The sequence below is a fragment of the Micromys minutus genome (assembly GCF_963924665.1).
Source record: "Micromys minutus genome assembly, chromosome: 1".
Lineage (NCBI taxonomy): Eukaryota > Metazoa > Chordata > Mammalia > Rodentia > Muridae > Micromys > Micromys minutus.
This window is the reverse complement of record NC_137969.1, coordinates 79,988,641-80,132,819: the sequence shown is the minus strand read 5'-3', so window position 1 is coordinate 80,132,819 and position 144,179 is coordinate 79,988,641. Positions and strand designations below refer to the sequence as shown.

The following is a 144,179-nucleotide window of genomic DNA, read 5'->3' as shown; positions in this document are numbered from 1 at the left end:
TTCCAGGACAGCCAGAAGAGCTACACAGGAAAACCCTGTCTTGAAAAACCAAAAAGAAAAAAGTAGTAAAAGAAAAAAAAAAAAAAAGAAAAAAAAAGTAAAGAAAGAGAAAAGGAATTACCATACAAGGGGAGAAGCAAACTGTAAACAGAGTTTGAGCCATTTCTCTCTGGACCCTGTAAAATCAGAGTGGGTCGGATGTGTGGGGTGGGGTGGGGGTGGGGTCGGTTATGCTGATACTGAGCCTGTACTGAGCTAGTACTTTGACCTTAGAGTCTGCTTCCCTCTGCTGACAACACTCAAGTCTGCAGTTCCTGGGCCAGGCATATTCTCTTACCTTCCTGAAATACACACACACACACACACACACACACACACACACACACACACACACACGGGGTGTGGGGGTGGGAGGGTCAGAAAGAAAGGAAGGAAATAAACCTGCTAAGCAAGCCTATATCTGTAGATATCAACTAGCCCATTAAACCATCAGACTTGAGTCTGTGCAGCAATCAGCTCCTGGCACATAGGTCTCTGTGGAAATGCTCTACTAGCTGACTCCAGGCTCCGAGCTAGCAAATTTGTTATACTCCACATTTATTCTCAGGTGATGAGTTCAGCTCCTCTATTCAAGAGGAGGGATACTTCTTGCCTGTAGACTTCACTGCCTGAGCCAAGCCTTCTGCCACTACACCTTAAGGTGTCTAGACCTCCCTTGACCTCCATGGCTGCCTCCCACCCTGGGGCTGGTACACATTGATTTCAGCCTCTCAGACGCAGAGGGTTTCCTCTTCTCGGGCCAGTAGTTTATTTCAGTTTAATTTTTATTTCATGGTCCTGAGGGGTAAGGTGATATGGACCAGATTTTGGGAAATCTTTATCTCTAGCAGTCCTTTCATACTTACAAGACATCACAAAATTAGAGACAGAAGAGCCTGTGTCCCCCTGCCTCTACTGATCTCACTCCTGCTTCTTACAAAGATATCATGAGGACTCTGCCCTAAGGTGCTGACCTGATTCTAAACACTTCCCAAAGGGCCTAGACACCGAAGTCACGGCTCTTCCTTCCTTCCTTTGGAACACGGTCTGTTATTCTTTCCGAAATTTTCAGAGGGTTTTCAGGCCAGCCAGCCTGGAGTGTGTAGTAGCAGACAAAGAAGACACAGGTTTGGCAAGGTGGAGGGAAGAAAGCAACTCCAGAAAGTTGTCCTCTGCATCCACATGTGTGCCAAGGCACATACATGCTATCCTGTAGAGAGAGAGAGACACGCAGACAGACAAGTTATTTCTATGATTAAAATGCAAAGGTTTTGGAGAATTTCTTTGTTAAGTAAAAGTACTAGGTGGCTCTGAGTAAATGGCAGAGAATAAAGAAGGAAGTAGCCCGACATCTGTCTTATGCACGTTCTCAGAACAATTCATAAGGAGGCTAACAATAGTCATTTTGAAAATTGATAATGCTTGCCAGTATGAAAGACTGGTGATCTGCCAATGGTTCATAAAAGGAAACGGTAAAACATGTCACAATATCTATATATTTGAAATCTGTACTATTGTGTGTGTCGGGGGCAGAGGAGTTCTTGACTCAAGAAGATGGGAGGCCATAGCCTGTCTCCCTTCCTGGTACGTTTCTAATCATGTAAGGCACTTTTCTGAAATGGATTCTTCCTGACCAGGCCACTTGAAAAATTTGACAACATTTCTCCACAAAGTAGAGATACAGAGAAATAGGCCTTAGAGAATATTAACATAATGTCTGTAATAACTGTCTGCTCTGACATCCCTACCACAGGAATTTCCCTAGCCCAAGTACAGTACATAACATTGGAAAAACCCATCATATAGAGACAGTTGAAGCTCTGAGTCTGTCCTAGTAAAAAGATAACTGTCTACCATGCAAGGTATGTTATGTTTACGGTGCTAAGAATCACATTTTAAGCAATTACAAAGAGGGAAAGGATTAGTTCTAAGCAGATCAAATTCAGGAGATTGTTCTGGGCATGGTGTCACATGCCTATAATGCCAGCACTTGGACACTGGGGTAGGAAGATTCTAAGTGTGAACCCAGTCAGGACTCCATAGCAAGACTCTGCCTCTCTTCCCCTCCCAGTACTAATAGTGAAAAAATCTGTAGACAAAGAGAAGCCAAGAACCCATTCCAAGTCTTTTACCAGGTGTAGGAATAGGACACTGGAGCCCAGGAGTTGCTGCTGGAGACTGCCCAACAGTAAAGACCTTTGGCTGCTCTGCCAGAGACTCAGGCCTCAGTCCCAGCACCCACAGAGAGGCTCACAAACATCTGAAACTTCAGTCCCAGGGGATTATGTGCCCCTCTCTGGCTTCCTCTGGCTTACACAGACATACATGCAGACAAACTACTCACACACATAAGAAAATTTATAATTCATTCACTCTGTATTTATATGTTTTTATTTATGTGTTTGTGTATGTGTGTGTTTATGTGTGTGTGTGAATACATGTCATGTGTATGTACAAGACTGACTGTATTATATCCCATGGAGCTAGAGTTTCAGGTAGTTGTGAGTCATCCAAAGTGGGGCCAGAGAAGGAGCTCACGCAGAGAGCAGGAGCCAATCTTAACCACGGAGGCATCTTCCCAGTCCATAAAAGAAAATAAGTTTTTAACAAAAAATGTAGAGGGACAGAGGTGGGGCCGGAAGCAGGTATGGAATAAGGAATAGTAGAAGGGTGGACCAGGAGGGGAATAAAATCTTGAGTGTAAAAATAAAATTAAATTAAAAACAAAAAAACCCCAAAAAGTAGAAAAAAAGCTAGAAAGTAGTGATGCAAACTTTTAATCCTAGCACTTAAGAGGTAGAGGCAGGTGGATTGCTGTGAGTTCAAGACTAGCAAAACAAATTGCTCTACAGAGCAAATCCCAGAACAGCCAGAGCTACACAAAGAAACTATATCTCAAAATAGAGAAAGAAAGAAAGAAGGAAAGAAAGAAAGAAAGAAGGAAGGAAGGAAGGAAGGAAGGAAGGAAGGAAGGAAAGAAAGAAGGAAAGAAAGAAGGAAGGAAGGAAGGAAAGAAAGAAAGAAAGAAAGAAAGAAAGAAAGAAAGGGAAACCACAACATATATCAATGTTGATGATGAACTGGAACTTTTGAATTTCAAACTTTTGCCGGGATATATATATATATATCAGATATTTGTATGGTATTAATAGAATTATATTATATATCATATATATTACATGTATATATGTACAATAATTTTTAATTTTTTTATTTATTTAAAAATTTAATAATAATTTTTAATGCCTGGCATTATGAAAGACTGGTGATCTATCAATGGTTCATAATAGAAAGTGAAAAAGCAATATTATCTGCATATTTGAAATCTTTACTATTGTTGGGGGCAGTTTCTCTTCAGCCCTGGTTTCCTATTTCTATACTTGGTAAAGAACTTGGAATGCATTCTTGGCTTCTCTTTGTGCACTGATCTTTTCATTATGTTCACTATTATTAATAGAGGGGTAGAGGCAGGGTCTTGCTGCACAGTCCAGATTGGGCTCACGTTTAGAATCTTCCTACCCCAGTGTCCTAAGCACTGGCATTATAGGCATATGTCACCACGTGCAGAACAGTCTCCTGAATTTTGATCTGCTTAAAATTAATCCTTTCCATCTTTGCAATTGTTTCATAGCACCCTAATATATTATCCTCTACTCAACAAGAAGCTTAATCTGTACAAGGCTGTGGCTCCAATCCTCAGCACTACAAAAAAACCAAGCAAACAAACAAAAGTACCCAAACATTTTTAAAGGCTTTTAAGAAAAGATTTATAGATTTATTTTATGTCTGTGAGTACACTGTAGCTGTCTTCAGACACACCAGAAGAGGGCATCTGATCCCATTACAGATGGTTGTGAGCCACCATGTGGTTGCTGGGAATTGAACTCAGGACCTTTAGAAGACCAGTCAGTGCTCTTAACTGCTGAGCCATCTCTCCAACCCCCAAACATTTTTTAAAATAAGTTAAGCTGGGTGCAGTGGTTCATGTCTGTACTTCCAGTAGATAAGAGGCTGAGGTGGAAGGATCCTCACATGTCAGATGCCAATTACACAGTGTCTTCCTAACGACACTGATACAAAATGAGACCCTGTATCAAAAGCAAAACTGAAAGAAAGAAGAGTGTCTCGGAGGAAGAATCAAACTAAGTCCTGATTAACCCTCCGAGAAACACAAGGAAACATTCCTGTTGCAGGATATCTGATCACACTGTGAACCCCGAGACTGTTATTTACTGAAAATACCTGTTTCTAGTTGTGGGGCTTAGCCCTTAGCACACACCCTTAATCCCTCTGTCTAGAATACTGACACAATCCTTGGCATTCACCTTTAAGCCCAAAAAACAAAAGTAAAGTTAGTCTGTAGAAGGAAGCACCCATGTTTGAAAGTGATGTCTAACTAAGTAGCAAAGTGATTGTCTTAGTCAGAGTTTCTATTCCTGCACAAAGCATCATGACCAAGAAGCCATTTGGGGAGAAAAGGGTTTATTCAGCTTACACTTCCATATTGCTGTTCATCACCAGAGGAAGTCAGGACTGGAACTCAACCAGGTCAGGAAGCAGGAGCTGATGCAGAGGCCATGGAGGGATGTTACTTACTGGCTTGCTTCCCTGGTTTGCTCAGCCTGCTTTCTTATGGAACCCAGGTCTACCAGCCCAGGGATGGCACCACCCACAATGGTCTGGGCCCTCCCCCCTTGATCACTAGTTGAGAAAATGCCTTACAACTGGATTTCATGGAGGCATTTCCCCAACTGAGGCTCCTTTCTCTGTGACAACTCCAGTTTGTGTCAAGTTGACACAAAACCAGCCAGTACAATTGACCCCTTGTCAACTTGACACACAAACAAATCAATATTAAGCTTCAACCCTTACTTTTCTGTTCATCCCCAAGATCTAGATAACCTTAAGAGTCTCACAGCCTTTACCAATTCTTACATTTTAAAATTGCAATACCTTTAAAATATTCAGTCTCTTTTAAAAATCAAGGTCTTTTTACAATTCAAAGTCTCTAAACTGTGGGCTCCTCTTCTTCTTTCAAGAGGGAAAGATATCAGGTCACAGTCACAAAGCAAAATTAATCTTTAACCATCCAGTGTCTGGGAATTCACTTACAAACTTCTGGGCTCCTCCAAGGGCTTCGATCACTTCTCCAGCTCTGCCCTTTGTAGCACACACTTTGTCTTCTAGGCTCCAGCTGCCTGTTCTCCTCTGTCGCTGCTGTTCTTGGTGGTCATCCCATGGTACTGGCATCTCCAAAACACCACTGTCAGTCCTGGGGCACTAATTTCCACTGAGGGTGCACTTTCACCAATGGCCTTCCATGGCCTCTCATAGTACCGAGCCTTAGCTGCTCTCCATGACCCCTTCATTCCTTCAAAACCAATACCACTTGGGTGACTCTTACACATTACCAAGTCCAAGGTACAATCTTGGCTATCTCTGGAACACATCCTCTTTTTGCTCTCAGAAAACAGTTTCCAGAAGATTTTACCTCAATGATGCTGGTCTCTTCTTAATCACCACTAATTTCTTAGCTCCAGCTGACCAGGATTAATAGTCCCAGTAATGCAAAGGTTTTGCTTTAGTAGTTCTGGTATCTTGTTAATCAAAGCTGATTCTTCAGCCCCAGCTAACCAAAACCACAAAATCTTCATAACCAAAACAACAACAGCCCTGATCAAAGAGTCTTTAACCTTCCCTCTGAAATTTCACAAGCCAGGCCTCCATCTTCTGCACTGTTCTCAACATTATCTTCCAAGTTCCTACAGAACATCCCACAGAGCCCTTAATATGCCAATGGCTCTTCTAGATCAAAGTTCCAACGTCCTTTCACAGTCCTCCCCAAAACATGGTCAAGTTGTCACAGGAATATCCCACTCCTGGTACCAATTTGTCTTAGTCAGGGTCTCTATTCCTGCATAAAACATCATGAAGCAAGTTGGGGAGGAAAGGGTTTATTCAGCTTACACTTCCACATTGTTGTTCATCACCAGAGGAAGTCAGGACTGAAACTCAAGCAGGTCAGGAAGCAGGAGCTGATGCAGAGGCCGTGGAGGGATGTCACTTACTGGCTTGCTTCCCTGGCTTGCTCAGCCTGCTTTCTTATGGAACCCAGGTCTACCAGCCCAGGGATGGCACTGCCCACAGTGGACCCTTTCACCCTTGATTACTAGTGAGAAATGCCTTACAGCTGGATCTCATAGAGACATTTCCTCAAGGGAGGCTCCTATCACTGTGATAACTCCAGCTTGTGTCAAGTTGACACAAAACCAGCCAGTACAGTGATGAAGCAGAAAGATTTGACAGAATAGGATCTGCCCAAGAGACAAAAGGGAAGCTACTTAAGCGAGAGCAGTGCAGAGAGGCTGATGGCAGTTTTTTTCCAGGACAGTTGTACAGAGACAAGTTAAAGAAAGAACAAGCCAGAAAATGAGGAGACAAGATTAGAACATATTGCCATATTATGAAGCGAAGCAAAGCAAGTCAGGAGTGCAGTAGAGACAGACAGACAGACAGACAGACAGACAGACACACATACACACAGAGAGAGAGAGAGAGGAGAGGGGAAAGGGGGGAGGAAAGAGAGGGGGAGAGAGGGGGGAGAGAGAGGGAGAGAGAGAGAGAGAGAGAGAGAGAGAGAGATTGAATCAGTCAGCTTGAATTGATCCCAAACGGCTGAGTTGAACCAGCCAGCCAGAGTTCAGAACTAGAAAATGTGAGCTTAAGTCTCAGAGGCTGAAAACATTCTAGGCCTAGATTAGATTGTACTGAAATTAGAATCTTCCAGGACTAGGCTCAGGTTAGCTGATGAAGGCAGTGAGTCTCTGAGGCAATTATGTAAGTCGAATAAAAGATACTTTTACACATTCCACACATTAAAAATGATCTCATGGGCTGGAGAGATGGCTCAGTGTTTAAGAGCACTGACTGCTCTTCCAGAGGTCCTGAGTTCCTTTCCCAGCAACCACATGGTGGCTCACAACCATCTGTAATTGGATTTGATGGCCTCTTCTGGTATGTCTGAAGACAGCTACAGTGTACTCACAAACATAAAATAAATACATCTTTTAAAAAATGATCTCATGTCACAAAACATTCATGATGTAAATAAATAAAACAGAACCAAGAAACTGCACTCTTATGGGCCCAGCAGCTGGGAATTTGTACTGCTCTCCCAGATGATCCGAGTTCAGTTCCCATCACTCTTGATCCAACACCCTGATCTGGATTTCATAAGCATGGATGCAACATACACTTGCACAAAAATAGCAGAACAGTTTTTTTTTTTTTTTTAAGAAGCAAGCCTTATAAATTAACATCTTCAGTACCCAATAAAAAAGCTCAATATGCAGAAGATAATGTTGGAAAAAATTAGTAAATAAAAAATGGAAATAGAAAACATACAGAAGAGGTGGCCAGAATCAGAGCACTAACCCAAATAGACCAAATACTCATGGTTCCAGAGACCAAGACAGAAAATGAAATACTGAATGGAAATTTTCAAATTGAAGGATGTGAATTTCCGTATTGGAATGGCTCATATAGCACACAGTGCAATCGATAAAAATAGACTCATACAAAGTCATGTCATGAAATTCCAGAAACCTGAGGACAGTGGAAAATTTCATAAGCTTCAGAGGTTATAATAGGAGGTGTAACGCAGATCACAAATTATAATATTCCTACACTTGTGCAGTAGGCAGAGTCCTAGGTGGCCGGACAAATTCCTTCTCCCCTACAAAAGCACTCTGAACATATTATATGTCATTGCGGTGATTGTTATATCATTACAGCACAGTTGACTTTAGGGGGGTTGTTGCTGTTGTTTGTTTGTTTGTTGTACCTCCACTTCCAAGGGATCTGATGCCTTCCTATGGCCTAAATGGGTTTTCTCTGTGCAGCCCTGGCTGTCCTGGAACTTGCTAAGTAGACCAGGTTATCCTTGAACTCAGAGATATACCTACTTCTGCCTCCCAAGAGCTGGGATAAAAGATGTGTGCCACCAGATCTGGCTAGCTGTTGACTTTTAAATAGAATTGGCCTAACCAACCTTAAGAAGTTCTTGGAAGGGCAGGCAAGCTGGCTTAGTGGTTAAGAGCACTGGCTGTTCTTCCAGAGGTGTGAGTTCAATTCCCAGCAGCCACATGGTGGCTCACAACTATCTGTAATGAGATCTGACGCCCTCTTCTGGTGTGTCTGAAGACAGCTACAGTGCACTCATAAATAAAATTAAAATTTTTTAAAGTTCTTGGAAGCTAGGCATAGTGGCATTCACTGAAACTCAGCTCTTTGGAGGTAGAGCAAAGTAAGTCAAGGCTAGCCTGGGCTACATAAGACCCTATCTTAGAATAAAGGGGCGGGACTAACTAAACTAAGAATTCCTACAGTTATAAAATAAAGATAATATGGGATAAAAAAGGCAAACCCTATAGTGTTTATACATTTAGTATCCTCTTCAGTCTAGATATAGTTTTCACTTCTACCTCTGAGTGGCTCGTTTTATCCTTACAGATATCAAGGAGGAAAGAAAGAACCAGCATTCAGCTCATGCACTCCTAAGGATTTGGATGAGTGTTCTGCCTGCACGTTTGTCTGTGTGCAACTTGCCTGGTACCCCTGGAACTGGAGTTACAAAAAGCTGTAAGGCACCATGTGAACGATAGACACTGAATCAGAGTCCTCTGGAAGAGCACTCTTAAACTCAGAGGCATCTCTTGAGCTGTCCACTCATACCCTTATTTGGAACATGATTTCACTATGAGCTATGGCTAGCCTGAAACTCTGTACACAGACCAGGCTGGCTTGGAACTCAAAGAGAACTGCTTGCTTTTACCTCCAGATTTCTAGAATTAAAGTGGCACGTTGCCACCCCCAGCTATCATTGTGTTACTTTAAACACTCAAAAACATGAGAAGTAAGGGAAGATTCTAGAAATGTCCATAGGGGAGAAAATGAGTCACACCTAAAAATTTTTTTTTAAATCACCAGGATTGTACTATCAATACTAGATGCCAAAATATTTTGAAGCAACAATGCTTTGGGAAATCAGGGCAGGCAGGGGGGAGGGGAGAGGAGATAGGAGGGATATCTTTCAAATTCAAAGATATAGTCTTTATCTTATATTCAAGGACTCAGGAAACTGGTTTATATCTACCCTTCTCTAGATTTTCTTAAGGGTGTACTCCAACAAGAAAGGGACACAAACAAGAGAGAGGACACAAAGTCAAGGAACAGGGTTAATACAACGCTAAAAAGCCAGGCCCAGGAGCCAGCTGCACCCAAAGAAACAACAGTGGCTCCACATGCATCTCCATGGAAACAGGAAATCAGATGGAGCTGGGGACTGTGACTGACACTGAGCAGTGGACCCCATGCTATGGTCAGAACGTGTCACCAGACTCATGTTGAGTTTACTCTTGTGATGGTTTGAATAGGAATAGGGACCATAACTTGTATTTGTGAGTGCTTGGTCCATAGGGAGTGGCACTATTGTGAGTTATGGCCTTGTTGGAGGAAGTGTGTCACTATGGAGGAAGGGCATTGAGGTCTTAAATGCTCAAGTTATGCCCAATAAGAAACACATCTAGTTTCTTCCTGGCCGCCTTTAGATCAAGATGTAGAATTCTCTGCTCCTATAGCACCATGTCTGCCTGCATACTGCCAGGCTTTCCACCATGATGATACCAGAATAAACTTCTGAAACTGTAAGCTTGACCCAGTGAAATGTTTTCCTTTATAAGAGTTGGCATGGTCTGGCCAAACATGGTTCAAACATTATCACAATGGTTGTGATAAATGTCATGACCAAAAGCAACTTGGAGAGGCAGGGGTTTATTCCATCTTACAGTTTATAGTACAGCATACAAGGAAGTCAGAGCAGTCACTCAAGGTGGGAATCGGAGTCAAGAACAGAAACGAGCCATGGAGGAAAGCTGCTTACTGGCTTGCTCCCATGGCTTGCTTGATCAGCTACATTTAGTTACTTATTTTTATTTAAACATTCTTTCATTCTTCCTTTTTTCTTTGTTTTTATTTATGTGTATAGGTGTGGAATTATAGATGCTGTGAGCCAGAAGGTGCATGCTGGAAATGGAACCCCAGTTCTGGAAGAGCAGCCAGTGTTCTTAATCACCGAGTCATCTGTCTCAGCCACATTTATTATATAACCCAGGGCCGCCAGTGCAGAAGTGACACTGGCCACAGTGGACTTGGCCCACTTGTATCAATATCAACTATTAATCAAGAAAATACCTCCAAAGCCCAGCATAGTGACACACACCTTTAATCCCAGCACTTGGGAGGCAGAGGCAGGTAGATCTCTAGGTTTGAGGGCAGCCTGGTCTACAGAGCAAGTTCCAAGACAGCAAGGACTACACAGAAAAGACAAACAAAAATAATTTTAAAGAAAAAGAAGAAGAAGAAAATATGCTCCCACAGACTTGCCTATAAGCCAATTTGTTGGGCATTTTCTTGACCAAGGCCACTCTTCCCAGATGACTCTCATTCGTATCAAGTTGACAAAACAGACAAATAAATAAATAAATAAATAAATAGCACAACATCCAACTCCAACTGAAAGGACTGTAACACAAACCATATACCCAAAGCTCTGAGAGGATAGAAAGATAGTAAGAGCCAGAAAGCCAGAATGTCTGCTGAGATATTTATTGTCTTCTGTGTATGACAGGAAAGTTGTACCACAAACTCTCAACGATATGGTTGCCTGAACAAGACCAGCAAAAAGACAGTACCACTTGACACGCCAGTGTGGGCAAGGAAAATTCTACATAACCCTACTGTACTGGCTGGTTTTGTGTCAACTTGACACACGCTGGAGTTATCACAGAGAAGGGAGCCTCAGTTGAGAAAATGCCTCCATGAGACCCAGCTGTAAGGCATTTTCTCAACTAGTGATCAAGGGGGGAGGGTCCAGCTCTTTGTGGGTGATGCCATCCCTGGGCTGGTAGTCCTGGGTTCTATAAGAAAGCAGGCTGAGCAATGCAGGGGAAGCAAGCCAGTAAGTGACATCCCTCCATGGCCTCTGCATCAGCTCCTGCTTCCTGACCTGCTTGAGTTCCAGTCCTGACTTCTTTTGGTGATAAACAGCAATGTGGAAGTGTAAGCTGAATAAACCTTTTCCTCCCCAACTTGCTTCTTGGTCATGATATTTTGTGCAGGAATAGAAACCCTGACTAAGACACCTACCCCTGAATAAAGAACTACAAGAGGGCAATGCCTGCTAAGAAAGGGGAGATTAGCCTCCTCCAGTGATGAGCAAAGCTAAATGTATTCAGTAGGTTATATATAAATGTACATATATGCATATACATATAACAATAATATTAAATGGGATCATGAACTGGGGGGCATGAGTGGCAGTGGAGTGGGGAGGGGAGAAAAAGGGGAGAGAGAGGAATGAAATGGATGGATGTGGTGCTCATGTATAAAGTTCTGAAAAATTAAATTGAAAAGGGAGAAGAATTCAGCAAACAAAATTCTACTTACTGGAATCTGGGCAGTTTATCTTTAGAAAAGTAAAGAGTGACTCAGCCAATAAAACTCAAGTTCCAAAGCACTGTGCTGGAACAACATAAGCAGAGGTCTTTAGAAAATAAACTCATTTTTTAAAAAAGATTTATTTATTTATTTTCATGTGTATGAGTACACTGTTGCTATCCTCGGACACACCAGAAGAGGGCATCAGGTCCCATTACAGATGGTTGTGCATGTGGTTGCTAGAAATTGAACTCAGGACCTCTGGAAGAGCAGTCAGTGGTCTTAATGGCTAAGCCATCTCTCCAGCCCTGAACTCATTAATTTATTTTGCACAACTTCTGATTTAGCACGGTGCAAGGTTAAATTGTATTTATTATGCAAATATGGGCATTTTAAATTATTAATGAGTGATCTATGCATTCATTAGGTCACATTATGCTAAATTGTTTTGATTTTCATTCCATAAGGGAGACTCGAATCATTTCTTACCTTTAGTGATACATTATGAGACTCTTATGAATTTCTCACCCCTCCCCCAGTGTTAACCACTTTGTCATTTTACACAGGGATATTAATATTTATCATATAATATTGTTGAAAAAATCTAAATAAAAGACAAGCATGTCAAGTAAAAGCCTAGTAAAATATGTGACACCCAATTTCACAAATGGCAAACAGTAAAGTAATCTTACTACTTAGAGTTTGGATCTTTTGCCTCAGTGTATGAGACATACTTTTGTCTTATAAATTGGCTATGGAGAGCAGGTTGGTGGTGGCCCACACCTTTAATTCCCAGAACTCAGGAGGCAGAGACAGTTGAATTTTGAATTCAAGACCAGCCTGATCTACAGAGTGAGTTCCAGGGCAACCAAGGCTACATACAGAACCTTGTCTACAAACAAACAATGGAATGTATATGTACATTTATTTGTTTTATAAACTCAGTTTCAATAAATTAAGTTTTGCCTTTCATGGTTCCCACTTGAGGCTCTGTACGGTGTGACACATGCCTATAATTCTAGCATACGAGGTGTTAAGCTGATGACAAAGCAAGGATCTGGAAACTTCTGCAAACTGCTCACTTCTTATCCATTATACTTGACTAAGAGGCCAAGGAGATAATGTTAACTTAAAGGACGGTATTCAGAGTTTTATGATATTCTCCTCTATATTTGAATATATTTAGACTTTTCCATACTCGAAAGCTGGAATGTAGATGAACTCTCCCACCCAAAGACTAAAGCACTGGTTGGTGTAATATCTTGATTGCTTGATGACTCAAGAAGTGACAGCCTATTTTCTTGTAAATATTTCTCTTTATAAGGTCAGTCCCCTGAACCTATAGCAGATGGTTCACAAGAATCTGAAACTCGGGCTCCAGGGAGTTCAACACTTTCTTCTGGCCTCAGACAGTACTCATGTTCACAAGCATATGTGACTCAGACACACATGTGCTTAAAAATAAATCTTTTACAAGATAGAAATAGATTATATTATTAGGTTTTCGTTTGTTTTTGAGACAAGACAGGGGTCTCTCTATTATATAGCTTTGGTTGTCCTGGTTCTATCTGTATAGGTCAGGCTGGTCTCAAACTCACAGAGATCTGCCCTCTGTCCCTCAAGTTATGGAAGTAAAGGCATGCACCACCACACGGGGATTGTTTTGTTTGTTTTAGGATTTCTTTCTATTATGTTTGCCTGTACCACAGGTGTCTATGCCTGAAGATGCCTGAAGGGACATCAGGCCCTATAGCTGCAGCTCTGGGCAGCTTTGAGCCACCTAACTTGAGTGCTGGAAACAGAATTCAGGTCGTTAGAAAAAACAGTTTTAACCACTGAGCCATCTCTCTAGTCTTCTATTAATGGTGTTTTGGGCTTTTGTTTTGTTTTGTTTTGTTTAAAGAGAATAGCCTAAAAACAGTAATCCCCACCCCCTTCTGCTAAACTGGCTTTGGCTTGTGCCTGCTCTTATACACCGAACTGAGAGATACCCCAGGGAAACATAAGCAAATGTGGATGAGTCAGCCCAGGGCACTTTCTCTGTGTGGCCCTAAATCAAAGCTTCAGTTAATGACAAGGCTTTCTTTGTTTCTAAAGAGCTTGTCTTGAGGATGACAATAAGATGGAGTGGGCAGACATTAATGGCCTTAACACTTCTTTGTTTTATTCCTGGTATTTGTTGCAATAAGATGGAGTGGGCAGACATTAATGGCCTTAACACTTCTTCGTTTTATTCCTGGTATTTGTTGCAAAAGTCCAGTTGTTCTTTGTGGAACCTTCAGACATTTTTATTTAGATATTTCCTTACTTAAACCCCATTGATTTTCTTTTTTCCATTCCTCCCTTTGTTTCTTCCCTCTTACTCCCCGCCAAGTAGCCCAGGATGGCCCAGAACTCAAAATTTTCTAACCTCAGGCTCTCACCACACCCAGATTCTTTTATTTTAAATGAAAAAAATAATGCCTCCTTCCTTACCCCTAAAGTATTTGACTAGGCTGCTTATACAGTAAGTTGGGCCAAGCCTATTCCCCATAAAAGCTATGTTTTGCTGGTCTTTTGGGTGATTCACATACTGTGTATGCATACAAATTATAGTTCAGGAGGTTGTTGTAAGAATTAATTAATGTTTGCTGCATGCTTTATGATCTTCAGATGAAAGGCACAAGATGAAATACAGAGTGTCTACACAGAATAATAACACTGGGACATATTATAAAGAATGTGAGGAATCTTTCTGAACAAAAGATTATACTGAGTATTAAGTACATTGTCTTTCTTATTGTTTAAAATTGAATACAACAGTATTTGAAAGAACACCATGAAACTCTAGAGGTTTGTCAGTTGGGTATACAATTGATAGAGAAGGTATTATAGATGTTAGCTTTTGTATAATAAAAACGGAAAAAAAGACAGAGGAAAATAAATTCAATGTGGTGTGCGGGTGAGTGGTGATAAAAGAAAGAAGACAGCCTACAAGCAATCATGAAGATCCTTCACCCAGAGTCGGGGCACACTCCTCCAACACCAGCCCTTGGGGAATGGAGGGGGGTGCCAACAGCTTCCTCAGCCTCAGAGTGAATTCAAAGACCGCTTTGAGCCACTTGAAACATTGTCTCAAAAAAGAAAATGAAACAAAACAAAAGCTGACTCTTGTCTTTGAGATAAACATGTATAAACTGTCTGGAATGAATTTATTAGAATCTTTATTCCTCCTAGTTTTACATGGATGTGGGAAAAGGTTTTAAAGAAATGAAGAGGGAGAAAGGAGCACTGGATAAACACACATTTCAGTGAGAATAGGAGAAATCAGTTGGTTTTTGTTGGTGTTGGTTTGTCTGTGTCGCCTTGGCTGTCCTGGAACTGACTGTGTAGACCAGGCTTAGCCTCCAACTCAGAGAGACTTCCCTGCTTCTGCCTCCTCAGTGTTGAGCTTAAAGGTGTGAACTACCAACACTCAGAGAGAAACCAGTTGTTGTTTTTTTTTTTTAACCCAACTTTTTTAAGATTTATTTTTAATTTTTATTTTTGTGTATATGTATGTATTCCCATGTGTGGTATGTGTGTGCTGTGTGGAGAAGGAGGTAGAGTCCCAAAAGCTGGAGTCACGGGCAGCTATGAGTCATGCAGTTTGGATGCTGGGTTCTCCACAAGACAGCAAACAGAACAATCTTAGCTGCTAGTGGAGCCATCTCTCCAGCCCCAAACGCCTCTAATGATCAGGTCTTCGAAGTATCTGCTTGTTTTGTACATCCACTCCCCGTCTGACTCAGTTGGGTCCCTCAGCATCTCAGATCTGGATTACTACCTCAGTTCTGTGGCTACATACCTGAACTAACTTTATCCTGCATTCCCAGCTAATCATGTCAAAATCCCTTTCTGCCTTAGAAGGCCTGCTGTTAGCAAGCCCATTCCACCAAACCTGCAGTGAGCGTCTACTCACTGCCATTGTTCTCCTGGGAAGAATGTCCTCCTTCGTAACTTTGATATCACTGGGGTGTCTCATATTTCTTCTTCCCTAGTCTAAACTTAACTCATTCCTGAGGTTTCCTGTCAGTTTTCAGCTTTCCATGACAGTCCATTATTAGACCTTCCATGACAGTCTCCATGATCTTTCTGTTTTGTCCTAGTTGGCTTCTGGACACCTAGGGTTTGTACCACAGGCCTTCCTGTTAGTTTCACCTATGTGGTGAGGCAGTAACTTCTTGTATGCAGTGACCACTCTTTTATGCACATGATAGCATGTCCTGCAGTTTAATAACTTACAGAACATCCTCACTGTGGTTAAGGTCTTTATTTTCAAAAACTGACTAAAATTTTTGATGAATATTGGACCATGTCCACTATAGTTTCTGACTCCTGAAGAAAGACTTTAGACCTGAGAATACAGGCCCTTGGCTGTGCTTTCTGGCACAGAAGGAATCTTTTATTCATGGTGCCTGATGCCTAAGGGAAATATTACCCCTATATTCTCTATTTCTCTGGCAGTTCCACTCTCATTAATAAACTCCCAGGCAGCCAATGATGGGAGGTAGATGCGGCCAATCTCTGAGCTGGGTCCGGCCTGGTGGACGATAGAGCGAGTTCCAGAGCAACACAGAGAAGCCTTGTTTTGGATAGATAGATAGATAAATGAATTAATTAATTAATAGATAAATAAACAAATCATTCCCGGCCTTTTCAGATAGATAGATAGGTAGGTAGGTAGGTAGGTAGGTAGGTAGGTAGGTAGGTAGGTAGGTAGGTAGATCCCAGGCTTTCCAGATTCCCTGGCAAAAAGTATTTTTCAGATTAAAAAAATATATGCCTTTGTGAGATTATAACTCTATGAATCTTGTCAGAGTGAACTTCCTTCAAGATACACATCATTTCTGGTTAATTGAGAAATCAAGTTTATGAATCTCTGGAGCAGAGGAGCAGTTGCCAAAGCAATGGTGACCTCGCCAAGAGGTTGGCAGAGCAATCAGTGTTTACAGCTCCCTTCATAGAGCAGCAACCACCTCTACCAAAACAGAGAGCAAGCAAGCAAACCTGCCCCACCGTTCTGCTTGTCAAAGCATCTGTCCTGGCGTGGGCTACTCCAGATAGGCCACAGGCTTTAAGAGCTAGGCAGCCTCACAAACTGTGAGTCACAGATCCCTGTGGTTTATTAAGTCATGGTGTTAGTCAGGTTTCTGTCACCAAAGCAAGTGCCTGAGATAAGCGACTTAGGAAGAAAAAAAGATTGCTTCTGGCTCCCATTTGTAGAGATTTCAGTTCATGACTGGTTGGTTCTACTGTTTTGAGGGCCTGTGGCAAGGCAGTGGCATATGGCTAGAATGCTCATCAAAACAAAAACATTCATGTCATGGCATGCTAGGGAGCAAAGAGAGAGAAAGGGAGAGGGGCTCCACTCCAACAGTTTCATTCCAGGGCATTCTGAAGATATAAACTTCAGCAACCACACTGAGCAAGTAGCCAGTCCTGTATCTGTTCCTCATGTGAAACAGAAGCCTAGTATATGTAAAGTGACTGATTCATTCAGGCTAGCCTTGAACTCAGAGATACACTTGATTCTACCTCCTAAGTGCTAGGATTGAAGGCCTGCCTCACCACTGCCACGCCCCCAGCCCCAGCTGTGAACTCTTGATTAAAGCTCAAGAATGCTTTTCATAAACACTTTCCTAAAGTACTGAGTTGAAATGCATCATGTCTAATGCATTCTCTGGGTGATTTATAACACTGATGGATACTCTGACCAACAACAAACATTTCTAAGTCTTTGACATTTTCTGAACATACAGAAATCAAATTGATCTATTGGTTTAGTTTCAAAATCTCCATTAAGTGTGCTATTTATTTATTTATTTATTTATTTATTTATTTATTTATTTACTTTACTTTACTTTACATATCCTGCAACACTAGGTGTTTTGCTCCTACACTTTGGCCTCCCGGAGAGTTCAGATTCTGAATGCTGTTACCAAAATTTGGTTACTAGTCCTGCCATTTCTTTTATGTATGACCTTTGGGCAAGTAACAGCCTTTCTATTTCCTCAACCTCCTGGTTTTTGATCTGCTGATAATAATGGTGCTGGCTAGGGATTGTCATCTTGACACAACCTAAAGGTACCTGACAAGAGGAAGCTTTTCAGTTGAAGAATGGCCCTCATTACCTTAGCCTGTGGCCTTGTGGGAGACCTTTTGTTTGCTTGTTTTAAAGACCATTTGATAAAAAACAACAATAAAAACCTATTTTATATGTACAGGTGTTTTGTCTGCATGTATGTCTAGTCATATGAGTGTGGTGCCTGTTGAAGCCAGAAGAGGACATTGGATATCCTGCAACTAGAGTTATAAATGGTTGTGGGCTGCCATATGGATGTTGCCAATAAATCCTGGGTCTTCTGGAAGAACAACCTGTCCTGTTAGCCTCTGAGCCAACTCTCTAACGCCCAGAGATTGTTTTGATTGATGATTTGATGTGGGAAGGCCCAACCCACTGTGGGTGGCACCATCCCTAGACAAGTGGGTCCAAGCTATAAAAGAAATCTAGATGCTGTACACCAGGGTGAGCCCTGGACATAGCTCTTGTTTAGACCTGTAGGCACTCAGGAAGTTCCACATCTCCTGGAAGCTCCATTAATTTCTGTGCACAGAGGGAGGGGGTGTACAGTTCTGAGCCAGGATTAATGAATGCAGCTCTCAGACTTCATCTGAGAAGTTTCTTTGTGCAGCGGATGTTGTTAATGTTGAAACTTACAACTAGTCAGAGTGCAGAGGATTAGTGAGTGTGGAGTGCTTAGCCACAGATTTGTATCGAAACCCCTCCCCAAAGCTCAACGTAAGACCAGAGTTCAGAGACCATCAGAGCAAAACAAAGACCCCCATATTCAGGAAGTCACAGCTGGAGTTGCCTGTGTGTGTGACCTGTACAACATGGAGCCAATTAACATTCCAGCACCAAGAATGAAAGAATTTATAAGCCTACATCCTGAAGGAAGATGCTATGGACAGTTTATGGCGTCTGGGGACTGGGAAGTCAAAGTTTTGGGGGTGTTTGTTTGTTTGATTTTAAAGCTATAGCTCCTGGTAAGTCAACCACACTCTAGTGGACGGCCCAATACCCAGAAATATATGGGCTGAACAAATTGGAGTAGATGGGTTATGTAGTAGTAGCAGTAATAGTAGTAGTAGTAGTAGTAGTAAGACATGAAGCTGGAGTTAGGATAGGGAGGTAATGTGGATCTGAGAAGAATTAAGGAGAGTTGGGGTAAATATGATCAAAATATATCATTATGTGAAATTCTCAAAGAATTAATAAACATATTTTTCAAAAGAAAAGAAAATCTATCTGAGTGAACCTGAGAGTGAGCTAGAGGGCAAGACAGCAAGCAGCACTCTCCAGGCTCTGCCTGAGCTTCAGATGTGACTTCTTCAGTGACCGACTGTGACCTAGAAGTGTAAGCCAAATAAGCCCTTTCCTCCCCAAGTTGCTTTGGGACATCGAGTTTTATCAGAATAGAAAAGACAATTATGTTGTGAGATTTATATAAAGGGCTGGAGAGCACTGGCTGCAGCTCTTTGTAATTTCCAGCCCCCCCCCCCAGGGGGAGTCTAAAATTGTCTTCTAGTCCCTGGAGACCCAAGGTCTAGAGGGTATGCATGCACATGCAGGCAAAAACACATACAGATAAAATAAAATAAAAACAAATATTTAAAAAATTAAAAAAGAATTAAAAAAAGAATTTAAAAAATATTTAAGAGTGTTAATATATTGAGAGCTATATGTGGTTGGGCAGTGGTGGCGCACAGCTTTAATCCCTGCAGTTGGGAGGCAGATACATTTCAATGAATTTGAGGCTAGCCTGGTCTGCAGAACAAATTGCAGGACAGCCATGGTTGCACAGAGAAACTCTGTCTTGAAAAACCAACCAACCAAACAAACAAACAAACAAAAACTATATTGATACACAGTAACCACTCAATAAAGAGTGCAAACAGCTGGAGGCTGAGACCCAAGGCTTAAACAGCCCAAGATGCCAGGGCTCCAGAACAAACTCAAGGACACTATGGATAACTTAGTGAGACCTTGTCTCAAAGCAAAAAGTGTGGAAAAACAGGTTATGGACTGGGGATACAGTTCAGTAGTGATGCAATTGGTTAATACAGGTTCTAAATTCAATCCACAATACCAAGAAATGGGAAAAAAGATTAGTTACTATTGATATTTGTTTATTACTGTTTTGTAGAACTTTCTAAAGATAAATTTTAATATAGTTTACATAAAAACAAAGTATAGGGAATATATCTTTAAAAGACACTATCCCACGTGACAAAAATTAAAGATTTATCTGTTTTTGGTCCATTTGTCTTTCTGGGTGCAGGTCCTAATAAGGTCCCCATTCCTCTAGCTATCAGGATGGACACATGACTCAGCTGAGGCCAATGACTTCCTTTCTTGCTTGCTATGCTGTGGATCGGGTAGAAAAGGTGAGACCCTCTTTCCCTTGAATTCTGAGCTATAATAATTTAAGTCTGGGACTGAAAATAATGGCATCACATTCAGAGAGAACAATATCCACCTCTAATCCAGCATGTGCTGAGAAATTCACTTTTTCATTTAAACTAGTCACACATAGCAAAGGGGAAATCCAGTTTTGGGTTTCCCAATATAATTTTAAAATATAGTTTAAAATATGCTGTTTCACTGTTTCTGGAAGTAGTATCAGTACTAGTAAACTGTCATGTGTACCGTGTGCCAGAAAGGTGCTGCTGTAAGTGCCTTCAGTATTGTAGCAACACGAAAATGTAGCTGCATTCACTCTCTTTTCACCTCTGTGAGCAAATATCTAATAGGAAATAAAAATATCCAATTAAATAACTCAAGGAGGCTGGATTTATTCTGGTTTAGATTAAAAAGGGATGCTGCCCATCACAGTGGGGAAGACATGGCAGCTGGAGCATGAGGCAGCTGGGCGCTGTGCATCTACAGTCCAGAAGCAGAGAGGGGAAAGCTGCTGTTCAGGTCTCTTCCTCCTTTTTATTCAGTCTGAAATTTCAGCCCATTCAGAGTGGGTCTACCTTATTTAGTTAAATCTTTCTGGAAACACTTCAGTACACACACACACACACACACACACACACACACACACCAAGATGTGTTTCCATGGTGATTCTAAAACTAACCAGGTTGAAAATGAAGATTGACCATAATAGTAGGTAATACTATACTGACCTTGTTTTTTAGATGAGAAAGTAGAAAACTGAGACTATGACATTTGTGCTCGATCACACAGGTGGAGACAGGATTGGAAACAATGTAGTCACAATCCAAAGCCTGTTCTCTCTGTCCCTAGCCTCTAATCCCTACATGACCTCAACCATATCGGTCTTTTACCTCTTGGTCTCTGAGTTCCAGAACTCTCTTTGTTCCTTCCCTGCTTTCTCCCCCACACCCCACACCCCAACTTCCTCTTAGGATCCTGTTCAGTCTGGACTTTTACAGATGCCTCTGTCTGTTTTTGCCCTCATTTCTACAATAAACCTTCTCCTCAACCCATACCTAGGAGCAGTCACTATGACAAGAATAGCAGTGCTTTGCCAGGGCTAGATTAATAACTTATCAGAGTCCCATTGATTAATGTTAAAACTCTGAACTTTTCAAGCCTTAGTATAGCACAGAGAGGGAAAGAAATCTGAAACATTTTTGTACTTCAGATCACTTCCTTAGATCTTTATAGTTTGATGAAACATTTTCTCTCTCTTTTTTTAAAGATTTATTTACTTTAGTTATACGAGTACACTGTAGCTCACTGTTTTCAGACACACCAGAAGAGGGCATCAGATCCAATTACAGATGGTTGTGAGCCACCATGTGGTTGCTGGGAATTGAACTCAGAACCTCTGAAAGAGCAGTCAGTGCTCTTAACCACTGAGGCATCTCCCCAGCTCCCTCATTTTCTCTTTTTATACACTGTCCTTAATTTACACTAAGAATAAGATAGGAAGCAGACATGTACTAAATGTGTACTAATTTGAGGGTAGGAAAAAGAAGAAGACAAATAGACCAATGTAGTCCTGTCTGCTAAATCAAATGCATATTGGAAAGACCAAGGCAACTCTTATAAGAACAACATTTAATTGGGGCTGGCTTACAGGTTTGGAGATTCAGTCCATTATCATCAAGGCAGGAGTATATCAGCAACCAAGCAGGCATGGTTCAGGAGATGTTGAAAGTTCTACGTCTTCATCTGAAGGTTGCTAGCAGAATACTGGCTCCCAGGCAGCTAGGACAAGGATCTTTTTTTTTTTTTTTTAAGATTTATTTATTTTATGTGAGTACACTGTAGCTATTTTCAGACACACCAGAAGAGGGCATCAGATCCCATTACAGATGGTTGTGAGCCACCATTTGGGAATTGCTGGGAATTGAACTCAGAACCTCTGGAAGAGGAATCAGTTCTCTTAACTGCTGAGCCATCTCTCCAGCCCTAGGCCAAGGATCTTAAAGCCCACCCCCACAAGGCCACACCTACTTCAACAAGGCCCCACTTCCCAATAGTGCCACTCCCTGGGCCAAGCATATACAATCACAAGTACATTGGTTTCTTAGTCTCCCAAATGTCACTCTTCTTGTTACTTCTCTGTTTCCCAGTTGCATTTTCTGAGCACTTGCCAACTTTAGAGAAGGAACCTGGCACATTTCCATCATCTCTTGGATTCCTGGAACAGAGTTCTCATATAGTGCCTCTGCTATACTGTCCTCTTTGGTTGGATTCCCATGGCTGTTGTTTATTGGTTATTGTTTTTCCTTCTTTGTTTTGAGAATGCCTTTCAGTTTATTAAAAATCTCCTATTTGCCCTGCCTATCTGTTTTGTTTTGTTTTTTGAGACAGTTTTTCTGTATATCCCTAGCTGTCTTGGAACTCACTCTGAAGATCAGGCCTGCCAAGGACCAGCCTCAGATCAAAGAAGGGTTCAGAGAAAGGGGTGTCTGGAAGTGGCAAAAACAAAGGACTCTAATCAAATTGTGGGTCTAAGCTGGCGGCCCGTGCTCTTTCTGAGTTCTTTCTGCTCCAGACAGCTTTCCAGCCTGCTGTCTCTCTGATCTGCTTTTTTCTCTGGAGCTCTCTAGACAGTGCTCTCTCTGGACAGCTTTCTCTTGCTATTTTCTGTTAGAGACAGTTTCCCAAGCAGTTCTCTCTCCCCATCCTAAACAATTCTTTAGATACCTCTTTTCTTGCAGGTCATAAGCCTAGTCTTATATTTTACATATTAATCCAGTTTCCTTTTGATTATTCTATGAATCGGGATCCAGTGACCCCAGGCCCTTTCTTCAGAGACAGAAAGCACACCTTTTCTTTTAACATTGCAAGAGAATTCAGAAATCTCTCTGCCTTTGTTAGTTTAGCTGATAAACTAGCTGTGTGGTTCTCGGTTCTGAAATTACCATTTCTACCACACCTGGGCCTGGATTCACTGTGTCTCAGGCTGACCTTGAACTCAGGAATCTGTCTACCTTTGTATCTTTCTGACAGACTGTTTCATTAGTGCAGCTTCCTTTGTTCCTTTAGATTCATGAAGCTCCACATATAATTCATATCACATCCTAATATTTTTTGCATAGTTGAGAAATTATATATTTTTAAACTCATGTTTTTAAAGTTCTTTTCCACAGCCTTAAGAGCTGCCCTGAGTGTCCCAGTGTTTACCATTTTGCAGAGACATTATCCCATCTTCACCTCCTGTTCATGTAGTCATTAACATTAACGGGGAGGACATTCCTCGAAGGAGAAACATAAAATATGTACATTTTTATACAAACCAATCACATGCCCACAGCATCCATCAACACTCGTGAAGACCTGTACCTGCAGGCCCTGTCCCATGGACAGAAACCATGTCAGTCTGTTCCTACCAAGGCCATGCCAGACCCAGCACAGACTGGCCTCCAACTCAGAGATTCAACTGCTTCTGTCTCCTAAGTGCTGGGATTGAAGGTGCATGCCATCGCTGCCTGATAATTAGTCTTATCTTTAAAAATATGACTATTGATAGAAGCTTCTGAATCTTTTGTATTATATTGTATAAATAAATATCTACATATTGCATAGCTTTGCCAAAACAAAATCATCTCCCCTGGTTGTAGATCATCATCTCTCTGCTTCTTTGTTTTTGTTGTTGTTGTTTTATTGTTGTTTGAGGGGGATTGATGACTTCACAGGGATTCAATCCATCTGTCTTATTTACTTTTCTATTGCCATGAAAACATACCATGACCAAGGCAATGTATTAAAGAAAGCATTTAATTTGGGGCTCACAGTTTCAGATGGTGAGAGTCCATGACCATCAGACCAGGTCTATGGCAGCAGGTAGGCATAGCACTGGAACAACAGGTGAGATCAGGTGTGACCTACAAGCATGAGGCAGAAAGAGAGAGAGCTAACTGGGAATACTGTGGGTTTTTGGAAGCTCAAAGACCACCTCCAGTGAAACCCTCCTCCTACTGTAAAATTCAAATTGAGTCTTATCAATTTGAGACTCCCATGAATGAGACGGGAGTTCAGGGATCGATTCAAAAGCAAGAGGTTTGAGTCCAGTGCACTGGGGTGGCCTACATCCAGGAGAGGCAACCCCTGCGATCCATTGGTAAAGTTTTTTATACACTTAATAATGGGTGGGCCACAACTAGGTTGTTTAGGCATGCAAGCATTGGTGGGTTTAGTTGACTTTAAATTGATTGACTGCTGCCAACATGGGTTGCTTCTAAGGACCTATGCCCTTCATTCCAGGGCTACCTAGATAAGGTAATTCCCCCTAGGAATTGTTGTGCCAGGGTCATAGCTCTTATCCTTCATTCCAGGGCTTCCCAAACAAGGTTGAAGCACTCCTGCTTGAACAGTGTGGGATAGTGAAAGCCCTTAGTGAAAGAGGAGACTGTAAGGCTCCCAGTGGAAAGTGCAGGACCACAAAACCCCTTAGTGTCCCTCACCACAAGACCACGCCTCCTAACACTTCCTAAACAGTTCCACCAACTGGGGACCAAGCATTCAAATATATAAACCCATTGGAGGCTATTCTCATGCAATCTACCACACCATCATTGTGGGGAAAGAATGACTTCAGGCAGTAGCTCACACAGTATGAACCAGGAAGCAAAATTCTAAGTGGGGATGAGATGGGTGAAGTGTCTCTAATGGCCTGACCCCAGTGATGTGATGTGCTTCCACTAGTCAGACCTCCATCTCCTCAGAGCGCCACAGCCTTCCAAAGAGCACCACAGTGACCAAGCACTTGATGCAGACTTTGGGGGACATTCTACATTTCCCTGCCACTGGCCCTCCCTCACAACGTTCATACACCTTCATTGAGTCTGTGTAAATCTGTGCTTTGTCCATGATTCCGTTCCCTTTTTATGATATCCTAATTTATTTGCTTCCTCTCTCTGTATCCTGCTTTAGGATAAAAATTCCTGTAGCAAGGGTGTTTTATTCATCTCTGTATCCCCAACACTTAATAAATTCTTACCAGAGTATTTTTCCAATTAAATTTCTGAAATAGATTCAGAAGATGCATGTGGTCTGCTTGTGGAATGTCTAACTCAACTACTCTTTCTCTTGCTCAACAACAGGAAAGTTGTTATTATAAAAGATGTCTAGAAATGTAAATTTCCCATAGTTTCAAAAGATACTTGACTACTCAATAGTGAACATCTGATACTTAGTATCACTGAACATCTATTTTCCTACTATATAAACCACAAATGGGAGTATACCTTGTATACAGACCAATAGCATAACATCTAGACTGTAGTTCTGTCAGAGCAACAGGAAGACACAGCCTAGCACTACCCCCAGTAGCCTAAGGAGTGTTCTGCCCTTAGAGGGCCTCCATTCAGGTAAAACCAGACCCTTGACTACATTTAGAAAATAAAGTCAGGATGAGTCAGAGTGAAGCAAAGCTAACAAGTTGATTAAGTAGAGATATTTCAGATAGGTATAAATTTGAGCATTTAAAGAATGTGTACCTAGGTGTCTTTATAAAAGATATACACATACACCCTTAAGTATCTCCACAGTGGATACACACACACACACACACACACACACACACACACACACATTGCTATGCCTTTTTATGCTACATTACTCAATTGTTCAGAGGATGTCATGTATAACAAGGCTTTAAAATTAGCAAGTTGGAGAAGGGAGAGAATCTGATCAAAATACATTTTAATGTAAAAATTTTACATTAAAAAAAAAAGCCAAGGGTAGTGACACACACCTTTATTTTCAGGATTAGGGAGGCAGAAGTAGACAGCTCTCTGTGAGTTCAAGTCCAGCTTCATCTACATAGAGAGTTCCAGGAGACCCTATGTTAAAAACAAAACAAACAAACAAAAACTTAAATAAATAATTAAATATCCAGCAATGTTTTACAATTAAGCTTTAAAATACTAACATTGTGTATGGGGGGAGGGTTGGGGGAGGGGGTTGGGGAGAGGGGGTTGGTACACTTCTTTTATATACATCCCAAGGATACATTCTTATGTATGAGGCAAATTGTTTAGGTGGGTGAGGGGAGAGCAATGCTAATCTCTCTGCTCAAGGCCACACACATTCTGGCCCTTTGAAAGTTTATTGAATTGCTTTGTGGCATGGTTTGAGATGTCTTCTGGAAGACAGCACTATCTCTGAAGGTAATTTCAGTGCTGCAGTTTCTGACTTCCAGCAGATTCCAGGGGGCTTCTTATGTTTCCCTTCTTATATTTTCCCACCTTCCTGTTTTGCCTTAGTCTTAGCCCGGACACTTAGAGACTTTGTGAAAGTTATTTAGCTACCTGGAAATTATCACAAAGAAAAGGAAAAAGCCCTGGCCGTGGGAAAACAGGAAATGGCAAGGTCACTGGATCCTTCTAGATAATTCCGAGCACTGGGACTGGAAAGGTGACTCAGTGGTTAAGAGCACTGGCTGCTCTTGCAGGGGATCAAAGTTCACTTCCCAGCACCCACCTGGTAGCTCACACACCTCTGTAACTGCAGATCCAGGGCATCTGATGTCCTCTTCTGACCTCCACAGACACCAGACAGATATTTGGTGCTCACACATACAGGCAGGCAAAACACCTATACACATAAAATAATAACATAAAATACCTTAAATAAGCAAGCAAACAAACTTTGTTACAGCTGGCCTGTAGTCTGTAATGTGGTTCTGATCTAAAAGTTTCTTTGGGGTTCAGCACACATAAGCCCTACTCTAGGTCTTTACCTATATTTTCTTGGATACTGAGGGACTGACATGGTATCTTTTCACTCTGTATCAATTTTTTTTCAGAATGATACCCTTGTTCAAACTGCCAGCTGATTGGTCTTCTAAATCTATAGCTTAAACATCAGATAGATTGTTGCTAAGGACTTGACAGCAAAGCTCCCACTTCAGATTCAGGCAGAGAGAAACATGACAGCAGATATTTGGCTGTTCCTGAGTCAGAGGTACTTCTCTGGTCTTGACTATGGGAGCTGTGATGAGTCAAAAGGCATAGACACACCCAGCAATTCCTCTGTTCCAGGATCACTCTTTAGCAGACTTTGAAACTTGTTTTCTTTAGAAGAGATTAGGATGAAGGCTGGGCTGATGCCTCAGTAGCACTGGCTGCTCTTCCTGGGGACCCAGGTTTGATTCCCAGCCCCTACAAGAAGGCTCACAATCGGCTCTAACTCCAGATCTAGGGCATCTGGAGCCATCTTCTGGCCTCCAAGAGCACCAGGCACATGCATAGTGCATAGGCATAAAGGCAAAACACCCAGAGACAGAAATAAAATAAAATATTTTTTAATTTAAAATCTTGAAGGAGATAGATAGATATGCAGGCAGAGAGATAGACAGACTATGGGTACAACTTACACTTCAAGTGAAACTGATTCTTCAATATATTTGGAACATATAAAAATATTTTGGTGTAAAGGTAGAGGGATGGCTTATTAAGAGTAACTGCTCTTCCAGAGGACCTGGTTTCAATTCCCAAGACCCACATGGTGGCTATCAAACTGTAACTCCAGTTCCAGAGGATGTGACACTCTCTCAGGCCTCTGCAGACAGTGCATGCACATAGTACATGAACATTCATGTAGACAGGTGTTTTACCTATCTACATTAAACAAAAAAGATTGGTTGTGTTACTATTAATAACAGAATTATGAGCTTTAAGCTGAAAAGAGATTAGCAATAATGATAGGATGATAGCTCTGCTAATAAAGAGCTTGCTTTGCAAACACAAGAATCAGAGTTTGCTCCCCAGATCCCCAGAACAGGTTGTGGTAGCATGGGCTTGTAGTCCCAGAGCTGGTGAGGCAGAGACAGGTGGTCAGGTCCAAAGGAAACTAACTGCATTTCTTCAAATTCCAAAAGGTAGAATTGACTCTCTGTGGTGTCCTTTAGCATCCCAAAGTGCATGTTGGCCTCCAGGCTCCCACAGTATCACAAGTACCTGTTTCCTATTTCAAAGTCTATTTAGTATCCTAGCTTTTCCCACCCCTCCAGCTCATGGCTTCTCTTCCACAGCTACTCATTCTCCTTAAGAACCATGTTATGTCTCACCATATGGGCTGTTCCCTCCCATCTCTCTTGCTCTCTTTCTTTTTTCTCTCTCTCCCTTTCTCTGTGTACCACCCCAGCTCCAGCCCCCTCCGTGCTCTACTCTTGTTTCTCTTCTCTCCTGGCCATGTCCAGTCTACTATTTTCTCTCTCTGCTCTTTAATCTTCCCAAAACCTCTAGCTGTTCTCTTTCTATTCTCTCTGTCTCTCTGTCTGTCTCTGTGTCTCTCTCTGTACCCACCCCTTATATTCACAATTAGAAAGCTCTACCTTAATCATATCATGGTGGAGTCATGTTGTCAATTTACAGAGTCCTGGGGCTTGTTGACCAATCAGCAGAACCTACTTTGCTGAGTTCCAGGCTAAAAAGAGGTTATGCCTAAATAAATAGGTGAACAGGACCTAAGAAACAACACCCAAAGTTGGTTTCTGTTCTTTACTACAGATATGTGTACACACATATATGCCACTCTCAAGTACATCCAACCACAGACACACAATACATGATACACACAAACAGCAATGATAATGATAATTCTAGGCACTCACCAGCAAGGTAAGAAGAGCAATTCAAACTAACAATATCTTATTTGTGATGCTGGCCAATGTAATGTTTATACCAAGTAGAACTCTATTAGGTTTAGAAGAGTACCTAAGTATTTAAAACAAACAGGTTTTCAAGGGATATGAGTTAGAAAAGGCAACCTACAGGCTAACCACTAACAACATCAGTGTCTTAGTCAGGGTCTCCATTGCTATGAGAGGACACCATGACGAAGGCAACTCTTATGAAGGACAACATTTAATTGGGGATGGTGGGCTGGAGAGATGGCTCAGTGGTTAAGAGCACCGACTGCTTTTCTCAAGGTCCTGAGTTTAATTTCTAGCAACCACATGGTTGCTCACAACCATCTTAATGCCCTCTTCTGGTGTGTCTGAAGACAGTATGTCAGTGTACTAACATATAATAAATAAATAAATAAATAAATAAATAAATAAATAAATAAAATATTTTAAAAATGGGGATGGCTTACAGGTTTAGAGGTTCAGTCCATTATCATCAAGCCAGGAACATGGCAGCATCCAGGTAGGCATGATGCAGGAGAAGCTGAGAGTTCTAAAACTTCATCTGAAGGTTGCTAGCAGATACTGACTTTCAGGTATCTAGCACGAGGGTCTTAAAGCCCACACTCATAGTGACACACCTACTCCAACAGGGCCACACCTTCTAATAGTGCCACAAACCATAACAAAGTCAAAAATCAAAACAAAACAAAGCCTGGCCATAAGACTCTTTTTCAAAGTATTTCACCTCTCCAGTAATTCCTAAGAAAGCTAGTTGCCCCATATCTCTGAGGCTTCATGTGTAGCCATTCTTAGAATACCAACATTCAAATGTCTACCTGACATAGATCCTTTAAAGAAAAGGAATTGGCCAAGAGGTAGGAGAAAAACAAGGCTCAATTTCCTGGGTCAAAAGAAAAGAGGTTTCCAAGAAAAAGTGATAAAGATCTTCTCACACACTCATTTGCCTCCAGTACAGTTTCCACTCTTTAATTACAAAGTAACTTCCTCAGCAAGCAAATCTCATGTCCCTCCTCTACCTCTCAGACCTCACAAGGCTGTTTGGGGAGGATTAGGAGGTGTGGCCTTGTTGAAGGAGATGTGTCAGTAGAGGTTGGCTTTGGAGTTTCAAAAGCCTTTCCCTGTTAGTTTTCTTTACCCTGTGCTTGAGTATCAAGATCTCAGCTACTGCTTAATGCCATTCCTGCCTGCTTGCTGCCATGACGGTCATGACAGTCATGGACATTAACTAGAGATGTGATTCCCCAAATCAAATGCTTTCTTTACTAAGTGTCATTGGTCATGGACCTTTATCAGGGCAGTAGAAAACTAAGACATATGGTGACATAAGCCTGTAATTTCAGCACTTTGGAATTTGAGGTAGGAGTTTTGGAACAGAGTAGGTAACACAACAAGGCCATGTCTCAAAAATCAATTTTTTTGATTCTTTTTTTAAACGCACTCACAAGAGATCAACCATAGCTTTGATTAGATGCTACAGAAACAAGGTTAAAAATCTCTGCACAAAAGAGCCGTAGACAAACATTTCAATTTGGTAATTTAAATATTTTTGCAGAAACTTAAAAACGAATCTTTTTTCATGTAATTTTAATGAGGAACATTTGATTGCCTTAGATGAAGTGCTTGATTAAGAAATTTCTTGTTGGCAAAAGGAGTAAGAAGCACATTGTGCTTGTAATGATCTTCAGCAAGGAGAGGTTGAGATGGCACTTTCCCCTGTGAGAAAACTGCAATATTGGTTTTTCAATTAGAGACTAAATAGTCTTGACTGATGAATTAAAAATTCAAATTGTGAGAAAAGTCTTATTATATTTGGAGATAATCAATCAATCAGCTAAGTTTACAGGAGGAAACATATAATTTGGAATACCTTGGTTTCACTTATAGTGAAATGAATCCAGATGGAGCTTTAAGTTTTAAGGCTGATGTCTAAGATTGTAAAAATCAAAGCATAGATAGGAAAGTATAGGTAATTTAATTAAGTTGAGGAAAAGGTAACTATATAAGAAATGAAAAAAATACATTATTTCTGTAGTCCCTTGATTTTTTTCACTTTTCCTTGTATATTTTAAACCATCCCAGAGTCTAACTTAAGCACAAGGGGAATTTACTGGAAAAAGATTGAGCAACTAGTGGTTTTGAAAGTCAAGAAGTAAGGAAACCAAGGTTAGGCTTGAAACGGTCTGGTGTCATCAATGTGGGGCATGACCCCAGACATTGGAACCATTGGCCTATGATGTCTTTCTTGCTAGTCTCTGGGTAGTATCTGTCTGCTGTGGGACAAATTCTACTACTTTCCTGTAATTTACTGCAGATCCAAACAAAGCAAGGACATATAGATGACCAGTTTCAGATCATTCTCCCCTATGTCAGCTGAGAGCATATTGAGTGTTGAATAGGGAACTGGCGAAAGCCAGCATGCACTTTCTGACCCCTGTAGTGGAATAAGACATCTTATTACTTATGTTTCCCAAGTGAAGAGTTCTCAGTGGATGGAATAAAAGGGGTCAGAATCTAGGTAGTACCAAACTTACTAATGTTCACATTTCCCCATCTGTCAAGAATATGTGACACTCTTGCCCTCTTTGACAGAGATGTTGCCTCATTTCTACAATAGTAGGTCATAGGTCACTAAATTGCTAGTTTATAAAACTTGACAGAACCATTCATATGTATACATGCAGCTACACTAACAGACCACTGACTTTTCTTTTAATTCTCCTACTCCTGTTCTAAAAAGGAAGCACTTCTTTGTTCCAGACTAAAGAAGCCTATGTTACTGGCATCATTAAACTCAACCATAGCATAAACCCTAAACTCAAGAGGAAAAATCTAATACCAATGTGTATGGGCAGAAATTAAGGTCTAAAGAAGGTAAATTCAGCCCTACTTCTGAAAGTCAAAAAGTGAGGTAACTTTAAAATCTAGCTGTTGTGAGATGTTCCCTAAGGCCACTTAAAAAAAATTTTTTTTTAAGTTAAAGACTTATTCTGTTTTTCACATACAATTCTGGATGATCTCAAAGCCTCTTTGATTGATTGATCAATCTATCCATCTATTTATGTGTTTGTTTATTTACATCCCAAATGATGATCCCTTCCCCTCGTAGAGTTCCTCTCCATTCTCCCTCCCGTACGCCTCTGAGAGGGCAACCCTCTAACTCCCCACCCTGGGGCATCAAGTCTTTACAGGATTAGACACATCCTCTCCCACTGAGGCCAAATATGGCTGCCCTCTGCTACAAATGTGCCAGGAGACCAGGCCATGTATGTTCTTTGAAGGTGGCTCAGTCTCTGGAAGCTTCCATACTCTAAGTCAGTAGATGGGGTTGTTGTCTCCTTGGCAGCCTTCAATTATTCCTCTGACTCTAACCCAGTTTTTGTCTTTGGGTGTATGCATCTGTCTCAGTCAGCTGCTGGGTAGAGCCTCTCAGAGGGTTGCCATGCTAGGCTCCTGTTTCCAAACACAACATAAATCATTAATAATAGAGCAATTGGTGCCTTGCCCATGGGATGGGCCTCAAAATGGGCCAGTCACTGGTTGGCCTTTCCTTCAGTCTCTGCTCCATCTTTGTCCTTGCATTTCTTTTAGATGGGACCAATTTTGGGTCAAAAGTTCTGTAGTTAGGTTGATGCCCCCAACCCTCCACTGGAGGTCCTGTCTGACTACTGGAAGTGGTCTCTTCGGGTTCCATATCCCCACTGTTGGGCATTTCATAGCCTCTTTTTTTATATTACCTACTATTTGTAAACCAAGAGTATTAGAACAATCTGTCTACTTGAGAACACAATTTCACTTTAGTCTTACATAGCCATCTGTGATGTCTATTCCTGGTTGTCAACTTGACTACATCTGAAATGAACTACAACCCAGAAATAGAGGGCACGTCTATGATCCAAATCTTGAGGCATAGTGGCCATGAAAAGCTTAGGTGACAGGACAATATAGTACATGTCTTTAATCCCAGGATAGAGAAGCAAGCAGATCTCTCTGAATTCAAGGCCAGTCTGGGAAAGGGGAAGTTCCAAATCCAGGCATGGTGGTGTACATCTTTAATCTGGGCCATACCTTCAGCTGAAAGTCTACACAAGGACAATGGAAAAAGGAAATGTTCCTTTATTTTGCTTGCATTTGCCAGCACATCTGTGGGAACTTCAGGATTCCAGTTTATACAGAAGACAAGCTGAAATACCTCACCTCATGGGACTGAGCAACTACTAGATTCTTGGATTTCCCATTCTCAGCTGCCCATTGTTGGGTTATTTGGACTGTAGATTGTAAGTCATCCCAATTGGCTGGATTTAGCACCCCAATATTCATCAATATGTGTGAGACTTTTAATGTTATTGAACATAACAAAATATACTTCCCCCAACTATTGCAAATAAAATCTTTCTTCACATAAGATGAACAAACAGGTATTTGAAGTCCAAATACTGCCTACCACTATTTTTATCAATAAAGTGTTATTGGAAACAGTCACTCTCATTAGTACTGTGATGAGAACTAAACAGCTCTGATAAACACCACACGACCTGCAAAGCCTAAAATATTTACTTCTGGTCACTTAGCACAAAGGACTACTGACCATGTGTTGGTGCCTCTTACCTAAGTAAATCAGATGAAATCACCCATAAAAATCTAAAACCTGTAACGATAACTCTATTATTTTAATAACTCCCCATCAAATACCTAATAAATGTCAGGCAACAAACAGCATTTATTTTCTAACTTTAACATCCATAGAACGCATAGTATGCTACTTATTCTATTATAAAAGATTTCAACTTTTTAAAAGCTAACTTTTAGTTGCATTAATAATGAGATCACACAGCAGGGCGGGAGAGATGACTCAGCAGTAAAGATTATGTATGGCTATTGTAGAGGCCAAGGGTTTCATTTTCAGCACCTACATGAGTCAGCTTGCAGCCACCTGCAACAGATTCATGGGGATCTGATACTCTCTTCTGCCTTCTAAGGACATGAACACACGAGTACATATACTGCCCCTACATACACACATAAACATAAAAGAGACTTAAATTAAAAAGAAATCACATATCCACATAGCTAGTAGGTTGGAGAACAAGGTTTATTTAAAGGGCCTCTGAGTCTTCTGTGAGATCTGCACCTCCGAGGGTGCCAGAAATATTACCTGTAACCATTGCTACTCTGGCCTGTGTGAAAATCACTGGTCTAGAAGGTTGGCCGGAGTAAAAGCACAGATGAGAGGAGATGGAAACAATGCAAACTTGATTCAAACTCCAAGGAAAACAGAAAGGAGTAAATGTGAAGCTGAGTGTTCACTTCAACAAGGCTTCTACTGTGGCCATGTCTTCCCACCCAGCTAATGACCTGCCTTGAAGAAGTCCAGGGGATGGGGAGATGGCTCATCAGTAAAAAGATGTGGTACATTGTCAGGCAATGTATTGCATGTGTTTTCTAATTTTCAGATCCATAGACCACATACTTTAATACATATTTTATTATAAAATAATTCAACTTTTCTAAAGCTAACATTTAATTACATTAATAACTAAGGAGGTCATATAGCAGATCAAAAAAAAAAAAAAAATACTGCCCCTCAATACTGCTCTTACCTTTATTTTACTAATTAAAATGAGAAGGTTCAGATGAAGTCACCTTCTGGAATACTAGATGGCCCTTCTTGGGGAAGTGAAATTAACATCAAAATACAAGCTACTGGACAATCTACACACACATAAACAGACAATAAAAATAAAATCTTTTAGAAGGGGAAGGAGGAAGAGAAGGAGAAAAAGAGGAACTCAAAGCACCTCCCCTCCCCACACATACCCACACACTAAGTTCAGAAACTAAAAAGTAAGGCATTAAGCAAAGAAAAGTTTTCTCTCCAATTTGTGAGAACAAATTTTGGATTCATCTATTTTCCACTCCTCTATTACAAAACACCAGAAAAAAAAAAAAAAGTTTTGAGCAAGGAAGAAAACAAACAAACAAACAAACAAACAAAAGTATCTCACAGTTTGGGAGATATGAAAGTATAGTATCAATATCTATTCAGATTGGCTGAGAATCCCCTCAGTAGACACAGCATGACAGAAGGCATCTTGGTGAGGAAAACATCATGTGTGGGATGAGAAGCTAACGAGTCCAAGCCAGTCTTGCCTCTTAATGACAACTCAGTCCAGCCCTTTCAAAGTCAGTGCCCTAGTGACTGCACTGCTCTTCAGGCTGACTGCTTTCAGGGGTCCTTTACTCACACCGCTTCATGCTCAGAACCGAGCGTGCAGTGCAGTGTGTGCAGATGCACTTTAACTATTTTCAAGCCACAGGTCTCTCAAATTCTTGTTTCCCAAATGGCTTACGAATGTATGCTCATTTGTTTAAAAAAATGGCTATCTATAACAAATAAGCTGAATATTGGCCAAAGATATTGAAAATGTATTAGTGCTAGAGAATATCATTTGGGCCAGGTGGCGACAGTGCTGATGGCGGCAATGGCAGCAGCATACACTTTTGATCCCAGCACTCAGGAGGCAGAAGCAGGCAGATATCTGAGTTTGAGGCCAGCCTGGTCTACAGAGCAAGTTTCAGGACACCCAGGGCTGTACAGAGAAACCCTGTCTAGGCACAGAAACCCAGTTTTAGAACATCAAAGCAAACAAACAAACAAAGAATAGAAAAATACGTAATTAAGGTAAAATGAGGTTGTATGGGTGGGTCTTAATCCAAAAGAAAAGATTATGACAGACTTGTGAGTGGGAACATGAAATGTTGATCTGCAAGCCAAGGAGACTGTCCTCTGAAGGTAAACTGCTTACACTGTCTAAGCCATAGACTCTGTCCTGCCCTAGCAAACTAGTATAAGGAAAATGCCAGGACAATCCAGGCCTGAGGAAAAGTGGCAATGCTTTCTCTTTGACTCTGGGGAAATGTCTAGAACACTGACCTTGACTAATGCTCTTTATTAAGGCTGTCTGTTTGCTATCACCCTGGGACAACTCTCCTGGGGGGTCAGTTGAAGTTCAGACCACTTGGTGTGGGGATGGGGCGCTCAAGGAAGGCACAGCAGTGTAGAACTAGTTTTATGTATGGCTCAGAAACCTTTTTGTTAAAAAAAGAAAACAGCTCTTTTGAAATCATGTCTACAAGGATATGGCTCTAGAAATTCTACTTGGGCTGCACCTGTTGAAGATTGCCACTCTGAACCTAAGGCAACCCTTTAGGCTCCACTTACACATTTGATTTGTGCTTGGTTTTGCACTGGATTGAAGGGCATGACAGAAACTTGGTTTCATACACCTAGTATTAGGGTCTCTCCCTGGAACACTGTTTGAATGAATGCTAGTTTGTCTTCTTTGGTTCTTTTCAGCCCCCTGATACCTCAAACTGAGAACTTCAGGACAATATCCAAGTATTGTCACATTTCAGAAAACTCTAAAACATCATTTTTAACTCCTGCAAAATTTTATGATTTTTTTACACTTTATAAAGGAGAGTTAGAGAGACACAGATAAAATCAAAGTAGAGCCTCTGAGACGACAGCCTCTTGTTCTCAGAAGACATTTTGATGAGAAAGGGTGAGAAGGCACAGGGCCAGTATTTAAACTAGACCAATAGGGGAAATGGGAGGACCTGGGGGAGGGATATAAAATATCAGTTTGAGTCCCAGCCTTAGGGACTCAAAATATCTATCTAAAGAGGTTTTTTTTTTTTTTTTTTTTTTTTTTTTTTTTTTTTTTTTTGGTAAGTCAGTTATTTTCCCATTTTCAAATCTTACCCAGACATTCAATTCTTGTTTCGGGGCATGAGTTTGGTACCTTTTGTAGATGGCCATCCACATCTCTGTTACAGCTAATGCTTTTTAAATGTGTATCTTCTGTTTCTCTAACTAGGCTATTAAAGCTGGATCAAACAAATAGTTCTACTTTGTTTGTTTTGGAACTTTATACAAGCTTTACTTTCTGTTGCTGTGTTGTGCTGTTGCTCAGGGTTTCAGAAGAGTAAGTTTGTCATGGTGGGAATCAGATATGGCAGAAAGGAGGGACAGGGTACAGGTGGAGAGAAAGAGCAGCAACAGGCCTGAAGTTTCTTGTTTTCAAAGTTGTGCTTCTGAGATTTACCCTTCCCAAAGAGCACCTGAGGCTGAAGTGTTCAAATACCACCCTATTGGGAATAGTTCCATTACAACTCCATACTTCCTCTTGCATTTCCCACTAGAAGCCTAAAGTTAATTTTACTTTTCTAGTCTTTTTTTTTTCCTTTCCTTTTGTTTTTGAGTTTTCCTTTTGAAAACTGAGTTTTTCCATGTAATAGCCCTCAGCTGTCCTGGAACTCACTCTGAAGACCAGGCTGGCCTTGAACCCACGCAGATTCCCCCTGCCTCTGCCTCCAAGTGCTGGGATTAACAGCACACATCACCACTGTCTGCTTCTTTTTTAGTCTTAAAACCAGAGAAGGAACACAGTATAGCACAGGTATACTGAAAATTTCACAAGGCATTAACAGATTTGCATACATCAAAAAATAGCATTGATTTCTTTTTTAGAGTTCATGGTGAGAATGAAACTGTCATTAGGGTGGTGCTGACACTTGCAGGGACTCAGGAGTGAAAGGTCACCTCAGCTACATGGTAAGCTTTAGGCCAGCCTTGGTTATACAAGCCATAGTCAAGAACAATAAGAACTAACTGTGGCTGATACCTTGTCATATTTCATTGACAAGCCTGGGCCTGTCTTTAACTAGAGATTCTCCAGCCTCTGCCTTCTGAGTCCTTGGATTATAGGATGTGCCACCACTCAGCTTATCAGAATTACTCGAGTTTTTTTGGGTTTTTTTTTTTTTTTTTGAGACAGTATCTTAATCTACAGCTCAGGCTGGCCTCAAACTTGGGCTAATTTTCTTGCATCGATCTTTGAAGTACCGGAATCAAAGGTGTTATTCATCCTGCCTGGCAAGTCCTTTTGTTGCCATTTCAATCAATAAAATAATGATTTTTGATGACACACACAAAATGAGTTTTTAAAATTGTTTATTGTACTGCACATGGTGGAACACTCCTACAATTTTAAATTTGAAAGATATGGACAGTAAGATTGTTGCAAATTAGTGGTTAGCTGGGTCTACAAAGTGAGTTCCAGGCCAGCCAGGGATGCATAGTGAGATCTAAACTCAAAGCAAAAATTATAGAGGAAAATAGAGACAGGTGGATTTCCTGAGGATGTTCTGAACCAAGGGCTTTGCACAAAGTGATTTATTTATTAGTAGTGTATATTGGTGGTAGAACAGAAGGTAGAATCCAAACTTCTGGGCATTCCACATTAAAGTTACATAAAATCGTGAATGAAACTAAATGGCTTAGATTTCTAAGCACAACATGACTATAAAACATTGAAATTGTCTTAAGTTTTGACACAGTTTGGTTATGTAGCCTAGAGCTTGTTACATGACCAGGCTAGCCTCCAACTCCCAGTTCTGCCTGCCTCTGCCTCCTTCGTGCTACGATTAAAAGCCTGTGCCACCACACCCAGCTAGGAATATGTTTATTTATTTATTTATTTAGAGACAGGGTTTCTCTGTGTATCCCTGCCTGTCCCAGAACTTGCTTTATGGACCAGGCTGACCTTTCATACTCAGAGAGATCCACCTGCCTCTGGCTCCTGAGTGCTGAGATTAAAGGGTGTAACAGTACAGCCCAGCAGTAACAGATTTTTTTTTTTAAAAAAGATTAATTAACTTTTGATACAATCTCACTCTACAACCCAGGCGGTAAGTGTTACATTTCTGAGGGGAAAGGCTTCCCCAGTGGCAGTGTTACAGTTCCAAAGGAAAAGTTTTCCCTAATGTTGCAGTTCTGAGAGGGAAGGTTTCCCCAATGGAAGTGTTAGTTCTGCTCTGAGGGGAAAGCAATACAAATGTTGCAATCTGAAGGCACGGTATCCTGGGGACCAAAGAATACCACCAAGTCACACCATACAACAAATCTCATACAAAAGATTTCTTGGGAAAGACTGCCTCTGCTCTGGCAAGAGGCAGCTGGTAACTGAGCAGGAGGCAGGCTTTCTATAGGGATTGGTGTATTTTGATAGGCTTTAAAAAGTGGGCTAGGACGTTTCACCCTACATAAGTAGAATTTAAATTTCAGTTGTCTTGCCTCAGCTTTCAAAGTACTGGGACCAAAGACCTATGCCACCATGCCTAGCTGTCTTCATCAACACATTTCTTATTTATATTTTTTAAAGTTTTGATTGATTGCATTGCATTGATTAATTATTCATTTATGAGTCAGGGTTTCACTAGGTAGCCTTGGCTGGCCTGGAGCTCTCTATATAGACCAAGATGGCCTCTAACTCACAGTGGTACCCTTGCTTCTGCCTCTTGAGTGCTAGACTGAAGGTGTGTACCACCATGTGGTGCTTTAATTTCTAAAGTTCTGAAATTGAAATTGTATATGCATATAAACTTCAACATACTATCTAGTTTAATCTTTTAATTAATTCCTAATTTCAAGACCCTAGTAATGTTAAAACTTAGAAAAATTAGGGGAAGAGAGATTGATTTACGAACTAAAATTTACAAATAGTTATTGATTTTGGAATAAAATTCACACTATCTCCTCTTTCCCTTGGTGGATTACCACATCTCTTTTAAATAGACTTGGTCTCAAGGGACACATTGTCTTCTGTATCTCATGTCTAGTCTAATTGTGGAATTCAAAACCTAAATGACTCCTTGCAGGTTAGTTTTATTATAAACACTTGTTTCTACAGTTGCTCTTCCTTTCCCACTAACTATTGCTCAATTCTATAGTTCAAATGAACTTGGAGGAACCTCTGTGTTTAACTTATTTTTAGTTGAAATAGCCAGCTGAGGTATCGCCATTCCTATTTTAAGGAACTTTCATTAGGTTGTTTGTAATGGAAGCTGCGCTACTTGCCTTCACCTAAACAGAGAGGTTGGCATGTGTGCCTAGCAACAGCAGCTAAAATCTTCTGTTGTGGAAGGTTCCCTAGGAGTGAGCCAGGAGGAATAGTAGGAGGAACAGATTATCTGTTTTTCCTGGTAGGAGACTAAGCCCTGGTTGTTTGAGGAGGGAAAAGCTTTCCAGGAGATAACATTTAGATTATACAAGCCGGCCTAAACTTTATGGCTGCTGGAAATTAGGTCGTGGCTTAGTGCAAGAGCCAGGCTCTTATCTGACTAGGGTATGTTCCCAGATGTCCAGCAGATGACTGAACTGAAGGAGAAGAGTACAGAGCCTTTTACGTGTTTACTTATACACAAGAATAAGTAGGTTTAATTCATAAGTTAGGCAAGTTAACAACTAAACAGAAATGATCAACAGAACAATTATAACAACGCATGATAGAAATTCATTGAAAACTCATGAATTGTTTTTGGAAATTTTCAGTTAATATTTTTGGCTTACAATTGCCCAGAGGTATCTGAAATCATAAAATTCAGATAAGCGGGAATAGCTGTGTTTAGTAGTTTAAGAGATTACAGATTTAGCTTACTTCAAAGCAGCAAAAAATCAAGGAAGTCTAAAAATAAGCTGAAATCTCACCACCACGAAATTATAATCACTACAAAAAACTCTTACAAGTTTAGGAAAAATGTGTAATATTTCAGCAATAATATAAATAGTATCTGATTTGGATGTGCTGGTTTACACCTATAATCCTTAAATTAATAGGTTGAAGGGTTTGCTGGGCAGGCATTAGTGACATAGGCTTTTAATCCCAGCACTTGGAAAGCAGAGGCAGGCAGACATCTGAGTTCTAGGCCAGCCTGGTCTACAGGGAGAGTTCCAGGACAGCTACACAGAGAAACTGTCTCAAAAAAACCAAAAGAAAGAAAGAAAGGAAGGAAGGAAGGAAGGAAGGAGGTAGGAGACTAGCTAGCCCCAATGAGTGTGCTCCGGGCTAGCCTCAGCTACAGGGCAAGAGCCTGTCTCAAGAACCAAAACCTAGCCAGGTATGGCTAGGTGGCATATACCTATAATCTCAGCTCTCTGGAGAAAAAGGATCAGAACTTCTAGGTCAATCTAGGCTCCAGGGTGCTTTGTTCCAAGAATAAAACAAACCCAGCCAAACCAAAACAACAAACACTCACAGAAAAACACCAAACCAAAACAAAGCCCAAACAACAACAAAGCCCAACAGCCACCCAGTTAATTGTTTATTGTGAGAGGTATTAGTAGTTCTATTTTTTAAAATCAATGTTGGTGAGTTTATAGTGAAGGTCAGATTGGGAATTAGGCACATGCACTTGGGAGACAAATGGAACTCTGAGTTCAAAGCCAGCCTGGTTTACAGAGGAAGTTCCAGGATAGCCAAAGCTACATAATAGAGACCCTATCTCAAAAACAAACAAACAAACAAAACCACTAAAGCAAAACAAAACAAAAAAACCAAAAAGAAAGGACAGAGCAACAATTTTCTGCTTTCACAGCCAAAGCAGGAAACAGGAGAGTGGGGAGGGAGCATTAGATGGTGTTGATTTGAGCAGTTTTAATGTAAAGATTAGTATATAAATGTGATACTACATAATATTAGAATTCCATTTCTTTTGGTTCTCCAGGGTTTGGCTAAACCGAATTCTGTCGAAGATGTACACACACACACACACACACACACACACACACACACACACACACACCCACACACACCACAACGCAGGGTCCTGGGGAGGGGTTGGATGCAATACAGGTAAAGAGTAGAGGAAGGGTCCAGAGCTTAAGAGAATCCCCTAACTCACTCTCTGTCTCAACAGGAGAGAGGTAGTAGTATGTAAGTTAAAAAGATGCAGAGATAGAGACAGAAACAGAGAGGCGCGCGGCTGAGGAGAGGTAATACATAAGTAAAAGAGATGCTAGTAGAGCAGAAGAGTCCAGACCTGAGAAACTGACAAGCTCAGAGGCAGCACGAGACTCCATAGGAGCGAGCTTACGGGCACACGCCTGGCCTCATGCATGCCGGGACCAAAGCACGGTGGCGACAGGTCCGGCGGGTAGCCAGGGAGGAGGTGGGACAAGTTTCTCCACTCCCCGCACGATAGTTCTCGGGACACGGGCGGGGCGCGTCACCCGCTCTGGGTAGGGCGTTGGGGCAGGTGACTCAGAGCTTTCCTCCTGGCCCCGCCCACAGCCGACCACGCCCCACCTCGTTAACCACGCCCCCACTTCGTTGGGTCCACCCTATGAGGAGGAGCCTCGCCCTGGTCTCCGCCCCAGTCTCGGGGCGGGCCGGAGTCTGAGGAAGAGGAAGGGGACGAGGACAACGAGCGACGGGCGGCGGAGGACGCGGAGGAGGAAGGGGAGGCCGACCAACAAGATGGCCCCTGCTGCAGGAGCAGCCTCAGCAGCAGCAGGTGGGGGGCTGGAGGCGGCGCTGGCGGTGGCGGCTACGGCCGTGGTCCGGCGGCCTGGGACAGAGTCAGAGTCGATGGTGGCAGCGGCGGCGGCGGCGGCTGCCGCGACGGTGGCGACGGCCGCAGGGACTCGGAGCTGAGAGGAGCTGCTGCTCGGACCAGCGCGGTGAGCAAGTGGCGGACGGCAGTGTGGGGAGTGGGGCGGCCGCGGCCGAGAACAATAGGCAGCGGCTGCGGGGATGGGGCTGTCCTCACCCGCCCTGAGCTCGGGACCGGCCCCAGGGCTTGTCAGTGGCCGGCGTCCTTTAGGCCTCAGGCCTCCGCGTGCCTCCCGGAGGGCCTGCCGGGGTAGGTAGGCCGAGGGGCGGTGCGGACGCCGCCCTGGACGCGGGGAAGGCTGGGGAGGCTGGGGCGGGAGGGGGGGTGTCCGAGGCTGGCTGGTTCCTTGGTCCCTCGGAGGACAGCGGGCGAGCGGAGAGTTCGCTCGCAGGAAATGTTGTTTAGACCCCTGTCTGTACGGTGGGGGAGGGAGTAGGCGCCTGTAAACAGCCGCCGTTGCTGCCTAGCTGCCAGGCGTGGCTGCTCTCTCCCCCAGCCCCCTTCTTCCCTTGGCCAAGTGGGCTTTAGGGTGTCGGTTTCCCTGGAGTTCCTGACGGCAAACTCTATTGGCCAAGACGAAACTATGTGCAGGTGCCTTTTTCAAAAAGACTTAAGTGTTTAACAACAAAAACACACCAAATGTGGTTGGTAAAGGATGGAGTAGTAAGGGGTGGACCTTTCCTAACATCATTCTAAGCGTCAGGTCTCTGTAAACACCTCTGTACTCAACATCCCTTGTCAGAGGGAGCGAGCTGAAACAAGGGCTCTTTTGAAGCAGCAATAATGTAACTCTTGACATCCCAGAATAGTCTGTAAAACTGGAAACAAAGCCACTTACTGGCAACCGGGAGACTGATTGTTAAGGTTTGAGCAGAACTTTTCCAACTAGCCATTTTGAATTGTGTACAACAGAGGAAATATCATTAACCTCTTTGGTAAAGTGTTTATCTTCTGGAAGCACTTACTCAAGAGAGAAGTGGTTCATCTGTCCCCTTAGGATTTCCTGTTGTCTGTCTCATGTTCTATTATTATTATTATTATTATTATTATTGCCAATTTGCCATAAAATTGGAGAAGATCCTTTTTCTCTGTTTAGAATTTTATTTTTAAAGCCTACTTTCTAGCCTGGCGTTATAGTGCTTGCTTGTGAATCCTAGCACTCGGGAGGCTGAGGCAGAGGATCCTCATTTCAAGACTGATAAGACTAGTATCAACAAATGAAATCAACCACATAATAGAAACTTTTACTGGTAGTTTAAAAAAAAAAAGTAGTGGATCTGTTTTAAGTGCTAGGTTTAGGGTGAAGCACCTCCTTTTTATAATAGTATGTTATACTGCAATAATATCTTTAAACTTAAAAGCTAACTTTCTCCTAAATGTAATTTTTCACGGTGTTTGCCACATACATTTTCAAATGGAGGGTGGGAGGTAAATTTTATTTCAGCTTCTACCTGTGTATGCAGAAAATTGTATTAAAAAGCTTAAAAGCATTCGAAAAGACTGCTTAATATTCACTTGCAGGATCTACCTAGGGGCTTTGTGTTTCTTCCTTTCCTTTTATTGTTTTGGAGACATGGTCTTGGTGTAGCCCAGGTTGGGCAGGAATTAACAGTCTTCCTGTCTTAGCATCCTGGATGTTGGGCTGAATTAATAATCTTAAAAGGAAGATTGACTTGTACAAAGAAGATATTGGTTGACAGCTTTTGCCAATTTCTAGAGTAATTTCATAATTAAAGTTTATCTCTGTTAAAAAAGTATTGTTCAGTAATGTGAAATTTAATTAGCAGTACTGGTTTCTAGTTCTATGAGGAGTTGATAGTGAATAATTGTATAAAATGTAAACTGAGCGATCTTGTTTAGCATTTGGAGTACAGTAATATAATAGATTAATATCCGTAAACTTAATTTATGCCTAGCATAATATTGTCATGGATGATTTGGTCATTTGAATCATGGAGAGACAATTTTTATACTATATGGCTCCTGCTAATGTGATTTGGGGGGTGGGGGTTGGCCAAGAATTTCAGAACACTCTGTTTTTGCAGAACTCAGATTGGTAGGTTTTTTTTTCATAGTGAATTTTATTAGACAGAAAGTATCATGTGTATTATAATGATACTTAAATTCATATGGCCCTAAAATATTAGAAAAATTACATAATACTAATTTATGAGTTTGTAAATTTGAAGTTATGAAAAAAAACTCTCATTGTTTCATCAATGACTTGTTAATCTCATTTGATACAATTTTTTCTGAAAATAAAGGCCTTCAACTAAGAAACCAGAGAGAAGTAGCAGTCAGTAGGGTAAAAATGTTTGCTAAGTAGATGGAAAGACTTAAGTTTAAATTCCCAGCACTCATATGTAAAAAACAAGGGGTGTGGCTGTGCATGCCTATGATCTCAGGATTGTGGTGGGGAAGAGACAGGAGTTTGCCTGGCTTCAGGTTCCAGTAAGAGACACTGTCTCAAGTGAAGAAGGCAGAGAGTGCTATAGCAAGGGGGCTTCATTTTGGGGCAGGGGGTCATCCAAGATAGGAATTCTTTGTGTAGCCTTAGTTGTTCTGGATCTTACTTTGTAGACCAGATGGCTTCCGACTCTTAGAAAGCCATCTTGCCTCTGAAGGCTGGGCTGGGTGGCACAAGCCTGATTGCTGGAATTAAAGGCTTGTGCCACCCAGCCCAGCCTCAGATTGCATTTTCTTAGTAACATTAAGAGTTAAAATATGGGTTGGAGAGATAGCTTAGTGGTTAAGAATGCTGTCTGCTCTTCCAGAGGTTCTAAGTTCAGTTCCCAGCAACCACATGGTGGCTCACAACCATCTACAGTGGGATTTGATGCCCTTTTTTGGCACACAGGTGTATGTACAGATGGATCATATATACATAAAAACGAATTTTAAAATGCTTTTAGTAAGTGAAATTACTAAAAAAAAAAAGTTAAAGTGTTTGATTCCTATGAAGAGGTTAAAAAGGGGACTATTGTATATCATTAAAAAAATTTACAGAATTAGGGCTTATATATGACTCTGGTAAAGTGCTTACCTAGCATTCATGAAGGCCTGGGTTCTATCCCTAGCACATAAACCATTATCATCAACAACAACAACAACAAAAAAAAAAAACCCAAAGCTGTGGGTAGTGGCTCTTAGCACTGTAGAGGATCACTCCAAGTTTGATGTTATTTGGGATACAGAGTAAGTTCCAGATGAGTCTGGACTAGAATGAGGCCCTGCCTCAAAAAAAAAAAAAAAAAAAAAAAAAAAAGTATGTATGTATAATATTTGAGAGCATATTCATTAAAACCATCTATTTACTTAGGTCGCATTAGTGGTTGCATTGTTATCCTTACTTCGCATATGCAGAACCAGGGGTTAGAAGCAGGTAAGTAAATAGCAAAAGGTCACATACTTAATAGATAAGAGTGTACTCAAACCTAAGTTTTCTGACACAGCGTAGCTGCTTTACAGCCACTATGTGTGTCATTATTAAACCTAGAAGCATCTTATGTATTGATAGATGTCTTGTCCCACTGTGGATATTTATAATATTGTACTTGACCCCTAACTTTCTGTTGTACACTGCCAAATACTTATATAATCAGGAAGATATAAATTTGAATCCTTAAAGAAATGCTTATTTTTTAGCAGGTCCAAGTGCTATAAAATATGAGCATTCATGTTTTTATCTTTAGTTTTTTGTTTTATGTATATGAATGTATGTATGTATGTACACTATTCTGGTTCCTGCAGAAGTCAGAAAAAGGTATCAGATCCTCCAGATGGTTATGAGCCACCATAAAGGTACAGGGAACCAGGTTCTCTGCAAGAGCAACAGGTACTCTTAACCTGAGCCATCTCTTCAACCCCTAGAAATTTATATTTTTAGCAAGGTAGATTTTTGGCATTGCTACAGTTTGCTATATAATTACTGAATTGTACCTCTGAATTTAATTACTTCATGAAAAATTAAGGATAACTTTAATAATATTTAGTATTGTTAAAGCTAGGTCATCTGATACTTGAGTGTCTTCATTGGTAAGTCTCCCCACCTCCTTTATGCCACAGATAAGTTAGAACTCTGCAGTATCTTTAAGAACTTATTAGCTTAATATGGAATTTGATGGGATCTAATTAGTCTATTTTTCATATATCTATAAAGTGGTCAGTCTCTCACAAAGTGAAGAATAAACTGTTAAGTGATCTCTGTTTGGTGACTGTCTCAGGTCAGGATGTTCCTTGGCAGGGTTTTCTGACCTAGTTTAGCTTTGACTCTGACTATATTTATGCTCAGGGGTTAGGTATTCTTCAGGATTGAGTTCTATACCAGAAGATTCAGATTTTAAAATCAGTATGCTTCCTAGGATGTGGTTTAATAACTCCTGGTCAAGACTGGAATCTCTAAGTTCTCTTTGGAGGTTAGAGTATAAGAATAGTTCTTCCTGTCTTATGCCACCAGCACATGTATGTGCCACATGCCACTGTGTCCTCAGGTTCTAGGGATCTGAACTCAGGTTCTTATGCTTGCATGACATTGAGTCATTTCCTCTAGTCCCTAGTCTGTCTGTCTGCCTGCCTACCTACCTTTTTTACAGATAAAATATTTCTCTCTCTCTCTCTCTCTCTCTCTCTCTCTCTCTCTCTCTCTCTCTCTCTCTGTGTGTGTGTGTGTGTGTGTGTGTGTGTGTGTGTGTGTGTGTGCAAAAATGCAGTTGCCACAGAGTCCAGAAGAGGGTGTCAGATCCTCTGGAGTTGGACTTGTCCAGTATGGACGGGTATTGGGGAATGAACTCAGATCATCTGGAAGAACTGAGCCATCTTGGCAGCCCCTTCCATTGTTTCTTAATGCATACAGGAATCTTGAGATGTGAACAGAGGAGCCAGACCTGGATATGGTCATAATCCTAGCACTGGAGAGCATGAGTCAAAAGGATGACAAGTTTGAGGTCGGTCCAGGGTATATAGAGAGTGCTAGGCCAGTGCAGACCAAAGAACTTACTGAGCTTCTTAGAAAATGTCTTATTCTTAATTATGTGAAATTTGACTACTTTTTTGTGTAATTCTAAAGTAGGAAAAAGTTATAAATGTGAGAGTAGAAGAACTATAAGTAAGATACTTAATAAGGAGAATAGTAAAATAAACTACCCATAACAACCACAGTGCTATCCTGGAGCAGCAGCTGACTGCCTAGTACCTACAGATTCTTAAAGAGTATTATTAAATATTATAGTATGCCATATATCAGTCCTGGTGATAAATACATGGGAAATCTAAAAATATTTTTATAATTTTGAAAAATCATTAAAAATATAGAAATGTATAGTAGAGCAGAGAATATTAGTTGGTTTTGTTTTGTTTTGTTTGAGATAGTCTCTGTAGTCAAGGCTGGCTTCAAAATCTGCTTTGTAACCAACTTCCTATCCTCCTACCTTCATCTGATCTTTTTGCCTCCACCTCCCACGTCCTGGGATTGCAGGTGTGCTTTACCACACCTAGTTTTATGCTAGTTCTGCAGTCCTAGGCTTTATGCACGGCAGGCAAGCAAGCTACTGTCTTAGCCACGTTAGGATATGAACTTTAAGGTAAAAACTATCCAAGTGTTCTTTTTCCCTCATTTTAGTGTGTGTGTGTGTGTGTGTGTGTGTGTGTGTGTGTGTGTGTGTGTGTGTGTGTCTGTCTGTCTGTCTGTCTGTCTGTCTGTCTGTCTGCCTGTCTGTCTGTCTGTCTGAGTGTGTGGATGGAAACTTCGTGGGTACAAGTGCCTGTGGAGTCCACAGGAAGCCATTGGATCCTCTGAAGCTGAACTTAATGAAAACTGAGTTTGGTTTCTGGGAACTGAACCTGGGTCAGTAAATACTCTTAACCCCTGAATCATCTCTCTAGCTCCAGTGCTCACCCTTTAACTTACACGTTATCTTCCCTCATCCTTAAGCAGAAATAGTAATACAATTTTTAAGATTATTTAGAAGTTTAGTTGATTTAAGTATATCTTTAGAACATACCTGATACCAAATTCCACTCCATAAATGTCATATTCCCCTCTTAACTCTGACAACAGAATAATTCTAGATTTACTCATCTATTTGAGAAAGTTCTTTAAACATTTGTGTTCAAACTGCATTTTAAAAATTATTGTATTTTTACAGGCTGGAGAGATGGCTCAGTGAGTGGTTAATACTGGGAGGCAAAGACAGGTAGATATGGGTGAGGCCAGCCTGGTGAAATAACATCAGGCACTACTTAGGCCCTGTCTCAAAAATCAAACAAATAAAATGCATACTACCCTTGCAAAGGACATGAGTTCTCCAGCACCCACATTGAGTGGTGACTTACCACTACCTGTAATGTAAACTCCGGGGGATCTGACACCCTACCCTCTTTTGATCTCCGCAGGCCCTTGCACTCATGTGTGTATACTCACAAAGAGAAACATATATACACATAGTCTTTAAAACTGAAAATTAAAAAAAAATTTGTTTAGGATTAACTGGGTGAGTGATGGTCAGAAATTGGTCAGAAATGAAGTGATTTTTAATATTGCCATTGTCTTTTTTCCCCCATTTTCAGTTTTTGTTGTTGTTTGGTTGGTTAGTTGGTTTCTTTGTTTCTGTTTTGAGACAGGGTTTCTTCTCTGTATAGCCTTGGCAGTCTAGGCATCCACACTATAGACTGGGCTGCCCTTGAACCTACAGAGATCCACCTGCCTCTGCCTCCAGAGTGCTGAGATTAAAGGCATCAGCCACTACTGCTGGCTTTTCTCCTTTTGTTTTTAATGTGTAAGAACTACTTGCTTGGTGCCCTTAGAGGCTATTAAGAGGATGTCACATCCTTTGAAACTAGAGTTATAGAAGTTGTGACATCTTTCCAGATTCCAGTCTTTGAGTTTTAGTTTGGAATTTGTTGTTTGATATCAGCTGTTAGCTATATGAAATGTAGGGGTGCTGGTGCAAGGTATGTGATGTCTGTGGTGCATGTATCTCACAGAATGTGCAGCCAGAAGAGGATGTTGGGTGTTTTATGATGTTCTTGAGAAAGTCTCTCTGTGAACCCAACTGGCTGCTTTGTGCTGGTTAGCTGGCCAACAAGCAGGCTCTTAAGAGCCTCCGGTTTGTACCTGGGAATGGTGGGCTTAGAGACAGCTGCAGGCAATGCTCAGTTTTTGGTTTTTTGTTTTTTTTTTTAATGTTGGAACTGGGGATTTAAACTCAAGTCCTCAGTGTCACAGCAAAATATTCATTCATACCCACTGAAACATCTCTCCAGCACTTTGAATTTACGCTTCTTAAGTAGATTTTAATTAATTTTTTTGAGACAGGATCTCGCTGCGTAGCCTGGCTGTCCTAGAACTCACTATGTAGACCGGGATGGTCTCGAACTCAGAAAGATTCACCTGTTTCTGCCTGTCTACTCTTGGATTAAAGGTGTGTGCCAACACACCTGGCAATATATTTTATTTAAAAAATATTTTATGTGTTTATTTAATTATGTTATGGATAAATAAAAATGTAAGATTTAGTTCCCTAATTGCACCAGCATATTTCTAGTAGCTATAGAAAGCTAGCACATGTCTTTAGTCTCAGCACTTCAGAGCATGTCACAGCAGACATGTGAGTTCAAGACCAGTCTAGTCTACATGGAAAGTTCAGGCCAACTAGGATCACACAGTGAGACTGTCTCCAAAACTAAAAGGTTAGGGGTTCTTAGAGTATTTTAGGAAATGCATTTTATTTTGTAGGTCTCCTGTTGTTAAAGTCTGCTCATGGGGGCTAGAGAGATGGCTCAGTGATTAAAAATGAGTACTGCTTTTTCAGAGGACTCCAGTTTGGATCCCAGGACCCAGGTTAGTACTCATACTGCCTGTAACTACAATTCTAGAGAATCTGATATACCCTCTAGCCTCCTTGAGCATCTAAACATATATGATACACATAGACAATTTTTTAAAAAACAATCAACTTTTTGATAACAGAACCAAAAAACTTTCCAAATCACTTTCTACCAGTAGAAATAAAATTGATAAGTTTTGGTGTATAAAAGTCAATAATGCAGTGTTTAAATCTTCTTAAATACATATAAGAACAACTTTCAATGTATATATACATGCAAACACATGCATATACATTTATTTTAAGCTTTATTATAGTAGCAAATAAAAAAACCACACACACCCTAAGATTAACAAGACCCAAAGACTATAAAACTCTTAATTTCTACACAGTGGCAATTTAGAAAGGAAACGAACTTCACACTGGGTTTTACTTTTTAACTAGTGAATATATTTTATGTGCTTATCCACCAGCAAAACAAACAAAATCCGTGACCAAGAACTAGAAAAACAATTAGCTTTGTATCTTCTTTCATAATTCATGCTCATATACCTACATTAATCCTTCCTCATTACTTAATACGTAGCCTTTTATGTTCTTTTCTATATGTTGTACTATACCCACATGTATATTTACATATATAATTTAATAGTATTATGTTAATATCATAACATAACATACATATTATTTTCCTGAAAATTTTGTGATTACATTTTTCTTTAGAGCTGGGTGGTATTCTATTGCATAATTATACCAAATTTTTATTGTCCGTTTATGTGTTGGTAGACAACTAGGTTCATTCCAATTCTTTACTTTAGTAAAAAAGGAATACACATGGGGGGATGCAGATATTTTTTATGGTAGAATATAGAGTTTTCTAAGTATGTGCCCAAGAGTGAAATAGCAGGTCATATGGTAGTTCTATTTTTAATTATTTGAGAAAATTCCAAGCTAATTTCCACAATGGCTGTACTAATATGTACTTCCACCAACAGTGAATAATCAATCAACCCTTCCTCACCACATCCTCTCCAACATATGCCATATGTATTGGTGATAGCCAGTCTGATTGAGGTGAAGTCATAGCTCAAAGTAGTTTTAATTTCCTTTTCCCTGATGGCTAGGGAGTTGGAACATTTTTAAAAATAGTTATTGACTATTTGTTTGCTTTTTTTTTTTTTTTTTTTTTTTTTTTTTTTTTTTTTGTCTATCAAGTTTATTTGCCCCTTTGTTGGTTGGCAATTTTGTTTCTTTGGTATTTTAATTTCTTCAGTTCTTTGTAAATGCTGAATGTTTAGTCCCTTGTTTAAAGTGTAACTGGTAAAGATTTTCTCTGTGGGTTGATTTGCTCTGACATTTATTTCCTTTTCTGAATAGAAACGTTGCTGTTGAGAAGGCTTCTCAACAGAGCCCTGCTGTCTGGAGCTGTCTCGTAGACCAAGGCTCAGTGATCCTCCTGCCTCTGCCTCTTGAGTGCTGGCAAATTTTGAGCTGATTTTTTTTTTTTGGTACAAGGTAAAAGACACTCTTCTGAAGGCAGAAAATCCAGTTTTACTAGCACCATTTGTTGAGCAGGCTATCTTTTCCAGTGTATGTTTCTCCTTTGTCAAAAATTAAGTGGGCATAGCTTTTGGCTTTATTTCAGGGTAGTCTATTGTATTCCATTAATCTTCCTCTTTTTACACCCTCACTAAGTTGTCTTTACGACTGACTGGCTATACAACCCTGTAGCATAATTTGAGGTTAAGTGTTGTAATGCCTCTATCATTCTTGTTTCTTCTTTGGTTATTCATGGTTTTATGGTTCTATAAGTATTCTTGAATTGTTTTTTGCTAAACTTGTAAAATATATCAGAATTTTGATAGGTGTTATATTAACTTTAAATTAATTTTGGTATTGTAGCCTTTTCACAATATTAATTCTGTCAAACCAGGAGCATGTAATCTCTTTCTGTTGTCTGGTATCTTTTGTAGTTTTCTCTCTCAAGTGTCTTGAATTTTGTTTTGAGGATATTTCACTTCCTTGGTTAGATATATTCCCAGATACCTAAATATGGCATGAGTGTTTGCATGCATATTGTGGAGCATTCATGAAGTTTATAGGACAACTTGGAGAGTTAGTTGGTTCTGACCTTCCTGTGGGCTCCAGGTTGAACTCGGGTTGTCAAACTTGAAGACAAGTACTTTTTTTTTTTTTTTTTTAATTTGATGAGCCATTGTGCTGGCTTTGGGACTCATTTTTGAGCTCAGGTTGGGCAGAGGTTTGAGGCCAGCACAGTCTACAAAGCAAGTACCAGGCTACCTTGGACTGCAGAGTGAGACCCTGTCTCAGAAAACAAGGTTGCAGCTAGAGCATTATTGGCAGTTAAGAGAACTTGTTTTTCTAGAATACCTGGGTATTCTAGAAATACCCAGCATCCAAATTCCAATTCCCAGCATCCAAACCATCTGTAACTCTAGTTTTGGATCTTACTTTTTTTTTGGCCTCTTTGGTTCTAGGCACACACATGGTACACATAGGTATATGCAGACAAAGCCTTCTTACATATAACTAAATCCAGTCTTAATGAGTGGCCACCCTGTCCACCATCTTCCTTCTACAGCCATATGGGAGACCACAGCTGGGCTGCATTTGTGAGTTACACAGTGTTTGAAGGGGACAGGGTTGGAGATTCTGTCCATGGGAAGCCCTCAGTTGCGGACCGGCTTTTCACGTGACTTGAACAGATTTATCTACCCCTTACACAGTTGACTGGTATGTTGTGACACTGAGCCTGAGTTTTGTCTTCGAGAAGTTTACCTGTTACAGGATTGGTTCTTTATGATCTATGCCTTGGGAACTTACCACTTAAACCCTTTCATAATGTTCTTTTCTTGAAAAATGTATCCTTCCTTGATGGAAGACTCAGATAACAGTCTTTCATTACCAATCATCCAATGAGCAGTTTAGTCCCTTCATTTGAAAGCTTCCAGAATTAAAATTTTGACATACAGCTACAAAAGGCAGTCTTGCGGCTATGGCCTGTACCTTCTTTTAATGTCCTAGTGTTCATTATGCTTTTCTGTATCACAGTGAAGAGGCAAATAAAGCACATGATTATCACAGAGAGGAGTTACAAAGGGAAAGATGGCCTCCGCTACTTAGAAGCTGGACTGAATTGGTCACCCATATTCAAAAATTATAACAATTCTTCTTTCACATAAAGTAGTTGATTGAGGAGAAGCTGAATTTCATTTTAAGAGAAGCCTCAATGATTTCTATCTGAAATACCAGATTCTTGAAGAAACTGGTATTTAAACCAAGTTGCATTGATTTCTTTTTAGTGATCTACAGATGTTTGAAACAGACTAAATTATACTGACCATACACTTGGGAAGCCAAGCAGGTGGCAGCCCGAGAGAACAGGAGGGAAGATGAATGCAGCCCTGGGGAGCTAGCTGCCTTCCTGACCACAATGAGGTTATTCTCTGCTAGAGGGACGTGCCAGCCTGCTTCTTGGGTTTGAAAAATAATGTAATGCTTTGAGGGTGATTTTCACATAGCTCAGTGGGGTTCTTATGCCAGTATCTGATTTTCATCTCACTAAAGATGTTCTTCAAGTTGGCATCTATCATGACTTCAAAGTTTTGTTTTTAACTATGATTGCTTTTGAAGACCTGGAATTATAAATATATATTATATAACTATATACATATAACAATTATATATAATTTAAATAACAGTAATTGTTTGAAAAAAATTTTTTTCTTCCTTTAAGCTAAAGATGGGTCAATAGGTTGCTAAATTCAGGGCAGTACTGTATCATCAGTTTCTGGGACATGTCTGGGCATAGTAAATATTTAAGTTTGGGGGTTTTTTTATGGCTAAGAGTATGGAGCAAAAAACAGTATGAACCTGGACATCTGGGAACTTCCAGAAACTGAACCAAGAACCAAAGAACACACAGGGACTGGAATGAGGCCCCAGCACATATGCAGTAGATGTACAGTTCAATCTCCACGTGGGTCTCCCAACAACTGGAGCAGAGCCTCTCTCTAAAGCCATAGCCTGACTGTAGTATCCTGTCCCCAACAGGGCTGCATTGTCTGGCCTCAATGGGAGAGGATGTATCTAATCTGGCAGAGACTTGATTGCCGGAGTTGGGGGTTATGGGGAGCACCCTCTCAGAGGAGAAGGGGAAGAGGGATGAGAAGAGGGTCTTAATGAAGGGGGGCACCAGAAGGGGGAGCTCTTGGATTTAATTAATTAATTAAAAGAAGTAGTTATGGGAAAGGATGTTGATATAAAAGATAAAGCTTATCTCCTCCTCTCTAACAAAGAGAAGGGCTTTAAGTGATAGAAGGAGAGGAATGATTGCCAGATTGTGTACATTAATATAGCCTGACTAGTGTTATCAACAAAGAAAGAATTTCTTGTTCAAAAAAAGGAAAATACATGGCCTGTTATTCCAGCACTTGAGAGGTGAAGGAAGAAGGATCAGGAATTCAGGGTCAGCCAGGGCTACAAGAGACCCTGTCTCAAAAAGCCAAATAAATAAAAGTATATATGTTTAATTGCCATGGAGCTTTTAAATGTTAAAATGTCATAGCATATTACCTTTGCTCCAGTTTCCTTATTTGCAAAAATAATATAATGCTTTTAGCATCATTTTGAGGATTAAGTTAGATAGTACATGTAATACATTTGTTCTCTTTCCTTTTCTTTTTGTTGTTGTTGGTGGTGGTGGGTTTTGGGGTTTTTTTTTTTTTTGTTTGTTTGTTTTGTTTTTGTTTTCAAGATAGGATTTCTCTGTATAGCCCAGGCTGTCCTGAAACCACAATCTGTAGACCAGGCTGGTCTCAAATTTAGCAATTTGCCTACTTCTGCCTCTTGAGTGTTGAGATTAAAGATCTGCAGCATCACACTGTCTTAGAATTATTCTATACAAAGAAAATGTATTCATCAATCTTTTGTTACTGTTTTGAAACAGTCTCTTATAGCTCAGGCTGGCCTTGAATTATAAGTGCTTGAATTATAGGCAAGTGTTACCATTCCTGTTGAAGAGCCTCTATATTTTCAAATTTAAGTTTTAGTAGTGGTGATAAGTAAAAAGGGGGGTGTTTGATGCTGTAGCTTGTGGAGTGTGGTGGCTTGTGTGATTGTGGACCAGCAGTGAGGAAGGGGATGAGGAGAGAGGATACTTATTCTCTGTTATATTGTAGAAAATGTTGGAGATTGAACCTAGGGTATTGTGTGTGTACAACATGGTCTACATACTCACAGTCATTAGGATATTGGGGTGTTTTGTTGTGCTTTAAGAGTTTTAGCTTCCTATTAGTACAAAGCAAGAAATTGGAAACTGCTTTGGCTTGTCTTCTACTCATGGAGATCCTTCACCAGTGCTGAGATTAAAGGTGTGTACCACCACAAACAGCCCAGAATAAATTTCGAGAATTTTTTCTCTTTTTATTCTGTCTACCTGCCTGCCTGCCTGCCTGTCTGTCTGTCTGTCTGAGACAGGGTCTGTCTGTGTAGACCTGGGTGTCCTGGAACTCACTCTGTAGACCAGGCTGGTTTCACACTCAGAAAAGGCTTGCATCTCCACCTCCCAGCTTGATTTTGTTATTTATTTTTCAGATTAATTGTTGTTGTATAGAAGCAAATTCTTCTTGAGTATTGATCTTGCACTTTGCACTTTTGAGAAGATAATGACATCTGTGAGCAGACAGCTTTGGTTTTCTATTTTTCTTGGGTGCCTATTATTTCTTTTTATAGCTATAAAGTTTTAAAGTTCATTGTGAAGCAGTGATACAAGAAGACATTCTTAAATCGCTTTTTTTTTAACTGTGATTTTTTTTTGTTTATTTATATAATACAATTTGATTCTACTCATCCCCATTACCAATTCTTTCCCCTAACTACTGGTAGTTTCCTCCTCCCTGAAAACGTTAGGAATTATCTAGGAAATAATTTGACCCTGCTTAGATAGAGTCTGATTTCTTTGTTTTGTTTTGTTTTTGTTCATTTTTGCTAACTCTTTCGGTTTTACTTAGGTGGGAGGTTGAAACCTTTATTATGCTTGGACTCACGTTTATTTAAGAGCTCAAAATAGTTTCTGCCTGAACAAAGACTTGAACCCTGGACCCTCAGATTAAAATTCTGGTGCTTGGGCTGGAGAGATGGCTCAGTGGTTAAGAGCACTGGCTGCTTTTCCAGAGGTCCTGAGTTCAATTCCCAGCAACCACGTGGTGGCTCACAACCACCTGTAATGAGATCTGATGTCCTCTTCTGATGTGTCTGATGACAGAGACAGTGTTCTTATATATATAACTAATAAATAAATCTAAAAAAAATTTTCTGATACTCTACCAACTGAGCTATCCATACTCATTCTTACTTGATTCTTAATCTTTTAAAAATGTTTATTGTGTTATACTGCCTGTATGACTGTACACCAGTTCCTGGTTCATAATCTTAAAAGGGATGGATTCTTTACTTTTTCCCTGTTAAGTATGAAGTTGAATGAATTTTTTAAAAAATAAAAATAGAGGGAATTCCCTTATTTTGATAAGTTCTTTGTCAATTTTTACTGTAAAAGATCACTGAATTTTGTCAAGTATATGTTTTATATTTATAAAACAATTGTGGATTTATGTATGTATGTATTTGGTTTGGTTATTCTGTTGCTGTGGTGTGTTATTTGTTGCTCTATATTTGTTTAACAAGCGTTACATTCTAGGTAAATTCAATTTGTGCCTAGTACATATTTAAAAATATACTTTTCTTGGTCCTGTTATTTTTAAACTTATATATGCATATTCAAAAGAGATATTGGTTTATAGTTTTGTTTTGTTTCTTACTGCTTTTCCTTGTAATTTCTGTGGTTCATTTTGTGTCAGGATCAAACTGGCATCAGAGAACGAGCTGGATAATGAACCTTCTCATTTTTCTTTTTTTTAAAGTTTGTGAAGATTAGTATTCTAACTTTTCTAGAAACTCAGTGACTCATCTGCTCTTGAGGTTTTACTAGTATGTAGTAGGTTGTTTTGTTTAAGACATGGTATCACTCTGGTTGGGGATGGCCTGGAACCCACTCTGTGTATGTCCAGGCTGTTCCTGACTTCATGTTACTCTTTCTGTCTAATTTGGTTGTTCGCACACCTAGCTGGAGAGTGTTATGATTGCTGGCTCAATCTCTAGTTGCTAGAGGTCTCCAGATTTCTTCTCTGGTCTGTTTCTGGCTAGTAATATTTCCGTTCCATTTGTGAGTCTGCTAATTTATATACCCTCTCAATTTTTCATGGTTAATGTTTCTCTAAATTTTGTCTGCTTCTTCTTTTTTCAATTTTGCTTGTTCTTGAGTTAAGGTGTCACACTGAAACCCAGTTTGGCCTGGAGGCTAGCCTCAGATTTACAGAAGGGTTTTTTTTCATTTGTTTTTTTGTTTGTTTGTTTGTTTGTTTTGTTTTGTTTTTTAAACTCAGCTTTCCAAGTGTTAAGGATTATAGATCTGAGCCATCTCTTCCACTTTCTTCCCACTTGCCTTCCTTGTATAAGATAATTGTTTCACAAGATCAGGAATGGTGGCCCACCTTTAATGGGACATTGTTTCAAAAACAGAAAGATTGGAAATGTGGCTCAGTGTAGAGAAATTTTAATTCAGAACATGGCTGTTCTGGCAAGAAATCACATCCAAAGACCTTCTAGGTCTGTGCAATCCCCTGGAATGCAGACATTACTTTAGTCCCAGGAGACAAGGGCAAGCAGATATTTTAGTTCAAGGCCAGCCTAGTATAGAACAGATTTCAAGTAAAGAAAAGGTTAGGTTAGATGTGGTGGTACACATTTTTAATCCCAAACAATGAAGGTAAAGTTAGTTTGTACAAGGAAGCATCCATGTATGAAAGTGCTGTCTAATTGGGTGGCAGACAAACCAGAGAAAGAGTTGACAGAATAGGATATGCCCATAGGAGCAGGAGAATGGGGGTGAGAAGGAAGTAGTTTTGCCAGGAGAGTTTTACAGAGACTAGTTGAAGACACAGGTGAAGACAGAACAAGCAGGAAGATTGGAACAGATTGCTAGAGTTAGTTTGGGGTCAGGCAGAACAATTCAGAGAAGCAGGGAGAAGTCAGATTGAATCAATCAGCTTGGAGAGAGGTTTGAGCCAGAATAGCCAAGTTGGACCATCCTGTTAGAGTTCACAAAGAACAAGGAAGTGATGAGCTAATTCAGCAGTAAGTCTTAGAGGATGAAAACATTCTAAGCCTAGATAACTGTACAGAGGCTAGAAGTTTCCAGGAGTACACTTAGGTTAGCAGACTGAGGCAGTAAGCCTCAGAGACGACATTTACAACAGATGAATGAAAGTTATTTTTACAGCTCTGTATTCAATATCCAGTATTAAAAAGGAGGAAGGATAGAAGCAAGATAGAGTAGTTCTGTCGTAATGTCACTTGTCATCAGGATATATGAGGAAAAAGCAGTCAAAAATGATTCTTCATGCTCCTGTCACAGGTAGTCTGCACACAGTTGACAACAAAATCTGAAGGTAGCTGGGCAGTGGTGGCCCATGCCTTCAGTCCCAGCCTAGCCTACAAGAGTGTTCCAGGGCAACATAAGACAAACCCTGCCTCAAAAACAAAAGCAAAATAACAAACAAAACACAAACACACTAAAAAGAAAGATCTGGACTGGAGAGATGGCTCAATGGTTAAGAGCACTGACAGTTCAAATCCCAGCAACCACATGGTGGCTCACAACCATCTGTAATGGAATCTGCTGCCCTCTTCTGGTGTGTCTGAAGACAGCTACCATGTGCTCATTTAATAAATAAATCTTAAATAAAGAAAAGAAAGATTTATGGAGATGAGGTGGTTTTAGGTTGACCCTAGCTGCACTTGGTACACACACACACACACACACACACACACACAGACTTTTATCATTCAAAAGAGATATCTGTACTTGCAATGCTATTTTCAAAGTTAGCTGGACCTAGTTGGTAGTAGAAAGCATAAAAATAGACCAAACCAACTGTAGAAAACTTAGAAAAGAGAATTGAAGAATTTCTGAAGAACCACCAAAAATCAGTCCACTGAGGAGAAGAGAAGAAGCACTTAACAGAGTCAAGCATGGAGTGATTTGCTTGTATCAACTACTTGGACAGGATTTTGAATAAAAGCCAGAAATGGGCAGCATCTGTGGAAGTATAAAAAGAGTTAAATAAGAATTGAGTGGTAATAATTGGAGTTCATGAAAAAACCTTTTCTATGTTTAAGAGTTGTTACAAATTAGTAGCTAAAGTAGGTTGAATGATAATTTGAACATGGGCAATAAGAAGGCAAATGGAACGGTTGAGCCTAGAAGACTGGCAGAGTTTGCAGGTAGGCTTTGTTTAGTTTGAGACAGTTGCACTGTACAGGGCTGGCTTATCTGGAATGTCAAAGGCATCTGCCTGCCTCTGTCTTCCCAATACAGGGATGAAAGGCCTGTGCCCAAGGACATTTTTTTTTCTTTTCTTTTTTTAAATAAAAAACAAAGGTTGGAAACATTCTCATCATAACTAGAGAGGTATGCTCATTTATACATACTGTTGACAAGAATTAGTAAAGGGGGAAAATTGAAGAAACACTACAAATTAAAAACTGTTTATCAATTTGAAAAATGAGCTGTGTGTAATTAGATTTTCTTTTCATTGTAAACATTTGTCTCTACATTCATAGTTATTATTTGCCAGTCAGATTTGTCATTGTGATTAAAATAACTGGGATCTGGATGACAAACCATCAACCTACCATTTTACAGCCTAACCTGAGCTAAATAGTGAGACCCTGCCTAACAAAAATAAAATATGTTTTGAGAGAAAGATAACTTGAACTGTTAAATCTCTAAGCTTTGTTTACAAAGCTTTTACTTGAGAATATTATGACTTTAAGAAGTAGCAAGATTTTAGAGAGAGTAGTTAGCTATTAAACGTTAACTAGGCAGGTGGGGAGTCCACCCTGGACTACAAAGTGAGTTCCAGGACAGTCAGTCAGGGCTACACAGAAAAACCTCTTAAAAAGCCATAAATGAATGAATGAATGAATGAATGAATGAATGGTCTATGTTATTTTGCATAGGACTGGAGTTCAGTTTTTAGCATCTGTGTCTGACGGTTCATGGCCACCTGGGGTTCCAACACCCTCTTCTGGCCCCAATGGGTACTTGCAGCTCACATATACATACCCCAACAGACACACGACATAATTTAAAAATGAATTTCTTTAAAAATTAAAAAGGTGGCAACAGCAATCACAAAGAAAACCAATTTTAAGAATTCATGTTTTATTCAAAAGCAGTTTAAAAGATTATGAATCAGTTAAAATGCATATTATTACTTATTTTAGTAATTAGTTCTCACTGTTTTAACATTAAATGTAGAGAACATAGCTTTTATGTGCTTGTATGTCTAGTATAGGTAAATTTTAATTGAGTAGTAACATAGAGAGCTTAAAAACTAAGCAGATTTGATGCAAGTATAAATTCCTTTAGGATGATGCTTTGAGTCTGGCCGTTCTATTCTGTCATTTCTGTAGTGTCCGCCTTACATAATGTATTATGACTTGAGTAATTAGAAGCTGCTGTGGACACTCCTGGGTTCCATTCTTCAGTCCCTGGTTGGGCACTTTTCTCATGTTTTTACTCCTCATCACTGTGTTTCTTTCTTGTTTGAAACTATGTTAGAAACATACTCTGCCTTTGAACACAGTGAAAGTAAGCCACTTAGTCATCTGGAGGCAGAGACAGGCAGATCTGAGTTCAAGGCTAGCCTAGTTTACTTAGGGCAGTGATTTTCAACCTTTTTATTGTTGAAACTTTTTTTTTTGCAATTACAGAGTGGTATTCAGTTAACAGAACAACAATTATCTTCTTATAAACTGCATCAGAGACAACTGAAGATGAAAAAAAAAAAACCCAAAATAAAACCAGGGTTAAAAAAAAAACAAACTACTGTCCCCATATATAACTAATTTGTGCTGTGCACCAAGAACCTGCTTTAAATTTCCATGCCAATTTACAACCCCAGACTGTACCAGGCAAGGTGAGTGGCTATTGAAAATACCACCAGGACAGGACTATCTAAAGACACATTCGGTAGTGTGTTAACTATATAAAAAAGACATTGTACAGTTTAAAAACAAATCTTACACAGTCTTACATTTCAATTTTTTTTTAAAGGAGTGAGTTGTGTACAGGGGGGTTAAATACTTTATAGACGAAAAAAACTTCGCTGGAACCAACTTATTCATTATCATCATCTTTTCTTCATCTTTGTCTTCCTCCTCTTCCTCATCATCTTCCTCTTCCTTCTTTTTCTGCTCTTTTCAGCATTGACCACTTCCTTTTTTGCTGCATCAGGTTTTCCTTTAGCTCTGTAGGCAGCAATATCTTTCTCCTACTTCTCCTTCAGCTTGGCGGCCTTCTTCTCATAGGGCTGCTTGTCATCCACGGCAGTGTTGTTCCACATCTCCTCTGGTTTCTTTGCGACATCACCAATGGATAAGCCAGGACGCTCACCTTTGATTTTTGGGCGATACTCAGAACAGAACAAGAAGTCCGAAGGAGGCCTCTTGGGTGCATTGGGGTCCTTGAACTTCTTTTTGGTCTCCCCTTTGGGGAGGATGTAGGTTTTCATTTCTCTTTTATAACAAGCCTTGTCAGCCTTTGCCATATCTTCAAATGTCCCCCTTTCTTTAGCAGACATGGTCTTCCACCTCTCTGAGCACTTCTTGGAGAACTCTGAGAAGTTAACAAAAGCATCCAAGTGCTTCTTCTTGTGCTCCTCCCGGCAGGTTTGCACAAAGAATGCATATGAGGACATTTTGCCTCTCGGCCTCTTAGGATCTCTTTTGCCCATGTTTAGTTGATTTTCCTCCGCGAGGCACAGAGTCGCCCAGTGCCCTTCCGGCTCTCACTTGCCCCGGCACTGTCTCTATGGAGCTCAATGTACTGCAATGGCTGTGAGAGCGGGAGCCAGACTCAGCCTCCTCACTCTCTCCGCTCTGTAACATTCGTTGAAACTCTTTAATATAGTTCCTCATGTTGTGATGACCCCCAAACATAATTATTTTTGTTACTACTTCATAACTGTAATTTTGCTACTGTTAGGAATCATAATTTAAGTATATGATATGCAGGATATCTATTATATGACCCCTGTGAAAAGGTCATTTGACACACAACAAAGGAATCACCATTCCCAGGTTGAGAACTGCTGACCTAGTGAGTTCTGGACAGCCAAGGCAAATGTAGAGACCCTGTCTCAAAGACAAACTTCAGGGCTGGTAAGATGACTCAGCCATTAAGAACACTGGCTGCTTTTCCAGGGGTCCTGAGTTTAATTCCTAGGAACCACATGGTGGCTCAAGACTATCTATAAAGATATTGATGTGCTCTTTTGGCATGCAGGTGTGGATGCAAACAGCACTCCTACATTAAAAACAAAAACCCACTTAAATCAGCCCCTTTAGCTTTTTCCCCTAAAGGGGGATAATAAGTGAAGCTGCAGTTTTCAGGCTTTTTATCCTCTAACTCAGTAGCCTTCCTCTTTGTGTGTGTCTTAGGTTTTGTGTTTTTAATTGTGTGTGTGTGTGTGTGTGTGTGTGTGTGTGTGTGTGTGTGTATAGACACTAACATATATCTAGTGTGTTGTGTGCCGTATGGTTAGAATTCAGGTATTTTATGAAGAGATATTTTTACAATTAAAGTTGTCTTTCCTCAAAGGAGGTCTTTACTAAAACTTCTAGTCTTTTTTTTTTAATATTTATTTATTTAATATATGTGAGTACCCTGTAGCTGTCAGACACACCAGAAGAGGGCATTGGATCCCATTACAGATGGTTGTGAGCCACCATGTGGTTGCTGGGAATTGAACTCAGGACCTCTGGAAGAGCAGTCAGTGCAGTGCTCTTAACTGCTGAGCCAGCTCTCCAGCCCAACTTCTAGTCTTCAAATCTTAGTATGTAATTTTCTCTGTAAATTACTGATGCCCCACTGGGAATTACAACACTTAAGTGTAATCATAAGCCTTTGTTTTTTCTTTGTGTTATATTGCTTACTTAGTTTCAGTTTTCAGGATAGTTACAAATTTTCTCTTCTCTGATGTGGCCCCTTTATGCTGGTTGCCATAGAAATATTCCAGAGATGTGGCAAACTAGGTTAAGGTCAAGAATCATTATTCTTAAAAAGTTACCATGTGGGACAGAATGAGACATGATCCAAGAATTTTCTTCTTTACACATATTGTTTTGACTTAATAGTTTTCTAAAAGGTAGCCTAAAGCTAACCTAAACTAAAACCTTTGTTTTAGTCCAGTTCAACAGTTAATTAGCCTTTGGCTAAAAAATGCTGCCTGCTAACTTATCCTCTATTAACAGGTATACTTCTGTCAGGAGAAGAACTTACTTACAACAGATAATAGTGAGTTTTAGTTCCCGTTTTTCTCTGGATCAGACATATAAAATAAGCCTGTAATTTTATGGTAAGAGATGGTGTGTGATAGACTTAACATTTCACAGCAGTATAATTTAGCTGTTCAGTACAGCTAATGCTGTGCTCATAGAAAAATCTGACCAGTGGACATTTTAAAATTATAAATAAACATTTGAGAAACACAGCTATAAAAAGACAGGCCTTTGATTTTAGTAGGTTTATTGATGGAAAATTTACAGGAAATACAGTTCACATAATTTATAGAGCTATGCAACTGTCAGAATTATCTGATTTTAGATTTTCGGTCACAAAAATTTTCTAGTATCAACCACTATTAACTACCATCTATAAGGTGACACAAATAATAGGTTTAAAGTAACAACTTAGGAGTTTGGTCTATGTGAGTCATAGTCCTGCCATTTACTTTGACTACTTTTTGTATGACGCCTTTTAAATTTTAAAATTGAGTAATAACTGCATTACAGCATTGATAGCATTTTATCACAATCCCTAATCCTTAGGGGATACTTTTTAAGACCTCCAGCAGATACCTTAAATTGTAGGCAGAGCAAAGTACACAGTCTGTCCTATGTGGTTCATGCCCTGATCCCTCTTTTTACATAACCAATTTTGTATCTTAGGGCCATTTATTGAGAGGTTACTCTACACAAATGAGTATGTAATGAGTTCTAGGCCAGTAAGGGCTACATAGGTCAGACCCTGTGTCTCAACATCAAGAGTTTATAATCTATACATAGCTATAATGATGCCTCAGAAGAACTAATTTAGAACAGGTATTTGATAAATTTTAAGTTTGATCTTCCTCTGAATTAGGGATCTTAAAATCAAGGTGGCTGTTAAGTAACAAATGGGTAGCATATGCAGTATAAATTAGTGGCTCAAAATATATTGAACAAGAATTCCAGAAATAAGTCATAAATTTTAAATTATACTCTATTCTGAATAACATGATGAAGTCTTGTGCCATCTGAGAGATGAGTCATCCCTTTGTCCAAGAATCAGGATGTTTGTATTTAATGTGTTTACTCTTACTTAGCCTAAGTAAAAGAATGTTTACTACATTCATTAAACCATATATTCTGTGGTGTGTGTGTGTGTGTGTGTGTGTGTGTGAGAGAGAGAGAGAGAGAGAGAGAGAGAGAAACATGATGTAAACAACAATTTTTGATAGGCTTGAATATTTTAAAATGAAGTTGGAGAAATTTAAAAGAATGAAGAAGTAGAAATTTTTGGATCAGTTTCTATGGTTAAGTCAAACTTTGAGTCTCCAAAAAAAAAAAGTATGCTTTATAGTTTATTGTTCTTGAAATATAATATTTAAGAGTGACTTAAAGCATTTTTAATTGATTTTAAATTTAATCAGGGAGAGGGAATATAAGTGAATATGACTTATGAGTATGGGTATATGTACATTTGAGCTTTGAGACCACAGGAGGACTTAAGGTAGCCTGCTCTGTCACTTGCTGCCTTATTCTTTTGAGGTAAGGCCTTTTGTTGAGCCTGGAGCTAGGCTGGTTACCAGCAAGCACTATCCCCTGTCTCCACTTTGTGTGTGTGTGTGTGTGTGTGTCTGTGTGTAGGTGTGTAGGTGTGTAGATTTGCCCAGAGAGACCAGAAAGATGGTGTCAGGTCCCTGAAATTGGAATTCCTTTTTGTTGTGAGCCTCCCTACCTGATTACTGAGAATATATTCAGGTCCTCTGGAAGAACAGCAAGTGCTCAGAACTACTGAGCAATCTTCCCAGGTACACCCTCAGACCTTTGATATTTATGTACTTTAATATCTATTTTTATTTTTGTTTCCTGAGCTTTTTAGAGTGTCCATAAACAACAACAAAGTCAAGCCTATTTCAGCATCCTGACATGCTTCCTCTGTGCTTTCTTCTGGCAGTTTCAGATCTTATATATAAGTTCATTACATTTTTATTTGGTTGTTGTAACTTGTGAGAAGAGGGATCTATTTTTATTCTTTTCAAAAAAAGAATTATCTGTTTAGTGTATATGAGTATACTGTCTCTGTCTTCAGACACACCAGAAGAGGGCATCAGATCCCATTACAGATGGTTGTGAGCCACCATTTGGGAATTGCTGGGAATTGAACTCAGGACCTCTGGAAGAACAGTCAGTGCTCTTAACCACTGAGTCATCTCTTCAGCCCATATTTTCATTCTTAATGTGGATGTTCAATTGTCTCAGCACCATTTATTGAAAAGATTGTTCTTTCTTCCTATTGTATTTTTAACATGATTGTCATTTGACTGTAGATTCATTAAATCCTTCTACTCCTCAGCACACAAATTAGTTTAGGTCTTGTGTTATTTGATCTCTAATTATTTAGATTGGCCACTTTCTTTTTAAATGAAAAAAAAATATGTCTGTTGGTGTTTGTCCTTCACTTCTGACTGTGCCCCAAGTACATGCCTGGTGCTGGTTGGGACTAAAAAAGGATACTGAAATCCTTGGATCTAGAATCACAGCCTGTGTGAGCTACCTTGTGGGTGTGGTCTTCTAAAAGAACAGCAGGTGCTCTCAGCAGTTTCTGCAGTCCCATTTATTTACTTATTTATTTTTAAATGTAGAGTTCATGCCGTGCTGCACTGAAGAGACAAGAGAACAACTTGTAGAAATTCTCTCCTTCCACTGTGTGGGTTCCAGGGTTTGAATTAGGTTCCCGAGTCTTGGTGGCAAGCACCAGTACTTATTGAACCATCTCTTATGTCTTTTAACCTTTCTTGACTACTTTTGTCACAGGATATCTGATCACACTGTGAACCCAGAGACTGTTATTTGCTGGAAATACCTGTTTCAAGTGTGGCTCAGCCCGTAAGAAACAATGTTTAATCTCTTTGCCTAGAATACAGACACTCCCTTAGTACACACCTTTAGTCCCCTTCAGTGAAGGTAAAGTTAGTCTGTAGAAGGAAGCTCCCATGTTTGAAGGTGATGTCTAACTGAGTAGCAGACACAGTGATGAAGCAGAGAGATTTGACAGAGTAGGATCTGCCCGGGAGAGGAAAGCGAAGCTACGGAAGAGAGAACAGTGCAGAGAGGCAGAGGGCAGTTTTTTCCAGGACAGTTGTACAGAGATAAGTTAAAGAGTAAACAATCCAGAAAATGAGAAGACAAGAATAGAACATATTGCCAAAATTACTATGATGCCAAGCAGAGCAATCCATGATAAGCCAAGAGAAACCAGATTGAATCAGTCAGCTTGGAGAGAAGTTTGATCCAGAACAGTTGAGTTGAACCAGCCAGCTAGAGTTCAAAAAGAACTTGGGAAGGAGTGAGCTTTTACAGTATTAAATCTCAGAGGCTGAAAATATTCTAGGCCTAGATAAGATTATACAGAGTCTAGAAGCTTCTGGGACTAGGCCCAGATTAGCAGCTACAGTAAGCCTCTGAGACAACAATGAATACAGGAGAAGAAAAGATACTTTCACACTACTGTATTTTGATCTTTTTCTTTTTCTGGCCTTTCACTTATTTTATAATCTATTTAGTCTCAAAAATTAGAAATGTGTGGTTAAGCACTTTCCTTAACCTAAATTTCTAAATTTTAGAAATTGTTTTTATCATATCTTTTACTTTGATTATAAATATTACTAGTTTAGTACACAATATCCCACACATCCTTTTCTGAATTCAGAATAGTTCCATCTTATACATGTGCCTTTATCTCCATTTATCATCCATTTATAGATGTACTACAGCTTGTAGCCATTAGTTTTTAACTTTGTAATTGTTGTTTACATATGTAGCAGAAGGAAGCATGTAGATATGTGACTTAGCTTGCTTGCCACTGTAATCCTTAGCACATAGCAAAGAATAAAAGAACTGAAATAAAAATACTTCTTTTAAAACAAAGTAAAGAAAAAAGACTAGGTTTCTTTAAATAATCCTGGCTGGCCTCAGGCTTAGAGAGATCTACCTACCTGTCTGGTGCTGAGATTAAATATGTTAGCTACCTTGCCAACCTATTTCCATCCTATCCACCCCCAACATTTCCTCCTACTTTTCCACTTGCACAACACATTCCCCTTCCTTCTTTTTAAAAATTAACCGAAGTCCAATTAGTGCTTTCCTGCATGCACATGGATTTGGAGCTATCCACAAGATCATGGACAACCTAATAGAGGCTATGCTCCCAAAGAAATTGACTTCCCTCCCTTTGCAGTCATCATTTGCATTTGCCAATACAATAGTGATAGAGCACAGGAGCCTGACTTCCATCCGTGCTGCACAGCTGACCTGCTTATTCTCCTGCTGGTCTTGTACAGGTAACCACAGCTGCTGTGAGTTCATGAGTGCAGAGTCCATGCTACGTCCAGAAGACAGTGTTTCACAGCACTTCTCTCTAGCCTCTAGCTCGTAGGTTCTTCCTACTTCTTCTGTGCTGTTCCTTAAGCCTTGAGGAGTTGATTTAAATATATTACTTAGGGTTACACCTGATAGTCATTTATTATGTCTAGCTATACTTTCTGAGGAAAAAAAAAACTGACTTAGTTAAGAGACAGAAGAATTGTAAATAACAGCATATAAAATTATTTCTCTCCAAGTAATATATTATATATACATGCATAAAGAAACAATGAGAAATAATGAGGTGTCTTATAGATTTAGAGTGATAATGAGAACTGGAGAGATGAGTAATAGGGTAAGAGGGAGATCATTTTACTGTAAATATTTTAAAAAACATTTTGACTGGATTTTTTACTTGGAAATGTTTTGTAAGAGTTGAGGGATGGTGATATTAACACATTGGTAGAATACTTGCCCAGCATACACAGGTTCTAGGTTCTATCTCCAGTACCAAACACAGTAAAGCTGTTGTTTGTTCTTGGGTTGGGACTTGTTACCGTCAGAATAGTTACTTCAATGCCATCCTGAATTACATGCCGTGGTGGAAGGAAGTAAGATTAAAAGAGTATTACTTTTCTCTCTTTAAATTAGAATTTAGGCCTGATAGTTGGATTTGTTAATACAAAATAGCTATGAGGTTTGTAATTTTCAGAGAGTACAGACTGGGGTGCTGTATCTCCAACTTCATCTGTTACATAACTTTTGAATGAAGTTGCAAGTAGAGCTCCCTGTCTCCTTAATCTCTATGTGTGTGTGATGGTAGGGTTAAGATGCTAAGGGATTAAGATTTGAGCTAGACTGTCTTGCTTAATCTCTCTCTCTTAATTGTGTGTGTGTGTGTGTGTGTGTGTGTGTGTGTGTGTGTCTGTCTGTCTGTCTGTCTCTCTGTACGAGAATGGGGTGCTAATTTCAACCTCCTACAGACTTCAAAGGTCACACCTTTAGACAAGCTAATTCATCCTTCTGGGAAATATGTACCCCTTTAAAATAGAAGATGGAACTGGCTATTTTATCATAGCTTTGACTTTATAAAAATGTATAACGATTGATTGTTATAACATTAAAGTGATATGGAGAGTCAAGATTGAACTTACTTCTTTTCAACAATTTAATTGAAATTAAAAACAGATTATTCTAATTTTTTCCCTTTCTCTGTTTTTCAGGTTATATTTCACACTATGTGCTGACTGTATCTACAGAAGATATTTAAAAAAAAGATAAACTTTTTTTCCAAGATTTTGATTCCAGTGGAATCTTTGCTTTAGATTTGTGTGTGTGTGTGCATTAGTGAATTGTAACTCCAGAAGCAATGCCTGTACAAGCTCCACAATGGACGGATTTTCTTTCCTGCCCAATTTGCACTCAGACTTTCGACGAAACAATTCGAAAGCCCATCAGTTTGGGTTGTGGCCATACTGTCTGCAAAATGTGCCTGAATAAACTCCACCGTAAGGCTTGCCCATTTGACCAGACCACTATCAATACGGACATTGAGCTTCTTCCTGTGAACTCAGCATTACTGCAGCTAGTGGGTGCTCAGGTAATATAGTTACTTAATACTGGCTATTGTCTTTAATTGACTGTTTTTAGTTATATGTATCTTTGTGCAGGCATGTTTATTTTAATTTAGATACAGGTGGTTTTTGCATATAGTCATATTTATAAATATGTATATACTTGGATTATGATATTTGCATATTTCCTTGCCTCATTAGCCAAGATAATCTTAAGGATACCATAGTCCCAGTAGCAGTGTACATGCCTCTTGTTTAGATATTAGTTTTTAACACAATATTCCAATAAAAGGAACCGGGAATCTTGGGAGGGATAGTCAATTCAAGGGCTAGGACACAAAGTCCTTAATACGAGCATGGAGTGTCTTATACAAGTATTCAGACAAAGTGGGACTGTGTCAAAGGCATACCAGAGCTGGTTGAAAGAGTTCCCAGTGGTCAAACCTGGAAGGGTTTGAGCAAAATAAGCAGGTATGTGTTGAATTATAACAGTAGAATAAAAGTCAAAGGCTCTATGCAGATAAAATGGGAATGGAGAATAATAATACACAGATACAGCAATAGGTTTTATGTTTTCACAGTTCTAGTTTATTTCTTGTGCCTCTGACTTTATTTCATTTAGGAATTTTAAAGTCATTGTTCTAGAGCCCTTGATGTGTATGCCAGTCTTTGAACCCAGTTCTCTTCTAAGTTTGAGTCAGTTTGAACAGTATACAGGGAAAGGAAGGTGAAGAGCACTTTGTTTTACCTGAAGAGAGTTGTTACTTACTGATTTTTTCCCCCTTTCTTGACTTTTTTTTTAAAAGATTGATTTGTTCATGTTACATATACACTGTCGATCTCTTCATGTACACAGAAGAGGGCACTGGTTCCCATTGCAGATGGTTGTGAGCTACCATGTGACTGCTGGGAATTGAACTCGGGCCTCTGGAGGAGCAGTCAGTGCTCTTAACCACTGAGTCATCTCTCCAGGCCCTTTCTTGACTTTTAAAAAGTTTGTTCTTCACTGGATGTTGTGGTGTGACCTTTATTAACAGCACTGGGTAGAAGACAAGCAGGCAAATCTCTTGAGTGTGAAGCCTGCAAGCATTGTTACAATAGTGAGACCTTGTCTCAAAAAGAAAAGAAAAAAGCCCCCCCCCCCTTTTCTTAGTGTAACTGTGTGCCCCATTTGTCCAGGTATGCTTGGAAGCCAGAAAGTAGAAAGAGGGTATTGAATCCCCTGAAGTTAGAGTTACAGGCAGTTGTGAGCTACCTGATGTGGGTGCAGTGGAATTGAACTTGTGTCTTCAAGAAGAGCAGCAACTGCTCTTAACTGTTGAGCCATCTCACTAACCCTTTAAGATGTTATTAAATACATATTAATGTACTTGGGAAGTGGATACCCATGTAACCACCATTTCGATATAATTACAGTAGCTCTTATCTAAAGTAGAGATAAGGGCTGCATAGCATGTTCACATATACAGTGATGTTTGAAAAAAGGGGGGAGGAAACAGGAAATAAAACATGGTAAGAGATGACAAAGAAGAAGAAGAACATCAACATCAACTTTCTCCCATCTGCATGTTCACAGACTCAGGCCATGATAAAGATTCAAAAATAGACCCTCAAGGAACAGCCATAACCAATAGAATTCTAAAATAAAAATTTTAAACCATGTGTTTTAAATTAAAAAAGAAAACTAATCATAAAAGGAGGAAGAATAAATTAGAGACTCAGGTTTTCTGTAAATGTAAAATTACCCCCAAGTACGGATTTTCAGTTAACTACTATTGTATTAAACTCTGGAATTCTGGTTTTTACCTGTGTGATACTGTGGTGGATGATTCTTGTGTTTTTTTGTTTTGTTTTGAGTGTGTTTTCTTTTTTATTACACCTCTCTTATTGTTATATTTTTGTTTATTGATTGACTATTGATGGGGGGGGGGTCACATAGAGGACAGAGGCAAAAGAATGGCTTTTTTCTTCCACCATGTGGGCCCTGGAAATTGTGCTCAGGTCTTTAAACTTGGTGAATGGCAAGCACTTTCACCCTTTGGGCCATCTCATGGTCCTTCTCAGATTATGACTTTGAACATTATCACTGAAAGTGACACATTTGAAAAAATATATTATCTCTGGCTTCATCACTTGTTCATTTAAGTGCCACGTGTGTTCATTTCTACCATTGAAGAGGGTTTTTGATAGATAACCTACACGGAACACACATTTATGTCAGAGAAATCTAGAAAATGCTGTCTCAGCCAGGTGAAATAGATTCATGTACGCAGAAATAAGTCACATTGACAGTGAATCTTTGGCATGCAGTGATGAAAAGGGCTCTTTGTTTCCTCTCTGGACTTACTGCCAAACGTAACTCCAGTCTCCTTGTGAGAAAAATGAGATCCCCACAAAAGTCAGTATACAACATGCATCACCAGTACGCCTTAAAACTGCAAACCACCAAAACACAGGAAGAATTTTACAAAAAGTAATACATAAATAAATATTCTGGATGAGATTCTGAAACACAGGAAGGCTGTTAGGCAAAAATAAATTCTGAGTAAAATCAGAATTTTTAGCTATAAGGAACTGAATTATCATTACATTATAGTCATATTGGCATATTAATATCAGTAAATGTATCCTATCAAGAGAACATTATAATGAGAATGAGGTATTGGGTGATACATATTCTCTGAGCTGTCTTTGCCATTTTACTGTAAATTTAAAGTGCTTCTGTAAAACTGCTTTTATTTGTTTGTTTTGTTTTGTTTTTAACCAGAAAAAATGATTAGTCTTACCAGAAAAATACAGGTTTAGATAACAGCAGGGTTTGTTTTTGTTTACCTCTTCCTACAAACCAGTGTCTGAATTGTGGTGGTTCCAGGTGGAAATGCAGGGCTCTTGCATGTGTTGGGAGAGTGCAAACTGTCAGGCTCTGGAAAATATAAAATGGAAACTGCACACAGCCCTGTAACTATACAGCTGTACTTACAAATCAGGCGGTTTTAACACATACTTACAAGGAAGACCTGCAGAGGAATGTTACTACAGTCTATAAAAGCAACAGGTTAAAAAGAACTGATTCACTGTGTAGTCCATACCACAGAGTTATACATTTACTGGAGTTTCCTAAATCCCCACAAATATATTGCAAAAACAAAAACCAAAGATTTTTTTTTCTTAAAAGAGGATCCCAAATTATGTATCTCAAACTGAAGATGACCTTGAACTCCTCAACTCCTGCCTTTACCTCTTGGTTATAGGCATGTGCCACCACACCTGGTTTATGTGTTGCTAAGGATTAAGCCTGTGTCTTTGTGCATATGAAAAAAAAAAAAAAACACTGTCAACCGAGCCATCCATTCCAGCCCTCAGATCAGTTTAATAGCCAGTGACATTTTAGGAGACAGAGTCTATACATTTAAGGCCAGAGTGGTCTACATAGTTCCAAAACAACCAGAATTACATAGTAAAACTTTGTCTCAAAAACAAAACAAACAACTAAAAAAAACAAGTGACAAAGTCTAGCGTGCTAGTAATTTCTATAAATTAACACACACGTGATTGAATATTCAAGGATAGGTTAATGTGTACAGGAAATGAGAAGAATCAAGGGGAACTCAAGGTATCACATCAAGAAGGCACTTAGCAAGAAACACATAGATAAAATGACATCCTTCCCACCAAAGCTACTGAATCTTTTATACCAAAATATCTTAAGTTCATACTGTTGTGTTTTCATTGGAACATCCTCCCACAGGGCATTATAATTAAGGAGAACATTTCCTAGGCCTCAACCTTTTCTAAAAATATCTTTCTAGGTGTAAATGTTGTAATTCAAGCTACTAAATCTTGACTTTACCTTTATATTTGAATAATACATTTGGCTCTGAAAGCACAGGTTTTCCTTAGAAAATACTGATTTGGATGACAGATTGACTGTTCTATTTCTATGTCTAAGCTCCCTCTAGTGGCACAAATGCGCGTCCCTACCCTTAAATAATTAAATAATTCCTTTGTCCTGCCTGGTACCATACCACACACAACACACACACACAAGGTTCTTGAAAAACAAAGGCTTGCAGGCAGTCCATTAAATTTTACAGATTAGGGACTGGAGAAATAGTTCAGAAATTAAGAATGGTTGCTGCTGAACTGATTTCCCAGCTCCTGCACCAGGCAGCTCTTTTCACAGTCACCAGTAATTCCAACTACAAGGGGCTCAATGCCCTCATCTGGCATGCATACTCACATGCAGTTACATACACATAAGGAAAAACAAACTTGTTCATTTCAGCGTGTAATGCTGTGTGCAAGTTCTTTAGTTTTAAAAGTTTAAATAACATACAATTTAATCCAAGATACTTAGCTTTGGTATTGTTTACAATATCAAGTACTTTCAGCTTTGCTTTTGCCAACTGCATGCCTCAGTTTGAGTGTTCTGCATTCTACTTCATTGCTAATTCTATCCTATTTATCCCATGTCATCTGTAAGATCAGGTTGGGTTGTCAAAGGATTAAGTGCATATACACCCAGCCTGTCTTAAAACATTTAATTTTTTCCTTTTTTGGGGGGGGGGGGTAGGGTAGGGTATTGTTTTGAGACAGGGTCCTGGACCTCTCTCTGTAGACCAGGCTGGCCTTGAACTCAGGGATCCTACTACCTTTGCCTTCTGACTTGGGGATTAAAGGAGTGTGGCACCACTGCCAGTTCAAACATTTCTTCTATAATACATACTTTTATTATTAGTTAAACAAGGCTGGAGAGACTTGGTGGTTAAGAGAACTTGCTTTTCCTACATAAGACCCAGGTAATCCAAGCATGTGAGATGCTGAGGCTCAAGGATCCTTGTGAGTTCACGAGTTTAGACCCTACCTCAAAACCAGAAAAGTGGGTGATATGTTATAAGTATATTAAATGGTATGTAAGCACGTTACCTGTTGGAGAACACATAAGTACAATGAGTTATATTCAAATAATGAGATCATAATTAACAATAAGAATAAATGAAATATTGAAGACTGAGGGAATAGCTCAACTGGTCAAGCATTTTCCTTACAAGCATGAAATCCTTAATTTGATTCCCAGAATCCAGATAGAAATGGGTATGGTATGATTAAAAGTACTGGCTGATCTCCTAGAGGACCCAGGCTTGAGTCTCAGCACCCACATGACAGCTCACAATCTCCTGTAACTTACATGGTACACAGACATATATATAGGCAAAACATTAAATATTCACATTAAATATTACAAAAAGATGTATGTTGGCATACTTATAATGTCAGTTCTAGGACAGTGAAAAACTGGTTTTCATAACTCTGGTTATATGAAAAACAACCACTGAGGTTTTTCTCTAGTTTCTGTGCATATTCACCAAAAAAAGAAGTATGAGTACATACCACATTTTAATCCTATACTTCAAATGTGAACAACCAGGTTGGTCTACGTAGTAAGTGCCAGGTCAGCCAGGGCTGTACAGTTGAGACCCTGTCTTGGGGCAATAAAGGTAGGAGTTTCCTTTGGGAGGTGAGGAAAATTTAAATTTGGTTGCTAAGGTTATTCAAATGTGAATTTACTAATACTGTAGATCATTGAATTATATATGCAATCTAGTTAATTATAGTATTTGAATTATTTTAATAAGGTTTCTTATGGAAATAATAGTAGATGAGTATATGCAGGTAAAAAGTTTGAAAGCATTTAGCAAATTTAATAGTCATAATGTTGTAAGCACCTGGACTATGAGTGGATAAATTGTACATGTACTGTAAATTAATGAAACATGCAAATCTTTTCTTTTGATCTCCAGATCCCTGAGCAACAGCCCATTACTTTGTGTAGTGGGGTTGAAGATACAAAGCATTATGAGGAAGCCAAGAAATGTGTAGAAGAATTAGCATTGTACCTGAAACCGCTCAGCAGTGCAAGAGGTAAATGTAATTATAAAACCCATTTTAAATGACTGTTCATTCGTTTGTTTTTTGAGACAGGGTTTCACTATGTAGCCCTGGTTGACCCAGAACTCTATATAGACCAGGCTAGCCACATTCATAGAGATCTGCCTACCTCTTCTTTCTAGCGTTAGAATTAAAGGTGTGCCTATCACACTTGGGCAAATATCTGTTACAGATACTTCTGTTACCACAAAAATTGAGCTGCAAATGTATGAAATACAAATATAGGAAATCTTTTCTTTCTCTGTCTCTTCCCTTTCTCACTCCTCTTCCATTTTTACTTTTCCCTACTTAGTTTTCATGTTAGACAAGTGTTCTAACTGAACTATACAGCTAGTCCTAAAGAATGCTAATAAAATATATTTATTCATTATAAGCCAAACCTATTTCATGTTAGATATTATACACCACAGAATATAAAGTAGTAATAAATCCAGAGTTTGTATAATGTTGGAACTATGAATGGCTATAGACATACATTCAGTATGATTTAGAAGGGCTTTGCATTTTTTGACAGCTTCGGTTTTTGTTGTGTTTCGTTTTGTTTTCTTTGAAGACAGGATTTCATTCAGCCCAGGTTGGCCTTAAAGTTGCTTTATGGCCAAGGATAGCTTTGAACTTCTCACCATGCTGTCTCTACCTCCATGGGCTAAGATTATTTGCTTGGGCGTGTGCTGCAAATTAATTCCAGGGGTTATGCATTCTAGGAGCTATATCCCCAGCTCTTATTTGATAAACTCTGAATATTTGTCTAGTTTTAGGTTGTATTTGTAGAAAATGGAAGTTGTCATTACCTTCCAGAAAGGGCCTGTTATTAACTATTAGTAAGAATATACCAGAACTATTAGAATAGTATTATTTGGGTCTTAGATTAATTGCTGTTTTTCTGTCAGTTTTTCTTCTATGATTAAAATGAGTAATAGTGTTTTGAATGCCATAATGAGTGATATCTATTTACGTACATTTGCTTTACTTTTTAAATGTTAGTGTAATTACTTGCTTGCATGTTTATTTTGATGTTTTGAGACAGAGTTTCTCTGGTTGCCCTGGAACTCACTTTGTAGACCAGGCTGGCCTCAAACTCAGAGATCTAGCTACCCTTGCCTCTCAAGTGCTAGGATTAAGGGTATGGGTACCCAAACTGTTGGTTTATTGTTTATTTTAAATACGTAAGACTGAGAACAAGCTCACAAATGAGCCATTTCAGAGGAAGTGCTCCTGGATCATAAAACTGCACTGTAAACCTAGAAATAGCTTCCTTATTCTCCCCTCTAGGAGTGGGTCTGAATAGCACTACTCAGAGTGTTCTGAGTCGCCCAATGCAGAGGAAACTTGTGACTCTGGTCCATTGCCAGCTAGTGGAAGAAGAAGGCAGGATCCGTGCTATGAGGGCTGCTCGATCTTTAGGAGAACGCACAGTTACAGAGCTCATTCTCCAGCACCAGAATCCTCAGCAACTCTCTTCTAATCTCTGGGCAGCAGTCAGAGCTAGGGGCTGCCAGTTCCTTGGACCAGGTATGTAATTAAAGTTTGCTTGTTGCTTTGGCTACTTACTTACCCTTACTAGGTATTCTGAAAGTATAGAGTAAAAAGCCTTAAGAAATGTACAAATTCTCATTTGTTAAATTCTGTTTCAAGTATCATTCTACTTGACAATCCTAGCTTGATACTTTTTCAGAGAACTCACAGACTTTTCTCTTGATAACAAGTGTTATCATTATTCATTTTACTCATCATCAGAAATGTTTTTCTCAGACTAGAGAGATGGCTCAGAGGTTAAGAGCACTGACTACTTCTTCTAGAGGTCCTGAGTTCAATTTCCAGCAGCCACATGGTGGCTCACAACCATCTGTAATGGGATCTGATGCCCTCTTCTGTGTCTAAAGACAGTGACAGTGTACCCACATACATAAAATGTTTTTTTTTAAAGAAAAAGAAAAATGTTTTTCTCTATATTAATTATGTATCTACTTAATGTAATATGACAGAATTGCCCACAAATGTGCCTATAAAATGAAGTTATAAATATATTGTATTGTTTGGGGGGTTTGTTGTTGTTAATTTGAGTTTGGTCGATCTGTCTGTCTGTTTTTGAGATGAGGATTTGTTGTGTAGCCCTGGCTATCCTGGAACTCAATCTGTACATCAGGCTGGCTTCTAGTTCACAGTGCTGAGATTACTACCATGCCCAGCTCATTGTACTGCTTGCTATATTGCATGGTATTATGTTGCTTTTCAGAAAATGGATTTACGTTATCTTTGCTCACAATACATTTTGATTGTACCATTTTTCCTAGCAATGCAGGAGGAGGCTCTGAAGCTGGTCTTGCTGGCCTTGGAAGATGGTTCTGCATTATCACGGAAAGTGCTGGTTCTCTTTGTGGTGCAAAGACTGGAGCCACGTTTTCCTCAAGCCTCTAAAACCAGCATTGGACATGTTGTTCAGCTCCTCTACAGAGCCTCCTGCTTCAAGGTATGAGCCCAAACATTAAACTTGGACTTTAATAAAATTGCCTGTACTTCTCAGAAAATAAAATGCTCTAGTTAAATCTTAGATTTGGCTTATTTGGTTTTGGTTTTGGCTTGTCTGTTTGCACTGGTAGGGATTAAACCCAGAGCCTTGCACATGTTAGACAACTACTATATTGCTGAAATATAGTCTCACCTCTTAAAATTTTATGAAGAGATTATCATTTTATTATTCCCTCTGTCTTAGTTGGGATTTCTACTTAGTTTGGGTTTCTATTACTGTGATAAAACACCGTGACCAAAAGCAGTTTGGGGAAGAAAGAATTTATTTTGCATGCATGTCCAATGGCAGAATTCTAAGCAGAAATTGAAGCACTGCATAGAAGAGTGCTGCTTACTCAGTCTGCTGTCTTAGCACCATGACCACCAACCCAGGCAGGGGTGACACTGCCCAAATCAGTTATTGATCAAGAGAATGTACCACAGGCTTGCTTACACACTAGGCTGGAGGAAGCATTTTCACATAAAACTAGCCAGCATACCCATCAAGACTGTAAGCAAAATTAGTCTAAACTCACTGACGGTTATAAGGTTATTAACAGATTGTTTCTTATATAATTGTATAGTTCGAGATACCAATTCACTCTCTGGCTTCAATATAAATGATAATGCTGGACATATTCTCATAGTCCAGCTTGAATCTGCGCTGCCTCAAACATTGATACCCATTGGTGTCACTTACTGTTTATCCTGTTTTATTTTCCTGTCTTCAAATAAAGTTTTCTTTTTTCTGATATATCCTGAAACCAATACTTCAGACCCTGCTAACTATAAAGCAATCCATTCCTGAAATCACTGTAATTCTTCAACTGATACTGTACTGAAAAGAGGGTTTCAGTTTTTGTATTGACTTAAAACAAAAATTACTCTCTCCAGTTCTGAGTTTTTCTAAATATAGTATTTCATATTTATTATAATGGTTAGAAAGAATAAAGTAATTCTTGACTGAATATAATTTATAATATATTTCAGAATGTCTTTATGCATTTCATATTACATGCTCCTACTAACAGAAACAAATATAAATTATAAGAAGTTTTCCAAGGTAGAGTCCTTCCTTTCCTAGTGTGTGATACCTTGAGTGAGTTCCTAGTATCACAGTCAACCAATAAAGCATAAGCAAGATTTGAAATAGAACTTTGTTGTTGCTGTTGTTATTTGAGACAAATTCACCATGTAGTTTGGTTGGCCTAGATAATCTTTCTGCCTGAGTTTTAGTCTTATGTCACAGTGTCTAGGTATAAAAATTTTTTACTGAATTGTATTTTATAATAAATTATTACTTTATAGAACTTGATTTATTCTGTAGAATGTGGAGGATCAGTGATAGATGGGTGTCCATGTGTTACTGTGTGCATATGGAGGTAAGGGGACGGCTTATGGGTGTTGGTTCTCTACTTTCACCATATAGATTCCAGGAACTCAATTTGAGTCATTGGGTTTGGCAGCAGGTATCTTTACCCACTGACCAACATTCATGACTTTAGGAAAAAAATTTAAATTCTGAACTTATTTAAGTCATTCACTAGTCATTTTATTTAGTTATTACTTTATGTATACATGTGGGTATATGCCATGTGTGTGTCATTCTCTGAAGCTGGAGTTACAGGTGTTTGTAAACCACCTAACAAGGATGCTGGGAACCTAACTTGGCTTCTCTAAAAGACTAGCATCTGCTCTTTAACTTCTGAGTCATCTCTCCAGCCTCTAACCAAGTGTGTGGTTGGGGAGAGCACATTTGTACCATGGCACACATAGCAGATATAACACAGTTTTGTAGAGTTGGTTTTCTCCTTCCGCTTTTATGTGAGTTCTGGGGATTGAATTTGGGTTGTCAGGCTATGTAGCACATGCCTTTACCTTCTGAGCCATTTGGCTGGCCTGTTTGACCTCTTTCATTTTACAGCTCCAGTATTTTTGATGTGATATCTCTTAAAATTTCTAGGTTGCTTTTAGAATAATGAAGGTATTGGGGATATAGCTCAGTGCTTATGTGTCCAAAGCTCTGGGTTTAATCCACAGCATCTACAACTCAAAATAATACAATATTTTGGGAGTCAATGTATTAATGTAGAAAGCATATTCTGCCTTTTAATAAGGGCTGGTCTATGTTCCTCAACATAGTGTTTTCATATATACACATATTTATTTGTACTTTTTAATTTATCTTTGAAAAATGGCAAAGTAGTTAAGTTTTTTGTGTTTTGTTTATCTGATCTACTAATAAAAGGTTTATTTGGACCTTAACTTTCTTATAAGGATGAAATGGTAGGTTTTTTTAAAATACCCATCCTTGATTCTTTCTATGAGATTATGTATTCTTTGCTTAATAAAATCCATTATTGTTTTAGAAAAAAAGGAATACATTAAAAAAATTTTAAGTGTGATGTATAATTTCTGACTATAGTAGTGTGAAGTGTTTTTAGGTAAAAAGTTAAAAGGGAGGAATTTTCTACTATAATGATATAGATCCTTATGGGACTAAAGGGTTAACACAGTACAATTGTATTTTTGGCAGTATGGAGAATTAACCACTCTGCCATGACCTAGAGCTCCATCCTCCAAATATGTTTTAAAATGTCATAGGGAATTTATGAGTCTAGGCAAGAATTATTTTAAATTTTTAAACCTTTATTCTAATCCAGCCTGACTCAAAGTATAAGTTACTGAGATAACAATATATCAGATGTGCTACAAAAATTAAAGAGAGTTCATATGGTAATAAAACGGTTTAGTTAGGTATCTACACACAGCAAGTGTTAAATAAAAGTAGGGTTTTTTTATAAAATATGGTGTAGCATGCAGATACACATGGAAGCTGGAGTCAGCATCAGGTGTCCTCTCCAGTGGCATTCTACATTAATTTTTGTTGGTCACACTGAACCTGAGGGCTCACTGATTCAGGTAGCTGAGTACAAGTTTAAGGAGTTCTGTTTGTGTCTGTGTCCTTTATAGACCTGGAACTAAAGTCATGTCCTGCTCCCCACCCTCGTTTAGTCAGTACTGGGGATCGTGAACTCATTTAGACCCTCATGTCTATAGAGCAAGTGCTTTACTATCTGAAGCATCTCTCCATCTCCCTCTCTCCTTTCACTCTTTTTTTAAGTGGGTTTTAAAAAAAACAAGCAGGGTTGGTTTTTGTTGTTTGTATTTGAAATAGTTTTATAGCCCTCCCTGATCTTGAACTTGTTAGATAGATAAGGCTGGCCTTGAATGTCTGATGGTCCTGCCTCTATACCTCCCCTCCCCAATATTAAGATTGCAAGTTTTATGATTTAAAATATTATTATTACAGTTAAGTATCTCATAATCTATATTTTATCTATGGCCTGTTTCACAAAACTCCATGGAAAATTAAGTTAAATTCAATTATTCATATTAGAATCTCGTTAATTATTACTGTTGGATAACTTGAAGCTAGGCAAGCCCTAGCTAGAGTTGTGATCTGCATCTATGAGGAAGAAACACGTACTGTTTTTTAAAATAATTATACTTATTAAATATTTTCTTAATTTAAAAAATGCCTGTATACATATGTGTGTCTGTTAAATTCTATATTGTGAAATGTTTTCCCACATATTCATTCTTTAAGAGATTCTGACATCTATGGCTGGGTGTAATAATATTGCATCCCTTTAACTCCATCACTTGGGGGTGTGGGGGCAGCAGAAGCAGGCAGATCTCTGTGAGTTCCAGGCTAACCAGATCTGTATAGTGGGAGCCCTGTCTTTAAAAAAGACAAGATTTTGACATCTATAATGGGAGATGTTTTGCAGGCAGGAAGGTATATTCCATTTTTATCTGGCTATTTGCTGCTAAAAGAAAGCTGTTGTTTTGATCCCCCCCCCCCCCCCGAGCTGGTGAGATGGCTCAGTGGTGGTCTTGGAACCTACATAGGGAAAGAAGAGAACTGCTTCCTGAGAGTTTTATGCTTGGCACATATGGTACACATCAAACCAAGACACAAAATAAATTGGATATTTTTAAATCACAATTATTTTGTTTATTTGTGTTTATATAAAGTATGAGTCTTTTGTCTGTTATTAAACTTGTGTGTGTCTTTTTAGGTCACAAAACGTGATGAAGATTCTTCTTTGATGCAGCTGAAAGAAGAATTTAGGACTTATGAAGCTCTGAGGCGAGAACATGATTCTCAGATAGTGCAGATTGCTATGGAAGCTGGCTTAAGGATTGCACCAGACCAGTGGTCCTCTCTGCTTTATGGGGACCAGTCTCACAAATCTCATATGCAGTCTATTATTGACAAGGTAGTGTCTTCGATTATTCTCCCTTCACAAATAGATACTATTGTAAATAGTATATGTCAGGCTTCTGTAAATGAGATTAGTGTGTCCAGATATTATGTCATATCGGAATGACAGTAGTGTTGCAGTGCTTCAACCAGTGCTCTCCCATGGTCCTTATCACCTCTCTTCAGTTATTGCCCAAATATCCAAAGGACTTTGTATTTCCTGAAACTGGAGTTACAGATACTTGCAAGGTACCATGTGGGTGCTGGAAATTGAACCATATCTGGGAGAGCAACCAGTGCTCTGAACCACTGAGCCATCTCTCCAGCCCCTAAACCCTGCTTCCAAATGCCTTATTTTATATATGAGTATTTTAATGAATGATCTTTTAGATGTATACCTTGCAACTTTATGATTTTCACTCAGAATAATTTTACATATGCTAAATATTACATCCTATGGTGAGTTTGATAAAATTTTCAGTAGCCCTGTTTTTATTTTATCAACTGTCTGTTTTGATATAAAGACCACTATAGTAGATATCCTAAAACATAACAGTTTTTGAATAATTGATAGATTGATTGATAATTAAGAAATTAGTTTTATTTTGTTTTCTGCTTTTTACCGTTTATAACTCTTCCTTGAATACTTTTCATATTAGCCATGGTTCTCTAAAATAACAGAACTTACAAATTAATATATTTTATTTATTTAAATTTTAAATGTTGTCCCTCTTCCTGGTCTCCCCTCTGAAATTCTCATTAAATTTTAGAGAAATACTCAACATTCAAGAATCCCAGACTAAATCAGACTATTTTAAAAATATATATTCTTGGGGCTGAAGAGATGGCTCAGTGGTTAAGAGCACCAACTGCTCTTCCAGAGGTCCTGAGTTCAAATCCCAGCAACCACATGGTGACTCACAACCATCTGTAATGAGAGCTGATGTTCTCTTCTGGTATGTCTGAAGACAGCTACAGTGTACTCATATAATAAATAAAATTAATATATATATATATATATATGTATATATATATATAATCTTGGACAAGTTCATCTTGACCATATCTAGCTGCCCTTTCTCATTTTTCTACCCTCTACTCAGAATGACACATTCTTCCTGCCTTCATAGTCTCTTTGCTTTTCACAATAACCCTCCAAGTCCAAGTGATACCAGTATGCACATGAGCATGGATGGGGCCATGTGCATGGTACCAGGGGTATATCCCTAAAGAAAAGTAACCCTCTCTTCTCTGGCAGCCATCAACTGCCAATAACTTCTCAGCTAGGTGTGGAGCCTTACAGTCTCTCATAAGCTGGAATGATGACTGGCTTGATCTTGTGCGGGTAACCATAGCTGCTCTGAGTTCAGGAGGACAGCTGTCATGTCTGGAAGACATTTCAGAGCACTTCTTTCCATCCTCCAGATTTTACATTGTTTACCTCCTTTGGTGGTGGTAGTAGTGGTGGTGGGATAAAGATGTGCTATTTAGGTCTGAATATTCAACAGTCATTTATTCTCAGAACTTTGACCAGTTATGAGTCTCTAAACTCTGTTGTCCGCACAAAAAGAAATGCCTTCAAATAGGGTTGAGAAAAGCATTGATCTGTAGGTATAAACAAAAATACTTGAGTCAGTTTGATGACATTTCCATCTAACAAAACAAGTAGGTTCACCCCTTAGGCCTGTGACCTCCTTGGTCATTGGCTTTTGACAATGCCAGATGTGAATACCAGATGTAGAACAGCCTATTGCTTCTCGGTTACCCCAGTATCTTCATGTCACACTGATGGGCATAGTTAGCAGGAGGGTGAGACTGTTATTGACTTCTTTCCCCCAGCACCCTGTGTAGAGTCGTAGAGCACTATGAAAGCTAGCCAAGAGGGAAGAAAGTTCCACATCTTTTCCAGTTTGATCTCTTTATGTCCTGCAATCAGTTATAACAGGATTTTTTTCATTGTAATAGACACTTGAAATTATTTAGACCAATAAATGAAATTTAGTTTGTACAGTTTATATATTTAGTATCATGGTATTTGTTCTTAAGAACTTGAACTCATTCAGTATGACTATTCGGTGACATTATTCTTATTATTATCTGACATTATCTCTAGATTATACTTCTGAATTTCAGGTATATGTAAAGTCTACCAGGAACCAAACTAATATAGTGATATGGGGAGAAAGGCCTCATATTGGAAGAGTATCATAACAGAGGGAACATAGTATCATACACAATACAAGCTATGGATAGAAAGAAATAGCTTTAGATAGCAGGTGCTTCAATCTGGCCACAGTTTAGGTTAGGTAGGTAGATACAAAGAAAATTTAATAAACTGCAAAAATGAAGGTGTAAATAAACTGGTTTAAAAGGGTTATCTGATCTTTTGAAAAATAATGCTTACTTTTTTCTTTTAAGTTGCAGACCCCTGCCTCTTTTGCACAGAGTGTTCAGGAGCTAACAATTGCTCTCCAGCGGACTGGAGACCCAGCGAATTTGAACCGACTAAGACCCCATTTGGAGCTACTAGCAAACATTGACCCCAGTCCAGGTAAGAAAAGTTAGTGGACCATTTCTGTGTCTCTCAGTACTGCTTGGTGGTTCTTCAGGTATCTTTTGTTACCTTCCTCTAAAGTTTTTCAAAAGAAGCTTCTCAGCTTGTCTTTGTCTACGTTTTCATTATCCATCTTCTCATAATACCTTGTTCTCTTCATAACTTTACTTGAGCATTTCTTTCTCAACATCCCCCCACCCTGAAAATATACATAATGACCTGTTACTTGAACAGTATTTCAGCTGCTATTCTCTCAGAGTTCACTCCTGTGATGGAGCTGAATCTACATACTGCTTATGATAGATTACTAGTCACTCCTTCCAGACATGACTTCTGAGTCTTTAAACTACTTTGTGTCTCTAACCCTGTTCCTAATACTGGACACTTCTTTGATACATAAAAAGGTGTGCTTTGTTCTTATTGGCATCACTCCACCCACAGCAGTGCTGTCTGTGCCCCGGGAAATGTTTCCTTTGATTCTTAGCATCGAGTTCCCTCTATAAAGTAGATTCCCCAAAAGCTCTGCCAGTGCTTCCTAATACTCACCATCTGCCGGTGTTTCAAAGTGAGCTCATCTGTGATGCCTGCTCTTCTAGCTTTGTTTCTTTTGTCTTGTTTGCATGTTCTTTCACTTGTTCTACATACCTTCTGAGACATGGGATTTATCTGTTTTTCTTTCAAAATATCCTGTGACCCACACTTCCTGTTTATTCCTTAATGATAGCTTTAGTCCTTTCCTCTGAGACTTAATGCTTTCAGTTTTCTCTACTACTGATACTGTCAGTTCAGATGACTTACTGCTGCAGTGTAAGTCAGATCTCCACACATGCCTTTTTAGTAATGTGCCATTGCATCTTCTACAGCTGGCTGGTATATTTTCTTCTCGTATAACAGTAGATAAACTGTTAACAAATACTCTACCCCTGAATGATGTCTCCAGTTCTATCACAGTCTTAAATTCACTTTGATCAGTCATTTGTCTCCACCATTCTAGTCAAACCTATTTTGTCAAGGTTACTGGTTCCATTATCGGCTGAATTCACAGTTCTTGTCATAGTCGCTTCCCCAGAGAGAGAGCGAGAGGAGAGAGAAAGAGAGAGTAAGAGTGAGAGAAAAGAACAAGTGAATGAGTGTTTAAAGGCAGTTTAAGAAAGAGGGTTATTTCAGCTCACAGTACAGATTAGTATAGCAGGAGCTTGAAGCCACTTACATATCACGTCCACAATCAGGAAACAGAGGGATGAATGACACAGGTAAGATGGGTGTTTTTGCAGAAGTTAACATAATCAGGATAATCCACCACAGGTATACCCAGATACCTGTCTCTCTGCTGGTTCTAGGGCCTTTTAAGTTGGCACCACTAATCATCACAGATGAACAAGTGTCTGAAAGCTGCAAAACAATTAACGTGACTATACTAGTTTAATATTGGATAAAACACTGCATAAGAATATAGGTTTTGTTTAATTTTTAATTTTATAGATGCTCCTCCTCCAACATGGGAACAGCTAGAAAATGGACTGGTTGCTGTACGTACAGTGGTGCATGGACTGGTTGATTATATCCAGAATCACAGCAAAAAAGGAGCAGACCAACAACAGGTAAGGATTACTATTTGAAATCTTTAGATAGGCAACTGGGGTATACATAGAAGCTGGCTACTGTAAGTATAGATACAAAGGAAAAATGGTATGAGTATTTTAAGACTGACTATAGAGGCTGGGAGAGGCTCCATGGTAAGAGAACTGGCTGCATTCTGAAAGAACTCAGTTCAAGTCCCAGTACTCACATAGTGGTTCATAACCTCCTCTAACTCGAGTTCCAAGGGAATCTGATACCCTGTTCTGGCCTCTTAGGGTACCAGGCATGCACCGGTGCACAGACATACATGCAGGCAAAACACCCATTCATATAAATTGCTATGCTTTAAAAAAAAAAGATTCTGACTATAGAAACTGTAAGTTAACATGGTTAGTAGTTAGTGTTTTAATTTTATGTTACATTTCAGTTTGATAATGTCACTTTTTGATACCTATGCTGAATCACTAGTACTCTTCAAATATTTGTAGATTTTTTTTTCTGTTAGTATTTTAAAGAATTTTATTAATAATGTTTATTATACTAGTGTGCCAAATCATCTTCTAATTTTAAAAAGTATTGTTTTCTACTTATTTGTGTATATGTGTGGAGGTGAGTTTAGTCTTGTAGGTCTTGGAGGCTTAGCAGCATCACCCACTGAACCATCTTGTTAGCCCAGATGTTGTGGTTTTTGTTAGGAGCCAGCTTTCTGTTATATGAACACTAACCAAATATTAGAAGAGTATACATTTCAAAAGTCTTCTTTAATTTTTCTATGAGATAGTTTTGCTTTGAGTAATTTAGATAAATATGGGAATTACCTTAAATTCTTCATTGCTGTAAGAATCCTAAACTGAAAGCATAAAATTTACATTTATTATTGTGTGTTTTGTTTTCTGTCTGATGTTTTGATCTTGGCCTTAGCCTCCACAGCATAGCAAATACAAAACATATATGTGTCGAGATATGAAGCAAAGGGGAGGATGCCCTCGTGGGGCCAGCTGTACATTTGCACATTCACAAGAAGAACTGGAAAAGTGAGTATGAAGACCACGAAACACAGACTTTGGAATAGGGAATAATTTTTTGGCTTTAAGAAATACAATAAGAAGGGCTGGTGATGGAGAAATAGCTCAGTGGTTAAGATCACTGGCTGTTCTTCCACAAATCCGAGTTTAATTCCCAGCAACCGCATGGTGGCTCACAACTGTCTGAATTGGGATCTGATGCCCTCTTCTGGTGTGTCTAAAGACAGCAATAGTAACAAAGTACTCACATACATAAAATAAATCTTTAAAAAAAAATTATATATATATATATATATATATATATATATATATATATATATATATATATATATATATATATAAAGAATAATTGAATTCAACACTTAGGAAATATTTATGAATTAGTACATTTCTTAATAGTTTTTCTTTTAGGTTTCATTATATTGTTCCTATAAATGGGAAGCTATATTTTATCAACTAAATGTCAAAATAAGTCATTTATACACACACACACACACACACACACACACACACACACACAATTCTAGTACTTTTTAACAATTTTAACTGGTTCTTACCAGTTACATGATGTATTTGTAGTTGAAACATTTGCTTTTCATACAGATTTCGTAAAATGAACAAGCGTCTGGTTCCCAGAAGACCCTTGAGTGCCTCTTTGGGTCAACTTAATGAGGTGGGCCTGCCTTCAGCACCTATACTTCCTGATGAAAGTACCGTGGATTTGTCCAGCAGAAAACCTCCTGCACTCCCAAATGGAATTGTATCGGCAGGGAGCACAGTGACACAGTTGATTCCACGTGGGACAGACCCCAGCTTTGATTCTACTCTGAAACCAGTAAAGCTAGACCACCTGAGCAGCAGTGCTCCAGGGTCCCCTCCTGACCTGTACGTCTTCAAGTTTCTTCTTTGTAAACTGAGTAGAGGGGGAAAGTTTGGTTCTAACCCCGGTGGTTCCTTGGTGTTGTTTGTTCTTCTGTTTGGAGTCAGAGTCTGTCCTTCAACTTACTTTATAGCCAAGCTGACCTTGAACACCTGAGCCTCTGCCTGCACCTCCAGGTACTGGGACTGCAGGCCAGCAGCACCATGCCCAGCTATGTTGTGCTAGGTATCAAACCACAAACTGAGCTACATCCTGGCCCAGGAAGTAAATTTTTTGCCTTTGTTTTATTGGCTTTTACTTGATTTTTCTGCACTGATTTTTTTTAAAAGGAAGATTATTAATTCCTTTAAGTTTGTAGAAGAGTTTAACATTCAAATATATCAGTTTTCCAAGTACTGGAAACATTTTTATATGAAACATCTAATGTGTATTAAAAGCACATTTTAGAGACTTTAAACTTATCTTTGTAATTTTGTTCCCTTAGACTGGAATCTGCCCCTAAGAGTATTTCTGCCTTACCTGTGAATCCACATCCTGTACCAAGGGGACCAACAGATCTGCCTCCTATGCCTGTCACCAAACCAATTCAGATGGTACCTCGAGGTTCTCAGCTCTATCCAGCACAACAAGCAGATGTTTATTATCAGGATCCTCGAGGAAGTGCCCCAGCTTTTGAGACATATCAGCAGGGTAATGATCATTTATTTATGTTACTCACTTCCTTATTCTGCTGAGTCATCACTTACATGGTGGCTTCCTTTTGATTTAAAAAAAAAAGATGTATTTTTAATGCTTGGAAAATTGAGGTTTGTTTTGTTTTGTTTTGTTTTGTTTTGTTTTGTTTTCCAGGGCTGAGGACCTAACCCAGGGCCTTGTGCTTGCTAGGCAAGTGCTTTCCCACTGAGCTAAATCCCAAACCCTAAAATCTGAGGTTTTTCTGATCAACTAAATTTCTTTGCCTGCTTTAAGTTGTATGCTAAATATATTCATGTATTTTAGTCACTCAAATGTATCATATAGATAAATTTTATATAAGGGATTAACATTTACTGAGCAAGTATACTGAGTAAAGCTGACGAAACTTTTTTTCAAGAATGAAAAGAAAAGGTAGTGGATACAGATTAAATTTACAGGATGATTTCCTTCCTTTCAGTTATTTATATTGACCTTGTAATATGTTTAAAAAGGTGCTGCATATGAGTCTTTAGAGCAGGTTCTCAACGTGTTTGTTATGACCACTGTAGCAAAGCTCTCTCCGAAAATATTTACATCACAATTCATGACAGTAGCAAACTAAATAGTTATGAAGCAGCAACAAAAATAATTTTGTTTGAGGATCAGCACAGCATGAGGAGCTGTGTTAAAAGGTTGCAGCATCAGGAAGGGTGAGAAGCACTGCTTTAGAGGTTCTGTAGTATAAAGTCAGCTCTATAGGAAAGTGTAAGGTGTTGGTGCACTCCTCTGATCCCAGAACTAAGGCAAAGGCAGAAGCCAGCCTGGTGTACATAGTTCTAGGATAATCAGGGCTACTTAGTGAGACTATGTCTTACAATCAAATAAAACAAAACAAAAGATTAAGGGAATAGTGATATTTATTTCAAACTAAAGTATTGAATCTCTTCAGAAATAGAGGCTATTTTTGGTTTATTGTTGTTTTGTTTATTTTTAATGGTAATAAATTAAAGTATCTTACTTTTTCCCCCCTTCCCACCTAGTACCTTTAGGTCACACATGTTATCTCTGCAATCAAAAGTAGTTCATTTTTATTGTTTTGATATTGCTTATTTATTGGTTGGTAGTTGGTTTTCTGAGACAGAATTGCTTGCAGTATATATACCAGGCATGCCTTGAACTCACTGTAGCTCAGAGTGGCCTTGAATGAAGATGATCCTCCTGAGTGCTAGGATTGCAGGCATCTTGCGTAAGGATAGATTTTGATTGATAAAACATGATTGATAATGGTTATAAAAGAATCTGACTTGATTTTTTTATGTGTTGAAAACATATATAAGTTTTTGTTCAGGCACCCATATATACTCTTATCAGGAAGGGTTTGGTTACAGAAAGCAGAAATTTTTGTAGCTATATTAAACATAAAAGGATTTGGTGGTGGAATGGGTTCCTTCCATGTTGATGAAGTACTAGGGAAGCAGATATCTTTAGAAAATGTGTTCTAGAAAAGCACTACTTTGTTAGCTGTAGAGAGCAGAGATAAAACCTTCTACTTTAATTGGAGATTCCAGGAAAGTTTACTGCTAGAGCTTGTCTCAAGAATCTAGAGCCAGAGAAGTCACTAGATGTATACAGCAAAGGGCTGTGTGTTTGATGCAATGTACTTGAACACATTTCTATCAGTGCCTCCCTTACCACCTCCCATCCCTTTCTACACTAGCTGGAGGTTGTGGGATCTGCTCTGATAGTAGGCAGCCTACAAGGTGTCACATCTGTAAGAAAAATTGACTCTCCCTCTTCCAACAGCTATCAAGTTCATAGTTCCTCAGCTAGTGGTAGGATTGCATGTCCCCCTTTTCTCCTGTAGGCTGGGGTGTTTTTTTTTTTCTTGGCTGGAACTTGTACATACTGTCATAATTGCTATGAAAAGTGTTTCTTTGGCATATTGTATCTTCTAGCTTGTAATAGTTTTGAAGTTGAAACTCTATAGTAACAGGGCCTGGAAGAGTATGTCTATAATTCTAGCTACTGAGGTACTGAGGCAGGAGGGGATCTCAAGTTCTAGACATGCCTGGGCTACAGAGTGAGTTCAAGACTAGTAGTCTTCAGCAGATCCTATTTCAAAATGAACTATTGAAAAGGGGGCTAAGACTCTAACCCAGTAGTAATGTGCTTGTATAGTATGCATGCAATCTTGGATATGAAAATTCACAGTTAAAACTAAAGGTTAGAACCTGAGTTTCAACAATGCTTGTGAAATTTAATTTTTAATTTCCAGTAACTGCATTGCATTAAGACAATCTAGAAGAAAGGATCCCTCTACTGTTTTAGACTATATGTAGATTTATTTTCAACAGTTGTCATAAAGCCACTGTAACTATACAAGTAGTGCGAAAGTTTATCAAAAAATAAGTAGATTATTCATACTTAAGTGTTTTAATGGTTTTGGTTTTTGGTTTCTTTGTGGAACCTGGCTGTTCTGGAACTTACTCTATAGACCAGGCTTGCCTCAAACTCTGGTATCTGCCTGCCTCTGCCCCCCAAGTTATGGGATTGAGGGTGTATGCCACCATCTCCCACCTGTGTTTTAATGTTTTAAAAAGAAAAGAAAAACTTATAGGGAAACAAATGAGCTCATTATGGGTTTGGGTTCTTCTTTTGCATTGTACAGGTATGTACTATACTCCACCGCCATGTGTATCCCGGTTTGTCCGACCTCCACCATCTGCTCCTGAACCTGGTCCTCCATACTTGGATCATTATTCACCCTACCTCCAAGATCGTGTCATAAACTCTCAGTATGGTACACAGCCACAACAGTACCCACCTATGTACCCTCCTCATTATGATGGCCGCCGTGTATACCCTGCTCAGTCTTATGCAAGAGAGGAGATGTTCCGGGAAAGCCCTATACCCATTGACATTCCATCTGCAGCAGTGCCATCCTATGTACCTGAGTCCAGAGAACGATACCAACAAGTAGAGGGTTACTACCCAGTGGCTCCTCATCCAGCCCAGATCAGACCTCCGTACCCCAGGGTATGCTGTATTTTTTTCTTACATATATGTATATATAATTTGGTGTGTGAGAGAGAGAGCACAGGTACATCTAAACCACAGCACACTTAGGTCAGAGGATAGTTTTTAAGGATAAAGTCTTGCTTTCCTCATTGCTAGGTGGGATTTTTCTTGTTGCTGCTGCTGAAAATACTCCAGGTTGGGCTGGAGAGCTGGCTCAGTGGTTAAGAGCATTGACTGCTCTTCCAGAAGCTCTGAGTTCAATTCCCAGCAGCCACATGGTGGCTCACAACCATCTGTAATGGGATCTGATGCCCTCTTCTGGTGTGTCTGAAGACAGCTACAGTGTACTCATATAATTAAAGTAAATAAATCTTAAAAAAAAAAAAAAAAAGAATACTCCAGGTTAGCTTGTCTACAAGCTTTTGGCTTCTGTTTATTCCTCTCATATCACTGTAACCGTCCTAGGATTACATGTATGCCCCATGGTTTCCAGAGATCAGCCTTGGGTTGTCAGGCTTGCAAGTGCTTTTACCTGTTTGCCATCTTCCTGGTCCTGAAATTTGAAGTTATTAGTTTAAAAAACAAAAATATAAATCTAAATATTCTTCATTTGTGTACTAAGACTATATCAGTTAGGAAATTTGGAAGATCTAAGAGAATTTGGGTTGGCTTTCTTTTGTTTTTCTTTATTCTCTTTAGCGTTGATATTTCTAGATGTTATGATGGGTATATATTCTACACCTGAATTAAATATATATATTTAATTAATGTGCTTTGGAATTCTTGGTCAAATTTAAATAATCTTTCAATTACCAGGATCTTCCTTATAGTCGGCTTCCTCCTCCCCAACCCCATCCTAGTCTGGATGAGCTACATAGAAGGCGAAAGGAAATCATGGCCCAGCTAGAGGAAAGAAAGGTTATCTCTCCACCTCCTTTTGCACCTTCACCAACATTGCCTCCTGCATTCCATCAAGAGGAAGTAAGCATATTTTTAATCCTGCTTATTATTTACTGTTAATCACTTTTTGCAGCCTGTTTAATAAATTATGAGAGCCAGATAGCAGTAGGGCACACCTTTAGTTCCAGGAAGCAGAGGTAAGTAGATCTCTGAGTTTGAGGCCACCTGGTGAGTGAGTTCTAGAACAGCCAGGGCTCCACAGAGAAACCCTGTTTTGGAAAAACAAAAAAAAAAAAAAAAAACAAAACAAAAAAAAAAAGAAAGGAATTTGTTCCCTAGGAGATGCTTTTCAAGGTTCAAAATTAAGAGGCTGTTTTCTTCCATAGATTCATTTTTTTATTATACACTTAGATTCATAACCCGTTTAAAATTGAGTTATTAAATGAACTGTTAGAATTAAGGTTCAGTTTTCCTCTGTAGGAATAGCTCATTGGCCTTACACCACTTACTGATTTGAGCATCCTTTTTCAGTGCCCCACCATCAGCTTTCTTACAATTAGCTCATTAGGGTGGGTGTGATGGCATAATTGTAGCACAGTGGGACACTGAGGCAGAAGCCAGTGTTCACTGTATGCACAGAGATCCTGTCTTGAAAAACGATAGATAACCAACTATGAGATTCTGAAATCTCTTGTTGATTCATTGGTCTATTTCTGTCTTTATTCCATACGGATTTATTTACTTCTTCATTTTGTGTGTCTCGGGGGTGAGGAGGTGGGCATGTGTGGCGGTGAGAGGAAGGCTTGTAGGATAGGAGTCAGTTCTTTGGTTTCAAGGATCCAAACTTAGGTTGTCAGATTTGCACAGCACACACTTGACTTGAGCCATCTGGCTGATTCCTTATTCAATAGAATGTTTTACTTAACCAATAAAATTTTACCTAAGTTTGGGCTTGTCAGTATAGGTTCTCCTAGTATTCAATTCAAAAGTAAATAAACATGCTGGGAGCTGGGAGTTTAGTTCCTTAAATTTTTAAATAATTGAGGCATAAACTAAGATATATTCTTAATTTAGTAATGAATAAACCAATAGTGTAGTTTTTTAAAAAGTAGGAAAAATGCACAAATATAGATAGATGGTAAAAATTACAGAGATGTTTGGTTTATGTTCCATAGCACCATAATTTTGAGCATTACGTTTATGTTTGTATAAAGTAGTGCTAATAGATTTGGGCTTTTGTGAAACAGTCTTATATTCTAGACTAGGTTCACCTTGAATTCACTCAAGTGGCCTCAAATTCAGTGTCTCCTACCTTAGCCTTCCAAGTGCTTGGATTACAGGAGTGGACAACTTTGCCTAGCAAACATTGCTTATAGCTATCATAAATGGGTGTTGTCCTTGGGGTTTTGTTTTTGTTTTTGTTCTTTTTTTCTCCCTGACACTAATATTTTTTAAATTGGTTAGTTTTATTTATTTATTTATTTATTTATTTATTTATTTATGGTTTGGGTTTTGGTGGGGGGCTAGGGATATATTTGTTTTTTAATTAGACAGCCTGAGCTGAGACTGTACTCGGTTGGTAGAGTATTTGCTAGCATGCACAAATCTCTAGGTTCAATCCATAACACCTTGTAAACTGGGCAAGGAAGAAGGAGGATCAAAAGTTCTAGGTCATCCTTGGCTACATAAGAAGTTTGAGGCCAACCTGGGATACATGGAACCTTGTCTTATACTGTGTGAGAGTATGCATGACAGCTGGGCAATGGTAGCACATGCCTTTAATCCTAGCACTTGAGAGGCAAAGGCAGGTTGGTGGATCTCAGTGAGTTCAAGGCCAGTCTGGTCTATAGAGTGAATTCTAGGACAGCCAGGGATACACAGAGAAACCTTGTCTTGCGGGGAAGGGAGGATGTTTTATATTCTTTCTATGTAAAATTATGAGTCTAAACAACATTGCCAACTGACAAACTATGTATGATAAACAGTGAAAGCTAGGTGAGATGATGACACCCTGAGCTACCATTTCAAAACTATAATAAAGTTAAGGTTTATAAACAATAACTAGTAACTTATTTAATGTATGAATGTAATCTAAATAGAAATTCATAGCACCTCTGTGTCTCAGAGTGCTGGGATTAATGGTGTTCAACACCACACCTGGCTAGCTCTGTATTTAAGCTTCCATTTTGATTATAAGTGCCTATACATAGTTGCCCTAAATTTATACATTATAGGAATACATGGCATAGAAATAATACTTTCTTCAAATTCCCATTTCCTGTAACAACTAACAGTTTTGTTGTGTATTTCAACTTTATTATGTGCATGAACACGTTTGTTGGAGTGGGGAGGAGTTGTGGATTGGTTTGGTTTTGGGATATCTATGTTGATGTGATTTTATTCTTTTTTTTTTTTTTTTGTAGCTGCATAATATATAGCATTCAGGTAGAAGAGCCTACTTTTTAGGTATTCATATATTCTAAAATTTAGCTGTTTTACACAAGCTAGGACTTTTAAAATTTGTATCATTATAAAAGTACAGATATTATAATTTAACAAAAAATACATTGTCCTTAGAATGGAATATTACAGAGCTTTAGTAAAGAAGATAAAAATGAGGCATTTTACTCTTACTTACTTGAATCAACCTCGGGCCAGCATATATTCAAGACAGGAAACACTGCTGTAGAAGAAGCATCAGCAAAGAGTTGTTGCATTACCACCTAACTCATAAAGCATCTGAGATGCAAAGAATGCTCTCATTTACTGGAGATGTTACTAAAGCACTCTGAGGGTAGCCTAGCAAATGTGCAGCATGTACATATTTACTGAAATGTTGACTTTATCTAAAATAGTGGAGGAAATGGTGAGCAAACTTCTTAAGATCCTAGTTTGATTTATTGAAGGATGTTGACATTCTTTCTTTTTTTAGCTGCCAATAACAAATATGAAGACTAAAATAATCTCCACATTTTTCAGTCTATAAAAATATATCCTGACACTTAATAATCACATAACTATCACTATATTGCCTTAATTTGATGTTCTAGACGTTCCCCACTTTTTCTGTTTTGCTAACTCATAGACCCATTTTCTATTTTTTCCCCTCTATCTATAGTTTTTGGATGAAGACTTGAAGGTAGCTGGAAAATACAAAGCAAATGATTATAGCCAATATTCTCCTTGGTCATGTGATACCATCGGCTCCTACATTGGAACCAAAGATGCAAAACCCAAAGATGTTGTGGCAGCAGGGAGTGTGGAAATGATGGTATGTGTGATGGCTAAGCACAATTAATAAAATCTAAATACATAAATTCTTATCTATTAAATTATAGGGACAACTAATTAAGCTTTGCTTTTGTCTCATTTAAGTATGTTATTATCTTGACGAAGAGTATTTATTATATGTCATTTTAGGTAATGATTTCCCAACAATTGCTCAGAACCCAGGTTAAATCATTTTAAATATTTAATCAAGATCCTAGATTTCAGGATTGGAGAGATGGCTCGGGGTTTAAAAGAGCATATTGCTGTTGCAGAGAACCTGAGTTTTGTTCCCATCTCCCATGTTGGGCAGTTCACAACCACCTGTAACTCTGGCTCCAGATGATCCAGTGTCCTCCTGGCCTCTGTGGGTACATACTCAGTGCATATACCCACACAGATGTACAAAGACATAATTAAAATAATCTGCCCAGCAGTAGTACTTTAATACCAGCACCTGGGGGCCAGAAGCATATGGATCTACATAGTGAGTTTTGGACAGCTAAGGAGTATGTATGTATGTATGTTTCTGTATTTATGTATCAATATTTTACATATTAATTGTCCCCTATAACAATAAAACTTTGCAAAAGTAGTTAACCTCCCTAACCTCATTTTTTTTCCCTCACTCCTCACTATCAGTAAGTAACCTCTTCCCTAAGTTTACTTTTTATTACTTAGATACACACACACACACACACACACACACACACACACACAGCACAATTTTGTTTTTGTTTTGTTTCCTATGTTGTACAGGATTCACTTACATAAAGTATCCCTCTGTCTCATCCCATAGAGTAGCTGGGACTCTAAGCAAGTGCCACTGTACTCAGCTACTACTCTTTCCTTTTTGAGATGGCACCTCACTAAGTATTGGGTTGACTTTCAAATCAGTCTCTGTGTAGCACAAGCTAATCTAAGTCTTGTGGTGCACTTGTCCTAGCTACTAGTAGCTACAGTTGTAGATCAGTGTTACTGATCTTTTACCATTATGTATAATTTTCACTTCATTTTTCAAAGATTGTTTTTTTAAGATTTGCTTATATTTATGTGTATGAGTGTTTTCCTCACATGTATGTCAGTGTTTCACATATAAGTCTGGTGTCCTCAGAAGTCAAAGAGCATTAGAGAGATATCTGGAATTAGAATTAGAGGTGCTTATGAGTTACCATGTGGGTGCTGGTATTCAAACCTAGTCCTTTGCAAGAACAAGCTCTCTTAACTGCTGAGCTATCTCTCTAGCCTTTATGCAGGGTGTTAATGGACACTTTCTCCTTGTGTACATCCATGAAAGTTATGCTTAGACATGTATTCTTGGCCAAAAGGATGATAAGGTCAGAGCCAGCTTGAACTACATTTTAAAAAAAAAAAAAAAAAAAAAAAAAAAAAAAGGCTGAATGTAGTGGTACACACCTTTAATCCCAGCACGTGGGGGGCGGGGAGTGCAAGGATGGTGGGGGACATAGTGAAACTGTCTTGAAAGGAAGAAGGAAGGAAAGGAAGGGAGAGAGGGAGGGGGGAGGGAAGGAGGGAGGGAAACAGTGATATTGCTGGCTTGACAGGTGTTGCTTGATATCATGTTCTCTGTTAATGTCAAGAAGATTCCCTGATGATTTGTATAGGTTTTCATAGATGATGTTTACCTAGCTGGTTCAAGATAAAGCCAGTTCAAGAAGATGACAAGCCAGAGTAAGAATAATTAAATAAAAAACAAGCCGGCAGGGGGACTGGGAATGTGACAGAACAAGGTCCTGGGCTCAGTTCCCAGCATCAATAAATTGAAATTAAGTTGAAACAAAACTTTCATTGTGCTCCAGTGAGCAAATGTATGCTTCTATATCACAGGAAGTCTATATCACAGAATGAGTTGAAATAGAATAGTAAGGTAAGGAAGGTGCTTTCAAAAGGGATATCACACTGAAGTAACATTAGCAAAGTAAAATTAATTTCCTTAAATCAGGAAAAAAAATAACAAAATTACTAACCTAGTATACATGCCATTAAAAATGTTTCCAGGTGTGTGAAAGAACTTTTTTTTTTTATTAAAGATTTATTTATGAGTACAATGTAGCTGTCTTCATGTACACCAGAAGAGGGCATCAGATCTCATTACAGATGATTCTGAGCCACCATGTGGTTGCTGGGAATTGAACTCAGGACCTCTGGAAGAGCAGTCAGTGCTCTTAACCACTGAGCCTTCTTTCCAGGCCTCATGAAAGAAGTCTTAACCCAGTACTTCTCAAGCATTTATATATGAGCTGGACATATAGTTCAATGGTAAAGTACTTGCCTGAAAAGTTAATGTTCCTACATATTACTTAGGAATGGGTGATTGATCTTCTACTATCATATGTCTGTACTTAAATTTGGTCATATAATTCTTACTATGACCTAAAAGCAATGTTTTATATGACATCCAAAGATAACTAAAAACTTATTCTTACTAATAAGAACATCATACTCTTCTTAACCCCTTTACAGAGCTAGCATTAACCCCTTTATGCTAAACATCATGTCACTTTTGCTTTTTGTTAGAATGTAGAAAGTAAAGGAATGAGAGACCAGAGATTGGAGCTTCAGAGAAGAGCAGTGGAAACTAGTGATGATGACCTCATCCCATTTGGAGACCGGCCAACAGTATCTCGATTTGGTGCCATCTCTCGAACATCCAAAACACTGTATCAGGGTGCTGGCCCAATGCAAGCTATGGCACCTCAGGGAGCACCCACAAAATCTATTAACATTTCTGGTAAGAATCCTAGAGTGGTAATCATGACTGTGTAATTTTTTCAGTGCTTTTAAGACTCTTAAAGGCAATGATTTTTAAACTTCTTCCTGTAAGAAAGCAATTGCACTTTGAGCAATTTTAGGAATATAAACTAAAATTAACTCTTTATATATTAAGATTACTTGAGGGGCTAGGGTATAGCTCAGTTGATAGAGTGTATGCCTAATATATATGAAACTCAGGATTTAATACCCCAAACCAGATTATGGCACATGCCAGTAATTCTAGCACTGGAGAGATGGAGGTCTGGAGATCAGAGAGAGAGAGAGAGAGAGAGAGAGAGAGAGAGAGAGAGAGAGTGTGTGTGTGTGTAAAATCCCAGTACTTTGGGAAGATAGTGTGTGTGTGTGTGTGTGTGTGTGTAAAATCCCAGTACTTTGGGAAGATAGTGTGTGTGTGTGTGTGTGTGTGTGTGTGTGTAAAATCCCAGTACTTTGGGAAGATAATCTGACACCAACCCTCACCTCTACATTCAGACACTCATGTGCACACAGTGAAAAGAAAATACGTAAAAACTGAACGTTTAGTGGCAGATAGCCTTCTACATATACAGTGTGCCTAGTACCTAAGGTGAATCAAACTAGTCAATTACATCATAAACCACAATACATTGTTTCTTTACAGATTACAGTGCATATGGAGCTCATGGTGGCTGGGGAGATTCTCCATACTCACCTCATCCAAACATACCTCCTCAGGGACACTTCATTGAGAGGTATAGCCTTTTTTTTACTTGTTATAAGTATTTGAACCATTTAGCTTTCCTTGCTTGTATTCTAGTTAGTAGTGATTTCAAAAATAAAACTTTAAACAAAATTTACCTTATGGTTTCTTACTTTCTTACAAAAGGGAGAAAATGTCCATGGCAGAAGTGGCCAGTCATGGAAAACCCCTTCTATCTGCTGAAAGAGAACAGTTGCGGCTAGAATTGCAGCAACTGAACCATCAGATCAGCCAGCAGACACAGCTACGTGGACTAGAGGTACAGTCCTACACATACTTTTTTATTGTTTCTGGGATTCGTTATTGAATACCACTGTTGGTACTCAACTTGACACGAGCTAGAGTTATCACAGAAAAAGGAGCCTCCCTTGAGGAAATGCCTCCATGAGATCCAGCTGTCAGGCATTTTCTTAATTAGTGATCAAGGGTGGGAAAGCCTATTGTGGGTGGTGCCATTCCTAGGCTAGTAGTTCTTGGTTCTATAAGAAAGCAAGCTGAGCAAGCCAGTAAGTAACATCCATCCATGGCCTCTGCATCAGTTCCTGCTTCCAAGTTTTTGCCCTGTATGAGTTCCTGTCCTGACTTGCAATGAGGGGAAGTGTAAGCTGAATAAACATTTTCCTCCCTAACTTGCTTCTTGGTCATGGTGTTTTATGTAGGAATAGAAACCCCAACTAAGACAACTGTGTTAGCCCACCTGGCTTCAAACTCATGATCCTCCTCTGTGGCCACAATCTCTTTAAATAGTAATTTTTGAGATACAGTAAGCACAGAATGTTAAAACCTTTGCCTACATGTTAGTATAGATATCCATTCTTCAGAGAACTAATAAAAAAATAATATTCTCTGAGAATAGTGCTCTGTCTCAAGAACATTGAATTTTTATAGAAAAAAAAATACAGGATTTACATCATGGAAAATAGCAATCAGAAAGATACACATTTATAATTGATTTCTCTTTAAAATAGGAAAAAAGATTAAATTATTTTTGGTGTTGGAAATATGATTACTATTCTTGCAGAGAATTCAAGTTTGGTTCTTGTTTCACAAATACCTGTAACCAGCTCCTGGGGAGCCAGCACTCTCTTCTGATGTCCATAGGCTTCTGCACTTATGTGTAATGTGTACATACCAACATACCCACACTCCGTCTCTTAAAAAATACACGTTGTAAAAATTTCCCTTAAAAATAAAATACATCTTTTAAAAATGTAACGATTTTTTCTCAAGTGCTACTAAAACAAAATGTATTTGTAGTTGGATTGTTTTTACTGCAAACTTGTGGCTAGTTTAGTGGTAAAATATTTTGGGTAAAGTGTTTTCTATATGGCATGAAGTGTGCTGAGTTATGTATGTGCTTGGCTTTGTGCACTAGGCTGTTAATAATCGGCTGGTGTTACAGAGGGAGGTGAACACCCTGGCAAGCCAGCCACAGCCCCCTCCAATGCCTCCAAAATGGCCTGGAATGATCTCAAGTGAGCAGCTAAGCTTGGAATTGCATCAGGTGGAAAGGGAAATTGGGAAGAGGACCCGGGAATTGAGCATGGTGAGTGCTGGTGGTGGGGAAGGGAGGAAGGTGAAATGAACTCTGACTCTAGAGTTTAGAATCATCTGGAGCAGGTGCTAGGTACCTTGAAGAATGACTAATTTTTAGGGTAATTCTAATAAAGATGAGTTGTCATCTGGTGGTATCATTCCTCTCTTAGTTCCTTTTGTTCTAGGTTTGTCCTTTGTCATAGATTATTATTAAGATACATATTATTAAGATATGTTTACATAGTCTGTACACTGTACTCTGTGCTGTGTTTTCATGCTAGTTTGCAGCATTTTCAAAAGGTAGTGAGAAGGTGGGTTATACTGTTATACTTTTGTGTATACTCTCTCATCTACCTGTTTTTTTTTTGTTGTTAATTTTTAGTGAAGTGGGAATGATTTTTTTTTGGATCATCAGTCTGTGTTATGTGAATTTGGTCTAACCCATTACACCACAGATTACTGACTTTATTTCCTCTTCTTTTTAGGAGAACCAGTGTTCTATAGACATGAAAAACAAACTGGGTACAAGTAAGCAAACAGAAAATGGACAGTCAGAGCCACAAAACAAGGTCCACACTGAGGACCTTACGTTGACATTCAGGTAAAGAAAGGAACAATTTTATAGTCCTATTTAACCAGAGAGAGAAATAATTTTATTATCTGACCATATGCAAAGTATGAATGTTTTGATTCTTAAGAGACCTATTTTTCTTAAAGAGGAACGAATATGAATATATACACTGTTTTTCTGTGTAGCCCTGGCTATCTTGGAACTGGCTCAGCAGGAGAACAGAGGATGTTTTTACTAAGCCTAGAGTTGGAGTCGGATATAGTTATGGGCACTGGAGAAGCCTATAGGCACATGGGAAGAGAGGGTTTGAGGTCAGTCTGGGCTACAAAGTGAGATGATCAAAACACATGTTACATAAAACTTAATTCCAGCAAATATATTTTCTGGTTACATTTCCTTTTTCTCATTACTTTAAATGTAGTCTTATGCTTTTGAATTATAAAACATAATATATGATCACTATAAACATTAAAATTTGGGACCAGAGAAATGGCTCAGTGGTTAAGAGCACTGACTGTGTTGCAGTAAATATTAAAAAGTAAAAATTGGTTTAATCTCTTTATCAGCCCTGAGGTCATCTGACCTCCAACTTCTCCGCCCTCTGCTTCCCTTTCCTTGCCCAGTCACTGCCTTTCCTTTATTTTACTAATTAAAATGGGAAGGTTTGGTTGGAGTCACTTGACTAGGCAGCCCTTCTTGGAGAGGTGGAATTAACATTAAAATACTAACAGCTTCAGGACAGTGTACATGACTGTTCTTCCAGAGGTCCTGAGTTCAATTCCCAACAACCACATGGTGGCTCACAACCATCTGTAATAGGATCTGATGCCCTCTTCTGGTGTGTCTGAAGACAGCTACAGTGCAGTCACATATAGGATAGCCAGGAAGCCAGGACTAAATAGAAATACCCTATCTCAAAAAAAAAAAAAAAAAAACCACAAAGAATTTCTAAATGTCCCGTTGCTGTCTTCTTGGCTTTTGGCTATTTAAAATCTATATGCTGGGCTGGGGAGATGGCTCAGTGGTTAAGAGCACTGACTGCTCTTCCAGAGGTCCTGAGTTCAAATCCCAGCAACCATATGGTGGCTCACAACCATCTATAGTGGAATCTGATGCCCTCTTCTGGTGTGTCTGAGAACAGCTATGGTGCAGTCACATAAAATAAATTTAAAAACAAAAGAATAGGAAACTTGTCAGTGTTTGTTTGTCAGCTACATGCTACAATGTGGATGAGGCATTATAATCAATATTTGGAACCAAACTAGCCTAAAACTGATCAAGGCCAGCCTGTCTGTGTTCTCAGCCTGGACTAAAGGCATGTGTTACCACTCCTGCATCGTATTTTTCTACAGTGGTAAATAATAAGCCCTATTGATTGGATTCTATTTTATTTAGAGTAATTGCTTTTCTCCTTCTAAAAACTCCGACTGTTTTTTCATAATTTACAGTGATGTACCAAATGGATCGGCCTTGACACAAGAGAGTCTCAGCCTCCTATCAAACAAGACCAGCTCTTTGAACCTGTCAGAAGACCCTGAGGGAGGAGGAGATAACAGTGATTCCCAGAGATCAGGAGTTGTTTCCAATTCTGCTCCCTAGAATATGGGTGCCTGCTCCTAATCAGTTCATGGGGCATCAGGATAGAAAACCGGATAACTTCTAAACGTTTTCTCTGAGTGGTCAGTGAAGTCCAGGAAAAGCACCGGAGGCAATGTGCGCAAACACCACTACTGAACAAACCCGCACATAGTTCACATTGATGCATCTTTTTAATTTTAAGAAAAAGAAAATTAGCAGTATCTGCAAGCAATTCAGATTAAATTTGTTTTTGTTCTGTGAATGAACTTTATTTTAATAACTTTGGACGCCTTGGATCCGGGGCTTAAAAAAAAAAGAAGATATTATATATACACTTTGTTTGATTAATTGTATGATCTTAATGAAGTAGGTTTTCTTGTATTTTGGTATTATTACATACCCAGTGTATAATTCCTTCTTTCCCAGTCTTTTCCAATTCTCACAACCCTGTAAACTAAAATAGATAAAATGCACTGTTTCCAAGAATTCTGTGGTGATAGATTGGGTTATTAGAAACTGTGCAGCAAACTAATTTTATTAGAGCTGTTCTTTAACCCCACCCCCAACACCAGCCCTGTTTCTGGATCATTAGCTTTTCAGATAGATACTTGTTTTTTTACAACATTAAAACTTTGAGTAAGGTAAGGTTTTATTTTCAACTTTTCAGAGATGTCAACATGCAGTTGATTGTTTGAGCCACACATTTCCTTGTTAAGGATTCCTTGCATTCTCACCATAAAATCTGAAAGCCTATTTAGTGTTTACAATGTTTAGTTTTAAATGAAGATTATTTTACTTTAAAAATGACCTCTAAATTGTACATAATGGCTCATTTCTGTAATTCCTGGACTCAAGATGTTGAGGCAGGAGAAAACCAGAATAAGAAGAAAAGAAATGAGCTTCAACTTGTTGAGAGTAAAAATAGGTGATTCCTTTTCTATGTTGAGTTCATACTGGAAAATTGGAGCCATACTTACAAATTAAACTTCTCTTGAAACCCTAGAATGGAAAAATCAGGACAATGAACCATATTCTAAAACTTGGAGATGGTTCAGCAGAAAAGCACTGGCTCCTCTCCCAGATTCTTCCCAGCACCCACAAGATGGCTCACAACTGCCCAGAGCTCCACATCCAAAGGAACAGACACCCTTTTCTGGCCCTTGTGGACACCAGACACATGTGGGTGCATGTGCGTACATACATACAGGCAAAACACACATATAAAGAAAACTTTTAAATTAAAATAAAATTTAACACTTGATATGAACTTCAGTAAACAACATTATTTCAATGGAATTTTGTTTTCCTTTCAAAAGCATAAAAGATTTGACAGATAGAAACCGACTGAGTCTTCAGGATAGTTCATTAATCGCTTGTCGGTACTCAGAATTGCTAGCATAGCTATAAATAACTTGAAGTGGGTTTTATAGACCTGGCTTTCTGACATTAAAAACATGAAAACGTTAAAGAGTGAGGAAGAATTTTTATTTAGTTCTGCTGCACATATTCTAATGTTACCACTGTATGGTTAATTTACTAAGCCCCTATAAAATGAGTTCAGTGGGGCACCATTTTGTAGAATCACTCCATCCCTCTGATTGCCTGACATCAGTTTCCCTTTCTATATGATACTAAACAAGAAAGCACTGGTTATGTAATAAGTTACTGCATTGCTTTGGTTGGGTAAAAGCAAAAGTTTATATTTTTCTTATTTCTTATATTCTTAACCCTTAACTCTTGCTGAGGTCAGAGCCACCTCAGTCTAAACTCTGTGTCCATCATCTTGTTAATTGAAACAAGTGGGTGGGGGTGGGATAAGAATGGGATGGGTGGGAAGGGAAAAATAGTCCTGCCATTGCCTACCAGTAGGAAATCCAAACAGAACACTCATTTGAGTAGCAATTATTTAATTTGCCCAGTCAAGGCACCGTGTTTATATACTATTTCACATTGAATTTGATTATGCCCTACAGACCTGGCTGGTCAAGGATTTGATATACACATATTGGCTTGGGATTCGAGCTTTCTTTTTTATTTAAATAAAAATTTATATATATATTATATATATACATATATACATGGCTATATCTGTATATATATCGGGTATGTTTTAAAGATTTCTTCGCATGAGCGCAGCTGTTGCAGTAAGATGACTGATTGGGAGGTAGAGGCACCGAATGACGGCGAGGCATTTCTCAGTTGATACATACATTTTCCTTTTCATTTTAAATGCACATTTGTACATTTGCTTTTTGGTCTTTTTTTTTTTTTTAAGATAAAATGTCTCTTACATCTATACTTTACTCATTATTTATTGAGATAAGGAAAGAAATGTTATGTCTGACAGGATTTTTATTTTTCTGCGTATCTTTAAAGCGCCACATTATTGGCCTCTTGCCTTCACTAGACAGATTTGGGTGGATCTTATCTCCTTTGGACATGTCAGATAATTCCTAAGTCTTAGAAGCAGATGGGTTGTTGTTGTTGTTGTTGTTGTTGTTGAAATTGGAATAACTAGGGGTAAATCTGCATATTGGTTTTCTCCAAGAATAAAAGTAAATTTCCATTGTAGTGTGTATGGAAACCCCAAAATGTACATTCTGCTGCAGTGCACCAGTGTCCTTTTAGCTGTGTTTTAATTTAGGGAGAACATGAGTCTTTTAAATGGTAGTATGAGTTCCCCAAGCCCCATCTCTATAGCCAGTCTGGGTTGGGTAGAAAGTGGAAGACTGTGCCTACTCTTTTACTATTTGGTCATTTTCCCTTACCAATTTTTAGGTGGTGTATGTGTGGAGGTGTGTGTGTGTGTGTGTGTGTGTGTGTGTGTGTGTGTGTGTGTGTGTGTGTGTGTATGGGTGGGTGGGTGTGTGCACATGCGCCCACTGGCAGGTTTAGGAATTCAATAAAACACTCAGAATTTTGAGGGTTTTTTCTTCCTTTAACAAACTCGCTGTTATGAGGCAACAATAAATTGAATCATAACTTAATGAGTCTTAACTGCTCTTTTTGTTAAAATCTGAAAAGCATTGGTTTTTTATTTGTGTCTTTAGAAACATTAAAAAAATAAAGCCCGTCAAATAGGAAGTAGAGCTTCTGCACCACCAGCAGCCCTACCCTTTTTATACAGTCTTACCATATGGCCCACACTGGTTCTGAACTCAAGAGCCTTCTGCTTCTGCCTTACGGCATATGCCATCATGATTAGCAGTATGTATGGTTTTCACCTAAATGGTTTCTTCTGAAGATGATTAGTTTTTACTGTATGCAAGAGCAAGAATCATCTCAGATAAATAGACAATTCTGGAAGGGTTACACCGCATTACATTCATACTTGTTCAGAAACAAAGCCAGTATGTTAACCATAGTGAATAAAAAGGCACTTTGGCCCATTCTGTTTTCAGCGAGTCTCTGGAAAATGATAAAGGAACTGAGAATGGGATATTGAGACTCAGTCTTCTGTTTGTAGTCAGAGTCTGAATGTGACCAAAGAGCAAATCCTTACTACTTTTCTAGTTAAACAGAACTTGTACCATAGGTTTCTAGTAGTGATGTTCAAATGACATCAATGTTCAAGACACTATTATTAGTAATTACAAATATTCAACTAAATGTGTAAGAACTTGTTTGGCACGTACGGCATTAATGTGGGTCATTCCTTCTCTCATCTTCTTCCCTTGTGTTTTTTTTCCTCCCATGTATTTATTCTTTTGCCTAACAGCAGAAGATAGATACAATTCTCACGTGCTACTTGAATACATGATCCCATCAGACTCTCATGAGCTTCAGTGTGGGAGCTTGAAATTTAGTTCCTAAGTTTCCCATGATTGTTTTTTTTTTCTTCCTGACCCCTTGCCATTCTGCAGTTTCCCCTTGACTTACCCAATCTGTAACAGTGACAGTTTGCTGCTTCTAAACAGAGCATTCAAATGAATTCGCTTAGCCAATGACTTCTGTGAAGTTGCCTTTTCTAATGGCGTTATTACTCAGTGATGCACAGATGTGGTATTTGCCCTACTGGCAGGCAAGCAAAGGTCTGGCAAAGAATGATAACCTGCTATTTCTTTAAGGAGCGCCAAAGACTTGTGCTTTACTCTGTTTTGGTTTTAGGAGAAATAGTAGCCATTTTGATTATGAAGTCTGGTAGTATTTGTAAGTTGATTGTACTGTGTAATTGTCTAAAGTTAATTGTTAAGGTTATCTGGCCTTATAAAATGTCAAAGTAATAAAAAATTATCAGTTTCTCTAAATCAGTAAATATCATCCTTGATAATATTTGTTTAAGCAACTTGCTCTCCCTTTGGGGGACTATCTTGATGTAATACTATCTTCTGTGTTTTTCTGTACTTTCACTTGTGCCTACAGGACAGTGTACTTTCACTATGGTCAAGTCCTGGGTCCAGGAATTCTTCCTGAGCTTGACACTTGTGAGAAACAATTAACTGTAGTTACTTAGTAGCTGCTCGGCTTATGTTCAGGGACAGCTTATTTTCACTAAAAAGGATTCCTTTGCTATTACTTTTATGTACAAATGGTGGTAGAATGAAATTTCACTATATTTTTCATTTGGGCTTTTAAAGAATCAAGAGTTCAATATGTAAAATCTTTGTGTAAAAACCATCCATAATGATTTACTAAAAGATATAGTCTAATTGGTTTTCAAGAGGAATTAATGACCTTGCAAATTAATGGTAGTATTACACCTTTACACTCTTGCCCTATAAAAGGTTTGAGTGTGTTAAAATCTTAATTGTTAATTTATGCTTATAGTGTTGCAAAGGGATCTCATCCCTGACAATAGATTGAACAACCTCACCGAGACAGCTGTCTACTGCTGACACCATCTTACTTGCATGCTTGTTTTCAGAAACACATCGACGTCTACCTTGGACAGCTATGGCTTTTGTTTTTAATAGCTCAGCTTTTTAAAAATTCCTGCTGAAATGACTTGCTGGGGGGGGGGTGGTAAATTGTGCTAACATTTTTTTTAACCTTCTCAATCAGCTCTTCTGAGCCACTTCAAAGAGCTGGCGTGGTTTTTTGTTTCAAAAAGTATAGGAAGTAACATTATTTAAAATTTTAAGATTTTATTTCTGTAATTACTAAAGGTGTTTTTGTAAGTAACAGATTTTAATTGATTAGTCATTTTAGTTACATTAATAAAGAATAGGAAACTGCCACCCCAGGAGCAAGTGACACCTTCTAATAAGTGTTCTCAGTAGGTAGGTTTCGATACTGCACTGAATAAGTGGGTAAAGAGCCCTTGGAATCCCATTGTGATAGTGATAAAGGGACTTCCCTTAGCACTGGGATTGTTCTTAGAGCCTCTGGATTTCAAACAAACACTGAATTTCCCTGAACTTATTCTTGAGCAAAATAACCTTCATTTTCACAAGAAAGTAAGGCCTTGTAACCCAAGGTGGAAAACTTAAACTTTAAGACAATACTGTGTCAGAAAAATGTGTATTTAGAAAAGAGATCCTGTGGAGTTTGTATATTATATAGAAGATGATGGAAATTTGTTTCTTTGTCTTTTGTATTGAAGACTCATTCTGGTTAGTTCTTCATTTGTTTTTTTTGTCTTTTAATGCTACGTGTGTAGACAGAGCTCACAAGTCTTTGGCTCCCGTGTTAGGTTGTACACTTAGAGTCATCTTATAACTGGAAACTGTCAGGTGGTCCCAGCTCCAGCGAGCAGGAAAGGTCAAGGAAAGGATGCAAGGCTGGCTGGGTGGACAGTGCTGTGGGGTTTGTGCTTGGTTTTGGTCTCCTTTTAACAATTGTCATATTTATAATTTATTGGTGTAGCCTCTCTGTTCATTGGCTGGCATTTCACAGTAATATCCAAACAACCCCATAAAACTTTATTCCTGTACTTACAAACCTTTAAAGCTGTTTTCTGTGTAGCTAACTAAGATAGTCCTGAGAGACTTTTACTCTCGCTTTTCACTTATCCTCTCTTACCCTTTGTCTTTGCACCTTCTGGATACAAAAAAAAAGCTTCACTGGTCATGGGCCTCAGTGCCTCTAATGAATCTGGCTTTTCAGATTATCAACAAGCCTTTCACCCACCTAAAGCTTTCCAGTTGTGAGGTTCCTCTTGTGTGTGCTCTTTTCCCCTTCACCCTGCAGCCCTTCCCTGCCTATGCTCAATTGGTCTCATGGCTCACACCAGTCTCCTGAGACATTCTGCACTCATTATCACCTTTTTGGGTGGATTTTTCTTTGTTTTGATTTGTTTTGATTTTAAAAAATAACTTTAACATTGATTCATATTTGCTTGGGATAGAGCTTATGTAATTTACCAATCGTATTGATTGTATGTGATTGTGCCCTGCAGAGGTATACTTAACATGAGTAATCTTAGGTTAGTAAAGGAGTCATGAAATTTGAGTCAGAATAGAGATGGCTTTATGGATAGTGTGAATTCCCTTCTCAGAATCAGTGCTACGGAAAATACCATTTTAAAAGGTTTTCCTACATTCCTGTATTTTTCCATTGCCTCAGCTCCCTATTGTTTTCTACCTACCTGCTCACAAGGTTTCTTAGATTTAGCCTTAAACTAATAGCTGACTTTTAAATGAATGAATTTTGTGAAATTTTACAGTTGATAACAAATGATGAGTTGGACTTCACCAGCCTGTGGCCAACTCCTTACCGTCTGGCCAACAGTGAAGTTCTCTTGGGAGGCATTGTCTTCTGAAAGTTGTTTTTGTATGGGGAAAAAAAGAACCTTGCTTGAAATGGAACATTCCCTTTCTTGTTTAATCTGATTAATATTTCCATTTTTAAACAGCTTTCCAAACAAATGAGGTGGGAAAAAAAGAACTAGGAGTGTGTTTAGGGCTCCCGAACTCTGGATCTGAATGATGAGTACATGTACCACGTGTTGCATATTCTTGAGAAGATTAAGGCCTTCTCTCTTAATTTTGTATTGTTTGTGTGCATGTTGTTTATATTAAAGATGGCACATTTTGTTAAAATGCTATTTCCTTTATTACCTTGGAAACTGACTCAGCCTCTTGTTGCTCCTAATTCGGGTTTAAGGCTCTTGTAAGATGCAGATAAAAGGATTCATTTTAACAAATAGAAAGAAGGAGGTGATTCACCTTTTGGATTGTAAATATATGAAAGTGTCTAAAGGTCTTTATCTGCTTTCTGTCAGCATTTATATTAAATGATAAATTAATGAGGAAGAACAGTGTGTAGTCTTTTTCTTATAAATGCGTGTCATCTCATTCTTATCTTGGGATTGTTGACAAAAAAATTTAAAAGCTAATTGGTGCAAGTAAGCACACTGGATGTCAGTTTCCCTAATGGGATTCCTGTAGACTTGAGTATGCTGCAGTTGAGAGGCAGGCCTGGTTCAGAGGCTGGGAGAGCCATAGTCAGTGAGCTGTCACAACTTTAGTTTATGACTTCTCATCAAGCCAAGAGCATCTTTTTGCCCAAGCAAAATGGTCTTCCTTCCTCAGACAAAATACTTGTCTTTTTATTTACCACCTGACTCCCAATTATTCTAAAGCTTTTTAAATATAAAGACACTAAATACACAGTAACTTTATATTATCTTCAGACAATGCTTTAGTTAGCAGTTCGGTGGCATGAAGGGAGGTGACTGACTGGGGGAGATGGATGAGTAGTTGGAAGTGCTGTCTTCTTTCCCAGGGGACCAGAGTTTAGTTCCCAGCACCCACATGAGGCCTCTCAGGACTACCTATAACTAGCTCCAGGGATCCAACCATTGCTTTCTGTCTTCAGGTACATAACACACTTAAGGTCTTAAAGGGGGAGATGAGTTATTACACATTACAAGACATTTATGAAATAAAGTCAAATGTAACATGTAGTAACAGTAACATACTTTTACATAATTAGGAATGTTTGATTACATTTTGGATATTAAATAGTAAGACTGAGGGTATGTTCAGTTCACAATAAAAGACAATGTCTTGTCTAAAATTTTTATGTGCATCCGTGCTTTGCTTATATATAAGTCTATATAGCATATGCATGCAGTGCCTGTAGAGGCCAAAAAAGACATCAGATTTCCTGAAATTTGAGTTACAATTGGCTAGGGCTAGAACCTGGATCCTCTGGAAGAACAGCATGTGCTCTTAACTGCTGAGCCATCTTTCCAGCCCATATTTTTAAAAGATATATATATATGTAAATCATAGTTGGAATTCATTTTAAAATACTTTCCAGTGAAAATTAACAGGGATCACCAGCAAGGGGTTATAACATCCACCAATAATTACTAAATATAGACCACTGATACCATGATTGACCTCTACAGAAGGAGCCATAGTAAAGGAGTTAAGTGCTTGTAGCCATCCTTGAAAAATGATGAAATCTAGAGTGGAAATTTCAAAACCAAGCCTGTCTGCCACCTAAGCTAGCTTGACCTGTGTAGAATATAAGCAGGAGGGAACTGTCTGACCTGCTAAGCAGAAACTTACGTGGACTAAAGTGAATTTGTTATATGTGCATAAATGTTTTGTCCCAGTGATCAGCTAGTTAAATCATGCTTTCCAGCCAGTTTGGGTGTTTACAAAACCATAAGAAAGGTTAGGTGGGAGAAAAGCAGGAAAGGCTGTAGGAGCCAGAGGGGTTAAGGACAGCACAAAAAACCTGACAGAATCAACTAAACTGAGCACAAAGGGCCTTACAGAAACTGAACCGAGGAGCATGCAAGGGGCTGACCCTCTACACATGTGACAGTTGTGTAGTTTGGTCTTCATGTGGGACCCCTAAGAGCAGGAACAGGAGCTGTCTCTGACTCTTGTCTACCTTTGGGACCCTTTCTCCTTACTGAGCTGCCTCAATGGAGGATACACACCTTGTTTTACTGCAACTTGATCTGCCAAAGCTGGTTGATACTTGTGGGAGGCCTCCCCTTTTCTGAAGAGAAAGGGAGGGGTGATTGGGAGAGAGGTGGAGGGAAAACTTTGGTCAGGATGTAAGTAAATTAAAAAATCGAACATTCAGGGCTGAAGAGAGGGCTCAGCGGTTAAGAGCACTGATTGCTCTTGCAGAGGTCCTGAGTTCAAATCCCAGCAACCACATAGTGGCTCACAGCCATCTGTAATGAGATCTAATGCCCTCCTCTGGAGTGTCTGAACATAGAGACAGTGTACTTAGAAAAGAAAGAAGGAAGAGGTTAGGCATGGTAACACACCTTTTATCCCAGTACTTAGAGGCAGAGGCAAAAGGACCTGTGTAGGTCAAGCCTGATCTACTTAGCAGCTTCCAGGACAGCCAAGGGAAGGTATTCAGAGACCCTGTCTTACCCACATACACCCCTGTACCCTAAAAAAGTAGGCTGGAGATGGTGGCACTGCCCATAAATGAAACACCACAGTGAACAAGAGTTGGAAGCCAACTTATATTACATTGTAAATTCCAGGCTAGGCTGGGCTACACCATGTCTCAAAACAAAACAATCGTCTCAACTACTAAACTTCCATATGCTTAACAAAATGGAAAGCAAGAAAAGTACCCTCTGCCCTCGGTGAGCTCTAATTACAGGCTTTTAAAATAGCTTAATCTTGCTGGCTATGGTAGCACACCTTTATTCCCAGAGGCTAGGAGGCAGGGCAGCTTGGTACAGAACGTTCAGTGTCAGGCCAGTCAGGGTTACATAGTGAGATGATGACAACACTAACAGAATTATCAAAGAATTGTAATTATCTTTTGAACTGTGATACTGAACAAGGTTTAACTTCATTGTACAGGACCCTAAGTTTGATCCCTAGCATCATCCCTAAAGAAAACTACATATATTTTGTGTGTGTGCGTGTGCATGTGTGTACACATAACCTTGCTTGGCTGGTGAAGATCTCCTGAGGAAACTGCTATGAAGGTAAGACATGAGCGTGTGGAAGTGTGGAGAGGGAATGTGATGCTGAGATTCCTAGTAAGAGAAAGACTGAATTGGAATAGGGACACTCATTACAACTACTATAGAAGACAGCTGGAGAGGTGCTGTTTGTAGCTTTCTTTACTCTGACAAAGCTTCAGGAATGGCCACACTACCAACCCCACCCAGTTTCCCTTGACTCCGTGGGCAAAAGAGGAGGTAGGGCCAGATGGCAAGGTCTGCAGCCCATGCCACAGTGTGGTGGCACTAGTCTCTAATTCCATGTTAGATCAAGTTCAAGGCCAGCCATCTTCAGCTACACTGGCAAGTTCAAGGCCCTGGGCTACATGAGACCTGTCTAAAAATCTAAAAACAGCCTTGTCCCAATAGTAAGGAAAATGTAAGCAGAAAGTAGTATATAGGGAAATACAGCATAGATGTGTGCCTCTTTGTTCACAGTTATTGAAAAATGTATGCACGGTGTTCACTGGTGCCCTTGGTAAAGTGCAGTGTGGTCAGCTGGGTTGGGGTGGAGCTTGCAGGCACCTGACAGAGGATTGCAGTGTGCAGTGTCCAGGGTGGCCGAAGAGGACACTTGCGTAACACCATAATAGGTCATTTTAGAAACAGATCCGGTTTGTATCTGAGACATTTAGTGAAATGGTAGGGTGTAAGACATAGAAGACTATATCTACCTGAAGACTTTAAGGGGAGAGGTGAGCAGGGTGACTCTTAGCTGGGCTTACATCAGAAGAAGCAGGTAAATTAAATGGGAGGAGCCAGGGTTCCTGTGGAGCCATGAGCAGGCGCAGAAGTAACGAATGAGTCCAGTGAGGCTTCCAGGAGTTCAGGTGCCTTTTGTTTGTTTTAGGTATCTTTATTTCTTTTTGAAGACTTATTGTATGTGTATGTATGTGAACTATGTGTGTGCCTGATGTCTGTAGAAGTCAATGTTGAATCCCCTGGAGCTGGAGTTATGAATGGTTGTAGCACACCATGTAGGTGTGGATTCCCTGCAAGAAGAATGGACCCCACTGCTGAAGCAGCTGGCCCTGAGTTGAGCATAGATTGAGAGACTGGATTAAAACCACTGCGTTATGTGAGTTTTATCCTTTAGCACTTAAATACCAATGCAGATGTCAAGCTGGACATCTGTGTATAGCGAGGCTGGGTTTCCAATTGCAATTGGCTTACAAGAAATTAGGGCCTGAACCAGCCCAGAGGGCCGGAGTAAGAGAGCAGATGAGAGTGCTCCTTAGTCCCCTTGACCAAGCAGTAGATCTCTTTGGACATCCTTTTCGTGACATCAAAGGCCTTGGAAATAGTTGCAGGAAAAACCTACAGTTATTTCAGTCTGTCATACAGACTCGTAAACTCCCAAGTCCAGCTAGGACCTAAAGGTGCTCTTTTGTACCTCTTTGTCTCTGCACACGCCTTGTCATATGTCTAAACTAAACCTTTATCTCCCTGGACAGTTAGGATGCACCTAGATTCAAAGCATGGCGTACCTGTTTCCCCACGGTGGGAAGGCCTTTTATTTTATTTAATCTGTATTAGGTTTTTTTTTTTTTGTTGTTGTTGTCTGTTTTTGTTTTTGTTGTTTTGTTGTTGGATTTTGTTTTGTTTTTGAATACATGTGTCTGAAGCACATGCATGCAGTACCCAGTGACACCAGAAGAAGGCATCAGACCTTCTGGAAGTGAAGTTTAGAGAGTTGGGAGCTGCCATGTGGGTGCTGGGAATTGAACCTGGAACCTTTGGAAGAGTTGTCAGTGGTCCTGCTGACATCTCTACCGCTGAGCCATCTCTAGCCCGGGCCTCAGATCTTTAACTGAGTTCTGATCGTTGTCATGATACATTCATTCTCATACCCTCATGTTCTCCTTGTCCCTTAAATGAACTCGTAAGGTTTTGCTAAAGCAAGGCATGGATGTGGGGAAGACACAGTAGTCCTGTGACTGAACTGTGGTCATGTGACTGAGCAGCTTTAACCATGTTTCTTCCTAATGCTTCCAGGTCGGACTCCATCCCAGTGTCTCTGGGGAGGCTCCCGCTCTGCCTGACTCTGTCCTCCGCTTTTCTTCTGTGGTTTTCTCTTACCTCCTACAGCGTCTGAGCTGTGCGTGCAGTGGGCTTTGTCCCCACGCAGCTCTTGTCTCACCTCCCAACCTTGATTAATATTTCTTTCTAATTTGTTATGTATTTATTTGCCCTAGGCATGAAACAGCTTTAGCCATCAAGCCTGGCATAGGGATAATTAGCTGCCATCTGCTCTGTCCCTGGCTGGTATAACAACACCACTACCACTAGGTGTCTCTTTGCCCACTGCCAGGGGGTATTTCTGTTGTTAAGAAGTGGTAATGCCTATTTTTAAAGTCTCCATAATCTCCCCATTAAGGAAGTATCAACTGCTAAATCAGGGGGAAAAAAATCTGCACCTCTGCAAACATAAATGTTTATTGAGTCCGATCTCATTCAGAGCCCACAGCTGTGTGCACTGGGCATGTTCACTAAATATTTGCTTTTGTGGTTTGATTTCCCTGAAACTCAAACTGGACTTTCTAGCGGTTCCAAGGACTGGGGCAAATTCCAGTAAGATGCTTTAAGGCCCTGTGAAAATCAGCCAACGTGATGATGCCGGGCTTGCTCTTGATAAGCTTCATCCTACCTTAATTATCACCCTAAGATCCTTTTTTGACAGTCCAGAGGAGCTGGACATGCCCTTGCTCTGAGGTTCTGTGTTCCCTTTCCATGGAGTAGCTCCATGGACAGGAGTTACTCAGTAACCACAGGAGGATCTGAGCTACTGTTTGTTCCTTGCCAAGGTCTTACTATGGGGTCCAAAGACGAACACCATAGCCCATGACATGAGGCAACAAAGACAGGGGCAAAGCAGCTCAGACAGCAGGACTGTTTCCACCACGTTGTCTTTCTGATGGCAGTGTTGAATGGTGTAGAGTAAGACGGGTGTTTGCTTCTTGGCCAAGAATCATGGTTAGGTGCTTGTCTTTCAGGAATGGAATCCTAGTAGTGTATTCCAAAAATGTCAACAGCTGAGAGTCAGGAAGTGCTTGGGCTGGTAACCTCCAGTTCTTTGCTGCAGTTACAACTTCATCATGTAACAGGAAAACTGAACAGCTAAGAAGAACTGGCCACAGGATGCTGGGGCTGTTAGGGGGCTGTGCTTGTCTGGGATGCATATCAGACACTCTAATACACTCTAGTCCACTCTAAACCAGTATCTGTAGCCAATGAGAAAGCCTGTAAGGCCATTTCTGGGACCTGCACTTTTGAGGGCATTATGAACAACCTTGGGACTCTCCAGAGGAAAAGAAGCAGAGGGTGGGAGAATTACAAGCTTTGCACGGGGGAAAAACAGTCAGCTGAAGCAGAAAGATGTAGAGTTTTGATACCAGCCTGGGCTACATAGTAAGAAACACCTTGTCTCAAAAAACAGGGTGGAAGGGAAAAACAAAAAACAAAAAATGAAGCAGACACAGAGTTGTAGCCAGAGAAGACATGGACAGTTCCTTAATAACACACAGAAGAGCTATGAAATGGGGCTGGAGAGACGGCATAGTGGTTAGAGCTCAGGTTAAGAGCAGTGAAATAGCTATCAGGGGAAGGGCTTGGACCTCATCTCCCCTAACTTTGTGATGGCGGCAAGTGCTCAAACCAAGTAAACAGCCATTTGTTTCTTCCATCTGTAAGTGTGGCATGGTGATGTCCTGGTAGAGCAAACAAGGCGGTGTCTGGAAGAGCAGCCAGCATAGATTCTTGTGTATAGGATTTTGAAACCGCACCTCATCCTTGGGTATTTGGAATTTGATACAATCCAATAGCTAACAGCAAGATAATGGTTAAATTTCAGACAGTGGAATATTCTTAGACAACCATTCCTTACCAGCAGACACTGAAGTGGGCTTCCTCCATTTTCCCTCCCACCTGACTGGGGACCAGCCAGCCCCACCTTTCAGGTGCTGCCACCCTCCACTAGAACTTCTCGGCCCACGCCTTGGAGTGACAGGGCACTAACCGCCCTTGTTGCTCATCAAGTCAAGACCTATTGCATAAGTGACATTTTGATGGGTTAAAAAAATCAAAGAACTAAGTCAGACATGGTGGAATAAGCTGTCATCCCGGCAAGGAGGCTAAGGCAGATGGGTTCTAAAGCCAAGCCTAGACGGAATCATATAGGAGATTCTGCTTGAAATCAAATTGTTATTGTGTTGGTCTCTTTTGTGTCAACTTGACACAAACTACAATTTGGGAAGCAGGAACCAAAATTCAGAAGCTGTTCCTACTAGATTGCCCTGTGGGCAAGCCTGTAGTGCATTTTCTTGACTGGTAGTTAATGTGGAAGGGCCCACCTCACTGTGGGCAGTAGCCATCCCTGAGCGGGTGGTTGCAGTTGCTATAAGGTGGCAGGCGAACAAGCCAGGAGGAACAAGCCAGTAAGCAGCATCCCTCTATGGTCTCTGCCTTAGTCTCTGCCTCCAGGTTTCTACTTGGAGTTCTTACCCTGGCTTCCCTGGGTGAAGGACTATAATTGGGACATGTGAGAGGAAATTAACCCTTTCCTCCTCAAGTTGCTTTTATGGTGTTTTATCACAGCACTAGACCCTAACTAAGACAAACATCAACAAGAATCGAGCCCGGGCAGAGGTGACACATGTCTTTAGTGTAGCACTTAGGAGGCAGAGGCAGGCAGATCTCTGAGTTCGAGGCCAGCCTGGTCTACAGTGTGAATTCTTAGACAGCCAAGACTACATAGAGAAACCTTGTCCAAGAAAGAAAAAAGAGAAAGAGAAAAGAAAAGGAAAGAAAGAAAGAGGAAAAAGGAAGACATGATTGCTAGAGTGCTTCCATACCAGCAGGAAACCGGGGTGTGGCTCCTCAGCACTGGACATGGCAGAGGCAGGAGGATCAGCACTTCTGAGAAAGGACAGACCCTGTCTCAAAAAAAAAAAAAAAAAAAAAAAAAAAAAAAAAAAAAAAAACACCATAGTCCTCAGCAGTCCCCTTCTTCCCACGTTGCTCTGGGGATCCTTTGTCAGTCCAGAGAGAGGACTGCTGCTTGCATGGGGCTGTTTCTGGTGGCCAAGTTGATGCCTGTGCAAGCAGCCCAGAGCTTGGACTCCTGAAGTGGAAATGGCGGCCCAAAGAACAACTTTCCTAACGGGACTTCAGGTGTTTTCATTCCCCAGAGCAAAGGTAGAAGGGGCTGCTTCCCCGTGGCTTCAGCCTCCCAACCTGAAAATCATGCCTCAGTTTTCTGAGGGCACTAATTTTCTGTGTGTGTGTGTATGTATGTGACTCTGTGTGTGTATGTGACTCTGTGTGTGTATGTGACTGTGTGTGTGTGTGTGTGACTCTGTGTGTGTGTGACTTTGTGTGTGTGTGACTGTGTATGTGTGTATGTGACTCTGTGTGTGTGTGTGACTCTGTGTGTGTGTGTATGTGACTCTGTGTGTGTGTGTGTGTGTGTGTGACTCTGTGTGTGTATGTGACTCTGTGTGTGTGACTCTGTGTGTGTGTGACTGTGTGTGTGTGTATGTGACTCTGTGTGTGTGTGACTCTGTGTGTGTGTGTGAGAGAGAGACAGAGAGAGACAGAAAGAGAAACCTTGAAAGTTGCTTAAATTAGCAGGTGAAACTCTGACGAAAAATAGTATTAATATGTATAGAAATCTAACAATGTTTTGTATGCTACTTATAAACTTTCAAAATGTCATTTAATAAAAGGGAGAGAACTAATTTGCTGGCAACAGTCTCCACCAAGTAATGAAGGCCAGATTTTCTCAAATTAACATGCTCATGTACTTCAAAAATGTCAACCATGATAAACAGCTGGAGGGTAAGGGAGACAGCTCAGTGGATAAAATCGGGTGACCTGGATTTAATCCCCAATGGCCACATAAAGGTGAAAAGAGAGATCCAACTCCACAGAGTTGTCCTCTGACCTTCACACATGCTGTTGCACATGTATACCTGTAATCACACACATGTTTCATACATACACTAATGACAAACATTCTTAAAATATTTGTTTGCTTGGGTGTCTGTTTGTTGCATGTGTTCTCTCAAACATGCCACAGTGCTGTTGGTCAGAGGACACATGTGGGCTCAGATCTCTTCCTCCACTACCTGTGTCCCAAGTCATCGGGTTGGTAGCAGATGCCTTTACCCACTGAGGATCTTGCTGCCTTATACCCACTTCATGTATGTTGGTTATGTACACAGCTGCTCCCTGACCCTGAGGAGAGCCTCACCTGGCTCCTAGTGCATGCTTGCAGCACATCTTCTACTGGCTGAAGAGGTGATTTTTTTGTTATCTTTAGTCAAGGGTGATGGTGGCCTTTGAGCACCAAATTCTGGCATCTGTCCTTCAAGTGTCCTGCTCGGTCATGCCAGACCTTCATCATGGCTTCTGTCCTAATGAGTTCTTATCTGGAGAGTGGCGCATTCCCCCACAATTTCTCTTACTCCAGACTCAAGTCACACAGAATGCTGAACACAGAGCAACCCTAGTGATAGAATTTTTAGCTATTTAGAAGAAGATAACAACAACAACAACAAAATGAGCCTTCTGTCTCCTCTAGTTTGAATTTACGTAATCTCCCCCCTCAGAACTACTAAAAATATTAGTAACAGCATACACAGGCATTATTTGGCTTGTTCACTCTTTAAGAACTATTTCTAGCTGGAAGGTGGGGGTGGATGCCTTAATCCCAACAGTCTGGAGTAAAGGCAGGCAGATCTCTGAGTTCAGTGCCAACCTGGTCTACAGAGTGAGTTCCAGAACAGCCAGGGCTACACAGAGACACTCTGTCTCAAAAACAAAAACAACCAAACAAAAAACAAACTTAAAAACAAAAAGAAGAACAACAACAACAAAAAAAAAAAAGCAGGTGTTTGAGTAGTTCAGAGTTGCTAATAAGTCCCCAGGAGAAAGGCCCTTCCTCCTGAACTAAAGAAGGGTACGGACAAGAAGTTACCACTGAAGTGAAATGTGTCAGACATGTCCAAGGAATGAATCGTGAGAACAGGGAGAAAACAACTAGTGAGCAGCAGAGGTGGCTGTCCGAGGAAACAGCATCACCATGTCAGAAGCCTTGGACAGAATCTAAGCAGCAACCCTTCAGCAGAGGGGAACACATCCCTCCCCCAAGGGCCTGTCTGACTGTAAACCTGGGTCATGGACATTTTCATTAAAAAACTAGTTTCTAAATAGTTTTGCGATACTCCAAAAGAAAAAAAAGAAAGAAAAGGAAAATATTCCAATAGTCGCTGCTCTTGGGCACAGTGGGGGAAACAGGTGGAGGCTCACACATGTAATCCCAGCCCGAGGAAGGCAGAGACAGAGCAGGAGTTCAAGCTCAGCTTTAGCTACATAGCAAACCCATGAGCAGAGCCCATGAGAGGCAGGCAGAGAGCAATAAAAGCAGTTGCTCCCAATCATAGGCTCTGCTTCTGCTCTCCTGACAGACATCAGACTTTTCCCACAGAGCCCTCCGGAGTCAGGAATCTCCTACTCGGGTGTGAATTCTCCATGTTCTCCCCTTTTTCTTACAAAGATGGGAGAAGAATGAAAGGCTGTGGGCAAGAAGAGAAGGCCACACTTTCCCTAGGCTTGACTGAACTTTAACTTTTCTACTAATTAAACAAGGAGCTCTTCTATGCTTTGCTTAACCCTGGGAACTGGTCATCAGCCTTTGACCTCAGCCCTCCTCTCCTGACTAGCTCCCTCCCCTCCTGGCCTCTGGACCTCTCTCAGTTTTCGGAGTGATTGTCTCCCCTGGCCCTTCGCTGGAGAAGAATCTGCCATGTATTCCGTAGGGATAGGAAGCGTGGTTGCTGGAGAGAGGTAAGCGGTGGGTTTTTCCTCTCTGAGTTCTTGCTGGGTTTTCTGACTGACTCACTAGAATGACCTCTGACATTTCTGAGACAACCAGGCCCTCTCCCTGGTAGTTAAAGACCTTTTTGTAAGAGGTCACCTAAGTCACACCTGAGGTTCTTAGCTCCTTCAGAAGCGAGAGGCAGGTGCCCCCCTTGAAAAGAGCTGGCAAGCCAGAGGCACGTCCAGGGCAGCCTCCTCAATTGCTTTCTGCTCCTCTTCCTACTCAACTGTCCCCCACCTGCCTCTGGAACCCCTGACCTCCTCCCAAAGCCTCGTTCCCCTTTCTTGACTTCCTTCTGGATACCACACCCTTCTTGATGTTGTTGGAGGAAGCTGAACAGGAGGAGGGAACTTAGCCACTATGGTTCCCAGCAGAGCTTAGCTTCTAGTCACATTTCCAAACCACCCAAGACCAAATTGGGAAAGATAAGACAACAGAGATGTTCTCTCTCCCTTCCCTCACCTCCTTCTCTTCCCTCTTTCACCTCTTCCTCCTCCTCTCTCTCCTCCCTCCTCCCTTTTTCTCCCTCCCTCACCCCTTTCTCTCCTCTCCTTCACCCTCTCCCCTCCCCCACCCCTCTTTCCACTCTCTCTCTCTCTCCCCTCCTTCACTCCCTCCCTCTCTCCCCCCTCTCTCCCCCCTCTCTCTCCCTCCCTCCCCTCTCTCCCCTCCTCCACCCCCTCCCTCTCTCCCCCATCTCTCTCTCCTCTCTCCCCTCTCTCTCCCCTCCTGTCACTCTACCTGTTGGTGTTAAACCACAGCAAAATCCACCAATTGTTTGGCTGCCCTAACCCTCCAATTAGCCCATCTCCTACTGAGCAGACTACCTCAGCCAGGCTCTTTCTTCCAGAAAAGACTGGAAAGCCTCAGTGCTCAGATCCAGCCTCCTCCCTCAGACTCAGTCCTTCACTGACTACCCACATTCCCTTGCCAGCTTCACTACTTCACGTTTTAAACTGAGGTGTTATGTAGCCCAGGTTGCCCTCATTCTCACGATCCTGTTGCTTCAGCCTCCCAAATGTTGAGATTAAGGGCATATACCTCACCACATGTGCTACTATCTCATTTTTTTAGGAAGAGATGCCAAGCTGGGCACAGTAGTACGGGACTAGAATCCCAGCATTTGGGATCTGAGGAAGGAATATCTGAAGTTCAAGGTCATCCTGAGTTACATAGCAAGAATGAGGCAGCCTGGGCTACTGAGACCCTATTAATCCCCAATACCCTCAAAGTGGGATTATTTTTACTTTTAGGGACCCACGTTAGAAGCTATTAAGAAATTTCAGGGACAGAAACTAATGAGGGCAGAACCACGGTAGGTCAGCAAAGGTGAGCGGGTTAGGGTATTCACTGAATCTGGAGTCTGACGCAACCAGGAGGGGGAGGGGAGGTCCTGGGTGACTTCTAGGTTTCTGGACTGGTGTCAGGATCCACGGGGATGAAGGATAGAAGAGCAGGTGTGTGTGGGAGGTGACAGCTCAGCAGGTCACATCTCACTGTGGAAATGAATGGAGGCTGGAGCTGCTCCTTTATTGCATTACCCCCTTCGCCAAAGCCTGTCCTTAAGATTCAGGCTAAAGTCCGTCCTTGTCTGGGATTTTCCTGAACCTTTCAGGTGGCTCTGTTCTCTCTCTCGACTCTACCTGGCACATGTCGGAGTTCCATTCATCAAATAAAACTTTGCATTCTTCCTTAGCCTAGCATGGACACACACACACGCACACACACACACACCTGTCCTGCCTCTCAGGAATTAGACTGTGGTGGTATGTGGGGATGGGGAGTCACGGCTCTCTATCCCTTGTAGGAAGCTTTGTCTCCTCTCTCTGCTGCTTATTGGTGCTTTGGGCTGTGCTGTCTGTCATGGAAACCCCGTGGACGACATCTGCATAGCGAAGCCCCGAGACATCCCTGTGAATCCCATGTGCATTTACCGTTCCCCTGTGAAGAAGGCCACTGAGGAGGACGGCCTAGAGCAGAAGGTTCCGGAAGCCACCAACCGGCGGGTCTGGGAACTGTCCAAGGCCAATTCTCGATTTGCCACTAACTTCTATCAGCACCTGGCAGACTCTAAGGATGACAACGACAACATTTTCCTGTCACCCTTGAGCATCTCCACCGCCTTTGCTATGACCAAGCTGGGTGCCTGTAATGACACTCTGAAACAGTTGATGGAGGTACAGTGTAAAGCCCTCTTCCTCTTTCCTGGCCGGGGAGCATCTCTTGGACTTCCTTATGTCTGATGACAGACACATCAGGTTGTGTATGGGATCTCACTGTGGGGTATGATTTTCTTTGAATCACTGCTTCATTGTTAGAATTTTTCTTTTTTTAATGTGCGTTGGTATTTTGCCTGTTGTGAGATGCCATGCGGGTGCTGGTGCTGCTCAGCTATCTCTTCAGCCCAGGATCTTTTTATTTATTTATTTATTTTTACTGTGTAGCTCAAACTTACTGTACGTAGCTCTAGTTGGTCTTGAACTTGTGATGATCAACTGGCCTCAGCTTTATGAATAGAAGAATTACACATTCTTCTACTAGAATTTAGCTAATGTTAGCTACAATGTGGCTAATTATTTTTTAATTAGGCAGAGTTATTACCAGAATGTCTTCCTCATAAATGTTTTATTCTCTCTCGCCTAAAAATTACATTACTTATTATTATTTGAGGGGGGCATACATGTACCATGGCATGTGTTCGGAAGTCAGAGGACAACTCTCCTTGTTGAAGGAGGTTCTGTCATTTCTGCCGTACCACACAGTCCGGGCTGGCTGCCCTGCAAGCTGTCTGGTGACTGCTCCACTCCACATTACTGTAGGGGTGTTGGGATCATGGACGAACGCCACTGCACGTGACTTTTTGTGGCTTCCAGGGACCAAATGCAGGTTGTCAGGCTTGATAAGAAAATGTTTTTATCTGCTGACTCATCTTGCTAGCTCATATTCTATGCTGTTCATAAATAGAAAACTGGGATTACCACTTCTCTTTTCAGTCATGTTCTCTCTCTGTCTCCCCCCACCTTCTCTTTCTCTCTCCCTTTCTTCCTCTCCTCTTCTCCCTCTCACTCATTTTTGAGACAATGTCTCACAATGTTTCACATTGCTCTTGAACTTGGGGTCCTTCTGCCTCTACTTTCCAAGCGCTGGGATTACAGGTGTGTACAATGTCTGTTATTTATATATTCTTTCATCTGATCATTTTTACGTTTGTTTGTTTAAATCCAGTACTACCGCTATGCTCGGCCATATGTTGTGAAGACTCTATTCTCTGCCCTGATAGGAAAGACAATCTGCCATCCAGTGAGCTCAAGCAAATTGGCTCATGGGGAAGATCCTGGGGTACTGTATAGAGAGACCTGGATCCCATAAAGCTGAGAAGTCTCAAAGAGACAGACTGTTTTAGAGCTATGGGAAGTACTGATCATTTCAGATCAGTGGTTCCTGCCCCTCTCCCCTGCCCCCTTTTTGGCAGGTCAGGGAAGAAGGGGGATAAAGTGGAGCAAGATAACAAGAAATGTCATGGTTGACATGACCCGGTATCACCCTAAGCCATGGATGGAAACATGATATCTTCACTCTGCCCTTGGCCTGAGTGCTCCACTGGCTTTCTCCAGATCTCAGTCTGGAGACACAGATAAACGGCAGGTGGGCCAAAGCCCCTCCAGCACGGCAGACAATGTCCTCTGAACGCAGGACGGTTTCCTTCCCTCTTCTCCAGCAGTCAGTTTCCACTGAACACCAGTGATGTGTTCAGACCCAGGCCTGGGGTTCTCCACACCGCCACTCCATGGTTAGAGGCTCTGGATTCTGCTTCCGCTGTCCCCAGCACAGCACACAAGAGACTGTCCTTACCCTGATGAGTGTTCCTGCCGCTCTTGCGGATGACTGGCGGCTGATCACATTATAACTCCTCCTGGGGGATTTGTACACAAGGGCGCCAGTCTCAAGCACTGCCTTATATTCTGTCTCCGTTCCCTGAATGTGAGCGTTAACATGACCTTTCCTATAAAAACAAACAAGATCTGGAGACGTGGCTCAATGAGTGAGCACTTGGCTAGTAATATGCAGAACTTGGGGTTACTCTATCAGTGCAAAATAAAACAGAAAGAACAAACCATGAGGCAGAACAACTCTGCTGATCCACACATGTCCTCTGAGTCCCTTCTACATATCTCACAATGTACAGTGTCACGTATAGAAAAAAAAAAGGGATACGGTTCTCTCTTTAGAGCAAAGAGAAACCTATAGAGCTTTTAGTCACAAGTGATAAGAAGGGACCGGAGGAGAGGGCTCAATTGTTGAAGTGCTTTGCCTTGCATGTACTGAGTCCTGAGTTTGAGCCCCAGAAACTATATACATGGGCATTGGGGCACATGCTTGTTAGCTCCAGCACCAGGGAGGTAGAGATGGGCAGATAGATCACTTGCTGACTAACCAACCATCTTACCAGCTCCAGACCAGTGAGAGACCCTGATTTACAAAGGGGGAAAAGGTAGGTCTGAAGAGACAGCTCAGAGGTTAAAAGAGCATCCCTTTCTTCCAGAGGACCCAAGTTAGATGCCCAGCACCCATGTCTGGCATCTCCTACAACTCTAGCTACACAAAATACAAAAATACAGTGCTGTCTTCTGGCCTCCTGAGGCACCCACATATATGAGTCACACATTCACCACCCCCAAAATAAATACATTTTTTTTTAAAGGAGAAGAAGAAGGTGTATGATATGTGAGTAACAATAAACAAGGTTGTCCTCTAACCTCTCTGAGCATGTGCTCATGGGTACACACAAGCACAGAGTGCATATCAGAACATCAGGGAAACTTAAGAGGATGAATAACACCAAAAAGCCCTTTCCAACCTGAAGAATGAGCAGAGAGGTGGGGGAAGCAGTCTCACCATTTTGTGCGTGGGTCTATAGCAGTTCCTACACTCTGACTGACACACACGTGGCTCTTAAGTCCCCTTTAACCCTGAGACTCTGATTCTGGGTTCATTTATTTCCTTCTGACACAATCTTTTCCTCTCTCAGTCCTTCTACAACCAGTATTCCAGAGCCCTCAAGAGTGCTGACCCAAGCAAATGCTGTGAGAATGCTTGTTACAAGGAGATGCGCTATCTTGGTTCCTTTAGGTGTCTGTGATTACTAAGAGGACGTCTCCCTTCACAGAGAGAAAGCACCCTGCATTGGTCTACGGTCTCTTAAAGACCTGGTGGCATTCCCGCCTTTTGATCTTCCCCAATTATGTTTCCAAAGCGAGCTATACCAGTCTCGGTCCAGCACTGTACTCTGTACCCATGGTAACTGCCCAGCCACACCACCCCATCTTCTTTTGTCATCCATAGGTTTTTAAATTTGATACCATCTCCGAGAAGACATCCGACCAGATCCACTTCTTCTTTGCCAAACTGAACTGCCGACTCTTCCGGAAAGCCAACAAGTCCTCTAACTTGGTATCGGCCAACCGCCTTTTTGGAGACAAATCCCTCACCTTCAACGAGAGCTATCAAGACGTCAGTGAGGTTGTCTATGGAGCCAAGCTCCAGCCCCTGGACTTCAAGGTGAGTTGTAGGGTCAGAGTCCCCGCCACTCAAACTGATAAGGGAGAGAGACAGGATCCATTGAATGCTGCTTGCAAATGGCTGGTGGAGGCGGAGGACAAATCAGAACCCAGGGGACACACCCTTTATTAAGGCTTCACAGAGCAATGGTCCTCAAACCTTCAGTCACAGAGGCCACTTTTACGAAGGTGTACAAGGAATTACTTTTTCTTTTGATCTCCCAAGTTCAAATATATCATGGCCAAATAAAATTGGTACATGATGCCTGTTCCACTCTCCCTTGGAGATTCATGAAGCACACAAGCCTATTAAGTGTTTTGAGGAAGTAATACAGCAAAGAAATACCTTGACTTCTGTTGTAGTTACTGTTCTCTTGCTGTGAAGGGACACCGTGACCAAGACAACTCTTATAAAAGAAAGCATTTTGTTGGGGCTTACTTACAATTTCCGAGTGTTAGTCCTTTTCCTTTATGGCAGGAAACATGGTGGCAGACTGGCAGGTATGGGGTTGAGAAGTTACTGCCTGACCCTAGGCAGACAGAGAAAGAGAGACGCTGGGATGGACGGGTAAAGCCCATTCCCAGTTACACATCTCCCCTTAATCCCTTTCAAAAATCCTTAATCATCTGGGGACTAAGTGTGCACATTTATGAACCTCTGGGGGCTGTTTCATTCCAACCTCCACAGCATCATTCTGTCAGCATTTTCTTTTCTTTCTACCCCTTCCCCCAAGCGCTACCCCCAACCCCAACCCCCAGACAAGGTTCCATTATGTAGCCCTGACTGACTGGGAACTCACTCTGTAGACCAGGCTGGCCTCAAACTCTCAGAGATATGCCTCCCAAGTGCTGGAATTAGAGGCGTGAGCCATGGCTAGTTGGTCAGCATTGTATACATTTCTTTGACTACAGGGAACTGGCCTCTCCTATCCTCTTTTAAAATGAATTTATTTATTTTATATTTATGAGTACACTGGAGCTCTCTTCAGACACATTAGAAGAGGGCATCAGATCTCATTAGATGGTTGTGAGCCACCATGTGGTTGCTGGGACTTGAACTCAGGACATCTGGAAGAGCATTGACTGCTCTTAACCACTGAGCCATCTCTCTAGCTCCCTCCCATAGTCTTAACTGTACGATCGGGCATTTTCTCCTACTGACTGTTTGGAGAGTATGCTTCTATGAGTTTAGGGTTTCCAGAGTAGGAGTACGTAATCGTAGCTTTCCCTTTTATCTATCCTGATCTGTGTCTCCTCTTTTTTCCTTTTCTGCTTATAACATTTATTGACAGGCAGGGCTCTGGGTGTGATCTCTGTCCTGATAGAAGATTAACCACATGAAAAATCAGTGACTGTATTGGACAACTGAGGGCTTCTTGGTGTGGGTTAAAGTGATGGCTTCTTAACCAAGCATCGGAAAAGAGCGGGGAGATGAGGGGTAAAGGAAATTCTGCTTGGGGAACTTGAAAGTCAGAGCTAATGAGTCGAGCGGGTGGGTAGGATTATTTTCCTGTTTTCCTTAGGAGAATCCAGAGCAATCCAGAGTGACCATCAACAACTGGGTAGCTAATAAGACTGAAGGCCGCATCAAAGACGTCATTCCCCCAGGAGCCATTGACGAGTTCACTGCCCTGGTGCTGGTTAACACCATTTACTTCAAGGTACTTCAACTGGTTCAAGAGATCACGAGGACTTCCTCTCACTATTACTCTATTAATCACAGGTCAAATCCCTCCTGAAATGGTCCATGCATGGTCTACGCAACCATATAAATCTGACGAGAGCCTACAGGTCCAGAGGCTTAGTAGTGTCCCCAGGCTGGGGCAGACTGTGTGAATTTACTAAGCAAGCATTCCTCAAGATATGAGAAATTTTCACACTTACGTGACAATTTCTGCCATCCAATTAACGTTTTCTTTTCTTTTTTTGAATTTTGAGACAGGGTATTAGGTAGCTATGGCTGTCCTGGAACTTGCTAAGAAGACCAGGCTGGCCTTGAGCTCACTGAGATTCATCTGCCTCTGTCTCCCGAGTGCTAGGATTAAAGGTGTGTGCTATCACACCCAGCTCTGATAATGGAAACAAAATGATTTTACTGACAATCATCAGTGATGGAGTTCCCCACTGGCAAGAGAAGTTTCTATTTAACATGATTCCTTGGAGTTCTGAAGCTTCGGGTGCTAGGCTTACCCCAGAATAAGAAGTGGGTTGTTACCATAGCTTGTTTTCCTCACAGAGACCAGGGTTCTGAGGACAGTGGGAATGAACACCACCCACACTCTGGAGGACCATCCCTGCAGAGCAGCTGGGATGGTGAGGTGTTGCTTATCCTCAGACACAAACTGTTTCATTCCTCCTTTCTCCACGTGGCCTGGAGACTGAGCCACTGCTACTGTCAACCACTCTGCCTCTTGGACCTTCCCTCTCCTCAAGAACAGAGCAGACATTTCCACAGCTCGCTTACTGTTAAGGGAACAACTTGCCATTTATTAATACTCTAAATCCTCATACCACTGAGGGTGAGACCTTGGGCCGTTTGTGCAGTATGATTACCTTGATTTAAAGCTTGGCACCTTGTTTCTAAGTGTACAAATCTCTTGTGAGTTACTGAGGAGTTCCTGGGAACTTTCCTATGGCCTATTTCTGCATATATAAAATGAGGATTTTATATAATTCCCATTTCTATAATCCTATTTCTGCATGTATATAATGAGGATTCATCTATTTTATAGGTTTACCAAAAGGGTAGAGAAGGTAACACAGGCAAAGTACTTAGGTGTTGTAGATGCTTAGAGCACACAGTTAACATTGTAAAGTCATTGACTCCAGTGGGTGAGAAACCATCTCTCAGAAGAGTTAACTGACTTATCTCAAGAGCAAAGAGCCAGAGAATGATAAGGAACGAGGCAGGAAGCCAGCCAGGAGACATTCCCTGCCTGGTGGGACTTCCAGACAAATCACTGGGATTGCTGTCTGTGTCTGACCTCTAGCTCAGCAGGAACAGAGCACAGAGTTCTGGGGTGGAAGCCCTGGGAAAGAGGCTGGTAGAGCAGACAACATGAGACAGAATGAACTTGCAAAGGAGAGTAGGTTATTCTAAGGGTTAGACTTTCCTGACTTAAAAGCAACACAATAACACCAAAACCAGGCAACAACAAAAACACAATACCAGGTTGACAAGATGGCTCAGCTGGTAAAGGTGCTTGTCCCTGTACCTGGCCTGAGTTTCATCATGGAACCCACATGGTGGGAGAAAAGAACCATTTCCTGAACACGTGCCCCTTCTCTCAAATGTTAAAAAAAAAAGTAAGATTGATGGAAATATAGAAAATATAGAAAAGACACAGAACAAAACACACAGAAATAACTGCATCACTAAGACATAGCCTTTTAACACATATTTACTTTTTTTCCTAGTAACTCCATTTATATGTTGGTGCAATCAGATACTATGATTACGTCCCATATAAGTAAGTATCCTGCTAGGATATTTTTGTTCTTGCTTTATGATTCTCCCACTTGACATCTTTCAGGGCCTGTGGAAGTCAAAGTTCAGCCCTGAGAACACAAGGAAGGAGCCATTCCACAAAGCTGATGGGCAGTCATGCCAGGTGCCTATGATGTACCAGGAAGGCAAATTCAAATACCGGCGTGTGGCAGAGGGTACCCAGGTTCTAGAGCTGCCCTTCAAGGGGGATGACATCACCATGGTGCTCATCCTACCCAAGCCTGAGAAGAGCCTGGCCAAGGTGGAACGGGAACTCACCCCGGAGCTGCTGCAGGAATGGCTGGATGAGCTGTCGGAGATGATGCTTGTGGTCCACATGCCCCGCTTCCGAACCGAGGATAGTTTCAGTCTGAAGGAGCAGCTGCAAGACATGGGCCTTGTTGATCTCTTCAGCCCTGAGAAGTCCCAACTCCCAGGTTGGTATAGGAGAGAACTGCCTCCTCTCCACCCAAGGTGGTTTAACCAAAAGGGGAAATTGAGGAAAGCACAGGAAAGAGTGCCAAGCCAGGACACCAGGATTCGATCGTGGCTCTGTGTTAAGCGTGGGGTGCTGCCTTGTGCTCCTATGCTCCCTGTGAAAGAGAGTGTTTGCTCTTGTTCCCAGGAATGCCACCAGCATGTCCGTCACCTCATGTCTCTGTTCTAACAGGGGACATCAAACCTGATGGGGAAGAATTTGAAAAAGCATTGGAATTCAAAGAGACAGGCATTAAAAGCCAGGCATGTTGAGACCTATAATTCCAGGATTGGGAAGTAGGGTAGATCTTTTGAGACAATAAGATCTTGTCTCAAAAGTAAATAAAATAGGGACTGGAGAAACACCTTAGCAGTTAAGAGCATGTATTATTATTCTTGCAGAAGACCCAGGATCAGTTTCCAGAATCCATGGTAGACACTTTCTGTTACTCCAGCTCCAGGGGATCTGACTCCATAGGCACCTGCACTCATGTACACACACACACACACACACACACACACAATCTTGAATAAGATAAAAATAAAATGTGAGAGTAAATTAAAATAAAAAAGGAATCTTATGGAGGTGCATGCCTTAAATACCTGCACTTGAGAGACATAGGCAGGCAGATCTCTGAGACCAAGGTCAGCCTGATCTACAGAGAAAGTTCCTAGATAGTCAAGGTTACACAGAGAAACCCCATCTTTAAAACAAAACAAAACAAAACAAAAAAACAAAACAAAACAAAATAAATAAGTAAATAAAGAAATAAATTTTAAAGAGCTTTAAAATACTCACCCCCCACTTTTTTTTTGTTGAGGCAGGGTCTTCTGTAGCCCAGGTTAGCCTGGAACCCATGTGTAGCTAAGATTGACTTCATACTGATCGTGCAGTCTCTACCCTGAGAGCTGTTTAATCCCTTCAATCATGTACACATGGTATATCACCATGTCTGGCAAGAGCTTTTACATATGAATACACATACTTATTTATTGTTATGTATGGTGTGTGTAGGGGAATGTATAAGTGTATGGAGGTCAGAGGACAACTTTCAAGGGTTCAAAAGCATGTGGAGCCCAGGGATTAAACTCAGGTTGTCTGGGCTAATGGCACATCCCTTACCCGATGAGCAATCTCATTGGCCTGCAGAGCTGGGTTTGGTGGCACACAATTATACTCTCAGCACTCAAGGCTGAGGCAGGATGACAGTTTAAGGCCAGCTCAGGGGCTCAAGAGATGGCTTAGTGGTTAAAAGCACTGACTGTTCTTCCAGAGGTCTTGAGTTCAATTCCCAGCAACAACATGGTGGTTCAGAACCATCTGTAAAGAGACCTGATGTCCTCTTCCTGTGTGTCTAAGACAGCAACAGTGTATATAATTCATATGCATATAATCCTTTAAAATAAAAATTTTTTAAAAGGCCAGCTTAGGCCACACAAAGGTTCTATCTAAAAATGACTTAGATCAGGTAATTAGATTTATCTTTATTGGGCCATCTTAGTTTTGAAAGCCAAACCTTAAAAAAAAATTACCAGATTAGAAAGACATATTTTTGCTAGATATAGTAAAGTTTTTCTTTAAGAACAGAGTCCCACCCTTCCACTTTCCCAAAAAAGTTGACAACAGATTAAATTCACCAGATCCAGGTCAAAGAAGCCAAAATAACCCACTGTTTTTAAGAGGTATCCATTGAGGGAGTGAAGGGTACTATTAGGGAGGCTCAGCAATCTGCTTCTCAAATCACAGTCCCTGTCCTTCCTTCCAGGGATCGTTGCTGGAGGCAGGGATGACCTCTATGTCTCTGACGCATTCCACAAAGCCTTTCTTGAGGTGAGTTTAGTTCCCTTCACCTTTGGCCCTTATCAATCTTATCAATTTGCATTTCTGGAGTTTTCTGCTGCTGTTCTGGTGGAGACAACAGGTCTCTGAGCAGCAGGGACTGTGGCAGAGGCATATGCACGTGGAGAAGCTTGTAGTCTTTTCCACGAGATCTGCCATCGAGAAAAAAGATATGGCACTTCAAGTAAACCCTCAAGCATTGGCTGTTTGACCTTCTCTCCTGCTATAGAGACATATTTAGAGGGTAGCCCAAGGAAAAGGATGTTTCAGGAATGTGAAAAGCATGAGTAACTGAATCTCAACAGATCTGCGCATAAGTGAAGAGGGTGAAGAACAAGTGAACATAAGAAAGGGGGTTACTAATGAGTATGAGTCACCTTAACGTCAGTGTGTTCTAGAACCATCTCCATACATAGCATTTCAGGAAACAGGCGGGCATATGTAGATCTTGAGAGATTAACTACACACAGTGGTGTGCTGAGGCTGAGAAGTCCCAGGGAGGAAATGGATAGAATATTGCTGTCTGTCTTCCCCCCAGCTGAGGTGTGCATAGAGTTGTGTGTTAGCCAAGTTGTGACAGCTTGTAGTTGTTCTGGTTCTTAGCTTTAGCTGGGGATCCTTAATCCTGGAGACTGAGGATGGAGCCTGAGAACTTGTTTCTTTTTGTTGATTTGTTTTTGAGAAAGGGTTTCTCCCTGTAGGCCCTAGTCATCCTGAAACTTGTTGGAGAATCTGTTTCTTTAAAAAGATCCTTGGGAGACTTTTTACAAGTTGGTTTGGGGCCCAATGGTGTAGACTGTTCTTCATAGAAGACTGAGTAGAAAGAGATGGGCCAATGTTAGACAAAGCTTACAGGACTTGGCTTTGCAAAGAAAGGTTGCAATTAGTGAGAGATGTTCAGAGTATGGTGCCAGGGAACTAACTCTAGGATCCAAGCAAGTTCAGTGGAAACTGAAGGAAGCAGACTGATGAGGGTCAGGTCAAAACATGCTGGATCGCATCTTCACACCACTTAGAATTTAGTCCCAGAATGAACATGAAATAGATGTGGGACACCAAAGGGAAGGAAAAATAAAATATTAACCAGCTCCACAAAGCAGAGAGAATTCAAGTACTTTATTAATAGTCAGAGACAGGAGGCAAAGGCAGGAGAATTGCCACAAGTTCCAGGCCAGCCTGGTCTATACAGAAAGTTAAAGGTTAGCAAGGTACACACACACACACACACACACACACACACACACACACACACCAGGAAGTCACCTGACACAGGAGGCTCTTGAATGGCAGGTTGACCTCAGTACTAGAGTGCCCAGCAAGATCATATCCCAGAGAAGTCAGTAATATCAACAGTTGTCATTTTCTGAAGGCATCCCTTCAGCTGTGTCATTGTTCGAATACTAGTTTTTTTTTTTTTCTCCTCCTGGTTATTACTCTAAGAAAAACACCTCACCCAAAATACTGAATATTAAGAATGAGTAGGTTTCTGGAGGGAACCATTTGTGTCTGTGTTACCAGGGTGAGCTGCTGTGTCTGTGTGTGATTACGTGCCTATGATGGATGGTAGGGTAGCTAATATTTGTTTCCTATGTAACCTGCAGGTAAATGAGGAAGGCAGTGAAGCAGCAGCAAGTACTTCTGTCGTGATTACTGGCCGGTCACTGAACCCCAATAGGGTGACCTTCAAGGCCAACAGGCCCTTCCTGGTTCTTATAAGGGAAGTTGCACTGAACACTATTATATTTATGGGGAGAGTGGCTAATCCTTGTATGAACTAAAATATTCTTAATCTTTGCACCTTTTCCTATTTCGGTGTTGTGAATAGAAGCAAAAATAAATAAGACTGCCACCTCACAGGAATGGATGTTTCCACTTGAAGACAAGAGACTGAAGTACAGATGCTATTGGGGTACCTGTAAAATGCCGTTTTCACCTTTTTTCTACCCAGTCATCACTTTTGGGTAAATGAAAGGGAAGAAGCCAGCCATGGTGGCACACACCTATATCTTAGCACTTTAGAAGGGAGACACTGGGGAGTCAGAAGTTAAGGCCAGTTGAGGCTGGGCTGCAGAGTGAAAGACCCTGTCAAGATGTCTTCCTCTCCTCCCAAAAGTAGAAAAGAAAACCATAAAAACAAGAGTTAATATATTACTGTTTCATCTTGGAGGACAGTAGACATCTTGAAAAGTAGAGGAGCCTTAAATTCTCATTATTCTTACCACACTACAAACTAAAAACATACAAAACCCAAATCAATTCATCTCTATAAAAAGACAGACATTCAAATATGAGTATTAAACATTTTATTTCTCAAACCACTCACATGCATAATGTTCTTATACACAGTGTCAAAATAAAGAGAAAATGCATTTTTATACAAACAATTTCAAGTATACATTAATAGACTTCTCAGATTACTAGCCAAGTTGCTAAGATTTCATTCACATTGTTCTTAAAGCTGTTCAACGAGAAAGCTTTGCTAACTGCTTTAAATATGTTTATATAAACCCACATCTTAACTCTTCTTTGAATCTCCCCCCTCCCCGACACAATAGGGCTTCAGGGGCTCTAGGAGACATGCTACCCCTCCAAGAACTATTGGCTTGTCCAGGGAAAGACAGAATCTACAGGAGAAGAGTTGGGGTCCTGTCACACAAGAGGAACCAAGCCCAGTACTTAGGTGTTGACACAATTCTGGACATTTTAAGCCATTGTTTTTGATTTTTAATCAAAAAAAAAAAAAAAAAAAAAAAAGTACCACATACCACAAAACATATTTTTTTAAGATCCAATTTGGCACCAAAAAAAAAAAAAAAAAAAAAAAAAAAAATCAATGAAACTAAAATTTCCCCCAGGGGGAAAAAAAAATCCAAAATCAAGGCAGGTATTTTGAACTCTTATTTAGTGGTTCTTTTCCCCTTTGGCAGAGAGTGCCTGGGGGGCAGCTTAAAAACATGGTATTTTGTGTTCACATTAGGATATTTGTTACTGGGGTGGCAGTTGCCTAGCATACATAAGGCCCTGGGCTCAATCCTCAGCACTATGGGGGTAAGGGTCAAGGAAATGGGTTAAACCTTATAGGGTCTGGCAAGAGTTTTCCCTCTTCAACTCTCCTCCTGAGTGGTCTGGCTTCAGGACCAGGAACAGCCACACTTCTTAGGAATTAAAGTGCATACTTCTTGTTTTTTTTTTTTTTTTTTTTTTTTTTTTTTAAATTGTTTGTTTTTGTTTGTTTTTTTTAAGTGAAGGGAAGGGTGGGTTTACACTTACATGATGATTAAAGGAGGCTGGGGAGAGAAAATCCTACTCCTAAATATAGGTATCAATAGTTAAGGTCACAACAACAGGGGAAAAGATGCACACAGGCAGCCCTGCGTTCTCAGAGGTGTGGAGTACCCTGCTGTACTTTCTGAGGCATCTTTACAATTAATGGCATAATTGCTGCAGATGAAAGACACAAATCTCAAGTGTTAGGGAGAAAAGAGACTGGTAGTTAAAAATAATCTATCCCATTCCCATCCAGGACCAATGTTTTAGAAAGTGATTGTCTGTTTCAATATGAACTCTCCTTAATGAACGAGTAGAAACCAGTCAGATACCTGCTGCTTACAAACGATGTAGTGTCAGTTTCAGAAACAGGAAGAGGCTGCAGCTTGATTCCCGCTGTCACTCAATAGCAGCTCAAGTGAAATCTTTCTGTGATTTTGTAATGTGACAACTATAACCAAAATCTAATTTTGTTTCCTTATGTTTTACGGTGATTGCTTGGGATGAAAACTCCCAAAGTTCTCAAGAGAAGTTAATGCTACATTATAAGCTGTGTGAAGAAGCAATGGGCTCAAGATAAGAGGGATCTTGTCCTGGATTCTGGCCTCTAAGTCCAGTGTGATCTATTTTTCACAGTGACCAGTGGGAAGGCACAGTGCCAGGGACAGGTAGCCGGGAGACAGCTGTCACCCGTTAAGTTAAGCACCATGGAGAAGAGTTGGATATAGTTCCTTCAGAATAGGTCCATCTGAAGGAAGTCAAATGTCTGTGGCATTGCTGTTCCTCTTTTGCCTTCAGCCTTCACTGCCTTTTACAGGCAGAGCCTGAGTAGCCCGTCCTAAATGACAGGAACCAGGAGATCTAAGTGCTCTGCCAGTGTGCTTTCCCTCACTCTGAGAACTCTCAGTCCAGAGTGCAGTTCCTAAGATGTCTTAAAGGAAAAGGATGCCACTGGGTCCTGAGAAATAGATTAGAACACAAAACAGTGACTAGGCCACAGCTGTGAACAGACCACAGCAGGTGAAAAGCTAATGGATTCTGAGAGCACACTTCTTGGCCTATAGTTCTGGTGACACTTGCTTTCACTGAGGACCAGGGGGTCACACTGTGATCAGACTAGCACTTGCTTAGCTGTTTCAGAAAGATTTGGATCTGGAATGATAGTTCAGTGGCAGAGTACTTGCCCAGCACGCACCAGATTCTTGGGCTCATTACCCAGTACGAAAAGGACAAGGAAAGAGAGGTAGGACAAAGGAGGGGAATGAATGAATGAATGAATGAATGAATGAATGAATGAATGAATGAGCAAGACAACACATTAGGGCAGAAGATGACCTAATTTTATATTTGTAGTAGAAATTTCTTTTACTCTCGCTCAAAATATCAAATGCTGATACACTTAACCTTTTCCTACCACTTCCCTATCTTCCTCTTTTGTCCTTTCAAAAAGCTAAAGTCCAGTGTGGCATAATTTGCATAAACTTAATCAAGTTTCACACATTTTCCAGCATGAAAACCCCTTATAGTAACCGCCTTCCTATCCTACTTCTGAGTAGGAATCTTCAAGTCATCCTAAGTCTGGGAGGCAGTTCTCTTGGAACCTGCACCTACAACTAAGCAAGCCAAGGCCTTAGATGCTACTTAGACTAAGTGTTCATATTCTGACTGATTAGTTACCTGCTTTAACCAACCTTTTCCTTTACCTGCCTTTTCTTCCTGTCTGACACCACCTATTTTTGAAGTGCAAATGATCAATTAAAGGCACACTTCTTTCAGCAGCTAGAAGCTGCCCAGTAGTTAGTTTGAAAGGTGGTTTTCGTGTTTATGGGATGGAACAGCTCTTCCCTCTCCATTGCCACAGAAGGCAGTAAACTGTGTCAACTGTTACACAGCTTTTCTACGTGTGTGTGTGTGTGTGTGTGTGTGTGTGTGTGTGTGTGTGTGTGTGTGAATGGAAGCTGTAGCAGTGGAATGTAGCTTGGGAATGACTGGGTCAGGCCTTTTAACATCCTACACTGAAAGATGTTAAGGTGACTCATTTCACACACTAGTCAGAAATATTTAAGCCTTTGGCTAGTTCATTTCATTCAGAAAGAAACAGCTAAGAAGAGTCACTTGAAAAATCCTTCCAGGTTAAGACAAATAATCAGAGGTGTCCTGATCACCAAGATAGGTTATTCTCCATAAGTAGCAATACTACCTGTTTGTTTCACAAAAAATGGTAGCCCAAAGGCAGCTTGAGTGTGGCTTCAGGACATTGAAGTGCTACTCTACTTTAGAATCAGAATTGAACAGTCAGAACTCAAATCACACATGCAGAGGAACAGGACTCTAGAAAGCAGGCTTGAAAACTGATTTTGTGTATGTGTGCACACTTTGTACTTGGCACAGGATAGAACTCTGGCCCACTGTGAGCTTAACATTGGAGCCCGACTTAGGATAGCAGTAAAGGTACCAGGTGTCAAGAAAATGAGCTTCTAGCATTTCTCTACTGGAGTCCCTTGACTCCAAGGAGTTGTCTCCTTTCAAACAAAACAAAACACCCCACCCCCAAACCAAGCCCAACCCTGCCCTCTAAAACAAAACAAATACCTTCATTTGACTTGGGGGTGGGGAAGAGAGAATGAGATAGTTCTAGTTTGAGGTTATCCTGTCTCAGACCACAAATGAGTGAACTCCAACCCGGGCTGTACATCAGATCATCAGGCAGGTTTCTGTAGTTGTTCAGGGTACTGCACACAGGGTTTTGTGCACACTAAACTGGAGCGCTCTATCACAGCAGCCACTGCACTCCCACTCCATCCCCAGGGATCTTTCTGAAGCCCAGGTTGCACAACAGACTAGTCAAATGGGAATGTCTGGAACAGGCGTCACAAAGGCCCAATGCTTATCCAAGCCAAGGGAAGAGGGTAAGAATCAAGTTCCCTTCTACATTTATGAGTTGAATATAACTCAAGAAAATTACCTGGGCACTTCTTATATTAATTTAACCAAATAAGCAACCACACTGACAATAAAGTATTATGTAAGACTTAATTAAATAAGTGTTTTAAAGAATGATTTATAGCAAGACATCAGGGGTAGGCCTAGAATAAGACTGTACAAACTGTAAGCCAGAGGGAGAGCTTTCCTAAGCACAACGTTTTCATTCCTAAGCCTGACACGCTAGCACAGCCCTCAGACTGAGGGCTTAGCAGTTGTGAACAGACTCACATGTTTTACTCATCTTTCTCCAGAGGACTCATACTGGATTTATTCACAAGCTGCTCATAGTCACTTAAGTGGAGTGCTTTTCTCCCTACTGGGAATTCCACACTGTCTGTATTCCCTACCTGCCCTACCTACTGTCAAAAGGAAAAAACAAACAAACAAACAAACAAAAAAAACTGTATCCAGAAAATAGTGGAAACACCTAAAGATCTAAAAATGGATAATTCTTTAATTTCCATTTCTAACACAGAGAACTGATGAGTTTAGACACTGTTGCTCACAAAGAGCAGTTGAATGAAAAGGTGAAAACATTCGGGACAACTGGTAGAGCCAATAGTTGCTTCTTCTCAGCTGTTCACAAATGTTCTAAAGGTAGGTACTGACTTGCTCTGGGAACTAACACCTCAAGTAGAAACCAGTTCTGATAGGTGGCATTTTACTATTGAAATGAACTTTTCTGCATGTACAAAATTCAAATCTTGACTATTTTGTCAGTAATTGGCATTTTAAAAAACATCTCTTTTCGGAGCAATTAAAAGCAAACAGATCATCCAAGAAGCCTTGTCATGTACACCCAGGTAAGATATTGATAGTAGGCTCATTATCAGGAACACGTGGTTAACACTCCAGTCCCTACAAATGAATTGCAAACGGTGCTGCTTCATATATTCAACGTAGTTGTGGCATCTACGAGAACAAACACAAAAAGAGGGTGTGGTGGCATATGCTGGTAGTGTCAGCACTCAAGGGGCCAAGGCAGGAAAAGTGAGAGTTGAAGGTAGCCTGAGCTACAAAGCAGGGCCTGAGGTTCTGCCTTGGGAACATCACAAAGAGAGCAAAAATGGAGGGTGAGTCAGGAGGATGGAGAGTTTGAGGCCAGTCTGGGCAACATAATAAAGCACATACATGTGCATGGGCACACACAGAGCAAAGCTTCCACCTCTACTAGATACTCCTAGTAGACAAGTGCAAGACTTGAGCAACCAGAACCAAACATTACCATCTGCATGGCAGCCTCTGTATTTAGAATCTAGCCTTCGACTGCTTGCAATAGAATGTTCCTTCAGCAAAATGCTCAGAGGTAGAGGAGCTGAAATGTATATAGAAAAGGATGGGGTAGATTGGCTGAGGAATCAAGCTCCTGTGCCAGGGCTACGGGAAATCTTGACTATGCTCAGTAATTAGTGGGAGGTAGGATATTCTACAGACTTATCTGCTTTCAATAAACACCCTTTCCTTACACACACACAAACACCCCACAGCTCACAGCAATACTGCGATTCACAGCCACAGCTGTTCAACAGATCACTATAGTCAGGCTATTTGCTGTGTACTGATCCCTAGTCTTTCTCAGGTAGCTATCAGCATATTTTTTTTCCTTTTGCCAGGGCTTTAAGCATATATTTCATTTTAATACTTTTATCTGCTGGCTCTTAAAAAATGCACTGTTAGATGTGTTATAACATCTTTATAAATAGAAAGTGCAAGAAATAATTTTTTTCAGTCCAAATACAAAGTTAACAAAAGCTCTCATTTTTTAGTACAGTACAGCTAACAAAATGCTCCTATGCTACCAAGATCATGGTGGGTGAGTAAATATATTTATAAACATACATTATGAAAGACATTAAGAAAATAGCTAAACTTCCCATAAAATTATTTGCATGAACTATCTTCAGTATACCATTCTGTGTTTAATGCACATGCATATACAATTGAATTATTTAGTGATATTTTTATTGAGCCAGTTTTCCAAAAAGAAAACAGGCTCATTAAAAAACAATAACAAAACTTATTACCAGATTTAAAGTAATTTTTGTAAAAATATTAGAAACTCCATATAAATTCTAAATATGTCTGCCACCTGAGAGCATTTCAGAGGTGACTTTCGGTACACTTTTTCTGTGACCTCTTTAGTAATTTGGCTTACAGAGGAAACACATTTAAGCTTTGCTCCCTGCACAGCATCTCTGATTCAAGTGGTTCTTAACCACTACAGTTGGGTTTCTATAACTTATAGGAAACACGTCATTCTCAAATGTCACCAGCATCTGTTTCAAGAAGAGGCTACAGAGCTCTAACCCCTCAGGAAGTGGCTACTCTGGCTGCTGTGATTGTCAATCTGTAGACCCCTTTGCTCATCTTGCTCTCTATGTAACTGTCCAATAACCACAGACTTAAGACCACAGAAGTTCCAGAGAAGTTCTCAGTGAATACGAGCCAGTTATGACATAGGTTATCACAGTAAATCGTCATTTCCTGGGACTATAATTTCAAAATTTCTCTGTCAAGAAAGACAGAGGTAACTGGGTGAAAATGAGTATTTTAAAAAGTTTAAAATTAACATTTATTCTTTTTATTCATTAAAAACATCCTCCCTTCTTTACACGATAAAACCTAATTAATCTTCACTATATCCATGGATATCTAACTACACTCTCCCCATCCCACCCCCAGGTCCTAGCATTGTATAGAGTCCTAAATTAAGCCATTGGCTTCTAGTCCTCCTCTATTTCCTAGGCCTCATTTAGCAGCAGAGCTCACTGAAGGGCATGAGAAATGGGAATGATGGGCCAGAAACTTCTCTGGGAAGATAGCTACTCACTTGCTATCTCAAATCTTTTTCTCTTAGAAGTGTACTGATTTGGGAATACTTAGTAGAGTACAATTAATTCTCTACCATTATCTTCTCCTCAAAGGAGGATTAATTTAAGTTTTCCAGTCTAATTATCTTAAGTCAGCAAAGGTTTATTTAAGTAAAGCATTGTAAGTCTGACAGCTCCATCCTCACAAAAAAAAAAAAAAAAAAAAAAAAAATCAATAATTTGTGACTGAATTCGAGAAGCTAATACACAAAATTGGGAAACTGATTTTGCTGTAAGAAAAGAAGTGAGAACAGGATCAGCCAATTTATCCTTAGCATAAAACTATGAGAGGAGAAGTGGTAGAGACAGAGATGGGGTAGGCACACTGACTGCTGAGCTGGAGATGTCGCTCTGTGGTTACAGCACTTGCCTGGCATGTATGAGACAACAGTACAACAAGGACAGGATAGCAAGCCGCACAAGAAGAATTCCTGAAATGACTCAGTAGCCATATATTTTCATATCACAGAAACTTCCCGCCTATTTATAAACTCAATACAGCTAGCTATCTCCAATAAATCAAAATCTCAAACAATAATAACTCTTTTATTTCCTAGGGAGTGTTTTTGGCTCAGCATGCATAGCTATTTTGGCTTCAGAGCAACCACAGCAAAATCCCATAACAAAGTATAGAGTGGAAAAGAAACAACTGCTTTAAATGTGGAACTTGAAAGACTAATAACTAATAAAATGAGCCTCAAGTATTTGTCTCATTCTTCTTCTAGATCTTTTACTGTCACATGGAGACGTAACAAATGGCTTCAATGGTATTAATAACGGACTGCAAAAGGTTTAGAAAAAAAGAAAAGCACATTACCTGTAAACAATTCAACATGGTCTCAAATCTCTGCTTGTCTTTCATAAAGTTTAGGGTATTTCCTTTCCCCTAATATCTGGGGTCACCATTTACTGAAGTATGGCAGTTACTCCATGATGACTGTGGGCCTGGCCTTTAAGAAGGCTGGCATCAGGGCTGGAGAGATGGCTCAGTGGTTAAGAGCACTGACTGCTCTTTCAGAGGTCCTGAGTACAATTCCCAGCAACCACATGATGTCTCACAACCATCTGTAATGGGATCTGATGCCCTCTTCTGGTGTGTCTGAAGACAGCTACACTGTACTCATACATTCATACATAAAATAAATAAATCTTTTTTTTTTTAAAGACGACTGGCGTTTTTTTGCCCAGCCTGGGTTGCCATGTTAAAATTCCAACTACCTGCTGTGTGGTGGTGGCCTACATCTTTAATCACAGAATTTGGGAGGCCAGATTAGTCTACAGACTGAGTTCTAGAACAGCCAGGGCTACATAGAGAAACTAGAAAAACAAAAACAAACAAAAAGAAGTCCAACTACCATGAAAAATCCCTGAAACTCCATGAGAAGGCTAGGCCCAGCTTTTCAGGTCTCCATACACCAAGCACGCATGACATAATCTTGAACCTTTTAGACCAGTTCAACCACCTTCTCCTTCCTTAACTTCTAACTTGTTACAAAGTCAAGATTTTGTAAGTCCCTCTAAATTTCAGAGTAGTTTGTTATACAGCAATAAGTAACCAGAAAACAGTTTCATTTTTAAACAGTAAATCACTCAACTTACTCACAATTAGGCCTACCAAATTGGGCAATTCTTTTGAATAAGTGGCAATATTCCTATTTAAATCTGCAGAGAGCAATTGCACCAACCTTTGAAGGAATCTGCTAATAATAGACAAAATTTTACTTATTTATATATCTATGGATGTTTTGCCTGAATGTGTCTTTACACAGTACAAATGCCTGGTACCTGAAGAGGGTTTTGGATTCCATGGGACAGGAATAACAAGATAGTTATGACCTGTCATGTGGATGCTAGGAACCAAACTCAGGTCCTCAGCAACAGCCAGTGCTCTTAACCATTGAGCTATCTCTCTAGCCCTTACTTTTGGTTACAAGTTCACTAAAAGTAGGAACATTAGTAGGTACTGTACAGGAAGTAAATGCGCTATAGTGGAGGTAGTCTGGACTTTGGAATTGGATTGATAAGTATCAGATCTTCAGCTTATGTACCTTTAGGCGCATCAGTGTTTTCATCTATGAAATGTGCCATAACTGTACGTACTAAAGGCACTAAAGGCTGTTCCAAGTATCAGGTGTTAGACTGCCTATGGAAAGACCAAGTGTGTCATTCTAAGATGAAGATAACAATAATCAAAACAGACTGACACGAGGACCAGATAAATTAATACAACTGTGTCTTGTACATAAACATTCAAAAAAGTTGACTGTTTTTAGTATTCCTATTATCTAAGGAATGTACCGACATAACTGTAGTTATGCTAGCAGAGCAGAGGACAGTTAAGGACTTTGTTTTTTAGAACTTGTCTATACTAAAAAGTGCAAGCCTTCTAAAAATTCATGTATCAGACTCCCACCAAGTAAAACCTACTTGGCTCTCAAGAATGGGAAGCCCTGTTAGGCATGGTAGAGCTGAGCTTAATCCCAAACTCAGGAGGCAAAGGCAGGCAGAACTTGTCAGTTCCGGCTTGTTATATGTAGTGAGTTCCAGGACAAGCAGAGCTACCTAGAGAGAAAACCAAGACAAAACAAAAGAATGGGTAAACTACAACTAATTAAAGCTTATTTTCTTTGAAAAATTCCAAGCATGTTGACTGGCATCAAAAAGTATTTAACATTTCTTTAAAGGAACATAGTGTCCTACAGACCAGTGAAGACAAGTAACTGCAAGTTTCCACGAGACACTCCTGGCATTATAGAATAGTCCACATCCTAAGAATCAGGGCATTAAATTA

The 144,179-nt window shown here is 40.1% G+C and overlaps 2 protein-coding genes across 5 annotated transcripts; both read left to right on the top strand.

Moving 5' to 3' along the window:
- The first annotated feature begins 42,009 nt into the window (after positions 1 to 42,009).
- On the top strand, positions 42,010 to 104,911 carry RC3H1 (ring finger and CCCH-type domains 1). Of its 2 annotated transcripts, none has more exons than XM_080938470.1 (20): positions 42,010 to 42,217; positions 68,969 to 69,345; positions 75,121 to 75,241; positions 76,541 to 76,780; positions 77,563 to 77,738; positions 81,862 to 82,062; positions 84,465 to 84,597; positions 86,083 to 86,201; positions 87,103 to 87,215; positions 87,810 to 88,091; positions 88,571 to 88,776; positions 91,430 to 91,797; positions 92,596 to 92,760; positions 95,798 to 95,950; positions 98,485 to 98,698; positions 99,362 to 99,452; positions 99,587 to 99,719; positions 100,863 to 101,006; positions 101,482 to 101,597; positions 103,016 to 104,911. In XM_080938470.1, exons 2-20 carry the CDS (start codon positions 69,115 to 69,117, stop codon positions 103,164 to 103,166), a joined length of 3,357 nt encoding a protein of 1,118 aa, XP_080794596.1. In that variant the 5' UTR covers positions 42,010 to 42,217; positions 68,969 to 69,114; the 3' UTR covers positions 103,167 to 104,911. The 2 variants fall into 2 exon arrangements, with proteins under 2 accessions (XP_080794596.1, XP_080794595.1); XM_080938469.1 differs by having other exon boundaries at positions 100,836 to 101,006.
- A 15,907-nt stretch (positions 104,912 to 120,818) lies between these two features.
- Positions 120,819 to 134,044, top strand: SERPINC1 (serpin family C member 1; the record flags this gene model as incomplete). 3 transcript variants are annotated; one of them, XM_080917832.1, is made up of 7 exons in its annotated part: positions 120,819 to 120,870; positions 122,712 to 123,081; positions 126,248 to 126,463; positions 127,989 to 128,123; positions 129,996 to 130,386; positions 132,193 to 132,257; positions 133,868 to 134,044. In XM_080917832.1, exons 1-7 carry the CDS (start codon positions 120,830 to 120,832, stop codon positions 134,042 to 134,044), a joined length of 1,395 nt encoding a protein of 464 aa, XP_080773958.1. In that variant the 5' UTR covers positions 120,819 to 120,829. The 3 variants fall into 3 exon arrangements, with proteins under 3 accessions (XP_080773958.1, XP_080773957.1, XP_080773959.1); XM_080917831.1 differs by having other exon boundaries at positions 127,986 to 128,123; XM_080917833.1 differs by lacking the exon at positions 127,989 to 128,123.
- Positions 134,045 to 144,179: the final 10,135 nt, after the last annotated feature.

What these genes read in the sequence shown, in the direction of transcription:
- RC3H1 (XM_080938469.1), top strand. Translation starts at nt 69,115, where the DNA reads ATGCCTGTACAAGCTCCACAATGGACGGATTTTCTTTCCTGCCCAATT. An exon ending in TGCAGTCTATTATTGACAAG is followed by an intron (nt 82,063 to 84,464) that starts GTAGTGTCTTCG and finishes TTTTCTTTTAAG; the next exon opens with TTGCAGACCCCTGCCTCTTT. An exon ending in AAGGAGCAGACCAACAACAG is followed by an intron (nt 86,202 to 87,102) that starts GTAAGGATTACT and finishes TCTTGGCCTTAG; the next exon opens with CCTCCACAGCATAGCAAATA.